A 118,995-nucleotide genomic window follows, 5' to 3' on the forward strand; every position below is an offset into this window, starting at 1 on the left:
TAGTGACAGATCATGTGTTGCGAGCAAAAGTCACTTATTTGACAATGTAGCAGCCTTCACTTTGAATGTCTCTGTTGTATGCCAGTGATTAAAATCTTGATGGTCTGTGTCCTTTGTGTGGTCATCCCATGTTGGTAAATTACATCTGATGGATATACTGTAAACTGTTTGCTGGGTCACATTAATACAATTTTTTCGCAGTCTGTTCTTTAAAGGTGAAGTGTAATTACTGCTTCACTAGTGTAACCAAACGAAATTGGAAAAGTAATCACTGTTTTCAAACAGGTTTCCAAACACTCCTCTGCCGCATCTGCCATTGGTTGATCCATTGCCCCAAACTCATGGCATTGGTTGAGCCAATATTGCTGCGATGGACTGGCCAGACACTGATTTGATAGTGCCACAGAGTTTACACTTTCAGGTGAAATCAGTCTACGAATTGTTTTCTTATATTTGCCGCTTCATAAACTTGAATAAGAGAAAGTATTTTAACATTGATAAAATTAAACATATTAACTTTAAGAATGATTCAGGAATGATGACCTTCAACCTTAAACTCCCCTCTAGCTGTCCAAAACTGTTTATTGTTATATTTAATTTTTCAAATGAGAAACAATGAACATCTCAATATACATGTTTTTTCCCCAATATTTACACTGTTTCAGCGCACTGTTCATTCATTTTTTTGTGTATTCTGTGGTACCGAAATGCTACATTTCCACCCATAAACACTGTTTCTATTCTGCAACACTCAAAAGCTCAGTAGCATGCTGCATGATCATAATAATTCTAGTCATAACTCAATCTGAACACAATTTTGGCAGTCTCTCCTTGGCTTTGCTGAATGAAATGGAGGAAATAAATGGCTAGATATTGGCAGCGGTCAGTAAATAGTCTCTTTGATGACGTTGGTGGAGAAGGTCTGGTTGCTGCAGATGCTGATTGAGTGTCTTGTGAGAACACGTTTCTGTTTTTTATGGCGGCATGGCAGGAAGAAGTAGCGAAGCGTGGCAAAGAAAATTTGCCGGTAGTTGGCAGAGACAAGATTGTAAAGGATGGGGTTTATGGCCGAGCTGACATAGAAGAGCACGTTGGTGACCATGTAGAAGTAGTGGTAGAAATCAAAGAGACCACTGTGGAAGAGAAAGAGATAAAAGATTACCCAATAAATCTATGCTTATTGAGGTCATGTTCATGTTTTGTGGCATTAATAATGATATAGTGCACCAAAAAAAAAAAAAAAAGAATCTGCAATATTTTACTCTTATTTGCAGGGATCATGACTTTCTTTCTTCAGTGGAAAACAAAATGAGATGTCAGGCAGAATGCTAACCTCAGTCACCTTTGATCATAGAAGAAAGATACATTAATAGTAACTTTAGTAACTTTAATTTTAACTTTTAGTAACATAATTTTGTGTTCCAAGGAAAAAGAAAGTCAAACAGGGGACATCCCCCAGATGTTCACCAATGTTTGGTTCCTTTTGTAACATTCGATGCAGGATGTTCCCAGGCCATTTTGGACATTCGCTAATGGTCCCATTTTTATACGGGTGAAACATTCTGAAAACCACGTTCATGGGAATGCCCCTGTTTTGTCCCATTAACATTTATTTGTCTTTGGTCCCTTAACCGACGTTTTCACAACATTCAGTGATCTTGCCTTGCAAGAATGCTTTTAATTGTAGGGATTCAGTTTACAGATAAGAGAGTATTTTGAAAAACATTTGAAAAATGTATACATTCGTATCCATGTACTGCCTTCTCTCACCAGACCTACAAACACCATATACATTTTTCAGCAACTTGTGGTCAGTAAAATGTGTGCCACAGAGTAAACATTAGTTTTATTAGGTAACAGTGCAATGGAAACAGACACCATTGTAAAGTTATATACTGCCTGGCCAAAAAAAAGTGATATAGAATATTTAATTGGACTGCCTTTAGCTTTGATTATGGCGCATATTCATTGTGGCACTGTTTTGACAACCTTAAGCAACGTTACAAATTTTATTTCCATCCAGAGTTGCATACATTTTTGGCCGAGATCTTGTATTGATGATGGGAGAGTCGAACCAAAAATGTATGATGTTCCAGTTTTTAAAATGTGGAATTGGCCACAACAGAGTCCTGACCTTAACCCTGACCTTAATTGAAAGTCTTCTCCAGCACATCCCAAATAGTTTCAGTGGGGTTAAGGTCAGGACTCTGTTGTGGCCAATTCCACATTTTAAAACTGGAACATCATACATTTTTCAATAGTAACTACTACTACTACTACTACTTCTACTACTAATAATAATAATACTGTTGATGCGTCTCTTGCTCATGCTCAGCAACTTATTGGGTGCTTAGCTCGTGCTAGATAATATTACAGCTGCTTTGATAACAAAAGGCAGAAATAGCAAAAATGCTTTGTGTGTGATGCTTCCAGAACAGCCGTAGGGTGAAGAGAAATGTTTGTTCCCCTTCTGTCACTCACTCTATATTTTGTTGATGTAGTGACACTAGGGGTCGCTCCTGGGAGCCCCAGACATCTCTGAACTTTGAGAAAAGGCCAATGAAATTGGCGATTGGAATTTTCATGCCACTCCCCTAGACATACGGGTACATAAGCAGCTGGAATGCAAACACTTATTCAGATGTATTCTTCAGAGCCGAGCGGTTGTATTTAACTGAGCTGAATTACTCAGCCAGCCATTCATCTCTCGCTCTTACGAGCTGTTGTTTTCTACGGTGCATTGCAGCAGTTCTCGCACTGGTGTTGTGCAGAGAAACACACCCTGGGCACTTCAGCAGCGAAAGAGTCTATTTTCTAAAAATATATACATATATAATCTCAAAAAAGATAATTTTCCTAATAAAAGAGTAGCACTTATGAAAGCTTCTATTTCAAGATGCCTTTTCGTTTGTGTGTTATTCTTGGTTGCGGTCACTGTCTCTTCGCTTATGATGGCCACGATCGCTGTCTCACATGATTGGGTGCTACCCACGTGGAGATGGTGTTCGTGGATGGTTCATGCCCTTCAATGGGAGCTTCTCCACCGGGAAACCCCCCACGGACCTCCCATTCCCCAGCATGCTCATATGCCCCGGTTGAGTTCTGGGATGAGACCACAGGCCCGTCGGTTACATGTATTCCATTACTCCCCACCCCTGGTTGTAAAGATGTCTAAATAGCAAAAGCATGCTTTAATACATTAACAAAAAAACAGTAAATGTGTGGATGATAATACATTATTTTTAAACATTAATATATGTTTATGTATATATTTTAAGAGACAATACAGTAGTTTTTACAATACAATTACATATTGTAGATGTAAAAAGTATGATTTTTCTGTATAATTAATGGTCAAAATATACATTGATTAACAAGAGAGTACAGGTACATGTACTTACAGTAAAAAACAGTAATCTGGCGTTCCCTTCAATTCCCTGCATGACCCATCGTATTTCATTATATTTTATGAGAATAGTTATGTACATTGGGAGGGTTCTGTGTTATATTTGATAGTTAAGTTAATGTTTATTACATTATTTTAATTTCATGTGTTACCCTGATGGTTTTTATTGTTAGTGTGCATGTAACTGAGCACTGTCTCTACTATGCTTATTGGTCATTGCTCCTGGAGGACATGTAATCATGTGCTCTTCTGTAATTTTTAAGGTGATTAACAACACCATATAAAGTAAAACAAAAAATATTTTTTACAGTTTCCGTAGGTTAATATCAAGTTTATGATATTTTTTTACTGTAAATTTAGAAAAACATTTATTTTTTTACAGTGCCAGCATGGTCATGAAAATTACAGCAGATTAAACTAAAATGTACAGGTTGTTCTGTTAATGTATTTACATTGTCACTGTATTTTTTTACATAATTATTCTGGCAACAACAGCTGCCATTTTATTAAATTTGTTTTGTAAAAACAACAGGATTTATTTTTATTCTTTTTACAGTATGTACGTATATTAACAAATGATCTGTTAAGCAATACAGTATATTGTGTTTGTTAATGATTTAATAAAACAAGGTTTTATAAAGTGTTAACAAAAACCCTCTATGTGTATGTACAGTACTGTACATGTTCTGGCCAGCAGCCGTTGTTTACAACCAAATATTGACTAATCTATCTGTTTAACATTCAAAGTGCAATGAAATCTATAATACTGAAATTGACATTACAATTTTATGGCAGGATTTGTTTTCTCATTGTAATCTGTTTACTTGTAATGGCTTGGCCCTAATGAGTTTTTTGTTACCGTTTGTATTTATATTTATTTTCAATGTTTTCTTAGGCTGCAAGTGAGGTAGGGATTTTGATGGGATTTTGGATAGTGATTAGAATGCAGGAGAAATATGACTTTAATATGAAATGCTTAAAATGAAGGCTGCGTTTGACCTGCCCCAGAGTAAACCATCGTGTATCCGTTGGGTTCATGTCTTTTCATCACACGCTAAAAAGGAAATTGGGTTTGGACTACACTGACCAAACGTCAAATTCATAATTCATTTTTCATGTGATCTTTGATCACATCAGGATTATAATATCAGGCATATCCACAGAACCATTATGAACCTGTCTATCTCCATCAGCTCAGCAGGGCCATTGCCTGGTGACCCATATTTCACAGACACCTGACTCTTAAGGTGTACCTTGAACCTATAACATAATAGCTCCTGTCAGTAGTGCAAATTATCCAGGCAAACAGTTTCTACTTCTGCTTCCTTCTTTACTGGGGCTCAGCTGTCTCCAACAAGAGGGAGGTACTGGACACCATGCTAATGTATATGTGGTCGCCGGATTTCACTATCAGCATAAAGTCTGGTCCACATTGCAGCTTGATCTGCTCAAGAACCAGCCACTTAGAATGGAAGGGGCCATATAACTGAAATGTAAATCGACCAACCACAGTTGGTCACAGTTTATTTACTTGATGTTTAAGAACATATCAATCTGAAATCAAATCAGAATGTGCAGATGTGCTCAAGAATATCTAGTTTACTTGCTAATTGTCTCATACAAAACTCTTGAATATCTTTCCAATATCTGATGCAAAGACCCTCCTAAACTTTGGAGCTTGACATTTGAGAAAGCTCTAGCCATTTTTGTTTGGTATATGCATCAGATGGTCTGTTGGCATTCTGTAGGCCTGCCATCCGAGTAATACTAGTAGCATATTGCATGGATGCTGTAACATCTGTCCACTTATCTGTAAGGAATAAATGCCATCTATTTCTCCAGAACCCAGCAGCATAAGGAAAGAAGAGAGACCGAAGGAAAACATTAGATGCTACCATCTGCTTAAGAGGCAAATGGACTTAACCATCAGCAGAACGAGTTTGGCCCTGATTACTAATGAGAATAGTCACGTTTAGTAAATGTCTGATGCCCTGCAGCTGTCCAAATACACATTCTATCATACTTTTTTTTTACCCTCAGTTAATTTCAAACTTGATGAGCATGGCTGTCCCTGGTCCCCATCCACTTTCATGGAGGAAAAGAGCAGCTTAGACATTCTACTAAACTTCTCTTTTTGTGTTGCATGCAAGTTATGCAGGTTTGAAATAATAAGAGGGTGAGTAAATGATGACAGAACATTTTACTTACATTTTTGCCAACTATCTCATTTATTTTTATTTAAATAAATGTAGAATTAACTTCAAACTAGGGATGTTGATTTAACATGTTAATTTAGTGCGATTACTTATATGATTTTTTTTTAAATGAAAATATTCATACAATTTTCCTATTTTTAGACCAATTCAAACTTTATGTACCTCCTTGATGTGGCAGTAGGGGGCAGTCAGCTCCAGCTGTACAGGCAACACGACTCGTCAGACAAACGAGAGCAAGAGGCAGCACTGTCCACTAGTGATGGGTATTCCGGCTCTTTTCAGTGAGCCGGCTCATTCGGCTCCCAAACGGCTCTTTAAATAAAGATGTTTTGTATTTTTTCAAGTCATACAGTGCGATATTTTGACTATGATTGGTGTTAAAACAATTCGAATTCAATTATTAGGGTGCACAGTTCGCATATGCCGATGTAGGTTGTGCATAGGACCGGCTTTATATGAAATTTTGTTTTGGCAAATTCTACACTGTGCTCTAATATTGTCTACATTATTTAAATGCATCGAAATGCTACTGTGCTTCCGACTAATTTTCCACTTTCACAGCTGTCCTTCCTCTCTCTCTCCTCGGCTGCTCTCTCTCCTTGGCTGCTAAGTGTGAGTTGGCTCTGCTCTCCCTCACACATATTTGGTTCATTGGTTGACTGTGCGCATCTGATTGACAGGAACAACAAGTGAGGCTGTTATGGCACTTTTCCACTGCACGACTCGACTCTAATCGCTTTACTTTTCTGAGCTTGCTTTTCCACTGCTGTTTAGTGCCGCCTTAACGTGGGTGGGATTATAGGCTGATTGTCATAGTTGCACCGCCATCATCTTAAATGCAACAAAAAACAATAAAACAATAACAGGACCGTTAGCTGTTAGCTACTAGCTCATTGTGCTGCATAAAGCAGTTGTTGCATGGTGATTTTACACAATTGTAACAGTTAAATTGGCCTGGTTGTTTTAGAAGTAAGCTTTCCAGTAGCTGGCCAGCTAAATAAAGTGAGTATAGAGTTAATGTACCATCCTCCATCGTGGACTCCAGCCATGGCTGCGTCCATGGCACTCTCCCTCCCACTGCTTGCCGGTATAGATAGCGTCCATTTGGTCGAACCACTTCCAATTTTCCTTGATGGTTCTGTAGTGTTATTTTTATAACTTTTCCCAACACCGTTGGTAGGTCCGGTGGTAGCCGTGTGCGGCCAACAGCAGAGACACTTCCTGAAAGACCTTTCCATTTCGCGTCGTTTCGTTCGTCGCTAGCGAGAAGAACATCTTCACCTTGTCTATTGACCACGCCGTGGTTTTGCGCACAGGCATTTCTTTTTTAAATTTGAATGTTGCGTGTACAAATAACACTGCTATCGCTGTTGCTAACTTTAAAACTAGCAGGTTTATGTCCCATGTTGCAAATCCAGTGACGCTGGTAGTAAGATTCTCAGCTCACTTGTAACCTCAACCAAGGTGGCTCTTAGAGCCGACTCGTTCGTGAACGACCCATCACTGCTGTCCACAGATGCGCATTTACGCTCAAAGACATCTGTAGGTGAACGACCCATCACTACTGTCCACAGATACGTTTATGCTCAAAGACAGCTGGACTAAGCACCACAAAATGGAGGGATCTAGAGACGTGTTTTTCAACATTTCAAACTACATTTAGCTTGACACAGCATTCTAAAAACACAGGGCTTATGGCTAGAGATGCTGAACACTACTGAGATGCGACGCAACCAAGATGAGATGCTCCAAAAGCGTCCTTCTGAACCAACAGGTAAACATAGGGCAGAAGGAAGTAGGCAAATAATTGGGTTATAGTTTATGATATGGAAATAAAACAAATAATATTTTGACTTTTGAGCCACTATTTTGTATTTTAGAAATGCCCAAGTTGTCTGCTGACACAATGTGTGTTTGTGATGTATTGTATTTGAATTTTCTAAATTATAATATTTATTAAATGTAATATTTACAAATATTTTTTATTATTTAATACACTAAATTATCTTTATTTGGGGGCCTTCCTCAGTAAATAATGATACATGCGATTAATTGCAATTAATTTAATTAGTTGCCGACACAACTCAAAAGCTGCCAGAGAAGCCCTCTTATGGACTGGTGCTCATGTTAAGAGGTTGGTGGACCGGCACCGAGCTAAGACCCCAGCTTATGTGTGCTGGCAGATGGTTTGGCTGTCTTCTAATGGCATCCTGCTCTTACTCCCCTCACGCAAGCTGGGTCTCAAGTTTATTGTGCCATTACCCATCGCCAAGTTCATTAGTCTGGTGATGGTCTGTCACAAACTACCTTCTTACCTTAAGAAGGTCAGTGATGATGGTGGCATGGTCGTGTGTCTGTCTGCGGTAAAAGCTCTACCACCACGTGCAGTATGATTCATAAGCATTGATTTTCATGTGGAGGATTTCTGAACAATATCTGCCCAGAATGAAGCATTGATTTGTGGAGCTTTTTTGTGCAGTGAACTATCTATAGGCTATAATTTAGTAATCTTTTGCCACTCTGAATGCTATTTATATGAATCTCTTTGACTTCGGGAAATGTTACTCTGAAAAACAGAGGAATTTGGCATGAATCTGAGCAATGACGTATTAACCACCGGGCTGATTGGGCTGTTGCCCATGGGCCTCTAAACCCAAAGGGCCCCGAGGTTTTAATAAATGATTTATTTATTTTGATATATCTAATATAAATCCACATAAATGCCTTATGTGAAATACCATTTGTTCGGCTGAATAGGTGCTGGACAACAGCAGTTCTGCACAACAACACATGAGTGCACGCTCTGCATCTCATAGGTACAGGGCATTTATTTAATGTACTACAGAGAACAGCGTCTGATTTACAAAATGCTTCCAAAGATAAGGTGCAGTTTACCCTGGCTCTGCGCAAAGCTGATTTTTTGCAACAGTATAGAGGACTTTAAATTTTTAAGTCGTGCACGCATTTAATGTCTAATGATAACGCGAAAGATGCCTTAATACCCTAAATATGTGCATGGTAAAATTTTGTAATATTTGGTTAACCGTGAGAGTTCACAAGCGGTTATTGTGTTACTTGACGGGAGTCAGACTTGGGAATAAAGAACATTTATTGCCATGGTTGCGTAAAACACAATCTCAGAATAGCAGGGAATAAAGAGCACAGTGAGTAATGAGCCGAAATCTTTGTCACTGCCTGCAAAATAGAAGACCTATTTATAATAAATGGAAAATGCGTAATTCTGCATGGGCAGGTTCACTTTCCATGAGGCAACGAACACTGAGGTTTATTGGACTTCAGGATGCTTTGATTCAGCATTTAACTTGTGAAATTATTGTCTACACACAAGAGCAAAAGGGGGAAAAACAATTGGCTCACTGTTTATCAAGCACTGAAACTTTGCCAGGTGAAAAACAATCTGAAATCATGTGTAACAGTCACATTAAGTCCTCTTTGCCACCTGAACTTCATCAGAATGTTGATTTGTGACACCAGTGCTGAAAAAGCTTGATGCAGTGCAACAAATGGTGAAACAGAACACAGGTGTCTTGGGATACGTTTATAAATATTAAAGTTGTTTTAAACTTAATGCAGTGTCTAAAAAAATGCTACAGTCCTGAGTTGTGGCATGGCACAATGATCAAAGACATCCGTCAATTGCGTGTTTACATTTATTTAAAACATTATATTTAAAAACAGCACAGACACACGTGTGAACAGTCCGTAACCCGCCCTATAGCCTACTTTGAAAAACTGACCCGAACCTGACCCAAAACCTGTAGGTTTGTTGTGTAATGTTGGACTCAGATCAGATTGAAGAACTCTACTCTACCGTGCACAACCATATTAATAACACACGATTTTGAATTGGTTCAAAATTTTAAAATACATAGAATTGACTGTGTCAGACAGTGCTACAAACTTTTCTTCCATCTATATGAAAAATCCAACCAAATCTGCCAAGCATCCTGTAGCGCATAAATGCAAATGTAGTCATGTTATTGGGGGCCTCCATGGTGTACCGGGGCCGGTACACCATGGAGAAAAAAAAAAATTGCATATTATTATGAAATATGATAACATATTATGTGTAAAGAACAATTTTTTCTAAAGTAACAGTTCAACAGCGATACCAGATGGAGGCAGTGTCCCTTTTGCTTTCCTTGAGCTGACTGCATTCTCATTCAGGCCCTAAATAATGCTGTGAATGTAAGGGGGAATCAGCTAAATAAAGGCAAAAAGTCACGTGACACAGAAAGTGCCTCCACGTCAATATGATTGGCTGATTCCCCTGTCAATGCAATATCGCCTACCAAAAATGATAGCAACCAGTCCAAAATCAACCTAAATGGGTCAAGCTTAGATAAATGGATAGACCTAAGCAACCAACTCATACACTCAGACCCCGTCATCACTTTTGATTACTTCCAAATTAAAATGAACTTGAAGTTATTTGAAATTAGTGATAATCTGTGAGTGAGATAATTTTTAAGATCAGTTAACTTGAGATTAGTGACCATTATTTCACCTAATGTGTTTACCGAGGATTTGATGACTAATGGTCTGAGAAAGTGACTATTAATAATAATAGTCAACCAAAAATTAGCAGTAATAAAACATACAGTAAATGTTTTTTACATTACTAGTAATAATTTAAGCAATGTAAAAAATTTAAAAAATGTGTAAATGTGACTAAATAGTATGCTCATGCTGATAAAAAAAAATAAAAATATTATAGTATTGGTTGCATGTAGATAGTGTAGGACAAATGGTGTTCCATAAGCCTTTAAACCAGAAACTTTGTCATCAAATGAAAATGGAACAGGAATTTATATTGAATTTAAAAAACACCCAAACCAGACTTTGCCTCCTCTATTTAGAAGTCAACCACACGATAATGCAGTTATTAATGCTATTTGCACAGCCTTGGCCATTTGTGCATGTTCTCCAGTGAGCAAATTTAAATAAAGTGGCAAGAAATAGTATGGGAACCCTTTGGAATTAGTTGGTTTTCTGCATTATTTGTTTAGAAAATGTGATCTCATCTTTATCAGTCACAAGTATAGACAAACACACTGTGCTAACAAAACACAAAATAAAAAACATTACGTGAACCCTTGAATTTAATAACTGGTCAATCCTCTGTTGGCAGCAATTACCTCAAACAAGCGTTTCCGGTAGCTGCGGATTAGACATGCACAATGTTCTGAAGGAATTTTTGACCATTATTTCTTACAGAATTTCTTCAGCTAAGCCATATTCTTAGGATGTCTGATGTGAACAGCTGTTGAGGTCATTCAACAGCATCTCTATTGGGTTAGTGCAGGGTTTCCCAAACGGGGGTTCGTGAACACCTGGGGCTTCGTGAGGGAGTGTAGAAATTGTGTATGAAAATATATCCATCATTTACTGATTTTTAAAAACGTATCATTCCAAATATTGTCCCCATTTAACAAATAAAAAAACAAGAACACAACTTAAACAAAGTGAATCAACTTATGTCTATAGCTTCAATACAATTTTCTTACCTCAATAAGATCAATAAGACACTGTGCCCTTCCGCCTCTGTATAGTTCCTGGATGCGGTCGACACCTCTCCAAGACTGACGGCCACAGACACTGCCTCATGTGCCTGTGCAGCAATCACACTGAGGCAGCGTTTGTGGATGGTTCATGCACTCACTGCGAGAACATGACCATGGCAGTGTTGTCAAAGATGTCGCAGCTCTTTGTCTCGCTCACTGCCCGCTCTGGTACTCCCTGACAGAAGCCCCTCTCGGGACAGACACTTTGTCACACAGCTGGCCCCGGGGGCTGCGTAAGTACGTATTTCCCCTAGTGAGCCTTCTTGCACGGGTGCTGTGCAAGATCAGGGAAGATGAGGAACAGGTCACCTTGGTGGCTCCTTATTGGCCCACCCGGACCTGGTTTACGGATCTCACGCTCCTTGCGACAGCACCTCCCTGGAAAATCCCCCTGAGGAAGGACCTTCTTTCTCAGGGATGGGGCACTCTCTGGCACCTGCGCCCAGACCTCTGGAACCTCCACGTCTGGCCCCTGGATGGGACGCGGAAGATCTGAGTGATCTACCACCTGCAGTCATAGACACAATCAACCAAGCCAGAGCTCCCTCCACCAGGCAACTTTACACCCTGAAGTGGTGCTTGTTCGTGAATTGGTATTCTTCCCGAGCCAAAGACCCGCAGAGATTCGCAGTTTGGTCAGTTCTTTCATTCCTGCAGGAGAGGCTGGAGTGGAGGCTGTTCCCCTCCACCTTGAAGAAGTATGTAGTCACTATCGCTGCCCACCACGACGCAGTGGACATTGGGTAAGCACCTTAATTATCAGGTTCCTTAGAGGTGCCATGAACCTGCAAGCGCTGCCCTGGGAGGAGGCAGACCCAGCCCTTTCGTTGCTGTGTTCAGTACGTGCTTTGCATATCTATTTGGACTGCACGCAGAGGTTTAGATGTTCTGAGCAGGTCTTTGTCTGCTTTGGTGGACAGCGGAAAGGGAACGCCATCTCCAAACAGAGCTTAGCTCACTGGGTCGTTGACACCATCTCGCTGGCTTACCAGACCCAGGCCGTGCCCGCCCCCTTGCTACGATAAGTGTGGCATCCTCATGGGTACTGGCCAACAGCACCTCCCTAGCAGACATCTGCAGAGCAGCAGGCTGGGCAACATCCAATACATTTACGAGATTTTACAATCGATCTCGTCCCGTGTTTTGTCAGGTCAGAGTGGTAGAACTCGTAATGCGGAACAATCGACCGGGTGTTCCGCTTGCACCCAGTACCCTTCAACAAGTTGATCCAGTGCGACTTCTCTCCCAGGTTAGCCACTAAGCATCACTTCCTGGATGTTCTTCCTCCCTAGCCTTCTGGCCTGCGAATTCAGCGGAGCAATTTGCATCCAGACCCTTTGTGGCATCTTTTTGGGGGCGTTGGAGAGGGTTACATGCAGCCGATACAGTTGCCTCAGCACGCAGCAGCCTGCTTCCACCTGTGTCAGCAGTTCACGTAACACGGTCTAGTGCATGGCACTTTGAATGGGACCCCTTTTGTCACTTCATTCGACACAATGTCTAGTGATTGACAGAAGGGGAACATCACGGTTACTGTTGTAACCTACATCAAAAATTATGATGTAGCATAATTACTTTCATTATCAGCAGCGCAATCATGTTTTAAAATTAAAAAACTCATTAACCTGACATTGTTTGCCCTGTAGTCCTGAAAAGCAGTAGTTGTTGGCTGGACTCCCTTGCCTGTACTATTAACCGCTTGTGCACTGGTTCTGTTCACTGCTGAACTGACCGGTTGACGGAGACTTCTGATGGTCTCAATTAAGCATCCGCCTACCATTTCCTTGCACGTCAGACGAAACTTAAAATATAGGCTAATCATGTATAATTTTCTAATAAATATAACTTCTGGGAATGTAGTGTAATCTCTGAGATAGCAATGGTGAATTAAATTAAATATATAAATATTATAAGAAAATAACAATAGATGTAATAAAGTTTCATTCAAATATAACAATAATACAAAAAATAACAATAAATAAAGTAAAAGGATGTAACATTAATTATATTTCAAAAGGTTAACATTACTTAAAATATCAGGGGGTTCTTCAAATAAATCATTTAGGTCAAAGGGGATCAACTGACAAAAAAGTTTGGGAACCCCTGGGTTAGTGGATTTACTTCGATGTTTAGGGTCATTGTCCTGCTGCATTATTCAACTTCTACTTCGCTTCTGCTGGCACACAGCCACCCATATTGATACATTTGGGAATTCATATTTGTCTTGATGATGGCAAGCGGTCCTGGCCCAGAGGCAGCAAAGCTGCCACAAATCATGATGCTCCCTCCCCCGTACTTCACCACTGGGATGATGTTTTCATGTTGGTATGCCATGCCCTTTTTATGCCATACATAGTGCTGTGTTTTCTTCCCAAACAATTTAACCTTAGTTTCATCAGTCCACAAAACATTTTCCTAGTAGCATTGTTGAGTGTGAAGGTGGCAAACTCCAGACACGCAGCAATGTTTTTGTTGGAATGCAGCTGCTCCCTTCATGGTGTCCTGTGGCCATAGATGGCCACTTTTAGGGAGAGTAGCCACAGAACTAAATCATCTCCATTTATAGTTTGTCTAAATGAGGACAGATGAATCGTCTAGGTTACGTATGTAACCTCCGTTCCCCGATGGAGGGAACGAGACGTTGTGTCAGAGAAGCGACACTAGGGGTCTCTCTTGAGCGCCGATATTCACCTCTGAACTATGAAAAAAGGCCAATGAGAGTTGGCACCCAGTATTTGCATGTCCCGCCCCCGGACATACGGGTATTTAAGCGGCGCAAATACGGGAGTTCATTCAGGATTTTTCTGAGGAGCCGGAAATGGTCCGGCCACAACAGTGGCTCGGCTCAGCAACGTGGCAGGGGAGACACAACGTCTCGTTCCCTCCATCAGGGAACGGAGGTTACATACGTAACCTAGACGTTCCCCTTCTGTCGCTCTCTCCACGTTGTGTCAGAGAAGCGACACTAGGGGTCCACTTATAAAAGTGCCATGTGCTGAGCTGTGTACGTGAACTGCTGATACAGGAGCAAGCAGGTATTCTTACGTGCAGGACGACCAACTGTATCAGGCTGCACGTACCCTTCACCAATGCCCCATTTAAGCCATCAGGATTCCTTATCGTTACCCTGGAGGGGGGAACAAGGTGCTGGCCGCCAACCTGGGAACGGACCAAGCCTGGCCAGGCCTCTTTTCTCTCTATGTTTCTTGCATAGAGCAACTAAGGCCGGAGCCCTTACACGCATTGAGGGAAGGGGGTCTTAGCCCTTATTCAGGGCGGAGAAGACCCTGCGGAGGCCATGCCTACCCGAGAGGGGAGGCAAGTTTAAGTGGCAAAACCATCAGAGGCCTGACTTAGGGCCTATGTGGAAAAGTTGGTGCGGTGGTGGATCCAGCCTCATAGAGGGGGGAACATACAGCACGGCAACCGAGGCAGCCGTGACTGCCTAAGGGAAACACGGGAGTCCACTCGCCAGAGGGGACAGAACCGTGGTGTTACACACAGGGGGAGTCTGAAGGAGGCCTTACCTGTGGAGCACCTATACCAGTACAGGGTAGCTTGCGGTACCCGCAGTGGCTTGGGTCGGCAAGTTCCTCCGCTGAACTGCGACCCACGAGGGCTAGGGAGGAATCAACCAGTGTCCCAAACCTGGGATCTCCTGGGAATGAAGGCGCACTGTTTCCCCTGGTTAGGGGGAAGGGCGCTAGGTGCAAGTGATTCACCCGGTCAGATCATGGGCATGCTACCGATTTCTACGAGCTCGGTACCTGAGAAAACACGGGACGATACTGACTCAACTCGGAGATTGTAGAATCTCGCAAAAGTGTTAGGTGTTGCCCAGCCCGCTGCTCTACAAATGTCTGCTAGGGCAGTGCCCCTAGCCAGTGCCCATGAGGACACAACACTCCTGGTGGAGTGGGCTCGGACCCGCAAGGGCACGTACTGGACACAGCAGTGAAAGGGCTGGGTCTGCCTCCTCCCGGGGCAGCGCTTGCAGGTTCACCACCTGATCCCTGAAGGGTGTGGTAGGAACCTTGGGCACGTAGCCCGGTCGCGGTCTTAGGATCACGAAAGTGTCTGCCGGACCGAACTCCAGGCAAGCGTCGCTAACAGAGAACGCATGCAGGTCCCCGACCCTCTTGATGGAAGCGAGCGCGATCAGCAGGGCGGTCTTGAGAGAGAGGGCCCTGAGTCAAACTGAGTCAAGCGGCTCGAAGGGGGGTCTCTGGAGTCCCGTAAGGACGACCGAGAGATCCCAGGAGGGGAACAGGTTAGGCCGGGAGGGAGTTATCCTCCGGGCACCTTTTAGGAAACTGACGATTAAGTCGTGCTTACCAAGAGACTTGCCATCTACCGTGTCGTGGTGGGCCACAATAGCGGCGACATACACCTTGAGGGTGGAGGGGGACAGCCTCCTCTCCAGCCTCTCCTGAAGAAACACGAGCACTGACCTAACTGCGGGTCTTCGGCTCGGGAAGAACACCAGTCCACGAACAGACGCCACTTTAGAGCGTAAAGATGCCTGGTAGAGGGGGCTCTGGCTTGATTGATTGTATCTATGACGGTCGATGGTAGGCCGGCTAGATCTTCCGCATCCTGTCCAAGGGCCAGACGTGGAGGTTCCAGAGGTCTGGGTGCGGGTGCCAGAGCGTGCCCCGCCCCTGAGAAAGAACGTCCTTCCTCAGGGGAATTCGCCAGGGAGGGGCTGTCGTGAGGAGCGTGAGGTCCGAAAATCAAGTCCGGGTGGGCCAGTAAGGGGCTACCAGAATGACTTGCTCCTCGTCCTCCCTGATCTTGCATAGCACCTGTGCAAGAAGGCTTACTGGGGAAAATGCGTACTTGCGCAGCCCCGCAGGCCAGCTGTGTGACAACGCGTCTGCCCCGAGGGGAGCCTCTGTCCGGGCATACCAGAGCGGGCAGTGGGAGGTTTCTTGGGAGGCAAACAGGTCTACCTGAGCCTTGCCGAACCGGTCCCAAATCAGCTGGACCGACTGGGGGTGGAGCCTCCACTCTCCTCCAGGCAAGCCTTGTCTTGACAGCGCATCCGTTATCACATTGAGGTTGCCGGGGATGTGAGTGGCGCGCATTGACTTGAGTCGCTGCTGACTCCAAAGGAGGAGACGACGGGCGATCTGTGACATGTGGAGGGAGCGTACTCCACCTTGGCGGTTTATGTAGGCTACGACCGTGGTGCTATCTGTCCTGACTAGGACGTGTTTGTTCCGAATTAACGGGAGAAACTTCTGCAGGGCCAGAAAAACAGCCAGCAGCTCTAGGCAGTTGATGTGCCAGCGCAGCGGGCCTCGGTTCCACCGGCCTGCGGCTGCGTGCCCGTTGCACACGGCGCCCCAACCCAATTTGGAGGCGTCGGTTGTGACCAGAACGTGTCGGGACACCTGCTGCAAGGGTACTCCTGCCCTTAGAAAGCAGAGGTCTGTCCAGGGTTTGAAGGTTTGGCGGCAGGCAGAGGTAACTTTTACATTGTGCGTGCCGCGGCGCCATGCTCGTCTCAGGACTCGAGTCCGGAGCCAGTGCTGAAGTGGTCTCATATGTATCAACCCCAGCAGCGCGGCCGCCGCAGAGGATGCCATATGCCCCAGGAGCTGTTGGAAACGTTTTAGCGGGACCACGGCGCCTGGCTTGAAGGAAGCGAGGCATTTCAGCACTGACTGAGCACGCTCGTTGGAGAGACGTGCTGTCATTGAGACTGAGTCTAACTCCAGACCGAGAAAAGAGATGCTCTGGACCGGGGAGAGCTTGCTGTTTTCCCAGTTGACCTGAAGCCCCAAACAGCTGAGGTGGCTGAGCACCTGGTCTCTGTGTGCGCATAGTAACTCTCGGGAGTGGGCCAGTATGAGCCAGTCATCGAGGTAATTGAGTATGCGTATGCCGGCTTCTCGGAGCGAGGCAAGAGCTGCCTCTGCGACTTTCGTGAACACGCGAGGGGACAGAGACAGGCCGAAGGGGAGGACTTTGTACTGATACGCCTGGCCGTCGAACGCGAACCGTAGGAAGGGTTGATGTCGAGGGTGAATTGAGACGTGAAAGTACGCGTCCTTCAGGTCTACCGCTGCAAACCAATCTAGATGCCGGACGCCAGATAGAATTTGTTTCTGGGTGAGCATTTTGAACGGGAGCTTGGACAAGGTCCGATTGAAAACTCGCAGGTCCAAGATCGGTCGTAAGCCGCCGCCTTTCTTGGGTACAATGAAGTAAGGGCTGTAGAAACCCTTCTTCGTTTCGGTTGGAGGGACAGGCTCTATCGCGTCCTTTAATAGAAGGGAGGCGATTTCTTCGCACAGGGAATGGGCATGTTGGCCGTGTACTGTGGAAAAATGTACGCCCATGAAGGGGGGCGGAGACCTGGCAAACTGAATTGCGTAACCGAGTCGAATGGTCCGGTGCAGCCAGCGTGACGGGTTGGGCAGTGAAAGCCATGCCTCTAAACTCCGTGCTAGGGGCACCAAGGGGACGAGTTTTTTGGACGTACCCGGCGGGGCTTCCCAGCGGTGCAGAACAGGTAACGCAGCGTCGGGAGGCAACGTGGCGTCCCGAGGCTCTGGTATTGAGAATAAACTCAAAGCACTTACCTTGCTCCGCGCATCCGGCAGAGGGCGGGTTCGTGACTGAGGAGGAGGTCTGATGCTGGCGTCCTCTGGACTCGTCTGAACCGGCTGGCCGGGGAACAGTCGTGGGGCTGAAGGCGGGGACACCGCGTCCATGGAGCCAGGACTGTTGAGGCCTGAAAGCAGAGTGCCGTGAGAACGGCATTTGCGGGCCAGGTGACCCCAGAGACAACAAGGAAATAGCTCTATAGAGTGTAAAGAATTTAACAAAAAATTCTCCTCCCGGCCCTCCACCGGGGAATGGAGTGGTCTTACCAGCTCCGGAGCTAACGTCTCGGTCTCTGGGTCTGTCATCTCAGGAGTGCCTGGGAGCCTTCTGGGTCCTCAAGGGGGTCCGTGAGACGATGGGCGTCCAACTTCTGCGGGGAGCTCAACGCTGGGGCTGAGAGCTGGGCCCACTCACTTGTTAGTTGAGGCGGAGCACCACTTTCTTACTTTCTTGAAAGCCGCAGGAGGACGCCCTAGGCGAGCAGACAGGGCATGGCCCCTGGCGGCAGGTTTGAGGAAGGGCAGGATGCTTTTTTTTGCTTGAAAATAGCCTTCGTCTGTTTCTTCACCACTGAGGACTGCTGGGTGAAGTCGTCAAGTGGTGTCGCCGAATGGACGGAGCTGGGAGACGGGGCGTTTGAGAATGCGTGCTTTGTCTGCCTCCCATACTGCCTGTCCATCGTTGCGTTTCTGGACCACGGAGTGGCCATCGCCTGTTTGAGTGCAGTTCCTGCAGCACGTCAAGAACAGGACCACCCAAGTGCAGATTTTGAAGTGCCCTGGCCCGGTGGACTTGCAGGAGGGGGCCATGGTCTGGGACCGTTCTACCACCGAGGGTAGCGAGAGCGGAGGAGCGAGGAAGCTGGGCTTGCTCAGCTCGTCATGCACATCCGGGAAGGAATCCAGGGGGGGTGGGGGGGTGGGTGTGCGGCTGTGAGCGGCGCACATGCCAGCGGAACCAATTTAGCCTGGGGAAGCATAGCGGACCTTCTTGCGTCAGGCTCAGACTGGGCGGAGACCCGAAGGTGGCGGCCCAGGCGAGTTATCCGCATCCGACGCAGCTGTTACGCTCTCCGATGCAGCGGTGATGTCATCATCCAATGCCAGGGAGCTCGAGCAGACCACACTAATCCCGAGCTCGGGGGAAGCAGGCAAGCGTGCCGGGGAGGCGGGAGGTTTTCGAGGGGATTTACCCGGCGAAAGCGTCCAGTTATTCTCCCCAGATTGTTCTCCATCGCCCGCGGCGCCTGCCTCAATCCCGTAGGAAGGAGGCGAGGCGCGGGGGACGGCTGAAATGGCTCTCTCTCACTACAAGAGAAAGCAGAGATCGCAACGCTGCCGCGGTTATGTTCTCACACTGAAAACATAACCCATTGGAGAGAATGCTCATCCCGAGCTCGGACGGAAACAAGCAAGCGTGCCGGGGAGGCGGGGGGTTTCGAGGGGGTTCACCCGGCGAAACTGAGCCCGTCACTGTCCCCAGATCGTTTTCATCGCCCGCGGCGCCTGCCTCAATCCCGAAGGAAGGAGGCGAGGCGCGGGGGGGCGGCTGAAGCACCTTTTTCTCACTACAAGAAAAAGCCTACGACCTCAATGCTGTCATGGCTATGTTCTCGTACTGAAAACATTCATAAAAACGCTGCCTGCGTGTTATCACAACCCAGGAATGCAAGGCAGTTTTTATGGCCGTCAGAGGTGGGGAGAATCAACGCATCCAGAAACTACACAGAGGCGGAAAATCGTCTTTAAAAAGACGCGTCCTGAGAAGGACGTTCAACGCCGCTGTGTTTTGCTCTTTTAGAGCGAAATTCACTCTTTTAGAATAACTTTTTCGAGTTGTCTGCGCTGTGGAAGCGCCCAGGGGCAAGAATGCACAGCCGTGCACGAATGAGAAAGCCGCTGTTATGCGCCGTCAGATCCAACAGCATGCAGAGCATCAGAGGATTAAACAGGAACTTGGTGTGTAACTCGCAGCAGACTGCATGCACGACCATCGGCTCCGAAGAAATTTTCTGAATGAACTCCCGTATTTGCACCACTTAAATACCCGTATGTCCGGGGGCGGGACATGCAAATACTGGGTGCCAACTCTCATTGGCCTTTTTTCATAGTTCAGAGGTGAATATCGGCGCTCAAGAGAGACCCCTAGTGTCGCTTCTCTGACACAACGTGGAGAGAGCGACAGAAGGGGAACTCTAAGTTCTTCGAGATCATAGGTCTTCTGAAATCTCTTTTTTGCAAGGCATGGTCCACGTCAGCAGATGCTTCTTTGTGAATACTCCAAATGTTTGAGTGCTTTCTAAAAGTCAAAGAATCTCTAACCCACACCTCTAATCTCGTTTCAATAATTGGTTGCCAGGTTTGCCAACTCCTGACTCTAATTAGCATTATTTGACGTTATTAGCCCAGGGGCTTACATAATTTTTCAAACCTACACTGTGAATGTTTGAACGGTATATTCAATATGTACAATATATAAAAAACAATACAATAATTTGTGTGTTTTTGGTTAAAAAAAGTTTGTGTTTGTTAATTATTGTAACTTAGATGAGGATCAAACCAGATTTTAAGAAAAACGTATACATGATGTAAATGCATGTAATTCCAAAGGGTTCACATACATTTCTTGCCACTGTAGATGATTTGAGATAAAGTTTCAGATGTGGAATTAATTAAAAAAGGCTATGAATGTGCTGTGATTTCGGATTGTTTTTTAAGTGACACTTACGGTGTCCATTCAGTGACGTAACAGAACATCAGTCTTCGGGCATGGTACGGCAACCAGCACACCACAAATGCGATGACCACAGCACCTGCGGTGAATACAATCAAAAGAGAAAAAAAGCAACATGTAAGACAGTTACAGTGAGCGGCATTTCCACTCTTGTAATGTGTGTAAATGAAATGTTTTTCAAGAGCCCTGCTGGTGGCTTCAGCCATTAAAAGTCACTTATGGGAAAAACATATGACTCTCCTTTCTTTTTATCTGTCCCCTTTCTGTTTATCTGCTACTTCAGGAATGATCCGAGTTAAGCAGGGATTGACTCACTAATCTCTTGTGTTCTGTCTGTATGAGACTCTTGACTGGAGTAACAAGGTTATTGATCAGTCATACAGAGCAGCTTAGGCCAGTGACTGCACAGATTTCACCTTCACTTCTTTCTCAATTCCCTGCACCTACTTTATTCCTTTATCAAGCCTTGACATTTTGTTTTCCACTTTTTGTTTGCTTCAACACATAACAACTTAAAAAAATGTATGTAAATAGAGTATGTAAAGCTAGTGTTGACTCATCATCTCTATTGTTCATCTGTAAGCAGCTGTTAATATATGCTTGCTCTGGCAGTGTGTTTGGTCAGATTAAACGAACTTGCTCCTTTTGAACTTTGTTAATGAAACTACATTTCAGTAGTTCGCAAGTTAATGTAATCCTGCATTTGAGGATGTTTCCTTTGTCAAGATTTTTTTAACGCACAGCCCTATTGATAACATTGCCTTAATCTCTCACATCAACCCGATAATCTCTGTGATAGTGTTAGGATTGTGGGAATGCAGGAGAAGGCAGACGGGAGGTTTGGATCTAAACGCAGTACTTTATTAACAAGCAAAGTATACAAACACTGGAACAAAGGAAAAGTCCACGATGGGAAAAACTAAACTCAAATACAAAATGACACACAGAAGAACACAGGTTGATTAAACATCCACGAAGGGCAAGATTTCCTCGAACGAACACGAGTGGAAGACAGGAACAACAAGGAACATCGTCAACGAACATCGGAGAGCATAAACAGGAGACATCAGTAAACATCAAACGACTTCAGGGAACATGAACAGCGAACATGAAACGATAACGATTGACAAAGGAGAGGGGAAACAGCGGGGTTTAAATAAACAGACACGATAATGACAAAATAACAAACAGGTGCGGACAATAACACAGAGGCGGCAGTGATGAGAGCCAGGAATGAAGGGAAGTGTAGTTTATACAAGGGCTAGTGAAACACAGGGCGGACAACAAGGAAAACGTGACATAACCCCCCCTCAAAATGACCGGATTCCAGACGGTCCAAAGAAAAGAACCCACGAAAACAACAAAACAACAAACAAAATGTCCAAAGAGTGAGGGGCTAGCACAGGGGGAGAACAGATAGACCGAAGGGGGGCACAAGGGACACAGAGACAGTCCAAGGAGGCACAAGGGGCAATTAGGCAGGGAGGCCGAGAGGGCAGACAGGCAGTCCATGGGGGTATGAGACGGGGACCGGGTCAGGTGGCCTGGGGGGCATCCACCGGGTAGGGACAGGTTTAGGAGGCCAGGGAGGTGGCCACAGGACAGGGACAGGTTTAGGTGGCCTGGGAGGTGGAGTGGCCACTGGGGAGCTGGCGGAGCTGCGTGAGACTCGAGAGGCGGAGCCCTGGGTGGCTCGGGAGGCGGAGCCCTGGAAGGCTCGAGAGGCAGAGCCCTGGGAGGCTCGAGAGACTTGAGAGGCGGAGCCCTGGGTGGCTCGAGAGGCGGAGCCCTGGGAGGCTCAAGAGACTTGAGAGGTGGAGCCCTGGGTGGCTCGGGAGGCGGAGCCCTGGAAGGCTCGAGAGTCAGAGCCCTGGGAGGCTCGAGAGATTTGAGAGGCGGAGCCCTGGGTGGCTTGAGAGGCGGAGCCCTGGGAGGCTCGAGAGACTTGAGAGGTGGAGCCCTGGGTGGCTCGGGAGGCGGAGCGCTGGAAGGCTCGGGAGGCTCAAAAGGCGGAGCCCTGGATGGCTCAGGGGCCGGAGCCCTGGAAGGCTCAGGAGGCTCGAGAGGCACTGGGTCTTGGACGGTCATGGCTACTGGCGCTGGCTCTTGGACGGTCATGGCTACTGGTGCTGGCTCTTGGACGGTCATGCTACTGGCGCTGGCTCTGGGACGGTCGAGGCCACTGGCGCTGGCTCAGGGACGGTCGAGGCTACAGGTGCTGGCTCAGGGACAGTCCAGGCTACAGGCGCTGGCTCAGGGATGGTCAAGGCTACAGGCCTTCGCTGGTTGACCGTGGTATGTGCGAGCTTGGGTTCGCTGGACACTGAGGGCAGAGCCACAGGGGGTTCTGGGGACAGAGCTGCGGTAGACGGAGGCTGGAGAGCAGAGACCCTTTCTCCTCTTCCTCCGGGCGGATGAGGCTGACAACGCTGGAACGCTGTTCGTGGTTGGCGTGGCCTCAGGCTCGCTGGCCGTGGCTGGAGTGGGCTCAGGCTCGCTGACCGTGGCTGGCGTGGGCTCAGGCTCGCTGACCGTGGCTGGCGTGGGCTCTGGCTCGCAGACCGGGGCAGGCGTTAGCTCTGGTTCGCAGACCGGGGCAGGAGTTGGCTCTGGCTCGCAGACCGGGGCAGGACAGCGGGGTCGACAGCGGGGTTTAAATAAACAGACACGATAATGACAAAATAACAAACAGGTGCGGACAATAACACAGAGGCGGCAGTGATGAGGGAGTGAAGGGAAGTGTAGTTTATACAAGGGCTAGTGAAACACAGGGCGGACAACAAGCATAGAAACATAGAAAGCTAATATACAGGCTATGTTATAGATACAGAAACTAGTAAGCAGAAATGCTAAATTGTTAAATGTTTCTTAAAATTAGCAAGCTAAAGTCAAATGACACAGTCAAGCAATTGGCCTTTTTCACTGCGAAAACTGTTGTGCCACTCCTGAAGGGAGAACAATCATGATATGTTAGAAGATGACTTGAAACGGAATCACTGAATGGAACATTCCCTAAACGAGCTGAACAACGAGGTAATCAGTCTGACAGGAATCACCTGTGTGGGAGAACCAGATTGGAATACTGGAGAACATTGGAATAATGATTGAATTATATAGTTACTCTTTTTGTTTCCCTCGCGTTCAACTAAATCTGTAATAGAGCTCAAGAGGCATGAAGCCGGAGCAGCGCCCATTCGCTGAGGCAGGCTCACGCGATTGACCACTCCACGTGAAGAGTTCAGATAAGAGAACGTATAAACTGTCGTAGGGGGCTGTTTCACATGTATACATCACCGAAGCGATCGCCGAGCAGAGGCAGTCTCATGAGATGGACCACTCCGGGTGGAAAGTTTAGATAAGAGAACAAGTGAACAATCATAGGGAGCTGTTCCCTTTACAAAAAGCTACACTTCTGATGCTGCGCTGGAAGTGCTTTGGGAATATGTGGAATACGTCAATGAAAATTGACCGGAATTTATAGCCTCTGCCGGTGTAATCATTGGATGCACCAGCAACAGGGCTATAAATAGATGCGTCACAGGCACAGATCATTCTGTGTATGTGTGTTTCACGAGCCTGTCAGAACTTTCTTTCCTCTGTTAGGAGTTAGAATTTGTTAGGCAGTGTGCAGAAACCTTTCTCTTTCTCTTTTCTTTAAAAAAAAAGAAGAAAAAGAATTACTGATAAACAAAGCAAGCAGTGTGTTCTCATGTTTACGCTCTATGGCTGAAACTGACACACACCAGTGTTGTTTTGTGTGTTTGGGGGAAGAGCATTCTGCTCTTGCGTTGCAGCAGAGCGGGTGCAGGCATTGCGATCTGTTTACAGTCAAAATGCTTCACACTCGTCTTGCTTACTTCCAAGAGCCAGCGCCGCTCTCTCATGGATCTGTTGTTGTTCCATTGTTCCATTTATAAATAAATAAAAGAGGGAAGGGAACACTAGTCCCTCAGTCCCTTCCTTTCCTCTATGACATCCATAACAAATATTCTCATTCATGGAGGAATCCTTATACTTCCTGTGTCTTCGTGCCCTCGACGTTGATATATTCGAATATCCTGGGTGCTGAAGCTCGGGGGTATTCGGTGATACCATTGGTAGAAGAGACACTTGTGGGTTATCTCTCGCCTGACACTGCATCATCGCTAAAGAGACCCACTCTCCCCACAAAGCTGTGCAGGACCACCTCCACGCTTGTGGGGAAAGCTTATCAGGCAGCAGGTCAGGCTGATGCTGCCCTGCACACTATGGCAGTGTTACAGGCGCACTAGGCTAATCTGTTGAAGGACATGAGTGTGGGCACCATGGTCGACAAAGAGGCTTTCTCCTTCCTCACCACACTCAGGGGCCGTCGGCCACACAGCCCCGCCCCGGTCATTCTAGACGGGAGGCTCAAAAACAAAGTGTGGTGAATCGTGCTCCCCCTCGTAAAGACTAGGTTCCGGTTCGTCGCCCTCAGCAGCCCCCAAAGCAAGACCTCAGGGCAGTTATTTCTAGAAGAAAAAAACCCTGATGGTTTTGCGCCCAGCCTTGTGGGAGTAGCCCCCCTCGGGACGTGGTGTGTGTATCAATCATTCGGCCCTCCCGGTACCTCCATGAAACCTCTCCATTCCTGCCGCCTCTGGTGTTTCGGGAGTTAGAGGCTTTCAACAAAACGTTGGGTGTACCGTTGCTTCCTGCCTTAGTCAAGGAAGCGGAACACTCGACATCCCCTCAACAGGAAGTGTCAAAATTAATACCCATCTCAGAGAACCTGGCAGCTTGGAAACTTCTGCCAGGTATTTCTATGTAGGTCCTAAGAACAGTAGAAAATGGCTACAGAATTAAATTCACTTGCTGCCCTCCGTGTTTCAATGCCGTGGACCCCAAAACCATAAAACCGGAGTAGGCATGTCTACTGTGGAAAGAACTGCAAAATCTCTTGGTCAAAGGGGTCATAGAATGTGTTCCCCTTCCAGAGAAAGAGTCAGGATTTTACAGCAAATACTTCCTGGTTCCCAAGAAGGGTGGAGGGTTGTGTCCGATCTTAGATCTTCTAGGCTTGAACTGCTCAGTCAGGGTGTTCAAGTCTAAGATGCTAACTATCAGGACGATCATGTCACAAGCCCAACATCACATTTGGCTGGTCACGCTCGACCTCATGGACGCATATCTTCATGTAGAAATTCTGCCACAGCCCAGGAAGTTCCTGAGGTTCGCTTTCAGGGGCGAAGCCTTCCAGTATCGGGTTCTTCCATTCGGCCTAGCCCTATTAACCCGCAAATTCACGAAATGCATGGATGCAGCACTGACTCCTTTGCGACTCTGGGGCATCTGCATTCTGAATTTCATAGACGACTGGCTGATCCTAGCGCAGTTCCAAGAACTGGCAGTTATCGTCTTAGCTCATCTGGTTTCTCTGGGGTTGAGGCTCAATGCCAGGAAACGCGTCCTCTCTCCCACTCACTAACTCACCTATCTGGGGATCGTATGGAATTTGATCACAATGCGGGCACAATTGTCTGCCGCTCGAATCGAGTCCATTCAGAACACCCTGAGCAAAATCAGGCTAGGCCAAGGTTGCACTGTTCATCAGTATCAACGATTACTAGGTCTCAGGGCAGCTGCGTCCTGGTGATCCCTTTGGACCTTCTGCACATGAGACCATTTCAGTTGTGGCTCAAAGCCAGATTTCATCCAAGGGCCAATCCACTAGGCTGATAAGGGTTACGCGCTGTGGGCTTCGTTCCCTTTCTATGTGGTTCAGAACCCGGTTTCTTACCTTGGGTCCCACTCTAGGTGCATCTCGTCATCGCAGGCTGCTAACGACAGACGCCTCCCTGACGGGCTGGGTAGCGGTCTTAAGTTGTCGTCCAGCTAAAGGGGAATGGGAGGGTCATCAGCTCGGTTGTCACAGTAACTGTCTCGAGTTGATGGCTGTATTTCTGGCCCTGAAATACTTCCTCCAGAGGCTGCCATGTCTTGATGCGGGTGGGCAATACAGCGGTAGTCTCTTACATAAACCATCAAGGAGGTCCACGTTCACGTCAGCTGAATCTCTGGCACATCAGATTCTCCTTGGGGCCCAGGGCAACTCCTGTCACTTAGGGCAGTTTATATCCCTGGATGCCCGTATGTGGGAGCAGATTTACTGTCCAAAATACCGACGCGGGAGTGGAAACTCCACCCCAAAGTAGTGGAACAAATCTGGGTGAGATTTTACAGGGCAGAAGAGGACCTCTTCGCCTCTATGAACAATGCAATGTCTCCTCTACTTCTCCCTGAGTCACCCAGCCCCCCTGGGTCTGGACGCGATGGTGCATACATGGCCCGGAATGCGTCTGTATGCGTTTTCCCAGTTTCTCTGCTCCCGGGAGTCTTGGCCAGAGTTTGCCAGCAAGGGTCTTGCCTCTTACTGATAGCGCCGTGCTGGCCGAACAGGGTATGGTTCTCAGAGTTAATATCTCTCCTCGAAGGCTCGCCTTGGGCGATTTCAAACAGGAAGGACCTTTTTTCTCAGGCACAGGGGACAATATTTCATCCCCGGCCTGAATTGTGGAACCTTTCATGCTTGGCCCCTGAAGGGTGCCAACTGAGGTACACAGGGCTTTCTCCTGAGGTTATCGAGACCATTTTAAGTGCTAGGGCTCCCTCCACTTGGAACAAATCTGGATGAGATTTTACAGGGCAGAAGAGGACCTCTTCACCTCTATGAACAGTGCAATGTCTCCTCTAATCCGGGGAGCGGCCACCTCTTCCAGAGGGTTCGTCTCCTCTAAAGCCATGGCTAGAGGTCTCCCTCTGCAGCAAGTTTGTAATGCGGCAGGTTGGTCCTCTCCGCACACATTCATTAGATTTTTATAATTTGGATGTTCTTGCCACTCCAGGCTCTTATGTCCTTGAGTCGACATCTCAAGCTCATGACTGAGGCCTCTCACGCTCTTGTGAGCACACTACACAACCGTAGGGGGTCCGGACAGCCACAGTGCGGCAGCGTGGGTATTCTTGTCCCCAAAACGCTTCCAGCGCAGCATCAGAAGTATAGCTTTTTGTAAAGGGAACGTCTTGGGTTACTTAAATGTAACCCTTGTTCCCTGATAAAAGCGGAACGAGATGCTGTGCTTCCCTGCTGCACTGGGATGCCCAGGACTGCTCTTTAGAAAAAATACCTGATGATGTGCCTGTGACGCATCTATTTATAGCCCTGCTGCAGGTGCATCCAATTATTACACAGGCAGAGGCTATAAATTCCGGTCAATTTTCATTGACGTGTTGCACACATATTCACAGCCGGTCACACCTAAAGCTGTTCCCAAAGTGCTTCCAGCGCAGCATCTCATTTCGCTTTTATCAGGGAACAAGGGTTACATTTAAGTAACCGAGACGTTTCACATGTATACCACACTGAAGCAGCCAGTTGCGGAAGCAGCTTTGCGCTATGATCTGCTTCGGTGAATAGAGATTAGAAAGAAAGACAGAGTAAAATAGCATTTAAAGTGGTATTGGTCAATACTGAAAAAAAAAAACTGCTGCTGCAGCTTATGATGAAAAAGATTATTTAGACGGAAGAGCGGTGAATGCTTTTTTTTTGATTGCTTAATTACAATCAAACAGCTTGTTTAGACAACAGTGACTGTGCATAATGCTCCTTCTATTGTGTGTATCTCTCAGAGTAAAGAGCGACAAATTTGAAAACCACAGTCAGGTAATTTTTTTCTGGATCAAACTAGTCACCCATTTGTCACACAGATGGTGATTTATATGTCTCTGTGTATGTTTGTGTGTGTTTGTGTGTGTATGGTTTTGCCTATGAAAGTGAGAGATGTATGTCCTTTAAAATGTAAGCAGAAATGCAGACTCATTTAACTGCAGCTTAAGATTTTGTAAATTTAATAATATTTCTGACAATACTTTTTTTAATCTGCTTTCTTGAATGATTAAATCTAGCCCAAGGCTCTTCTAGTATACCAAAATGAATAATTTCCCTATATGAGGCTAGAGGTAATTAAAAGATAAAACACAAGAGAAGCAAACTGAAGACAGATACATTTTGATCCCAGTTAACCAATTTTTGATTCTTCTGAATATGGCAATCCTGTCTCAGTTATCAGAGGTTTCTGCCATCAGCAATCACATTAGCTGCTTTTTTTATTTGTATCATTATCAAAATAGAACCATGTAAATGAGGAGATGAAATAAAATGCTTATGGAAAGTCACCATGTTCTGCAGTGTGACTTTTGACTTTAGGCCCTTTCACTTGAAAGCGGTTCAAAAAAGTGAGATGAAACACTGACAAAAGGCCCATGCACACAATAGTTTTCCCACTTTCTACTTGAAAATATTTATTGGAACAGCGCACGAAGTCTGAAATCTGACGTGTGAAATCAGAGAAGCATCATTTGACATAATTATCAAGATGGCAAAAAAACATCTCAGGTTACTTGACTGTAACCCTTGTTCCCTGAAAAAGCAGAATGAGATGCTGCACTTTGGGAACATCTTTAGGAGTGACCAGCCATGAACATGTGTGCAACATGTCAATGAAATTAACAAGAACCTTTATAGCCTCTGTTGGTGACATCATCAGAATGCGCCAGTACCAGGAGCTATAAATAGATGTGCCACAGGTGCATCGTCAGGTATATTTGTATAAAGAGCAGTCCTGTGACATCCTCAGAGATGCATCTCGTTCCACTTTTTTAGGGAACAAGGGTTACAGACAAGTAACCTGAGACGTTCCCTATCAAAAGCTACACTTAATGCTTAATTCAGCGCTTTGGGAACAAGAATACCAACGCCGCCACACTGTGGGTGTCTGGACCCCTTACGGTTGTGTAGTTTGTGCGAAAGAACACGAAAGGTCTTAGACATGAGTTTGTGATGTTGACTCAAGGACGTGAGAGCCCAGAGTGGCATTAACATCCAAACTGTCAAAATCTTATGAATGTGTGCGGAGAGGACCAGCCTGCCGCATTATAAACATGCTGTAGAGGGGCACCCCCCGCCAAAGTTTTTAGAAGAAGCGACCCCACAGATAGAATGAGCCCTGATGCCTACTGGCGAAGCTTGACCGCACGCCTTATAGGCAAGGGTAATAGCATCCCTAACCCAATCTGACATTGTCTGTTTTATGGCGGCTGCCCCTCTGTTAAGGCCCCCATGACAAACAAATTATTGCCCTGACTTACGCCACCAGCAAGTACGATGTATGTAGGCCTGAAGAGCACAGACTGGACACAGTCTGTGAAGTTTCTCCTGATCCAGCATTGTGAATGGCGGAGGACAGAAGGCCTCAAGAGTGACCGGATGTACGGTCGAGAAAAGAACCTTAGGCAGGTAGTCAGGATGAGGCTGCAATATCACTTTCGCCATTCCTGGGGCAAAGTGTAAGCAGGATGGCAAGACAGACAGAGCCTGCAAATCCCCAATTCCTTTAATAAGTAGTATTGAGTCTCAACCCCAGAGAATCCAGATGAGCTAAGACAATATTTCTGTGCTGTAATGCCAGTTCTTGTGATTGTGCTAGTATCAGCCAGTCATCTATATAATTCAAAATGCTGATGCCCCGGAGTCGCAATGGAGCCAGTGCTGCATGCACTTTGTGTATGTGCTTGGTGATAAGGCTAGGCCAAATGGGAGAACCCGATATTGGTAAGCTTCACCCCCGAAAGCAAACCTCAGGAACTTCCTGTGTTGTGGCAGTATTTCTCTGTGAAAGTATGCGTCCATGAGATTGATCGTGATGCGATGTTGAATTTGTGACACGATCATCTTGACAGTTAACATCTTGAACTTGAGTGCCTTGACTTAGCGGTTCAAGCCTCGAAGATCTAAAATCGGACGCAATCCCCCATCCTTCTTGGGAACCAGGAAGTATCTGCTGTAATAACCTGACTCTCTCTCTGGAAGGGGAACATGTTCTATGGCCCCTTTGAGCAGAAGATATTGCAGTTCTGGTAACAGTAAATGTGCTTGTTCCGGTTTCACGGTAGTGGGAAACATGGCATTGAAATGCGGAGGACGGCGAACGAATTGAATACCCGGCAGTAACTTCCAAGCTGCCAGGTGTCATGTATTTACCTGTAATTCCCATTTTGCCCACTAGATTTCCCTAGTTCTCTGTTTTTGTTTCCCTTTGTGTCCTGTTTTAATGTCATTGTTTTCACCTGTGTCTTGTTTGGTACTATGTATTTAAGATACCTCAGTTCCCTTGTTTGTCACTTGGTTTTTTCAATGTGCTAGCCACCAGTCCCTAGTGTTGCTGTCTTAGCCTGCCCTGTAACTACAAGGTGTAAGTTCTAGGTTTTTTCCCCCCTTGCTGGACTTAATGAGTTTTTTGGATGTTTCCTTTTCAAGTTTTCTTCATTGGATTCAGAAGATTTTTCCCCTTGTGCCAAGTTGACTTTTTTGGAACATTAGATGTTTTATTATTAAACGTTTGGACTTATCTTACATGCTGTGTTTGTCTTCCTTCTGGGCCCACCCTAGTGCTCTGTGGCTCAGTGGATAGTCTGTACCACTCCCTCAGCAGAGACCCAGGTTCGAGACCGGCTCGTGACTGGAAAACCAAGTCAACATGGATCCAGAGACAACAAGCACTCCCCGAGTACTCCAACCGGCTCGAAGCCAGTGTCCAGGGACATGAGAAACAGATCAAGAGGAACTGCTGGCCAAACATTCAGAGCTGTTGGCTGAGATTCTCCCTGCTCTGAAGCAGATCGTTGAGATCCATTCACTTGGACAATCGTCTTCGAGAAAGGGCACTCAACTGCAGGCCAGCTAGACCCATCTATCAAACCCCTATCCTTGACTCACCCGCTGACCAAGAACCCCCTGAGCCTATGCAGAACGAGATTGACACATGCAGGAGCATTGCTGCTTGTACTGTGGCGGAACCGAACACTTCCGAGTGACTTGTATTGATCTACAGGGAAACGATTGACACCGTGCAGTTCAGGGAGGACTGTAACGGGAGCTGCCCTCACCTCCCTATCATTTAACTCTGGTCTTTTTCTACCACTACCCTCAAGTGGAACTCCCACAGTCACCCTCTACAGGCTTTTGTGGACTCGGGAGCAGCGGGAAATTTTATGGATACTGCTTGGGCCAACAAACATGGAATCCTGTCTGGACTCCTACCTGTGCCCTTTGCAGTTATAGCCTTGGACGAAAGACCCCTGCGTGGAAGGCATCACCCGGGCCACAGAGCCTCTTTCTCTCTCAGTCCATCATCACCAAGAGAAGCTGACTTTTCATCTCATCCAGTCCCCGGAATTTCCACTCATTCTTGGTCACCCCTGGCTGCAATTGCATAATCCACAGTTTGATTGGACAACCGGAACCATTTACATTTACATTTATGCATTTGGCAGACACTTTAATCCAAAGCGACTTACAGTGCACTTATTACAGGGACAATCCCCACGGAGCAACCTGGAGTTAAGTGCCTTGCTCAAGGACACAATGGTGGTGGCTGTGGGGATCGAACCAGGGACTTTCTGATTGACAGTTATGTGCTTTAGCCCACTACGATTGTGGTGCCGGTGCGGTGGAAGATCGTGGATGTGGTCAATCAGGCTCAAGTCCGAGAACCTGATCCGGGCAATAGCCCTCCTTGCTGTCAGTTCGTTCCCCACTCTGTCCACTCAAGTTCTCCAGTGGGCTCATGCATCTCCTCTCACCTGTCACCCGGGTTACAGTCGCAACCTCGAGTTTCTCCACAGGCGGTTCTGGTGGCCTATGATTAAGGAAGACACAGAGACGTTTGTTAAGGCCTGCACCATGTGCAACCAGAGCAAGACTTCTCACCGTGCCCCTCAGGATCTTCTGTTTCCAATTCCTATCCCTCGACGCCCCTGGTCTGATCTCTCCATGGACTTCATCACAGGCCTCCTGTCATTCCACGGTAATACCACCATTTTTGTCATTATAGACAGATTTTCCAAAGCTTCCAGATTCCTTCCACTTCCCACTTTGGTTTTCCCCAGGACATTGTCTCTGATCGAGGACCCCAGTTCTCTTCCCGGTTATGGAAATCCTTCTGTTGGCTGGTGGGATCGATGGCGAGCCTGTCCTCAGGATTCCATCCGGAGTCCAATGGACAGACGGAGAGATTTAACCAGGAGCTGGAAGAAACCCTGAGGTGCATGGCTGCTAGCAATCCATCCTCCTGGTCGTCATTCAATGTGTGGGCCGAGTATGACCACAACACCCTGAAATCCTCTGCTACAGGCATGTCACCCTTCGAGTGCCAATTTGGATTCGCACCCCCTGTCTTTCCTGAGCTTCTCTGGACCTCGCGAACCTATCAGCGACAGGCCAATCGCCATCGCAGACCTGCCCCTTCCCTACACCCGGGTCAAAGAGTATGGCTCTCCACGAAAAACCTGCCATTACGGTGGAATCACGTAAGCTCTCCCAACGGTTCATCGGACCATTCCGCATTGCCAGGAAATTCAATCCAGTTACTTACAGGTTGTACCTACCTAGATCATTAAGGATTAATCCCACGTTTCATGTGTCCCCCCAAAACCTGTTTTGTCTTCTCCCTTTGCCCCCCCCCCAGACAGACCTCCTCCGCCACCCCATATTATCAATGGACAGCTGGCCTACACAGTCCATCGGATACTGGACTCCCATCAGGTACAACGGTCCTCGCAGTATCTGGTGGATTGGGAGGGCTACGGTTCTGAGGAGCGCTCCTGGGTTCCTGCCAGAGACATCCTCGACCCTGAGTTGATTCGAGAGTTCCGCGCTCGCAGACCGGTTTGTCAGGAGCCATTCCTAGTGGGGGGGTGGGTACTTGGTGCTGTCAGTGGTTTGAGGAGGGACAAACCGGTGACAGGCTGTTGGGTGCCCAAGACATATTGATGTGCAAGAGAAACAAAGGCAATCCCATCTGGTCTGAACCAACAAAAGGTCTACTGTGGCACAAGTCACAGAAAATTGGCTCATCAGTGTCAGAGAATGCAAGCATTTTGTGTTCATGACTTTAATGTTTTTGCCATAAATGTCATAAGAACCTGAAAACTTCTTGTTGAGTCATGGCACTATCTTGTGGTGTTTACATGTGACCATGCATCGAGGTTGGAAATGGAAGATTTTAATTTGGGTATTCTCACCTCCAACTTTGTTTGAAATGTGCCATTATTACTAAATCTATTTTAAGCAGCATATCCCCCCCAATAATAAAGGGATTCTCTCATTTAGCAGATTGGTTGCTTAGGAAGCCTGACTGGAGTCACTCAGCATGCCCTAGATTCAAACTTGTGACTCCAGGTGTGGTAGTCAGCGTCTTTACTTGCTGAGCTACCCAGGCCCCTATATTGGGAATTATTAATAATTCTGTAATAATTGTTATTTATGCAGCTTTCACAAAGTTGTCACATTACTAACATTATTTGAAAGATCACATACAATATTTGTACTTTCAAAAATTCAGCTGTCACAAAGTAGGACTATATAAAATAAATTAGTATAGGAAAAAAAGGTTATTAAAAATAGTAAATAATAATAATAATAATAATATTTATAATTTAATAACTGACCACAACCCATACATTTTTACAAAAAGCCTTTGTTCATTTAAAAAATAAAAATACATGAGTGTGTATGTGAATGTGTCAAATACCCAAGTACTGCACAAAACAGCACAAATTGCTAATCAGAAATCTTTGCTGCCTTACTTACAATATATGTATAATGAAATGTTGTAAATGTTGTTCTGTAAAGTATGTTTAATTTTGAAGTAGTAAAATGGCAGCCTGCATTTTGGCTGTATACAGAGCCTACCAAGTGAAGCCTATAATCTGAGGAAAAAAACCCCCCCAAAAAACGTGGCAGTCCCATAGACATTCTATGGGCAGTACATTGGCAAGGAGACACTTCAGTGTGCTGAATAAACTTCTTTTGTGAGGAAGCAGCTCATCACTTAATGAATGGACCGCATGTCAGCTAATGTACAACATGTTTTACACTAAACAATCCTTTTGGAATAAACTATGTGTGGAATTTACGGCAATAAAATTGCTGTTCATAAGAGAAAACACAGACAATTTTGCGACAGGTTGGTGTCAGTTTAATGCTCTCCCCGTTCATTTGTATGGTATCAGCAAATAGTCATAACACGCTAGTAGACCATTACGCAGAGGTTAAAAACGCAGAGGTTGTTATCTCAGTATAGAAGATCTCTGCAGTAAAGGCACAATTAGTAATTTCTTGTTTATGTTACACTTGCCTACATGGCAGCTGTCTTGGACATATATTGACACCTAGCAGCATGGATGCAGCATCACACTAATGGTTAATGCTAAAGGCTAATGTTATTGCCATTGTAAAAACCATGATTACTGAGATAAAACCAGTAGTATTCAACTGGTTATATGATCTCAACATGTCCTGACACACTCCATGTGAATTAATAAAAATAAAAAAGTTTTTAAATATTATTATTATATATTTTTTTTACAATACTGAGAGCACCTTTAACTCTTTCAATGTAGTTAACACCATTGTTTCAGAACCACTTTAAAAGATCTTGTTTGCTTTGATGAATTTCGTTTTCTTCTCATTCTACCTGTCTCATCTCCTTATCTTAACCCTAATAGAGCAGTAAACCAGAATGCAACAGTATGTGAATGTTAATGTGTTAGGGCTAGATTGCTCCATAGCCACTGTTGAAATGGTCTGAAATTCAATCAAGAATTCACATTTGTCTTGTTAGCTTTTAAATGAAATGAGGGTCTGAATGAGGGTATGAGGGCATGTGTGTGTGTTCTGGATAGTCACTCAGCCTTTATTTCCTCAAAGCTTGGCTGATTACACTGTTCCCTCAGTAGCTTTGGTTTTATAAAGAAATATAAATACAGATCAGTGATAGAGCCTACAGGAGAGGATTATGCCTCTGTGGAGCAACAGATCAACAAAACACTGACTGGTTCAGACAGTGCTATCAGCATTACAAATGGGTGCCGTGTACAGCATACCAACCTAAACACACATACAAACTTATATTTATTGGATTTTCTGGTGTATCAGGGACTGGGAGAAACAAATAAGCTTGTCCATTTCATCTCTTTGTATCCCTCTCCGCTGATTACATTTTAAATTCAACAGAAGCATAAACACATTCCAATATGAATAAAATCCTGCTTGGTACTGTGCTTTGATAAGGCCTAATTAGATCTTTTGTTTTAGGTGGCAAATTTGATAATTATGCAATGCTATTCAATTTTATTTCTGTAAAATTTTGCCCTCACTCCAGTTTAATTAATGGGGGGTACTCTCATTTAGCAGATTAAGACTCATTATACAACTGCAGTAAATGTAACTTGAATAATTCAAGGTGCTTGTATAAAGCATATTTGAGAAACAAAAAAAGAGGATTCAAAATGGTATGTGTAATCTTGCTGTGAAACAATTATGAGCATCTGAAAGGAAACAAAGATGATGTTGCCTTCTTCAGCTGATGTAGAAGCAATTGGAGGCAACATTAGATACATTTGGATGGAATGGATAAAAGCACTGCCAACACTCTGACCCTGAGTGATTCCGTCAAGCAAAAGAAAGTCTCCTCGGCAGATTTAACTTAATTACAGACTGACAGTCAGTGTTTTGCCAGCTCTTAAATTCACCTCAACTATGGATCACCTCGCCCTGAGTGGAGGTGCTGTCACTCTGACAGAGTGATTTGGGGGCAATTTACTATGTTCTTAGCTAACTCTGCTGGATATCAAGCACTGCAGTACTGGGAAAGTGAAGGGTGAAGGTTGTGGAAGAAAAATTGGCTGTGGAAATAATTGTTAGAATTTGAGCATATAGTGGCCCCAAAAAGTATTTTGACTAGGTCTGTTATTTATTATTAAATAATCATTTGATCACAGTTATCTGATCTAACCGCAGTTATTTGAGATAACCGCGATTATTGTGCACTTTAAATTCCAATAAAATTTTACTGTCCAAAAAGGAGAATGAATGAAACATTTGAGTGTCACTCAAACTGTCTCACTGAGCCATACTGGAAGGGAGGCTGTCCCTTTCCACCTTGATGGTGTATGTGCCTGCTATCGCGGCCCACCACGACTCAGTAGATCGCAAGTCTTTGGGCAAGCACGACTTAATCATCAGGTTCCTAAGAGCCTCCCGGAGGTTAAATCCTTCCCGGCCAAGCCTTCAGAGACCCCCTTTCGAGCCGCTAGAATCAGTTGGACTCAGGGCCCTCTCTCTAAAGACTGTTCTGCTGATCGCGCTCGCCTCCATCTAGAGGGTCGGGGACCTTTAAGTGTTCTCTGTCAGCGACACTTGCTTGGAGTTCGGTCCGGCAGACACACATGTGATCCTAAGACCGCGACCGGCTACGTGCCCAAGGTTCCTACCACGCCCTTCAGAGACCAGGTAATGAACCTGCAAGCGCTGCCCTGGGAGGAGGTAGACCCAGCCCCTTCGTTGCTGTGTCCGGTACGTGCTTTGCGTACCTACTTGGACCGCACGCAGAGCTTTAGACGTTCTGAGCAGCTCTTTGTCTGATTTGGTGGACAGCGGAAAGGGAACGCTGTCTCCAAACAGAGGCTGTCCCACTGGGTGGTGGACGCCATTTCATTGACCTATCACACCCAGGCCGTGCCCCCCCCCCCCTTGCGGATGCGAGCACACTCAACAAGGATTGTTGCGTCCTCGTGGGCACTGGCCAGAGGCACCTCCCTGGCAGACATATGTAGAGCAGCAGGTTGGGCAACACCTAATACTTTTACGAGATTTTAAAATCTCAGGGTTGAGTCAGTATCGTCCCGTGTTTTCTCAGGTCAGAGCCGGTAGAACTCAGTAACACGCTGACGGTCTGGCCGGGTGGATCGCTTGCACCTAGCGCCCTTTCCCTCGGCAGAGGTAAAACTGTGTGCTTTCTCTACCAGGAAATCCCGTACATTCGGATCCCTGGATTACTTTCTCAACCAAACTTTGTTTAACATTTATGTCTCTAACGTTGTAAAGTTGTAAAAAGTTTTACATTTTAGATGCTGTCAAAACATTGATATATTGAATGCTGTTTCTATGAATGAACAAAATGTATGCCTATGTATAAGAATGAATACCTACAATCACCCTGGACAATAAGGGAGTATAGAGAGCCTCTGCAGTATAATCTGAGTTTTTGTAATAGGTGTATTTTGTAATAGACAGGTTTGTGACATCCTGAATTAAATTATACTTTAATTCATAATTTAATTAATAATTAAACTTTTCAAGTTTATGGCTGTATTTATCCATACTGAGACTTTATTAGATTTCAACTGGAAATCAGGCCCTTTTTAACATTCTGTTCATTGATCAATACACTCAGTGGGACTCTTCACAACACTAATCGTGATTATGAGGACACACACACACACACACACAATGTTGGTGTGGCTATCCTTATGACGACTCTCCATAGACATAATGATTTTTATACTGTATGAACTATAGATTCTATCCCCTAAACCTAACCTTCACAAAACACTTTCTGCATTTTTACATAAAAAAAAACATAGTTTAGTATGTATTTTAAGTGATTTGAATTATGGGGACATTAGAAATGTTAGAACTTTTTTATAAAATTATGGGGACTATCTACTGTAAATATGAGAATTGATATAATTTGTGTGTGTGTTTTACTCTCTATTTGTAAGTTACAGAATGAAAAGGCACATAAAAATGGCCATACAAGTCAAAAACACATTTTAACTGATATGTATGTTTTAGCTGATGGAAGAATACGATGGTGTGAATCATTTTTGTTTAGAAGAGGGTTTTTTTTCTTCCAGGTTTGATTATTTTTTTCCATACTTCCAGAATTATTAATTAGTGAAGGTCACTGGATTTTATGTAGACATTACAGCAGCTATACATTAGCTATGCATTTCATTCTGAGAAGGGATGGTGTAATCCTTTGAGTGGTGCTTATGTCCACAAATTCACAAACATGGATCGGAAATGTATTTGCATGTGAATATGAAGAGAGTTGCATGTTTTCCCCCATGACGCTGATAGTGCTCTAGGCCATCATTTAATGACAGACTGAAATACATTTGTGTTTAACAGGCATTTCTCATTTATAATTATGGATAGGTACCCCTGTGGCACATTAAACAGACGTGTTCTTTCGTTGGCAATATTCAAGTTATATTTGTGAATCAACATCACATTAGTTTATATTTCTGAAGCAGAGTACCAAAGCAATTGGCAAAATTAAAACTAACTTTACTACACTAATGCAATAGTTTCAGCATTTATGTGTGACATGCATTTGTTCATTTTCATGCATTTGCTGGACTAAAACCTTCTAAAGAAATAGCAACAGACATGGTTATATGACACAAAGTGGGCAGGATAGTAAGTTTCAGAGTTTCCCTTGTCACTCACTCGATGTTGTGTCAATGTAGTGACACTAGGGTTCGCTCTTGGGAGCCCCAAACACCTCTGATCTTTGATAAAAGGCCAATGGGAATTGTCAAGGGGAATTTGCATGCCACTCCCCCAGACATACGTGTATAAAAGGAGCAGGCTTGCAACCACTCATTCAGATTTTTTTTCGAAGCCGAGTTGTGTTGAGCAGCGAAAAGAGCACACACTGACGGATAGCATCTTTTTAAAGATGTTGTGGCAGGGTAAATGGCAGGTCCAGGTCATGATGCTACACACCTGGCCTCTGATTAGGCTAATTTTTGCCCTTGAGAGTGATAAGAGGCCAGCGCTCTCCCTTTATGAAGCAGCCATATGCCTTGAAGTGGCGTTTGTTCACGAATTGAAGTTTTTCCCGAGGCGAAGACCCCCAGAGATGCACAGTTGGGTCAGTGCTTCCTTCCTGCAGGAGAGGCTGGAGGGGCGGCTGTCCTCCTCCAACTTAAAGGTGCATGTAGCTGCTGTAGCGGCGCACAACGACGCAGTGGACGGTAAGTATTTGAGGAAGCATGACCTGAGAGGACGGGATCCTCCTAGGCTACACCACTTTCCCTCGTTTGATCTCTCCATTGCAGATCTCTCCATTGCCCTCCTGGGCCTGCGGAGAGCCCTGTTTGAGCCCTTAGAATCAGTTGAGCTAGGCGGTCTCATCAAAGGCTGACCTCCTGACTGCTCTCATGTCCATCTTAAGGGTTGGGGATCTGCAGGCGTTCTCTGTCAGCAACACCTGCCTTGAGACCATGACCGGGCTATGTGCCCAGGCCCCATGACTCCGTTTAGGGATCAGGTGGTGAGCCTAGTAGCAAAGCTGCCCCAGGAGGAGGCAGACCCCGACTTATCGTTACTGTGTCCAACACGTGCTTTGCGCATCTATTTGGATTGGACGTAGAGCTCTAGAGGCTCTGGGCAGCTCTTTGTCTGCTTTGGTGGACAGCGGAAAGGGAACGCTGTCTCCAAACACAGGCTTGGCCACTGGACCATGGATGCCATCGCATCAGCATACCAGACACAGGGCAAAGTGCCCGCCCCTTTGGGATTAAGAGCACATTATACGGAGTGTGGCATCCTCTTGGGGACTTGCCAATGGCACCTGTCAATCAGACATCTGCAGGGCAGCGGGCTGGGCAACACCCAATACCTTTGAAAGATTTTATGATCTCCAGGTTGAGCCGGTTTCGTCCCATGCATTATCAGGTACGAACAGATAAGTTTACAAGACAGCTGGCCGGGTATACCGCTTGCATACTGTGCTTTTCCCCTCCATGAGGTGAAGACATGTGCTTTCTTCTCCCATGCAAGTTCACGAGACCGTGGACCCTGGAAGTCCTTCCTCCCTAGCCCTGTGGCTGGCGAATTCGGTGGAGCAAATTAATAGTCAGACCCAGTATGTGTGCTAGCACGCCCTGTACTGGGGTAGGTTACCAGCTGTAACCCCCTGTGATGTATTTTCCACGTTACGGTTTCCCTATTGGTAGACCCACATCTCCCTTGGGCAGGACCTACCACTTCCATGTGCAGCTGGTGAGACCACGTGATGTTTTGCTACATGTTAACCTCCCCTTCGGGCAAGATTTAGCCTCTGTGGTGTCTTTTACTCCTCAAAGAAAAGGAAATGAAAAGAAGACCTTCCCCAACATTAATAAAAAGCATTAAAAGGCCCCAGACGAAAATCTAAATACTTTGTGGAGGGAAAACACAGAGACAAACAATATATCCGTATGTCCGGGGGAGTAGCATGCAAATTCCACTCGCAAATTCAACATTTTTTGCTAATTCAGACCACTACATCTTCAGTGTAATTATAGCCACCTGGCTAGTGTCTGTGGTATCAGGTCTGTGTGGCAATTCCACAACCCTACACTTCTCTTCTGAAAACACTCAAAGAATTAACAAACTTACAGTATATCGGCAGTAGGCTGAATTAAAATAAAATAAATACAAATGTAAAAGATTAAAGAAGAATTAGGGGTATAAATAAATTGCGAATGACTTACATTTACATTGTCATTTAGCAGATGCTTTTTTCCAAAGCAACTTACAAATGAGGAATATTACAAGCAATTATTTATACAAAAGTTAATTTTCAGTATTACACTGCCAAGTGCTCACAGTGGCTGGAGCACTAAAGATGATAGTATAGAAGGAAGAGACAGACAAAGATTATTTTTTTAAATAGTAAGTGCATTTAGTGTAGCTTAAGTGCTCTCAAATTGTTTTTAGCTGTATATGTAATCCATTACTACCCAGCACTGCAAATAACAATACTAACATGAAAATAGCATGCTATGACTCTGCTGGTTGATATCTCCAAATGATCACAGGCAAAGTCCAAGTGACCTCAAACCGTGAGCTTCATCTGCACAGAAGAGCAGTACTGAAATACCACTCACGTAAAATGTTCCTCCATAAATTGCTTGCAATTTTAGATTTCACCAACAGATGTCGATAGAGAGCCCAAAGTTATGTAATGCAGCTTTAATAATATGGGATGTATGACAGCCTTTATTTACATATACACTGGAATGACACTGTTCTTGCAGTCTCCTCAAGTATACTGTTGGTCATTTTCAATCATATTTAAATTATCCAAACTTTGCTCTTATATGCAGCTGATTGTATGCATACAGGACATTATCTATTAACATGGTATTATATTGTATGTTTTGAGAACACAAAAAGGTACTCACGCAGCACCATGACTCCATGGCGCAGTGATTGGGCACGGTTGGGCTCAACAGCAACCGTCTCCTGAAACATGCGCAGGCTGCGCAGCAGCTGGCTGGCTATGACTCCATTTAATGCTGAGATCAAAGTCATGGGAACCACAAAGGACAGGAAGGCATTCACCTTGAGGAAGAGGTGGGAATAAATAGACTGTAAGAGACCTTCTTACATTATGATACCCATAAAAAGAGCTACAGGTAAATTTCTTAATAAAATGTTAAGAAATGTTTAAAGTTTGCAGCACTTTAGGATGAGACAATTAACTGTTAAGCCTTTAAGATTTTTAATGCGGAGTGCTGAATAAGTGCTGAAGACTGGAAATGGGGGTCATTTTGTTTTGAACTTCACATAAAATGATGTAATCAACAGTTTAAAAATGAAGTGACACTATTGTCACCAAATGGAATGAAGAAATGAATTACTGTTTTCAAACCAGACCTGCCATTGATTAAACAAACAGGTAGTCCCGCTCCAAACTTAGGCTATTGGAAACAAATCCATATACACTTTTCAGGGAAATAAACCTTTAATTGACTTAAGGTTGTCTGAAAGGGATAGTAGAAAGTATTTTAACATTGAAAAAAGAAAAACATCACCCACAATCTCCAAAATGTTCTTTATGTAGCAAGTACTATGTTAATAACATTATGTAGTTCAATATCAAAATATCTGCAACAAGGAGGAGGGCAGGGCCAGGCTGTGACTACGCACACCCGGCCCCCAATCGGGCTAATCAGCTGTGGAGAGGGATAGGTGCAAAGAGATGCGGCAGTTCAGGAGAGAGAGAGAGCTACAGGCAGCTGCCCTGTATGTGTTTATGTTTGTGTGTCTTTGTGTTTAAGTTTATTAAAAACATTGCTTCGCCTGGTTCCCGCCTCATCCTTTCCATTGAACCCTGTTACATTGGTGCTGAAGCCCGGGAAGGAGGAGGGATGGGCCATCATAGAGTCCTCACCACTACCAATCACCTCAAAGGAGCAGCCTCAGTCATCCACCGGGGGACGGAGGAGTTCCCTACCAGCCGCAGAAACGCGGAAGGACGTTCCGTCCACCAGGGGTCAGAGGACTGGCTCCGGTCCACTGGGGAGGAGTGGCTGTTGTCCGCCAGAGGGTGGAGGAGTGATCGAGGACCAGGCGCTGGCATGTCTGGGAACCACAAGTAAGTTTTCTCTCTCTCTCTCTCTCTCTCTCTCTCTCTCTCTCTCTCTCTCTCTCTCTCTCTCTCTCTCTCTCTCTCTCTCTCCCCTTGTCTCCCTCCCAGGTTGTGGAAGGTGGGGAAGACCTGCCGGCATGCAGGGCATGAAGGTTCCTGCCTCCTCCTTTCCATTGAACCCTGTTACAATAACAATGCACATTTAAACTTGTTATTCAAGAATCGGTGGGTTAGTTGCACCATCCAAATAAAATGGGAGGCAGTTCAACTGGCACAACAGGATCTAAACAGGAACTGTGTTTGATTATTAATTACATGTTTCTTACCCACATCTTTCTTATCACTTCAGAAGACATATATTAAACCATGGATTTTATGGATTACTTTTATGCTGCCTATATGTGTTTTTTTTGGGCCTCCAAAGTTCTGGTCTGCATTTACTTGTATTGTATGGAGCTACATAGCCTTCTAAAATCTTTGTTTGTGTTCAGCAGAAGAAAGAAAGTCATATACATCTGGAATGGCATAAGGTTGAGTAAACGATGAGACCATTTTAATTTTTGGGTGAACTATTCCTTAATCTCTGTTCTGTACTGTGTTGTTATTTCAAGGACATGCAGTAATTATTTCCATAAACAGATTTAATTAACCCACTGAATATAATCAGTTTCTCTTTTCCTCTTCTTGAGGTCACTCAGACAAGGTGCAATGTCAATTAGACAACTTGTTAAGAATCCTAAATACTCACATATCTGAAGTAATTAAATGTCATTTGTTTCATCCACTGACCTTTCAGATAGTTAAAGCTTATTTGTTTACTGTAACATTACTTTCTCCTATCCCAGCTTTATATGCAGAGACAACAATACATAATTTGTAGGTTGATTTCACCCAAAAGTGTAATCGTTATATCTGTTTGGCAGTATAAAAACCTTGCTCTGTTTGTTTAATCAGTGGCACATTGCTTTCTGCAATTCCATTAGGTGATGCCAATGGTGCACAAATTGCATGACCTTTAATTTATTTAATATATTATAATAGGCAGAATATGCATGGATGTCTGATGTGATACTCGGCAACATATCAGTTAATTAAACAATAGACCTCTTAAATATGGAACTCTAGAGATGAAAGACTCAGACAGATAAAGAAAGAGAAGGAGACTTGTCTCTTTCTGCCCCCCCTCTTCTATTCTTATATTCACTTGGTCAGTCATTATCATTTTAAAGAACTTGAGAATCCGTCTACAGTATAATCACCATACAACACACAAGGGGATCAGACATCCACTCCACAAGCTTCAGATACTATATTTATCTTCACATCTCTGGTCATATAGCAGACATGCTGAAAGATTTATTAAACAGCTTTGACTGGGGAACAACAAAACAGCAGATAAATAGAAAATACAATCACTTATCACCTTCCAAAACACACCAACCGTCAGAGTAATTCAGAATACTTTTAAGCATTAACATCTGAGTCATGAGATCTAATTCCCTCTCCGTTTTTCCTGCAAGAAAAGAGTACCAGTAGGTTGCTTGGTGAGGCTGATGGGATATAAAAGACCAATGAGAAACCACAGGACATTAGCATCATTATCATGTTGATTACAATCAGCGACTGTCCAAGTTAACAAAACTGTTAAACATTTTCACAGAGGGGGTTGAAAAGGAAACACTAATGCTATTGTGCAAAGGTCATATTCATAACTTTGTATTTCAAGGAAGAAAGTCATACAGGGTGTTTTTGAGCGAGCTAACCCTTTAAAACTAACCCTTTAAAACGCTGACTATGTTTCATTTAACAATCTGTATTAACATACAGTAAATAGCTAAATTGTGTGTAATTGCGAAAAATCACCCTTCGCACTTGGATAAAAGTTCACAGATGGTTCTTCTGAGAGCTTGCAAACACTGTCCACTACCCCAAAATGCATGCACATGTACATGTCCAAGGAAAGTCTACAAGGAGTTCTTTCTTTCTTTTTTTTTATTGGTCACATTCCTTGAACTCTGTCAAAAGACATTGCACAGGCTGTTTTTGAATTCCCTTCCATTCTTTTTTCTGCTGCCAAAGCAGTATAATCTCATCTGTTCTGACATCTGCACTCTATGAAAAAACCGAGACAATACTATTGGCATGTTCATCAGCACTAATTTGGAAGAACAGGGTGTTGGTTTAAGCAGTCCTTGTTAACTGGTGTTCATAAGGTGACTGGAATTCACAATAAGAGTCCAGATAGATTAAAAAAAAAGAGGTCTGCAGGAAAAGCTTTGGTATTTTCTAACACATCAAAAACCCACTGAAAGGGAAACAAGATGGCAATATTTTAGGATATTTAATGAGGAAGGTCAGATATGTGTCACGAACCCCGCTCCTCTGCTTCTCCCCGCATCACCTAGCACGCACACTCCCTCACTCCGCCCCCTCAAGCTTTTCACGCTCTTTTTGCTCGCTCGAGCCCTCACGCCCACTTTGCTCCTTCTCGCTCACATGCTCGTAGGCAATCTCCCTTCCTCGAGTTTCTCACGCGCTTCCAATCCTCCTGCACATTAGTTTCACCAGCACTCGTCTCAATCACCCCTTTATTCGTTACACCTGCACCGCTCGTTAGTTCCCCTATTTATATCACAGCACATTCGTTTCACACCCGTTGGTTATTGTATTTAGATTCCCGTGTCTTTGCCCCCCGCTAGTCTCGTCTAGTTTTGACCCCCTTTGATTCGTTACCCCTTAGCTTGCCAGCTCTCTTGTTCCCCTAGCTCCCCTGTTTAGTCCTTCCCGCTACTCATTCTGATTACCCCGGCTTTGACCCTACGCTTTCCTCGACCTCTCTCTTTGGATTTGCCCCCTTGTTTATACTTTGATTCCCCGGCTCTCGACCCTACGCTTACCTTGACCATTCTCCCTCTGGATTTTCCCCACTGTACCTTCGTCTGCTCTTTAAAAATAAAAGCAGTTTTGATTTACATTGTGACTGTCTCGTCTTGTGTGTGTGTGAGCGGGTTACAATATGTCAGATTCAAATATGTTCTGTTAGAAAACATCTTTTTTGCTTGTACCGTGTGTTTCTATGAAAGGTTAAGCCATGAGTACTAATTCAAAACTAAACACAGGTCTCATGAGTAATAGCTGCCAATCATTGTACCTTCTAATAGTTTTAATTATGCTGTTTGCTGCAAATTAACATTGCAGTTCTAAATTAAAAGCAAAATATTCATGCATAATTTTTTTACCACTTTTGAAAATATTTTGTGTAAGCAGTTTTCAACTATGTACTAACACTTTACAATGCTTTTAGAACCCTAAGATCCTTTAAGAACCATAAATCTAACCCTTCATATAATGTTTATGAAGACAAACTAAAAATATAAAACATATAATAAACCAATATCTATATCTGCAAACAAATTACATTTCTGTAGATATTTAGACATTAAGGGGCATTATCAATCCAATCAAAATTTCACTGGTTTCAAAGACTTTGATAAAAATTAACCCAATTTGGTCCCATTCTTTTGACAAGAAAACAGGTACAAAAACACTATTAGTAGAATGTTGCATGCATATGAATAGAACAAATGCACACTTCTGTATATACTGTAATTTACCAAAATATGTATCCTGATTAAAGACTTTGTTAGTTGCAATTGCATCATTCTAACTGTCTTTACTTCTCTTTTTGATTTCACAGGCATTATAGATGGAATGTTATGCCAGTGAATGCACACACTCTTTCTATTAAACCTACCTGGAAGACCCCATCTCCATGGAAACCACTAAGGCTATTTAAAAGAGGCTCCCAATGATTGGTTCAGCCACCTTATTAAATAGCCATTTTTGTTTTGAGACTATTGAAATTTATCTGAATGAAGGAGTTGGTATTATGGAGTAGCACTAGCACTGGTGTAGTTTAATCCAGTTTAAATTTATTTGTGCACTGTGCAAACTCACCCATGTTTGCAGAATTTACATAAATTCTCTCCAAATGATATTACATGTTTTTTGCTGTATTTATTTATGTTTTATGTATATTAAAACCCAATGAAATCACTTGACTAGTGCAGTTCTTTTCTGTGTTGACACCTTTTACTATTAAAACAGGAAGGTTGGGCAGGACACATTGAAAGGCTTGTCTCTTTTTCTGTAAATAGCCAAGGATTTAGGATGTCACAGCAGTAAACTATGATTTGTAATTTGCTAGTAAATATCAGGTGGTTTTGGGTGAAGACATGCTCATTCTAAACATCATATGATTAAAAAAATCTTTGTGTATGAATCCAGTTAGTGTTGGAGAATGTGCAGGAAAATTTATTTCCTATTCCATTTCTGCATAAAGCTTTTCCAGCCAGTATGCTCACTTAGGCAACAGCCTCACACACTCAAATAAACAAACAAATCAAGTGGCAAATCAAATTCTGCAAGAGTGTCTGCCTATTGAGGACCTTGTTCTCATGTTCCTACAGTCCAGTGCAGTCCTTAATTAAGATGCTGGCACTGTGTGTTTATTTAGTCTGGACAATGAAGCAACAATATAGGATGGTAATGACTGAATCTTAACGTTCCAGACATAATAGCATTACATAACAATACAATGTTACAGTCATATTATATTTAAGAAATAAATTAAGAAGAACATATTTTAAAAGCCAAAGCCAAGGTCCTGCATCTTTCTGCTTTTCTGATGTTGTCACATGACAAACACTGTCTGTAAACCCTGATTTGTTACCTGCAGTCTGATTGGTCCTGCTCGTTTGAACTGCACAGAGACTTACGGCCAGTTTATACTTCTGCATCGAGTCTACGCTATAGGCGTGGTCTGCATTTATAGTTCCGAGTTAGTCTGTCGGTATTGTTCTGCGAGTACACAAACAAAATGATATTGTATTCAGAGAAAATGCCTTCATTTTGTGCAACAAATTGTGTTTTACTTAAACACAAACTGACAGGCTGGAAGAACACAATATAATAATAAAGAAGGTCCAAGGTGCCAGCTCAAGAGAACACTAATCACCATAATGGTGACTTCAAACAAAACACAACTATTAATAAAAAACAACTAATTAAACTAAGACTTCTATTAAGTCTGAATAAAAACTTTTGTACATGTTTACTTTATTTAAAAAAAATTGTTACATTCTTATTCAAGAGCAAATGCTAATGGATATTTCACCATTATAACCAAAAATGCAGTGCTATACTGTTATTTTACTGTGTACAGGTTTGTTTGTTTTTTCGCAAACAACAGCTATTTACCGTAAAACTAGACACTTCACAGTAAGCCTGCTCTTGATCTCCCAGAATGCATAATTTTTAACAGCAAACTATTGTATTTAAGAATTGCTGTAGGAATTGGGGCGTAAATTTACAGCATTTTTTTCAGTGTATAGGCAAACAGGTGCTTTTTAATTGGCGTTTTTAATTTTCATAATTAATTAAATATGATTTAACTGTACACCATACTGTCAAATATATGGTCAAAACATACAGATCGGAAAGGTCTCCAGTAGAATACAACATATATTCTTTTACTCACATACCAAATACACAATATCGAGTAAAGCTCAGAGAAAAAAAGTTTAAGTTGTAAGCATTTGTCGCTTTTTTGTGTGAAACTTCTTGAAACATAAATAAAGCAGGTGATCCTGACTAAAACAATGCTGTGACCACAGCATTCCTACACAGCATTCCTTCCTACGGTTTGCATTCGACGGTTGAGCATATCAGTACAAGGTCCTCCCCTTCGGCTTGTCCCTGTCCCCCCGCGTCTTCATGAAGGTCGCGGAGGCTGCCCTCGCTAAGGGAACTAGGCATACGCATACCTCAACGACTGGCTGATTCTAGCACACTCTCGAGAGTTACTGTGTGAGACCAACTGAGCAGAGCTCATTTTTGTTTGAACATAAATAGAGCTCTCAGTACAGCTTTTGCTCCCCAACTACACCAAACAACCAAAAGAAAAAGAGATGAAATGGATCATTAACAGGCTAATAGAGCAACAGGCAAATTACATGTTAATAAAACACAGCTGAAATACTGTAATAGGTTGGAGTTATTCAACCAAGCTCTTTGCGGCTTGTACTAATTTATTTAAGTCTAGCACTGCACTGTTTGATTTAACAAATGAATTACATTTTGAGACTCTATAATGAGGTAATTGTCTTAATCCTTGGCTGTAGTGTGGTCTGTAAGGATACCCGCAATATCTGACCACTTTAAATAACAGCACATGTCTACAATGTGTCTTGTTAAAAATTCAAAGCTGCTTGGACAAGGTGGACTAGTGAGGTTTCCATGGTTACTAAAATGTTACACGTACTTGCTTTCTTTCTTACTTTCTTTTCTATCTTTCTTTCTCTTATGCATACACAGACACATTACATGATCAAACAGTTGTATAACATCAAAGAAATGTCACACAGACCCTGTTTACATGGTTTTAACATCCATCTCAGCTGATCCAAGTGGACAGTACTCAATACAGGTTTAAAGAGCATCCAAAACATTTTGTTTTGTAATCTGATCACTCAAACCACATTTTTCCCTACCTTGCCCCATTCCCTCCTCTCCTCTATAATTTTAAGATCTCTCTGTAAGACTGTCCATATCCGCTGCCCTAAAGTCTATAAGGTGTCTGTAAGTCACACTTTGGAAAAGATGTTGGACAAAAGTAAAAGCACATTTTGCAATTCAGGTCAACTAAAATGTTGTTTTGTAAACTCAAAATGGATCTGAATGTCCTCTTACAAAGCCAAAAAAGTATGTAGTGTGTTGCTTTCTCTCTGTTACTCTCATCTTAACTTCACTTATTCATTCAACAACTACTGTGTTTTCCTGACTGACCATTGCTTGTGATGGACATTAAATATCCATGGCAGATCTATATGAGAATGAGGCTGGACACAAATTGTTCACAAAAAGTAATTATGGATTCATCTCTCAATAAAGCTTTGGGCAGGAGAAATCAGACATTCGACATTGTTGTTTGATGAAGAAACACCATGGAAGCAAACTATAGCAAGAACAACACATGAACTGTATGATATGATTAATGTAATTTGGGTGTACTAATGAAATTATTTAGGAGTTGTGTGTCTATTTAGACTCAATAAGTGCCTGAGAAAAGATAGTACTTATGTGTAGCTTATGTGTTGTGTAGCTTAGTTTGACAGCCAGTTACGTCTCATGATAATTCAGTGTGAAAGTAATGAATCATGTTTCCTGATTTGTTGCATTATCTCTTTGCTATATGAAAAATAAAATATCAATATGTACAGGTGAAACTCGAAAAATTAGAATATCGTGCAAAAGTTCATTAATTTCAGTAATTCAACTTAAAAGGTGAAACTAATATATTATATAGACTCATTACAAGCAAAGTAAGATATTTCAAGCCTTTATTTGATATAATTTTGATGATTATGGCTTACAGCTTATGAAAACCCCAAATTCAGAATCTCAGAAAATTAGAATATTGTGAAAAGGTTCAGTATTGTAGGCTCAAAGTGTCACACTCTAATCAGCTAAACACCTGCAAAGGGTTCCTGAGCCTTTAAATGGTCTCTCAGTCTGGTTCAGTTGAATTCACAATCATGGGGAAGACTGCTGACCTGACAGTTGTGCAGAAAACCATCATTGACACCCTCCACAAGGAGGGAAAGCCTCAAAAGGTAATTGCAAAAGAAGTTGGATGTTCTCAAAGTGCTGTATCAAAGCACACTAATAGAAAGTTAAGTGGAAGGGAAAAGTGTGGAAGAAAAAGGTGCACAAGCAGCAGGGATGACCGTAGCCTGGAGAGGATTGTCAGGAAAAGGCCATTCATATGTGTGGGGAGCTTCACAAGGAGTGGACTGAGGCTGGAGTTACTGCATCAAGAGCCACCACACACAGACGGGTCCTGGACATGGGCTTCAAATGTCAAACGTCTTACCTGGGCTAAAGAAAAAAAGAACTGGTCTGTTGCTCAGTTGTCCAAAGTCCTCTTTTCTGATGAGAGCAAATTTTGCATCTCATTTGGAAACCAAGGTCCCAGAGTCTGGAGGAAGAATGGAGAGGCACACAATCCAAGATGCTTGAAGTTGAGTGTGAAGTTTCCACAGTCTGTGTTGGTTTGGGGAGCCATGTCATCGGCTGGTGTTGGTCCACTGTGCTTTATTAAGTCCAGAGTCAGCGCGGCCGTCTACCGGGACATTTTAGAGCACTTCATGCTTCCTTCAGCAGACAAGCTTTATGGAGATGCTGACTTCATTTTCCAGCAGGACTTGGCACCTGCCCACACTGCCAAAAGTACCAAAACCTGGTTCAATGACCATGGTATTACTGTGCTTGATTGGCCAGCAAACTCGCCTGACCTGAACCCCATAGAGAATCTATGGGGCATTATAAGAGAAAGATGAGAGACATGAGACCAAACAATGCAGAAGAGCTGAAGGCCGCTATTGAAGCATCTTGGTCTTCCATAACACCTCAGCAGTGCCACAGGCTGATAGCATCCATGCCACGCCGCATTGAGGCAGTAATTAATGCAAAAGGGGCCCAAACCAAGTACTGAGTACATATGCATGATTATACTTTTCAGAGGGCCGACATTTCTGTATTTAAAATCCTTTTTTTTATTGATTTCATGTAATATTCTAATTTTCTGAGATTCTGAATTTGGGGTTTTCATAAGCTGTAAGCCATAATCATCAAAATTATATCAAATAAAGGCTTGAAATATCTTACTTTGCTTGTAATGAGTCTATATAATATATTAGTTTCACCTTTTAAGTTGAATTACTGAAATTAATGAACTTTTGCACGATATTCTAATTTTTCGAGTTTCACTTGTATATACACACATTTGAAGTCACTTAGGTTGAAGTCATTAAAACTATTTTTTTCCCACTCCACAGATTTAATATTAGCAAACTATAGTTTTGGCAAGAGCATGACATGAGTAATTTTTCCAACAATTGTTTACAGATAGATTATTTCACTTTTATCTGATTATATCACAATTCCAGTGGGTCAGAAGTTTACATACACTAAGTTAACTGTGCCTTGACATCATGGCAAAATTAAAAGAAATCAAGACCCAGAAACAAATTGTGGACCTCTAAACGAATGGCTCATCCTTGAGAGCAATTTCCAAATGCCTGAAAGTACCACATTCATCTGTACAAACAATAGTACACAAGTATAAACCCCATGGGAACACGCAGCCATCATGCTGCTCAGAAAGGAGATGCATTCTGTCTCCTAGAGATGAATGTAGTTTGGTGTGAAAAGTGCAAATCAATCCCAGAACAACAGCAAAGGACTTTGTGAAGATGCTGGAGGAAACAGGCAGAAAAATATCTATAGCTACAGTAAAATGAGTCCTATATCGACATAATCTGAAAGGCTGCTCAGCAAGGAAGAAGCCACTGCTCCAAAACCACAAAAAAGCCAGACTACAATTTGCAAGTGCACATGGGGACAGATTTTACTTTTTGAAGAAATGTCCTCTTGTCTAATGAAACAAAAGTTTAACCATAATGACCATTGATATGTTTGGAGGAAAAAGGGTAAGGCTTGCAAGCCAAAGAACACCATCCCAACCGTGAAGCATGGGGGTGGCATCATCATGTTGTGGGGGTGCTTTGCTGCAGGAGGGACTGGTGCACTTCACAAAATAGATGGCATCATGAGGAAGGAAAATATGCAGATATATTGAAGCAATCTCAAGACATCAGCCAGAAAGTTAAAGCTCAGACGCAAATGGTCAATGACCCCAAGCATAATTCAAAAGTTGTGACAAAATGGCTTAAGAACAACAAAGTTAAGGTAGTGTAGTTGTAGTGGCCATCACAAAGACCTGACCTCAATCCGATCGACAATTTGTGTGCAGAAATGAAAAAGTATGTGCGAACAAGGAGGCATACAAACCTTACACGGCTACCCCGATTCTGTCTGGAGGAATGGGCAAAAATTCCAGCAACATATTGTTAGAAGCTTGTGGAAGGCTACCCAAAAATGTTGACCCAAGTTAAACAATCAAATATTGACAATGTGCATATAAACTTCTGACCTACTGGGAATGTGATGAAATAAATAAAAGCTGATATAAATTATTCTCTTTACTATCATTCTGACATTTCACATTCTAACTGACCTAAGACAGGGAATGTTTTCTAAGATTATGTGTCAGGAACTGTGAAAAATGGACTATGTGAAAAAAGGTGTACGTAAACTTCTCACTTCAAATGTGTGTATATATATATATATATATATATATATATATATATATATATATATACACACAAACAGTGCATCCGGAATGTATTCACAGTGCTTCACTTTTTCCACATTTTGTTATGTTACAGCCTTATTCTAAAATGGATTAAAGTCATTATTTTCCTCAAAATTCTACAAACAATACCTCATAATGACAACATGAAAGAAGTTTGTTTGAAATCTTTACAAATTCATAAAAAATAAAAACGAAAAAAAGAAAATCACATGTACATAAGTATTCACAGCCTTTGCTCAATACTTTGTTGAAGCAACTTTGGCAGCAATTACAGCATCAAGTCTTTTTGAGTATGATGCTACAAGCTTGGCACAACTATTTTTGGGCAGTTTCTCCCATTCTTCTTTGCAGGACCTCTATAGCTCCATCAGGTTGGATGGGGAGCATCGGAGCACAGCCATTTTCTGATCTCTCCAGAGATGTTCCATCGGGTTCAAGTCTGGGCTCTGGCTGGGCCACTCAAGGACATTAACAGAGTCCTGTAGCCACATCTTTGTTATCTTGGCTGTGTGCTTAGGGTCGTTGTCCTGTTGGAAGTTTGAGGTCCAGTGCGCTCTGGAGCAGGTTTTCATCAAGGATGTCATCTTTCCCTCGATACTGACTAGTCTCCCAGTTCCTGCCGCTGAAAAACATCCCCACAGCATGATGCTGCCACCACCATGCTTCACTGTAGGGATGGTATTGGCCAGGTCATGAGCGGTGGCTGGTTTCCTCCAGACATGACGCTTGCCATTCAGGCCAAAGAGTTCAATCTTTCTTTCATCAGACCAGAGAATTTTGTTTCTCATGGTCTGAGAGTCCTTGTGGTGCCTTTTGGCAAACTCCAGGCGGGCTGTCATGTGCCTTTTACAGAGGAGTGGATTCTGTCTGGCCACTCTACTATACAGGCCTGATTGGTGGAGTGCTGCAGAGATGGTTGTTCTTCTGGAAGGTTCTCCTCTCTCCACAGAGAAACGCTGGAGCTCTGTCAGAGAGACCATCGGTTTCTTGGTCAGCTCCCTGACTAAGGCCCTTCTCCCCTGATCTCTCATTTTGGCCGGCCATTTAGCTCTAGGAAGAGTCCTGGTGGTTCCAAACTTCTTCCATTTACAGATGATGGAGGCCACAGTGCTCATTGGAACCTTCAATGCTGGAGACATTTTTCTGTACCCTTCCCCAGATTTGTGCCTCGATACAATCCTGTCAATTTTTTCTGACAATTCCTTGGACTTCATGGCTTGGTTTGTGCTCTGACATGCACTGTTAACTGTGGGACCTTATATTGACAGGTGTGTGCCTTTCCAAATCATGTCCAATCAACTGAATTCTACAGTCAAGTTGTAGAAACATCTCAAGGATGATCAGTGGAAACAGGATGCACCTGAGCTCAATTTTGAGCATCATGGCAAAGGCTGTGAATACTTATGTACATGTGATTTTTTTTTTGTTTCATTTTTTATTTGTAATAAATTTGCAAAGATTTCAAACAAACTTCTTTCACGGTGTCATTATGGGGTATTGTTTGTAGAATTTTGAGGAAAACAATGAATTTAATCAATTTTGGAATAAGGCTGTAACATAATTTCTGGATGCATTATATATATATATATATATATATATATATATATATATATATATATATATTATGTTTTATTATTTTCTAATTGCATTGAAAATATTTTGAAAATGTTAAACAAATGTTTGATAAATATACATGCCAGGTCTCTAAAGACCCAAATATGTAAGGCTGTTTGGTGAAATTATCATGCATTTAAGGATTAAAAAGGGAATTTTAATTAAATGCAAAAAGCTATTTTTTTTAAATGTTTGGTACATAGTTTTGCATAGTTTACATGTTTCTCACACTAAATTATGTTTTGTCAGGTAACCTAATAAATTTAGTTTTATGTGGTAATTTCTAAATTAACAGTTTTTTTTTTTAATTCAAATATATTATTGAATACGGCTGAATGAACCTGACTACATTAGGTTACACCAACAAAAGTCATTATTAAATGTCAGATGAGGTAGAAAAATGTCCTTAAGGTTACAATGGCACATTTTCACTTTTAACAGTGAAATATACACTCACCTAAAGGTTTATTAGGAACACCATACTAATACTGTGTTTGACCCCCTTTCGCCTTCAGAACTGCCTTAATTCTACGTGGCATTGATTCAACAAGGTGCTGAAAGCATTCTTTAGAAATGTTGGCCCATATTGATAGGATAGCATCTTGCAGTTGATGGAGATTTGTGGGATGCACATCCAGGGCACGAAGCTCCCGTTCCACCACATCCCAAAGATGCTCTATTGGGTTGAGATCTGGTGACTGTAGGGGCCATTTTAGTACAGTGAACTCATTGTCATGTTCAAGAAACCAATTTGAAATGATTCGAGCTTTGTGACATGGTGCATTATCCTGCTGGAAGTAGCCATCAGAGGATGGGTACATGGTGGCCACAGGGCTTAAAGTGAAAAAAATTGCTGAGCCTGAACTTTTTTTTTGGGGGGGGTTGTTTTGCAGAGACGGACTTATCTTCAAATGGAACCATTTATTTTTAAGTATTACGGCTGTATCTTAATGGCATCTTTTTATTAATGAAGGCCAGTACCACTGATATTTTATTTAGTATACTAAATTTTAGGGTTATAAAATAGTCTGCAATGCATAAATTATAAATTAAATTCGATTAATCCTTATTAAAGCTACAAGCGTTCTTTAGTCAAAGAGTAGTTAGTAGTTTTCTCTGTTCCCTTTGTTCTTTGGTTAACTTTACTGACAGACAGAATTAGTGGCTACTGTCACTTTAAGATCTACAGCTGGTGACAGGATCTCACGCGTCTCATTCTCTCACTACTCTTTACTTCCATTTAAGATTTTATTTAACTCATTTAAAGTTAATAATGATTGATTCTTGTGAGGATACTCGACAAAACGGACATTTTGGCATAAATGTGTGTGTTATTGTTCGTTCAAGCGCGAAAGAGAATTCGATACTGGTTCGCGACTTTTTGTGCCTCGTGTGTGTGTGTGTGTGTGTGTGTGAGGAGGACATTTACTGAAGTGCGTTCTCTTTTGTCTTGTCGCACATTAATGGTTTAAAGCATTTGGTGGACAAACTAATAACTAATAAGAGCTAAAGAATGACAAAGAACGGATGCAGCGTTAACTGTGTTAAATATTTTAAAACATTAAAGCTGGACAAAAAAAAAGAAATCGCATACGTTAACGTTGACAGCACTAAAGGTGCGCATACACACTGCAACGTTACTTGTCATACATTGCTGACAGAAAATAAAGCGGTTTAAAGTGGACTCGTTTTCATGGTAGGCCTACACATAATGTTTTTTAGTAAGCTACACAGAATGTTCTACATTAAATATTTAACTAACAGTCTGAAGTTACCTAGCAGCAGTGTATGTTAATGTTAGCTCAGTCAACGTAAGGCTAACATCAAAAGGTGTAGACAGAAAATATGATTATGCTGACCTGAGCTAATTTACTGAAATCAACCAACTCACATCTCCTTTCTTTTCATCCATGATGACATTAAGTCACCTAATGTTGTTTCTGGAGTTCTGCGCTCCATGCTTTCACCGACGACGCTAACGTGAGGTATGGATCTCAATCACACTGTTGCCAGGACCCGCCCTGCTCTGCTTCTGATAGGCTTGTGACGTTAGTTAGAGCTGCGCTCCTCTCATATGATTGGTAGGTGAAATCAATTGACTCGAAAATATTAAACCGCATTCAAGTTCCCAGTTTCAAATGCAGCCGCGCGGTATGCGCGCTCATAATGGAAGCGGCGCACTCGTTTTTTCCAAGCGCGTCCGCGCCGAAAGTGCGTCCGACTGTAATTTGCAGCCTGATTAATAAATTTTGCCTGCGCCAGAGGCCGGACCTGCCCTCAAGCCGGAAATCCGGCCCCCGGCCGGAATACTTTAAGCCCTGTGGCCATAAAGGGATGGACATGGTCAGAAACAATGCTCATGTAGGCCGTGGCATTTAAACGATGCCCAATTGGCACTAAGGGGCCTAAAGTGTGCCAAGAAAACATCCCCCACACCATTACACCACCACCACCAGCCTGCACAGTGGTAACAAGGCATGATGGATCCATGTTCTCATTCTGTTTACGCCAAATTCTGACTCTACCATCTGAATGTCTCAACAGAAATCGAGACTCATCAGACCAGGCATCATTTTTCCAGTCTTCAACTGTCCAATTTTGGTGAGCTCTTGCAAATTGTAGCCTCTTTTTCCTATTTGTAGTGGAGATGAGTGGTACCCGGTGGGGTCTTCTGCTGTTGTAGCCCATCCGCCTCAAGGTTGTGCGTGTTGTGGCTTCACAAATGCTTTGCTGCATACCTCGGTTGTAACGAGTGGTTATTTCAGGCAAAGTTGCTCTTCTATCAGCTTGAATCAATCGGTCCATTCTCCTCTGACCTCTAGCATCAACAAGGCATTTTCGCCCAGGTGTCCTATTCTGTGAAATACAGAATGCTGTGGTTTATGAATGATGTTTGTACTATTAAATGAAATGGTAAAGTTTTACTTTGCTGGATAATTGGCCTCAAATTCGCTCACTCTCTCCGTGGCTAAAGTTCGTCTAAACACCTGCCAAAACACTTATTTGTGCCAGCCTGCTCTCAGCTATCAGCCATCTTTCAGTGCCAGCATCATTGCCTGCTACAGTACTATAAATATATACTGTATATAGATGGCTCTATTTATTTATATATTTGTATCTAAGTACTAGCAGTACAAGATTAATTTTAGACAAACAAACATATTAAACATGATGAACCATTAGAGAGCATTAATACAAAGGAATCAACTGAGCTAAACTACTGTATGTAGGGGAGAGGGTTTATGCACAGGGGACTATATAACAATATGGATTGAGAAGAACATTGCATTTTCCCAAGACAAATTGCTCATATTCAAAAACCCATTACATCACATATTGAACAGAGAGGACTTCATACATATTTGTGGCAGTTTACATTTTATCATATGTGGTGACTGGCGAGGTTATACCTCATCTCAAAATGTAAGAAAAGACCATTATGTCCTTTCTGCGGAGATTCAACAAATAATTTTGTGTCCTAAAGGGCACTTGAATTTCAGGTATATATTGGTATAGCAATAAATAATATGCCATCATATTTCATACTGTGAAACCTTTGCATTTTAAAGATGACATCTTGGGGGTATCTGTAATAACCAGCTTCCAGTTTGCTGAGATTGAAGCACGATAAACTGTTTGCCTTGTGTGAAATAGCTGCTATTCAAACAAAATGTCTAAACACAATGTCTCAGCATGACATGCACGCACACATGCATTCACACAACACAATAATAACTAATGAAATTTGTCATTACAAATTCATCCATCATTCATTTACTCACCATTTTTTCTATTTCTCTTTGCACTTCTCACCATAAGCTACATCTTTTTTTTTTTCATTCTAGTATTTATTACTGTATATATATATTCATAAATTGTCTATTTCCTTTTGCTCATTCTCTTTTCAGTTATGCAGGCTCTGTCTGATTCATATTGTGACTCATTGGCTGTGTCCACTGTCCTCATCCAGCCACATGCACTTCAAGGACTGAATGATGTAAATGATATAAAATGATATATACATATTTTTCTTTGCCTCTCATGCTAGAACTCCACAGGTGACCTTTTTTGTACCCTGTATTGTGTATGTGTTTTGTGTTTAAGCATAAGATGGTCCTTGTAAAAAGATTGCATTCCAGACTACATTTGTTTCAATGGTGTAATAAAAAAGAATAAGGTGGGCATGCTGTTTAATCCAGTGAGGACAATTTCCAAGAGTCAAAGAATAATGTTTCTATTTCCAGGCAATCAGTATTAACTTCAGGACACAGAGAACAATCACATTGCATTTAAGAAAGAAAATTCCTATTTTTTTGTTCATTTAGTTTATTTATTGTTAGTTAGATAAGGTGCCTTAAGAGTAAAACAGATATTTAGAAGGAAATTGTGTTATGTATTTATATTTACAACAACTGAAGTCGTTAAATTCATAAGAACCACTTATGTATATTTTGACCATCATTGCTCAAACAGGAAAAAGTGTGTGCAATCAGAACGCTGCTGCAAAACAATGCTCATCATTTTATATATGTTTGAATAATCAGCTCATCAACATTTAATTTGCAATTTCAAAAGAACCAAAGGGGAATAATAAATAACTGACAAGTTAACAGCTACCCTTGTGGTTCAGAATAAAATACGCAACTGTTGAGATATTATTAGCTAAAGGATCATATAAATTAAAAAACAATATTCCCATCTCTGTAATTACAATGGCCATTATGATGGTTTGCCATAAGCGATTTCAGGTATTTTGGTCCCATACAGAAATCTGATATATGGCAATACATTTAAAACACATACTGTATGTAGCCAAGGTTCTCTTGATATTTATTACTTTATGTATGTTCAAATGGAATTTGAATATGTACATGCCTAAATTTATGAACAATAATTGTATATGTGTTCATACAGGCTACATGGCCATATATCAGATTTCTGTATGAGTTTTCCTTGCATGGATGTTGAATATGGTCTATTACATATTTTATTAATAATTAACAAGAAATAGTATGCAACAGGTTGTTCATTTCGATAAGACACATTTTCTTCGATCCAATGCCAAATGGATATCACCAAATCATTTCGGGAATGCTCCATTCATTCCAAGAATGTAAAGAGTGCTTGTGCGCACTCACCTGTAGGACGGTTTTGGCACTTATCGAGGACACGATGGTGGTGCAAATGAACTCACTGTCCACGACACGCTGTCCCATAGTGAAGAGCATCGGGGTGGCCAGCAAAAAAGACGCTAGCCACATGGCGCTGATGAGTTTCTTGGTGCGGCTTCGCGACATGATGCTCTTCGCCTTGAACGGGTGACAGATGGCCATGAAGCGCTCCACGCTCAGACTGGCGATGTTGAACGCCGTCGCATAGGAGCAGCCGTCCCTCAGAAAGTAGTAACCTTTGCAAACCGCCTCCCCAAAAGCCCAGGGATGATGCACCCAGATGAAGTTGTACAACTCAATGGGCATGCAAAGGATCAGGATGAGAAGGTCGGATATGGCGAGACTCGCCAGGTGATAATGCACCGTACACTGGAGGTTCTGAAGAGATTTCTTCGTGACAAGTGTATACAAGGTAATCGAGTTCCCCAAACAGCCGACAACAAACAACAGCACATAAATCACACTGACCAAAACTTTGGAGTAGATGTCTGTGTTCACGTCCAAATCCTCTTGGGAGACGCGGTCCGTTTCATTGTCCGGAAATTGTTGAGACCGGTTTGCAGACGACAGAAGTTTCTCTGCAAAGATGCGCAAGTCTATGAAGTTGCGTCCTAATAGTGTAGTATTCACCTCCATGATATCGTTTAGCTCATTAAATATTAACACTCAAGGTATGCCTAATTAAACGCATTTTGGTCACATGTGCGTAAAAGCTATGGGCACTGCTCTAAACTTGGTCAGTTTTGTGAAGGGAGATGTTCAGACGCTTTTATACGACGAGGAGAGGAGGCGGGTTGAACGCATGCCTTGAGCAAATGACGCAGCGCCATTCAACGATTAGTGTATATTTTTGCTGCAAGGCTTCATAACCATGACCATATGAAAGAGTTTGCCATCTCAGCGTTGCTTTGTTGAAATATCCAGATCAAAATCTGACTAGCTGACTAACATAATTTATCAAAAGAGTGTGAGTGGAGTTTGTTGGCATTTTTTTTTTTTTTTTTTGGCACATTGGTTTTTGGGTTATCACACTTGGAATTAAAAAAGAACAGATCATAATTTATAAACTTCAATGGCTTCATACACAATATTTACCAAATTAATTCCTCTAAATACACACATATACATAACATTAAACTGCATAATAATAATAATAATACTTATTAGGGTTCAAGCCCGAAGGGCGAGAAACCTATTGTAATTGTAAGGATTTGTATTATTATTTTTATTATTCTGCCCTAAAACTGATTGTGCAGACCAAACCGTAAGTTGTAGAGAGCTGAAACTTTGAGGGAAGGTAGTCCCCCAGAACACTACAGCATATCAAAGTTTCAGCTCGATCGGCCTCAAGGTGGTGCTATAGTGATCCCATAAATTTATAGTGGTCCTATAAATACTAGACCATTCTTTGGCTCAAGACGAACAAAATCTATATCTTCTGTCATGAAATTTTCGCGCTAATTTGCAATTTGCAAAACTCCTCCTACGCCATATGTCCGATTCACACTAAAATTGTCATGTGTCTACTATGAAACCTCTTGACAAAAAGTTATCAAAGGAAATTTGATTCGTCAAAGCATATGAAGATATAAGCCATTATATCTTCGAATTTTCAAAGCTGTCGTCCGTGTTTACGTATTGACCAATATCTACCAAACGAAAAGGCCAAATGTTACGAAACTTGATAAACTTAGATAACAGGACATTCTGAGGATGCACACAAAGTTGCAAAACGTTTCGCCTATAGGGGGCGCTACAACTAAAAAAACCGCTAATAACTCCGCAACCGTATGATCAATGCAGTTGAAAATTGGTATGCGTCTTGTAGATGCCAAAGGCTAACATATACTACAATATCAGTTGGACAAATAAAAAATATGTCCGCCAGTAGCCAATCAATTTTCAGCAACTAATAACATCAAATATTAATGGCCGACCGTTAAGAAACTTGAGATGTTTGTAGACAGTGTTAGTATGAGGCTGTGTACCAAGTTTTATGAAAATCTGCCACAAGGTGGCGCTATGACAAGGACATTTACCTTTTCACCAATAACTCTGCAACCGAGTTGAATAATCTCAAAATATGCACCAAGACCTACAAAATGTATATCTTCGTTTTATGGCATTTTATAAAATGTTTCCGCTATTCTAATTTTCTAAAAATGCTACTTTTTCAAACTCCTCCTAGGCCGTGTATCTGATTCTCACAACAATTGGTGTGTGTCTACTATGAACCCTCCTGACAAAAACTTTTGACTTGACAAAGCGTTGCAAAGATATAAGCCAACTAATTGGTCAGGCGTCATCTATTTTGTGCATATTGACCAATATCTGCCAAACAAAAAGGCCAAAAGTTACGAAACTTGATACATATATACAACACATTTTGAGTCTGCATACAAAATTGCGAAAACATAAGCCTATAGGGGGCGCTACCACAAAAAAAGCTCATAACTCTGCAACTGTATTATCAATGAAGTTGAAAATCGGTATGCATCTTGTAGGGGCCAAATGCTTACATATACTACAATATGACTAAGACAAATAAAAAAACATGGCCGCCAGCAGCCAATCATTTTTCAGAAAATTGCTGTATAAATGGTGTGTAAATTATTGTATATTATTCAATGTTATCTGCTATTGTGAACTACATCTAGGACTCCCTAGGTCAATAAATATCAAAGAAAAGTTGAACTTTAGTTATTTATTTAGGTATTTAGGGGTTGCATTTATCATGTGGGTTTGACCAAGTGTATCCAAAAGCCTATAATTCCTAAAATAAAAATTCAGACATCTAAAACCTTTTTGGAGATTGGGTGCATTGTGGCTTTATAACAGTTAAAAAGTAAAAAAAATGACCACCATAATAATTATCCTGTGTAAGGATCGTTGAACACAAGACATCAGTCATATTTAACACCAGTTTACAAATTCAGCAACTTACAAAGTACATATACATATACAAATACATTCCTTTTTTGTATACTTTGAAAGTTCTTAAAAGGATTGAACCCGTTAATATCTGCTAGCAGCTATATTTATTATTATTATTATTATTATTATTATTAGACCTATTACACTTACAAACAGTTCAATCTAAACTAGCGATACCCTTGGTTCCTTTCATTTGTGTGATTAAAAATGTTTTGAATTGATATAAAACAAGTTTAAGCTAAGATTTATATACAGGCATATGCAAAAGTTTAGGCACCCCTGACAATTTCCATGATTTTCATTTATAAATAATTGGGTGTTTGGATCAGCAATTTTATTTTGATCTATCAAATAACTGAAGGACACAGTAATATTTCAGTAGTGAAATGAGGTTTATTGGTGCAATATGCATCAAAACGAAATTAGACAGGTGCATAAAATTGGGCACCCCAACAGAGTTTAGTTAAGCCTCCTTTAGCAGAAATAACTGCCTCTAGACGCTTCCTATAGCCTGGAATGAGTGTCTGGAATCTGGATGAAGGTATTTTGGACCATTCCTCCTTGCAAAACATCTCCAGTTCAGTTAGGTTTGATGGTTGCCAAGCATGGACAGCCCGCTTCAAATCACCCCACAGATTTTCAATGATATTCAGGTCTGGGGAATGGGATGGCCATTCCAGAACATTGTACTTGTTCCTCTGCATAAATGCCAGAGTAGATTTTGTTTTGGGTCGTTGTCTTGTTGAAATATCCAGCCCCGGCGAAACTTCAACTTTGTGACTGATTCCTCTACATTATTCTCAAGTATCTGCTGATACTGAGTGGAATCCATGCGACCCTCAACTTTAACAAGATTCCCAGTACCGGCACTGGCCACACAGCCCCACAGCATGATGGAACCTCCACCAAATTACTGTGGGTAGCAAGTGTTTGTCTTGGAACGCTGTGTTCTTTTGCCACCATGCATAATGCCTCTTGTTATGACCAAATAACTCCATCTTTGTGTCATCAGTTCACAGCACCTTCTTGCAAAATGAAGCTGGCTTGTCCAAATGTGCATTTGCATACCTCAAGGGACTCTGTTTGTGGCGTGTGTGCAGAAAAGGCTTCTTCCGCATCACTCTCCCGGACAGCTTCTCCTAGTGCAAAGTGCGCTGAATTGTTGAACGATGCACAGTGACACCATCTGCAGCAAGATGATGTTATATGTTTTTGGAGGTGGTCTGTGGGCTGTTTTTGACCATTCTCACCATCCTTGCCTTTGCCTCTCCGATATTTTACTTGGCCTGCCACTTCTGGCCTTAACAAAAACTGTGCCTGTGGTCTTCCATTTCCTCACTATGTTCCTCACAGTGGACACAGACAGCTTAAATCTCTGAGACAGCTTTTTGTAGCCTTCCCCTAAACCATAATGTCGAACAATCTTTGTTTTCAGGTTATTTGAGAGTTGTTTTGAGGCCCCTATGTTGCCACTCTTCAGAGGAGAGTGAAAGAGAACAACAACTTGCAATTGGCCACCTTAAATACCCTTTCTCATGATTGGATACACCTGTCTATGAAGTTCAAGGCTTAATGAGCTCACCAAATCAATTGTGTGTTCCAATTAATCAGTGCTAGGTAGTTACAGGTATTCAAATCAACAAAATGACAAGGGTGCCCAAATTCATGCACCTGTCTAATTTCGTTTTGATGCATATTGCACATTTTCTGTTAATTGCTGAGCCAAACACCCAATTATTTATAAATGAAAATCATGGAAATTGTCAGGGGTGCCTAAACTTTTGCATACGCCTGTATTTATACAAGTTTATACAAATAAAATAAAAAAAAACTTTAATTACAAACTGTAAACTTGTATATATAAATGATAATTATGTTAATAAAATTCATTATATTAATTACATAATCATTACTCATAATATTGAAGACTAACATGAGTTGTTCTATTGTTCTGGTTTAAAATAAACTGTTGATTGTTTGTTTTAGTTTTTTTTGTGTGTTTCTTGTCTCTTAAAACTTAAAAACTTGTGTTTTAACAGTGTGCCAACTAACCCCACAACCTGTGCCCAAATGCACAACATAACTTTGAACATTAATTATCAAAAGTCAATAAATATTTGGTGATTTTTTCTATGTTGTTTTTTATCTAAGAACTTAAGGTTTCATTTGCATCTACTTGGGGTATCTTAATGTTTGTGCAGAATAATAAAGACAATGATCCCATGGGTAATTCCTGTCAGAAACCAGGGAAATAAATGTTGATTTATGAAAAGGCGTTTGCATAATGTGATCTCTACCTCTTGTCTCTAGAATAATGGTTTGTGAATGTCCACTGATTTATAAATCTGTTCTTCACCTGCCCTCACTATAGCTGTCTTGAGGATGATGAAAATTGCCCTCTACTAATTTGGTCCAGCCCATCTTCATTTGTTCTAACATAATGTAAATCAAACTCTTGCATATGCACATTTTTAAACATGCTTTAATATGATGTAGCAGTTTGCTTTATTTTAAAACTTCTCTGAATGGACATTCTTTCATATAAAATATACATAATGCATACATGCTCTCATTTATGGCTATATATATTTTATATCCCACTCCTCCTCTCCAGTTTGATAATAATTTTTATTATTTCCAAAGATCACAAATCATGCAGAAGCAAACAGAAGACAAGAAGACACGTCTGGCCCCTGATGGGATGCGGAAGATCTATTTGGTCTACCACCTGCTGTCGTAGACACGATCAACCAAGCCAGAGCTCCCTCTACCAGGCAACTTTACGCCCCAAAGTGGCGCTTGTTCGCAAATTGGTGTTCTTCCCGGTCTGAAGACCCGCAGAGATGCGGAGTTCAGTCAGTGCTTTCATCCCTGCAAGAGTGGTGTGAGGGGAGGCTGTCCCCCTCCACCTTGAAGGTGTATGTAGCCGCTATCGTGGCCCACCACAACGCAGTGGACGGCAAGTCCTTGGGTAAGCATGACTTGATTATCAGGTTCCTTAGAGGCGCCGGAAGTTGAATCCTCCCCGACCAAGCCTGTTCCCCTCCTGGGTTCTCTCAGTGGTCCTCTCAGGCCTTCAGAGACCCCCCTTTCGAGTTGCTTGACTCAGTTGAGCTTGAGGCCTTCTCCTTGAAGACGGCCCTCCTGATCAAGCTCACCTCCATCAAGAGGGTTGGGGACCTGCAAGCGTTCTCTGTCAGCGACACCTGCCTGGAGTTCGGTCCGGCAGAAACTCACGTCACCCCAAGACCGCGACCGGGCTACATGCCCAAGGTTCCTAGGACTCCCTTCAGAGACCAGGTAGTGAACCTGCAAGCGCTGCCCCGGGAGGAGGCAGACCCAGCCCCTTCGTTGCTGTGTCCGGTATATACTTTGCGTATCTATTTGGACCACACGTAGACCTTTAGACGTTCTGAGCAGCTCTTTGTCTGCTTTGGTGGACAGCGGAAAGGGAATGCCAAACAGAGGCTTTCTCACTGGGTGATTGACACCATAGCATTGGCCTATCACACCCAGGCCATGCCCGCCCCCTTGCGGGTTTGAGCACACTCGACGAGAAGTGTGGCATCCTCGTGGGCACTGGCCAAAGGCACCTCCTTAGCAGACATATACAAAGCAGCAGGTTGGGCAACACCCAATACCTTTACGAGATTTTTCAATCTTAGGGTTGAGTCGGTTTCATCCCGTGTCCTCTCAGGTCCGAGCCGGTAGAACTCGATAACGCGGTAACAACTGACCGGGTGTAATGCTTGCACCTAACGCCCTTTCCCTCCACTGAGGTAATATCATGCGCTCTTATCCCAGGAGATCCCCCCAAAAATTCATCAGCTTTAAGGGTTTAAGGAAGTGCATCCTAGTCTGTATCAGCTGAAATTGCATTGCCACAGTCAATATTACAATATTTACCTTTTTGTGAATTCACTGCAAGTCCCCCATTTTATCCCTGTGCCATTTCTACACTGGCAGACAAGCATAGAGATAAATTAGTGGCATTCATCATGTAACCAAATCAAAAACTTTGAATTATCTTTATAAAGAAAGAAAAACAACAAAGAATGATTTTTGAGTTTTCCCAGAAATGTTGTTATAATCAATTTTCTTCACAATCACTGATCAGTAACTTTGCACTGATGCATTTATGAAAAATCTGAATGTTGTGGTCAGCTGAGCAGATGTTTTATGTTATTTGTTTCTTTCCGAATGAACATATACAGTAATGTTTTCTCTTTAATTCTTGGCTAATAGTAAAATTTATCATAAATGTATGTACATTGGGTAATTATTACTAATTAACCATTGTTTTAACAGGGAAAGTATTTAACATTATATATTAAGTATTTAATTCAATACTGGGTAAACATCTTTTGTTGGTTGTGAAACACAACAGAGTATTAGAATAGTACATTCTTGATCACTAAGCAGGTGATTTCATTTGAAAGGTCAGAACCCAAGAGGATTTGCCATAACAACAGCAATAATTCACAACACCACCATTTCAAACATGAAATAGTGAAAGCAAGTGGAAGGGCAAGAAGTCTAATGAGAGTGCGGTTGTTAGTTTCAATTCAGTAATGATAAAGTTGTGTTTTGATTTAGTTTTATGCGTTGATTCGAGTATTTTCAAGTTTTAGGAAACACTTTACAAAGAAAAGTTTCTATTTTTTACCATTTGTTAACTGCATAACATGAATCAGTAATGAACAACACTTTTACTGCATTTATTAATCTTGGTTAACTAAAGTTAACCTGTAATGCAAAGTGTTGCCAGTTTGTTCAGTACATTATATGTGTGACATAAATGATGATACAAGTAGACACAGTGCTTTTCCAAAATATTACTGTTAATATTAGCCTACAACTGCAGCATTTCTCTTGATTTGAATGGGAAATCATTATGGGTGTCACAACATATTTCCATAATTAGCCCCATCTCAAGAAAATTGCAATAGACTTCCTTAGTTTAAAAGTGCTGAAGTAAAGTGCTTTGACAATGCGTCCCAAGATTCAAATCTCATGAGCATCAGACTCAGGCCTTGAAAAATTATTCTCCATTTCTTGAATGATGGTCACTGTGTTCTGAAAATGTAATTTTATAGGTTATTACTAACTGTAAAATGCTTTCCCAATGGTAGCTCTGTAATTTTCTTCTGAAGTGGCACACACCACGGAAACCTTTTTATAATTTGAGACTAATGTAGCAGGCATATACTGACAAAGCCATATTGGATCCTATTATTGATCTGTGATTAAGAGCTCAGAGCTCATTAAGAGCATTATATAATGTATGCTCATGCAACTCATGTTCTTTAATGGAATACTCAAGGTTCAATACAAGTTAAGTTCAATCGACAGCATTTGCAGCATAATGTTGATTACTACAAAAAATTATTTTCACTCTTCCCTCCTTATCTTTGAAAATATTGAAAATTTGGGTTACAGTGAAACCCTGGTTTCCCCGGCCTTTCTGTGTGGAGTTTGCATGTTCTCCCCGTGTCTGCGTGGGTTCTCTCCGGGTACTCCGGCTTCCTCCCACCATCCAAAAAGACATGCAGGCTAGGTTAATTGGTGTCTCCAAAAAATTGCCCTAGGTGTGGATGTGGAGGTGAGTGTGAGTGTACGTCTGTCTATGTGTGGCCCTGCGATGGACTGGTGACCTGTCCAGGGTGTCCCCCGCCTTTCGCCCAATGTTAGCTGGGATAGGCTCCAGCCCCCCGCGACCCTGTACACAGGATAAGCGGTTGACGATGGATGGATGGATGGATGGGTTACAGTGAGGCACTTACAATGGAAGTGAATGGGGCCAATCCGTTAATGTTAAAATACTCACTGTTTCAGAAGTATAGCCACAAGACCTGTGGTCAACCGATATATCGCTGAGACCGATACATTTGAAGATATTCTGAATTGATTTTAATTATCGGCATCGGCTGATATATTTTCCCCTTTGGTCGATTTGTTTCTTGAGGGTGCTGATTGCTTGCATGTGAAGCAACTGAGACCAGTCATGGTTCTTTTAGTTGTTACGTGCAATCATGTCACTACAGTAAAAGACCTCATTTAAATGGTCCGCATATTAGAGCCGCGACAGCCAGGTTTGAACTCATAATATTATAGGCTCGCCTGTTTCATTCTCCATCTCTCTCCTCAACTGTTCCCTGTAACTTTTAAATATATTTTCTAATGATAAAAAGGCAAATATCACTAAAACTAATATCATATACCATCTGCAAATTTGCACATATCTCGTCTAAACATATGTAATAAACCATCCTGACACAACTTCAGTAGATCCTGTTGAGCGCTCATTTATTTACCTCTAAAACACGTATTCTATCAGCCTCTTTATCATTTTAATTATAAAAGGCAAATATCAATGAAACTTCTATTATATATATCTTGTTTAAGAGATGTTTTTCACGAACCTTGTGAAATTCAGCATTTTCTTCCAGTCGAGTGCTCATCTAATATCTTCCTCTATCAACCAGAATCAAAACATCAGGTTCAAGATCAAAAGTTCCCAAATCATGACGGTCAGACCATGACAATCCAAGCAGGCGATCCAGGCTGTTTTAATTGTCATGAGATTGTTGCTCGAGCTGGATCCGCATGAGTGTGTGAGTGCAAATTGAACGCATAAGCACTTCACGTGTGCTATGAGTAAATGTCTTATTTACTATGCACTGTATGGGCAATTGGTTTGATTCAGTATTTTTTTATAAAACACGATTGTTTTTGTTATTAAAATGTTTTACTGATTCCGTGCAGCAAATCAAATAGACACAACAGAAAATGCTAAATCAAACCACATGAAATCACTTACCCCCCACCCCCACCTGACACAAACAAGCACTCCAGTGGTAAAAGCCAACGGACAAAGACACACAAATAGACAATAAAACAGCAGAAAATATTTAGAAACATAAAAAAATTAAATACAAAAAAAACTAGTCTCTTTCTGCTGCCCCTGCTCGAGAGCCTTCCAAAAAGGCTAGATAGCTGCCCCATTTCATGATGTATATATCCAGGTTGCCTAGTCTTCTATATACCATCTCCTCAAACGTTGCCACCCTGCCCACGCACCACTCACAAAATAAGGGGGTATCAATCGACCTCCATCCCCTGAGGATTACCTGCCTGCCAATCATCATGCTGGTAAGGACCCAGCTCTCCATATATCTATCACCCATATTCAGGACTGCTCCATCACCCAAAATACACAGTCTGGGGCAAAATGAAAATCAAATGTCCACTACGTCACACATGAAGATCTGAACCCTCAACAAAAATTCTTGGATCTTAAATTGGTGGGTTTGTCTTTAAGACCAAGACTATACAATCTAGAGGGGGTCCTATAGAATCAATGCAAAATCTAAAATTGCATCAGATGACATTTTTTAGATTCCTAGCCCACACTCCCTCCTCCAATACCAGTTTTTTCTCCCATAATCTCTTGAGAGAAGTTGAAGCTCCATCCCCCAGACTGAATTAACAGCGATTAATACACTGATGCCTCATGACCTTTTCCAGAAGCAGTATTCACAACTTCCAGAGTATCTGTCACTTTAGGGGGGTGTATGCTACTCCCAAATATAGTACAGAGCATGTGGCACAGCTGTAAATACCTAAAGAACTGAGATCTGGGAATCCTTAAATGTTGAACCAGATTTTCAAAATATCTCAACATTCCACTCTCATGTAGGTCACTGAGCGTAATAACCTCCCTCACAATCCACTCTGACCAGCAGAAATGGGACTTATTAATATGTAGTTTTGCGTTCAGCCATATGCTCGTGGCAAACATTTAAATAAATGTACAATTCATTTTAATAACATTAACTTTCCCAATCATAGATAAATGTATTGAAGCCCACCTGCCCACATCGCTTTTTAAAAACCTTTTTATTAATGGGTCAAAATGAACTCTAACGAAATCACACATATTTGCTGGGAATAAGATGCCCAATTACGTAATGCACTGTTTGGGCCTCTGGAAGGTGCCCTGCTGAAAAGCTGTTACTGGGCAGTACGCTGTCAGAGACAAAGCTTCGGATTTAGACCAATCGACTCTGTATCCTGAGGACTTAGAAAAGGAATTAATAATTCTGTGGAGGCAAGGCATAGATCTAGTGCGGTCAGAGACGAATAATAAAATATAATCTGCATAAAGCATTATGCGCTATACCTCCCGCCACCACACCTGGAAAATCATCTTCCTTTCTTATCATGGCTGCTAATGGTTCTAGGGCAAGACAGAACAACAACCCTGCCGAGTGCCCCTATCCAGAGTAAAATAATCTGAAATGAATCCATTCATTTGTACCGCCGCTACCAGGTGTCTATAAAGTAAATTAATCCATCCAATAAAAATATTCCCAAACCTGTATATTTCCAAAACCTTAAAAAGATAATCCCACTCTACCATATCGAACACCATTTCAGCATCAAGTGAGATAGCAGCGACCGTAGTCTGATCATTCTCCACTGACCACATGATTTGATGAAACGCTTAATGTTATCAGAAGAGTTATGGCCCCGAATAAACCCCACCTGATCTATATTTATAAGAGATGTCATAACTTAATCGGTTAGCCAATATTTTTGACAATATTTTTACGTCTAGCTGGATCAGGTAAATTGGATGGTATTTATTACACTCACTTGGATCTTTGTCCTTTTTAAGAATCAGACTGATCCGGGCTTGTGTCATGGTTGGCGGAAGGTTTCCACTCTTTAATGATTCCGTATAAACTTCTAAAAGTGGAGCCAGTTCTGTAGAATAAGATTTAAAAATTCAGCGGCAAAGCCATCTGGCCCCAGAGACTTGCCTGTAGGCAGGGCCTTAATTACATCGCCAAGCTCCTCCAAGGTTATCTCAAAATCAAGAGACTTTTTTTGCTCAGTCATCAGATCGGCGGACTTGATGATGTGGTTCGTGCTGTGCACTGCTGCACAGTCGTGAGTTAGCAGAGGGAACAGCAGTGGACTGAGCACACAGCCCTGGGGGGCCCCAGTGCTCAGTGTGGTGGTGGTGGAAATGCTGTTCCCGATATGGACTGACTGAAGTCTCCCAGTCAGGAAGTCCAGGATCCAGTTGCAGAGGGAGGTGTCCAGGCCCAGTAGGTTCAGCTTTCCAAATAGGTGCTGAGGAATGATTGTGTTGAATGCTGTGCTGAAGTCTATGAACAGCATTCGAATGTATGAGTCCATTTTATCTAGGTGGGTGAGAGCCTGATGGAGGGTGGTGGCGCTGGCATCGTCTGTTGAATGGTTGGGACGATATGCGAACTGTAGTCGGTCTAGTGAGGGGGGCAGCTGGGTCTTAATGTGCCTCATGATGAGCCTCACGAAGCACTTTGTGATGATGGGTGTGAGTGCGACGGGACGTTAGTCATTGAGGTAGGACACTGAAGACTTCTTGGGCATGGGGACGATGGTGGTGGCCTTGAAGCATGTTTGAACAATGGCACTTTTCAGAGAGATGTTGAAGATGTCGGTAAGAACATCTGCCAGCTGGTCTGCACATCCTCTGAGCACTCAGCCAGGAATGTTATCTGGTCCAGCAGCCTTCCGTGGGTTGACTCTATGTAGAGTTTTCCTGACATCAGCCGTGGTAAGACAGAGCACCTGGTCGTTGGGAAGAGGGGTGGTCTTCCTCACCATCACGTTGTTCTGCTCCTCAAACCAAGCGTAGGAGTCATTAAGCGCATCTGGAATGGAGGCATCTTTGTCACAGGCAACTGATGTTGCTCTGTAGTTGGTGATGGCCTGGATGCCCTGCCACATGCGCTGCATGTCATCGCTGTCCTGGAAGTGACTGTGGATTCCCTGGGCGTGTGCACGCTTTGTCTCTCTGATGGCCTGGGACAGTTTGGCCCTTGCTGTTCTTATGGCCACATGTTGCCTGCTCTGAAGGCAGAGTCTTGGGTACTCAGCAGCGCACGCACCTCCGCAGTCATCCACGGCTTCTGGTTGGAGCGTGTGGTGATGGTCTTGGAGAAAGTGACATCATCAATACACTTGATGATGTAGCTGATCACTGATGCTGCGTATTCTTCCAAGTTGGTAGAGTCGCCATATGTTGCAGCCTCCCTGAACATGTGCCAATCAGTACACTCAAAACAGTCCGGAAGAGCAGAGATGACTCCTGCTGGCCAAGTTTTCATCTGCTTTTGAAGCGGTTTTGTGCGCCTGTTGAGCGGCCTGTATGCTGGGATTAGCATAACATCATTAGCTCCGCCTGGTATGTGCCTGGGATGTTTGTGTGAACAAGATTGAGCATGTTCGCCCGTCTCCTTGCAAAGTCCACATACTAATGGAATTTAGGGTGCACTGTCTTGAGATTTGCATGGTTGCAAAGGTTGAGCGTTCTGCAGTTCGCTAATAGCCCCATACAGTTCACAGAGCGCTTCCTTAGCATTAGCGCTGGCAGTAAAAACGACAGTGATGAATTCCCATGGTAAATAAAAAGGTCTGCATCTAACAGTCACAAGCTCCACCAAGGATGAGCAGCAGCTAGAGACTAGCATAGAGTTTTTGTACCATTCCTTGTTGATGTAAACAAACAAGCCACCACCACCATGAGTCTTACAGCACAGAGCTACATTTCTGTCGGCACGAAACGAGGCGAGCCCGTCTAGCTGAATGGCGGCATCCGGAACTCTGTCACTGAGCCACGTCTCCGTGAAAACAAAGACGCAGCAGTCTCTAAACTCATGCTGCGTAGTCTGCTGGAGTCGGATGTAATCCAGTTTATTGTCCAGGGAGCAAATATTTGAGAGTAGGATAGATGGGAGAGCTGGCCGGCTAGGGTTGGTTTTTAACCTAGCATGGACCCTTGCCCTCTTGCCGCGCTTCCGCTTCCTCGCACACCGCTTACGACGTCCTCTCCCTCAGCCACCGGCATCAGGCAATGCCGAGAACTGGAGGCCTGGGCTCCGCTGCTCCACAGCAAACTCACCAGGGCGTGATCTGAGACTAAGATGTTTCCAATTGAGCAATCAAGAAAATACGATTGTTAATGTGGACATGCCATCCATGGTTTCTGGACTCCTGTGTGTACTATTATTTCCTTCTTGCTAATATATTAACAAGTCTCCATATGCAAATAATTTACAAAAATTTGATGACTAAACAGAAATCAGAAGAAATGCTGTCTACCATTTAAAATACAATATATATATTTTTTATATTCTTTTTTACAAAGTTAGTTTGAAATTGAGTTAATTTAGTGATAAATAAGAGTTTTTTTTTTATTTTTATGTTATGTTAATGTTATTAACATTATGTTAACAATTTTATGTTAATGTTATTTACTATATTAAATTGTGTAATATATCAGCATCGTATCTGCCTATTGGCCACCCTGCTCTCTGGATGTCGGTATCGGCATTTAAAAACCCATATCAGTTGATCACTACACAATACATAAACAATATGTGTGTTAACATGACCTTAGTGTGATAAAATTGCTTCCTAGCCTATTCTGTATTAAGTTCTATCCAATTTGAAACTTCGTTGCCATGATAACATGAAGGCGAAAACCCTTTAATCCAGGTTAACGAAACTTTAAACAACTTTACAGCTCAAATAATACATGAGTTTTAACAGAAGAATTAATGTAAGTGATTTTAGAAAATTATAAGCTTCGCATTTTTGCCTTTAATCCATAAATTGGCCCCATTTATTTACAATGTAAGTGTCACATTCTATTATTCATTTTTATATATTTGTTTTTGCATGAATGTACACATGTGATTTAACAGTATAACAAATTAGTAAACAATGTTTGTGAAAAAAAGAAAGAAACAAACAAAGATAAAAGGGGGAAGAAACTAAATCTTTAGAATATATGTTTATACTAATAGTTATTGCCAATAAAAGGAAAAAAATAAATATTTAAGAAATACAGAATAGCAAGGTCATTTAGATAAATGCAAACTCATTTCTGTGGGTCAAATGAATTGCAATTTGATAAGAAACATTTTTTATTATGAAGGCAGTTATTTCTTCCTATAAATACCTTGTGCAGTCTTTAAGCAGGAAATTAACAGGAAATGTATAATCAGTGAAAGTTATCTGGCATTTGTGAATGATGAATTTGTACGTGGCTATAAAATTATCATTGCAACAAATTCCCCATTGATTTATCACTAGGTCCATTTTTATAATCACACTCATTTACACAATCTATCAGATACTTTCTTACCAAAACGACTCAAGTGCCTTGCATCGAAGCACACAAAACACAGAAATAGCACTTAGCAGTGAAAATGCATTTATTGCTAAATTACACCTCATACACCAAGAAAAACACCTTCATTGAATTGTTTACCTTCTAATCATGTTGCAAGTAATACTTAGCCAGAATGCTGTTATAGAATTGCATATTTATATAGTCCCTTAAAATTAGTTTAGACAACAAGCCCAGGGCATTTGAAGTACTCTAATATACTGTACTGGTAACAATTGAATGATTAGAAATTGTAATAATAGCTACATTCATTTTGAGTAATGAAATAGGCCTCATCTTATGCTGTGAATAGTCATGATTTTTTGAATAATATGAGAAACAGGTGGAGCTGAGTGAGTCACCCCTTTGAATCAGACACACTAACTGTAGCCTTAGCTGCTGTTTTCATGGTCACACTTGTTAAATGCCACAACACAAAGGACTATAAATATATGAACACTATTGTCTGTCTTTCCTGGCTGTTTCTATGAATAAATAAATAAATAAATAAATAAATAAATAAATCTCCTGTTGCCTTTGCTCTTTCACTGCTTTTGTCTCAATGTTTCCACAATGGCATTTGATATTTCCTTGCCCTCTAAATGTTTCCAGGCTGGATGAATAATTAATTATGGTTACTTTTTGGTGGATTGTACACACAATTCAACTGTTTATCTGTTAGATGCATCATAGTAGCTGCCTTATGATCTTTTTAATAACTAGTAGTTCTGTTCCAAAACCTAGTGAACTGCCTTGCTACTTCTGTTACAGCATCCTAACTTAAATGGAACCTCATAAGTGGCTAATCTGGAACTCTCTACATACACTAAACAAAATATTAACCTAAAAATAGGCTCCATGTGGTTACATTTAAAGGCGCACTCAGTAATTTTTTTCACTCTAAAATTTTCTACAACAATAAATTAATTGTCATTTTAAAATACATGTAAAAAATCATAACCACTCACATCAGACGAAGACTTCAGTCATCTCTGTAATGTTCTAAAAGCTGTTATTTTACATGCAGAGGGTCACCTCATGAGGGATGCTATGTTAGAATCGCATGGCCAGTCGAATACTTCTCGCTTAATCTTAGTAACCGCCCTGTTATTGGACACTTTTACTCAATAATTAAATTAATCATGACTTACTCTAAATACTACATTTCTTTAGTGGCATCTGAAACTTAGATCTTGATTTTGAATGATGCTGCATCCATGCCACTAGGTGTCAGTGTAATTCCAAGATGACACACACAAAGAAAGTTACCAGTAAGTGCACCTTTAAATTTACTGTTTTTTATTGATGTCAAAATGTAATTTAATCTGTATAAATCAATCTGATAAATTATGTTACACAAACAAAAGCCATTTTTATAGGTTTGTTCAAGTATGAATAGATCCTTGAAGTAACTATTGCAGGTTACTAGTTTCTCCAATGTAAAGTTGCTTACATGTTAGAACCAACTGCATACGGTTCGCACCTATGATGCCTTTAAATGCCACCTTCAGAGGCAGCTCACTAGGAATAGAACAGTTTGGTGTCTATTAAGCTAGCAGTACAAAAGTTACAGTGACTTGATGTGCCAAAAGGTGGTGGTATAAAAATACTTTTAAAGTAAACTGGCCCCTACTTAGGGAACTTTATATTGCCCTTTAAGCTGAATACATGCTCTATGAGTACTGTGGTGTTTGTAAGTTAGAGATTAACTTTTGAGGGCATTGTAATGTTTCACCTTTACAAAGTAAATAGCTACAAATCACTTGCATGCCGCATTTTATCCATCATTTCTGACATTTAAAGGGCACCTCACTCCTGGAAATAATAGATACTCTTCAGTTGCTCTGCAGGCGACAAGAAAAGCTCTGGTTTTGCTGGTGTTGGTGTTGACATCTGTGTCCAGCCTTCCTTTGTTTTTGTCTTCACCTGATGAAACAAATTGAGGCAGCTGTGATATTCTGAAAGGGAAATGCAACATTTACTGAAATGAGAATAGTCATGAGATAAGATCAATACCTCATGTCTTTATTTCCAAGATGTCACAAAAAGCAAAGGAACGTTATTTTGGCATCGAATAGGAAGCAAGTCATGGGTCTGCATTGCCAGACTCGATAGAATAAGTGGTTCCAAAATACCCAGACTGCAGTTTCTACAGTTCGATAGTCAGAGATATAGTGTCGTGGCCGGGAGGACACAACGTCTCGTTTCCTGCATCAGGGAACGGAGGTTACAATAGTAACCTAGACGATCCCCGTCTGTCACTCACTTCGACATTGTGTCAAAGAAGCGACACTAGGGGTCCATATTTAATCATGCCATGCGCTGAACCGTGCACGTGCACTGCTGACGCAGGTGTGGGCAGGCAGTTGCGTGCCAAAGCGACAGGCTGCGTCAGACTACACGTACCCTTTTCCAACAAACCAATCAAATTGTCATAAACATTTTAGGTTCCCAGAACCCCAAAGGGGGAACAAGGTGACGTGCCAAGCATGGGAGCAGGCCGTGCCTTATCTCTCTCTATGTTTCTCGCATAGAGTGGCTGGGGCCATCTTAACACTATCACACACATCAGGTAAGGCATTCTTTTCCAACTCCTATTCTTTCAGGGTGAAAAGACCCCGTGGAGACCACAGGCTGGGGGGAGGTAAAGAGTGGAGGGTTTTCAGGCCACATGTGGGAATGGCACAGTGGTAGATCGTGCTGCGAGGGAGGAGTTGCTACAACACGGTGACTGGGGGCAGCAGGGACTGCCCAAGGGAGACGTGGGTCCACCCGTAGGGATATACACACAGAGGGATTAATCCACACAGGGGCCCTTCCTGTGGAGCACCTATTCCAGTACAGAGTAGTTTCAGTACCCATAGTTGGTCTGGTCAGGGAATTCCTCCACTGAATTCGCGGACCAGAGGGCTAGGGAGGAGTCATCCAGAGAGCCGAGTTAGCTGGGTCTCCTGGGATAAAAGAGCATGTGATCACCTCACCCTGGGCCCGCTGTGTGCCTCCGTTAGGGGGTACCAGAGCGGGCAGTGGGAGGTCTCCTGGGAAGTGAACAGGTCTACCTGTGCTTTGCTGAACCATTCCCAAATCAGCTGGACCATCTGGTGGTGGAGCCTCCACTCTCCGCTGAGCATACCTTGTTTTTACAGCGCGTCTGATGCCGTGTTGAGGTTGACCGGGATGTGAGTGACGTGCAGCAATCTGAGTTGCTGCTGGCTCCAAAGGAGGAGATGGTGGGTGTAGAGTATGAGGGATAATCATTAACTCATCGATTCTGAATTCAAAGAACCCCTTGTAAGATCACTGAAATGGCGCCCGCTAGTCTGTGGAGTATAATGCGCTATTGACAAACCCCCTTTTCCATGTGACTCAAATCTACACTCCAAATCCTCGGGCTGTACCATGTGAGCCAGGCACGTGAACAAGTTGACAAAAAGTTGTGTCTTTCATGTAAAACCCAGAAATGTTTATTTTTAAGTAAATATTTTCACTCCCGTATGCTTGTGTATGTCTGCTGTTAGATCAAACTAGTAAGACTGCTTAGTTGTGTAGTTTAAACTCTGAGACTTATATTTAATAGCCTAAGAGTGTATATCCACTTTTAAGTGTACTAAATACACGTTTCTTGGTATCAAATTAAACCTTACAACTTGTCCTAGCTGAATATAAATAGAAGATCACCTCAAATTGTATTCTGCTATGTTTTTACTGCCTTTTGATTGAGTCAAAGCAAAGTCCTGACCGAATCATAAAGTATGCAAATGAGCCTTGACCGGACAAAGGGAGCAAACTCGCGCCCAAAACAGAGGGGTCTCATTGGGTCACTTCTCCCAAAGGAGGTGTGACCTCCCTACTTTAAAAGCCAGATCCAGCATTGACTCTTTCTCTTTTGCTGCCCCCACTTCCTCTCTTACCTCTTCCCCTTGGACTTCTTCTGGATCTCTTCAAGCCATCTTACACTTCTGCCCTCTTCCCCCGATCTTCTGCAACCCTCCGCAACACCCGTCGACTCTTCAACAGTTACCCTTTAAGACGCCTCGAACTTTCCGCGAGCAATCCACGTTTTGAAAGCACCGACAGAAAAGCCCATCTCAAGGACGCCACAGGGACGTGACATCCACGCAGCCTTGCTCAGCCACACAAAGGTCCATTGAGCAAGTATTATTCCATTGAAATTCAAATGCATCACAGTGTGTAATTTCCGTGCTGGCTCCAAAGGGTTAATTGTTGAAATAAGTTTGCCATACCTCTAATAATTCTTTACTTTCCCTTACTGTGTTTACTCTGTTTATTTTATGTTTATTATATGTTAAATGTTTGTTTAAGTGTAGTGATATATCCTAGTTCTTTGTATTAAACCCAATTATACGCTTAGTTGTCTGTGTGTGTTGGTCATAAAACAACGCCTCTTTAATGTACGATCTAAAGCTACGAGCTGATATTATCAAAGTAAGTTAACGTGCTTTGATGGGTAAGCTTATAACTAAGAATAAACCTTCAAGAGAATTGATCAGGAGTATTTAGCAAAGCAGTTCGCTGGACGAACTAACTGATTGCGGTAGCCTACGGGTCAATTCCATTAAGGTGTTATTGAAATTAATATAGCCTGTCTGCATATAATGTATATTCCTAATTAATTATAATTCATTGTGTTTAATTATCTATATATGTTTGAAGCAGTCTCTTGGACTATATAAGCCCTTTTTGGGGCGTTTTTGTATGTATTGTTATCTGGGTCAAACCGTATGATTAATCATTGATTACGATCATTGAAATTAATTGTACATTCCCCAAACCTGACCTGGATACTCTACATTGGCGAGTTGTGACATATGATGAGAGCACACGCCACCGTGGCAATTTATGTACACTACCGTTGCGGTGCTGTCTGAGTGGATCAAGACGTGCTTGCACTGAATTAGCAGGAATAACCTCCTCAGGTTAAGAAATACCAGCAACTCTAAGCAGTTGATGTGCCAACACAGCAGGGGCCCTACCCTGGAGCAAGCGGCTACTTGCCCGTTGCACACAGCGCCCCAATCCTGTTTGGAGGCATCTGTGGTAACCAGAATGCATTGGGACACCTGTTGTAAGGGGACTCCTGTCCGCAGAAAACAGAGGTCTGTCCAGGGGTTGAAAGTCTGGCAGCAGGCGAGGGTGATGAACACACGGTGCGTACCGTGGCGCCATGCCCATCTCGGGACTTGAGTCTGGAGCCAGTGCTGAAGTGGTCTCATATGCCAGAGGTGCGACCACCGCGGAGGATGCCATATGCCCCAGGTATTGTTTTAGAAGAACCGCCATGCTGGGCTCGAAGAGAGCGAGGCACCTGAGCACTGACTGTGCACGCTCGTTGGTGAGGTGCTCTGTCATTGAGACTGAGTCTAACTCCATGCCGAGAAAAGAGATGCTCTGAACCAGGGCTAGCTTGTACTTTTCCCAGTTGACTTGAAGCCCTAGGCGGCTGAGGTGCCTGAGCATCTGGTCCCTGTGGGCGCATAGTAACTCTCGAGAGTGGGCCAGGATGAGCCAGTCATCGAGGTAGTTGAGTATGCAAATACCCATTTCCCTTAGCAGGGCAAGGGCTGCCTCTGCTACCTTCATGAAGACGCGAGGGGACAGGGACATGCCGAAGGGGAGGACCTTGTACTAATATGCCTGGCCTAATAACGCGAACCGTAGAAAGGGTCGGTGTCAAGGCAAGATAGAGACATGGAAGTATTCGTCCTTCAGGTATACCACTGCGAACAAATCTTGATGCTGGACACAAGTTAGAATGTGTCTTTGCATGAGCATTTTAAATGGGAGATTGTGAACTTATTTGCTAGGTTAAGCCCATGTGGTTGCTAGACAGTTACTAGGGTGATACTTATCAAGTCTCCTTTCTATCCTGAGTGAAACAAGTCAACCCGGAAGTCTTTATGACGTTCTGGTGCGGAGATATGTTATTTGTTACTTGGTTGATATGGTAAACCCATCTGCTTGCTAGGAAGTTACCAGGGTGATACTTATTAAGGCTGCTTGCTGTCCTGAGTCAAATAAGTGGAAATGGAAGTCTCTACGATGTTCTGGTGCGGAGATATGTGTTTTGTTAATTGTTTTCTAGGGTAACCCCACCTGGTTAATAGGCAGTTCCCACAGTGATACTCAAAAGGCTCCTTGCTAACCTGATTGAAAAATGTAAACCTGGAAGTCTCTACAATGATCTGATGCAAAGATATGTGATTTGTTACTTTGTTGCTAGGGTAACCCCATCTGGTTGCTACGCAGTTACCAGTGTGATACTTATTAAGCCTCCTTGCTATCCTGAGTGAAATAAGTCAAACCAGAAATCTCTACTATATTCTGATGTGGAGATATGTGATTTGAAACTTGGTTGCTTGGGTAAATCCAACTGGTTGCTAGGTAGTTACCAAGGTGATACTCAAAAGTTTCTTTGCTATCCTGAGTGAAATAAGTCAAACCGGATATCTCTAGTATATTCTGGTGCTGAGAAATGTGACTTGTTTCTTGGTTGCTAGGGTAACTCCATCTAGTTGCTAAGCAGTTACCAGAGTGATACTTATCAAGGGTCCTTGCTATCCTGAGTGAAATTACTCAACCCGGAAGTCTCTACAATACTCACACATGTTCCTCTGTCCACCATGCTGCTGTTAGAGAGTGAAACTGTACAGAAACTGAGCAAATTCAACCTAGTTCGGCTGCTTATACACTGACTTGAGATCTGAATCAGTGATCAGTAAATCAAAATGACCCTGTTTCAAGAAAAACAGCGCATTGCGGACTTCACTAATGACGAGGCAGGAGCTGTTGTGCAAGTCATGAAGATGAATCAGAAACAAGTGAATAAATCATTACAACATAACAATGTTTTGAATCACACTACATTAAATAAAAAGAGCAAGGAACACTTGGCCGTGATGTACATCCCAAGAAACCTCTGAAAAACAGCTGCATTATAAATAAACTCCAGACAATTTCATAACGTCTAACTCCCATGAGCGCGTCCAATCTGAAGTGATAGTCCCTATGCCCTATTCCCTATAAATAATGACTTGACTAATTTAATTTAGACATCCTTTTGATGATTAAATTGAATGAAACTATAACAGAAAATTCAGAATTCATGAAAAATAAAAAGGGCACGTCATGTTAACATGCAGAGATGCTTCTGTGCATGTAAAAGAACCTGCTCTTTACATATTGGTTATTATTATTATTATGTTGTTGTTGTTGTTTGTTTGTTTGTGGAAATTTTAGATTTTGTTGTTGTTGTTATATATATATATATATATATATATATATATATATATATATATATATATATATATATATAAAACATTTCTTTTGAGTCATGTTTAATGACAAGCTCAGCAGTGTTTCCTCAGTGTAGACTTTATTTGTAAACAATTTAAAGTAATACATTTCAACAAAGTTAGTGTACAATATACAACATTTTCTCTTATATTAAATGCATTAAAAACACAATAAATGCAATCGATTACAATCCACCAGTTAGGGGCATGTCAAGATGGTAGATTGATAAGTCAAACTTTTACAGGCTCTGATTTCTTTCAGCAAAAGACCATTTATTGATGGGTTAGGTTTGATGCCACAGTAAAGGAATCATATCTAAATGTTTTTTTTGTTTTTTTATTAAGCTTGAACTTCTGTCTTCAAAAAGTTTTTTGATTGCCTTTTTTCAGAGGGCTACTCTCTGAAGTGTCATGTTGGAGAAGATAGGTGAAAATACTTATGTGGCGACCACTACACTTGCAGCAGGAGAGGAAAGTACAGATTTGATGAAGCTAGAAGTGTCCTCTGCTAAAGACGTGACAGCAGATGATGCCTCACACACCTCTTAAAATTCCTGGGCCCAAAATAGTGAAAGCGGGACAAGAAGATGAACTTTGCACTAGCGTTCTTTACGCTGCCATCCAAAGCCTTAACCGTAAGTTTGATGAAAATTCTGAATATATCTGCGCTTTTGAATTTCAACTTAAAGAAAACACTAATGCGATTGTGAAAATCTCTGGATGCATACACATTGGTGATGAAAGGTGTTAAGGAGGATGTGGAAAAGTTGAAGTACCAAGTGACACATCTTCAGAAGGAAAATTACTTTTTGAAAATGTGTGTAACATGACTGAAACAAGAAGCAGTCCTTGTGGCTTAACGAGGTTCTTGAAAGAGAAGACGAGGATGCCAGAAGAGTTGTGATTGAGATTCTGTCACAGATTGTCCCTCACTCTCCCGACCAGCTACAGAACACTGTGGATACAGTTCATCGTCTTTGCAGGGACACAAGACCACAGCAAATCATCATTAAATTTGGCATGAGAACTGTTTGCGATATGGTTTGGAAAATGTCAAAAAATGCACCACTATATATGCAGAGAAAAATCAGTTTCAGAGAGGACTTCTAAAGGACGACAGGGAGGCACAAGCTGGACTATGGCCCGAAGTTGAAGAGGCAAGGCAGAAGAACTTGAAAGCATACCTATGTGATGGATTTGCAGTGATAAATGGTCAGAGGGTGACGGAGTAAACTGGCAAACATGGAGACGTGTGACTGTTTTTTGTGATTTTTTTTTAAGGTACATAAGCATCTTTATCAACATTCCATGACCAGGTACTTTATCCAGATTCCCAAGCTTTAAGAAGGTTATAGCGACATTATTATCTGAAGTTTATTTATTTATTTATTCTTTTCATTGTAGGCTATAATTGCGAGTGAGTATACTTAAGATTATTTAGGTTATACTGCTCAATATGTTATAATATATTCCTGTGTAAAAGGAACAATATTTGAAAGCTATGTTTTTTTTTCTTTTTCTTTTTTCTAAATATATGTATTTTTCTCTATCTTTAAATGTTTGAGGTTTAAGGTGTAATGTTAAACGTAAGGCAATTTAGCTTTTAGCAAGGAGCAATTCAAAGTTAATTGTTTCTTTCTTCAAGAGAAGAAAGGCTGGCGGCCTTGGCAGTTTATATAGGCCACCGTTGCCATGTTGTCCTTCAGGACCAACATGTACTTGCCCTGGATCAATGGCAAAAGCCTCCACATGGTGAGCAGTACCGCCAACAACATGAGGCAGTTGATATGCCAACACAGTCGTGGCTACGTGCCCATCGCACACAGCATCCCAGCCTAGCTTAGAGGTGTCTTTCGTAATCACGATGTTCCTGGACACTTGCTGTAAGGGAACCCCTGCCCATAAAAATGCAAGGTCTGTCCAAGGGCTGAAGAAATTGTAGCAGATCGGCATGATAGCCACGCAATGCATGCCACAGCCATGCTCATCTCGGACTCAAGTCTGAAACCAGTGCTGGAGCGGTCTAATTTGCATTAACCCGAGCAGCATGGCCGCCGCTGAGGACGTCATATGCCCCAGGAGCCTCTAAACTGTTTCAGTGGGACCGACGTACTCCACCGGAATGACTTCAGGCAGTACAGCACCGACTGTGCGCTCACTCGTGAGATGCGCTATCATGGAGACTGAGTCTATCTCCATCACAAGAAAAGAGATGCTCTGAACTGGGGAGAGCTTGCTCTTTTCTCAACTGACCCGAAGCCCCAACCGGCTGAGGTGCTCGAGCACTAGGTCCCTGTGCGCACCAAAAAAATTTGAGAGTGAGCTAGAATCAGCCAGTCATCGAGGTAGTTCCCTTAACGGGGCAAGGGCTTCCTCCTCGACTTTCGTGAAGGCGCGAGGCGACAGGGAAAGACCAAAGGGGAGGACCTTGTACGGATACGCCCGGACCTCAAAGGCAAACTGTAGGAAGGGTCTGTGTCGAGGTATAACCGAGACGTGGAAGTACGTATCAGCATCTTGAACGGGAGACTGTGTAAGGACCGGTTCAGGACTTGCAGGTCCAAGATTGGCCGCAACCCACCACCTTACTTTGGCACGATGAAGTAAGGGCTGTAGAACACGTCCTTCTGCCTTCTCGCCCTTCACCGAGGTGAAGCGGATGCCACTGAACTGGGCGGCGCCTGACAAACTGAATCACTTGGCCGAGTCGGATGGTCCTCCAGCCATAGCGATGGGTTGGAGAGAGCTACCCACGCCTCCAAGCTCCGGGCGAGTGGCACTAAGGGGACATTCGTGTCTGACATACCTGGAGGTGTGGTGCAGCGGCAGGGGGGAGCAGGAGACACCACGTCGAGGAGCCTTGCTTCATCCCGAGCTCATGGCTGCACTGAAGGAAACCTCGAAGCACTTACCTCGCTCTGTGTACCCGGCATAGTGCGGGTCAGTGACGTGGGAGGAGGGGCCCTCTTACCGTCCTCGTAGCTTGTCACAACCGCTGGCCATGGTGTGAGAGTGGTGCGGTCGGGCACATGAAGGCCCGAGTTCGAAGCGCTCTGGCCGCGAGTGCTCAGTGTCCAGTTGCCATGATAACGGCGGACATAAGCACTGGCTGTGTGACCCTAGGAGTGAGGAAACCACTCTTTCTTTTGAAAATGTGTGTGTACCGTAGCCTGTCCGGGTTGCAGCAAACACAAAACCAAAGGGAACACAAGATTCTCCTCCCGGCCCTCCGCCAGGGGGACTTGGCTTGGGCTGCGGTGGAGCCGCCTAGTCTTTTGCCACCACAGGGAGATGCCCTCGGCGAGCAGATGGGGTTGGGATCTTGAGCCGCGCCGGGGCAAGATGTGCTGTATCGCCTCTGTCTGCTTCTTCACCGTCGAGAACTGCTGGGCGAAGTCCTCGACAGTGTCACCGAATAGGGCGCTCTGGGAAATGGGCACGTTCAGGAAATAAACCTTTCAGTGTCCCTCATCTTGACCAGATTCAGCCATAGGTGATGCTCCTGGACCACCAAGGTGGACATCGCCTGTCCAAGTGACCACGCTGTGACATTTGTCGCCTGGAAGGCAAGGTTAGTCGTCGAGCGCATGTATCACATTGGGATCAGGACTACCCTCGTGCAGCTCTTTCAGTGCCTTGGCCAGGTGTGCTTGCAGGAGGGCCATGGCATGCAGGGCAGAGGCGACGTGTCTAGCAGCACTCTAGGCTTTGGTTGTGAGAGACGACGTAGTCCTACAGGACATGGAGGGGAATGCTGGGCGATTCTGCCAGGTGGCAGCATTTTGTGGGCACAGGTGCACCGCAACCGCATTATCCACCCGTATATCCCTCAGCCACCCCGCCATCGAGGGGAGTGAGAGTGGACAAACTGGGGAGTCAGGATCAGACAGAGAAAGGTGTCCCCCACGACCTCGTCAGTTCATTGCGCACTTCCGGGAAGAAAAGGACAGTGCACGGTGCACCAAACCCAGAAACCTATCGTCAAGCCGCGAGCTTCTGGGGCAGGTGGAGGGTTCCACTCCATCCCGACCCTTGCCTCAGACTGGGTGGGCACACCCGAAGGTGGCAGCCCAGTCAGTCCTTGGCGTCCGACATCACCAGTGTGCTCTATGATGCTGCTATCGAAACCTCATCCTGCTTTCGAGCTCCAAAAGAGACATTAAGCTGGCACTGAGGCAAGCTGCCTGTCTCATCCCAGAACTCGACCGGTGCAAACAAGGGTGCTGGGCAATGGCGGTCTGCGGGGGATTACCCGGCGGAGCCACTCCCATTGGAGTCCCAAAATCGTTGCCATGGTCATGTTCTCGCGATAGCGATAGCGACCGCAACCAGAAATTACACACAGATGGAAAAGCGTCTTAAAAAAGACACTATCCGTCAGTGCGCGCTTTTTAGAGGAAATATGCTCTTTTATTTGCAAGAACATAAGCTCTTTTAGCTGTCGAAGCACCCAGGGGTATACTCTGCATCAATCGCACAGAGGGAGAGAAAGCTGCTGAAATGTGCTGTATATCTAACAGCATATGCTTCTTAGTGGGGTGAATGGACCGGCAGTGGAATTCAGCTCTTTGCAAATCAACCACTCGGCTGTGAATGAAATATCTGAATGAGCGGTTGCGAGCCAGCTCCTTTATATACCCGTATGTCCTGGGGAGTGGCATGCAAATTCCACTTTCCAATTCCCATTGGCCTTTTCTCAAAGATCAGAGGTGTTTGGAGCTCACAAGAGTGACCCCTAGTGTCAGTACATCGACACAACGTCGAGTGAGTGACAGATGGGAAATCAAGACATATAGAGAGAGATTATGATTTTTTAAAGCAAAGTACCTACTATAGATAGTGATTTTAAGAGCAAAATGGCTGATAATAATGATATTTCAGAATTAGATATTGCTATTTCACAAATGCCTAATGGAATCCCCAGGTATTGATGGTATTACAGTAGAACTATATAAACATTTCTGGGCTGATATAAGAGTCTTAGTTTTTGAAGCATTAAAAGAGTGTATAGATAACTCTGAATTATCTCCATCAATGAAACGTGGCTTAATTATCCTGATTCCAAAGCTGAATAAGGACATATTTAGAAAACTGGAGAACAATAACTCTTCTATCAAATTACTTGAAATTGCTTTCTCATGTTTTTGCAAATAGGCTTAAAAAGGTGTTGGTAAAATCATCAATGAAACTCAATCTGCTTTTATCAAAGGGAGAAGTATTCACAGTTTTATTAGGTTAGTCGTTGATATGCTTGACTATAATTATTTAATTCCTCAGACATTTTTTTAAGGCATTTGATACCCTAGTATGGGTATCAAATGCGGAAGGAAGTGCGGTCTCAATAGTTATTGACAGAATGTCTATATTTTCAAAGGCTTCAGGACTGACCCTAAACTTGAAAAAGTGTAAATTAATGACAAACCACAATTGTGCTCTAAAGGAAATAGTGGACATTCCAGTGAAAGATGAGGTTAAATACATAGGTGTCATGATTACCAAGAATTTGAATAGTCATAGAGAACTGTTTTTTTTTTTTTTTACTTTTATCTTAAAATAGAGGGTATGCAAAAATCCTTAAATCATTGGTTGTCTAGAGACCTATTTATATTGGGCCGAATTCTTCTAACTAAAACTGAGGGAATATCCAAACTTATTTATTTATCATATGCCCTGTATACTGCCCCAAAAGTAATCAAATCATTGAATTCCATTTTATTTATATGGAAAAATAAAAAACACTATTTATGTGAATTCCATATGGTTAAAGAGTATGAACATGTTGGTTTGAAAGCCATTGATTTTGAATCTCTCCTAGGTACATTCAGAATAAAAAGGCTGAAAGAACCACATTTTATCAAAGCCACATTCAATATGGTACCACATTCTTAACCATATTTTTTAAACTATTGGTGGCCTAGAGTTTGTGTTAGTTTGTGATCCTGATTTATTAAAAATTATTTTGAAATTATAAAATTTTCATAAACAAGAACTGCTTTTTTAAAAATGATATTTACCCACAACTTTTCCCCTCACAATTCCACTATTTGTAATAATAGGGCTGTAGATATCAATAGGAAGTCTCTTTTTAAAAGTGATTGGTATGTCAATATTTGTATTCAAGATTTATTAGATGCAGAATGCAATACTTTATTTTATAACGATTTTATTTATAAATGTAGAGTCAAAACTACAACTAAAGGTTATTATAAAATATTCAAAGCTATACCCAATGGTCTGATCCTGTATCTAGGACTGTTGTTTCTCTGCCTTCCTTGAAAATGTGTAATTTGGAAGTAGTTGATAATAAGTGTAATAACAAAATTACCTATAAGGAGTATAAGCGTATTATCACTGGTTATTTTCAGTGTTATTTTCTAGGAGATATTGAAGTTTCAGTAAGGGGTAAATCTGTCACCTTTTACCTTGTGTAACCGGTCCTGATCGCCCCGCTCTGAAAGGGACTCGAACCGGCATGGGAGGCGTGGGAGGTGGGTGCGCTAACAAAGAGGCTAAAGTCTACAGCCTCTATCGTCAGAGCTGCATTTTCTGCTTTGTTTACTTAGTTATGTCTAGGAAATTCTCTATAATTAGGTTTTCTGTGCTGTAGTTTTCTGTACTGTTTCTCTACAAAATTCTGCTATTCTCATCTATGTTTTCTGTGCAATCGTCACAGAGACTTGCACAACATTATATAAATATTTTTTTATGGTATATTATGGTATGAAATATCTCTGATATACCCACCCCCACACACCCCGTAATGAAAAAAAAGACTGTGATTGGTCCTTTTCATGTCAGTTAGATGACATTTCCTGTCTAAATGGGTGGTTCTTAGCTAACTGAAGCAGCTATAGTCCCCTGACCTATGCCGTAGTCATACAGTCTGGATACGCAAGACTACGGTATCAGTATCGGCGAGTACTGAAAAGGAAGGGACATACCTACATTTAACATTAATTTTACCTTTTGAACAACAAAGTCTTTCAAAATGGAGCCATTATTGTACTGTATGTCTGGAAACCATGAGGTTTCTGCAAACATTTTACTTTAAATCAGTGGCATGGCCAAAATAAAAAAAAATAAAAGAATGCAGAAATTCTAATTTATGAAAGTGTGAAAGAACTGTTTTAATGTTCTGCTTCTCTGTTGTTAAGGACAATTTGTTAAAAGAAATTGTTGGGCAAAAACTTGGCCCATCCATTTTTGTTGAGGCCCACAGAAATGTAATTTCCAAGCTACACCCTTGCTTTGAGTAGGATTTTATTTTCAGACATGGGTTTTAAAAGGGACTGGGTATAACATTTACTGCAGAAGTCTGGTGAAGCAACAGCTTCATGCTTGTAACCATTAAAATCTTTTTGTTTATGTGTGTGTTTCTGTCTATTGGGAATCAGCCCTGACACAGAGCTGACTGATCACACCACTTGATCCAATTGCACGACTGCTCTTTTGTCTCAGGGAAATACTGTGACACAGAGGGTCCAGAACCAGCAATCTGTGATGCCCAGAGGTCAAAGAATATATGGCATCCTGTACATACAGCAGCATGACTCATAATGCTTTTCTTTCCTTTTCGACATGTTTTATTCACATGGCATACAAAGGTTGACAGGTTTGAACAATGGCCCGATCTGCTTTTTTTGTTGGTTTGCATATTGGTATGGGAGCATAAATTCTGCTTTGGATGGGAAAGATATTAATTTAATATCCTAAATTTGTAAGGACTTTAGGGTTGTGGATGCTCAATTAAATTTGCAGCTAATTCTGGAAAAGAACCACCTACTTGGATGGGAAGGCATGAATGTAAAGCCACCAACCAAAGTTTGTTTGGTTTGTTTGTGCCTTAGGGGCAGGGAGTTGGGTAAATTCAGCCATTCAGACTGGAACTGTCAATTGTTTGAATTTTTGTCATGGTTTACTTCAACTGATGTTGTCCTACATGGGGTTTAAATGCTAATTCACTTAAAAATAAAATGCTGTCTTCGATTACTCACCCTCATGTTGTTCCAAACCCATATGTCTGTGGAACACATGAAGATACATTTTAAATAAAATTAAAGCTGCTCTTCCCCATACAATAAAACTGAATGGTAAAAGAGATTGTCGATCACTAATATTCTGCTTAATATCTTCTTTTGTGTTAAAACAAAACAAAAACATATATGGGTTTGGAAAAACCCAGCAAACAAATTTCTATATTAAAACATTTCCCAAACATTACATTGTGGTTGTGGGAACTTGAAAATTTCTATTTTCATAACTTAAGTTATAACCCTATTTGGGTTACCATATCATTCCTGAAAACATGAAAACGTAAAAATAAAATAAAGCAGTTACAGTAAAGTAGCTACACAAAAAAATTAGGGTGGCAACATTAAATTGAACATAAATAAAAATGTATACTAAATACAACTTAGCATATATTACTGACTTTTTGTATTTTTGTAACAAGGCCTTGTGTGAATCAAATATACTGACCATACTCTACTGACCAAAAATGAAATCAATGAAATAATCTGCTCCAAGCCAGATAATGTACTTAAAGCCCTGTGGTCTGCGCCATTCAAAAGGCCTTCTATATGTATATCATATTAAGGACAACTCAATCTGAGAATGCTTGTCTATTTGTAATTTTTATTTATTCTTTATTTTATTTTAGCAATTGTGCTTCCTTCTGTGCCACAGCTCAGATGATATGAGTGTTTTTTCAGGGTACTTTCTATGCTTGGGCAGTATTCTGTTCACTATATTCACTCTCTGGGGTCTTGTCAAAGTAAGAATAACCAAAGATCTAATTCCACCCTGAATGCAATCTCATTGGTGTTAGGAAGTGTAATTGGCAGGCTATCTCTCTCTTGTTTATATTCAACAAATTACGTCACAAATGTTACATAAAAACAACATTAAATGTGAGTGTGTCTACATCACAAGCTCTTGTTGTGTGGCTTCTAACAGTACAAATTACAAACCCTTTTGTTTCCTTTTGTCTGAAAGCTAAAGTTACAAAATAATTTCCCAGACATCCTTCAGCAGCTTGCTGTAATAAGATTTTTTTTTTTATGTCTGGTCTCTTACTCTCTTTGTGATTATCTGCATCCTGATGGTCATACTTACACATAATTCAGTCTATTAAGCACTCCTTAAAGCTCTGAAGATGTTTTGTGAAAAGACAGTGGAATTTAAAGATAAATACAGTGCATCCGGAATGTATTCACAGCGCTTCACTTTTTCCACATTTTGTTATGTTACAGCCTTATTCCAAAATTGATTAAATTCATTATTTTCCTCATAATTCTATAAACAATACCCCATAATGACAACGTGAAAGAAGTTTGTTTGAAATCTTTGCAAATTTATTACAAATTAAAAAAAAACAAATCACATGTACATAAGTATTCACAGCCTTTGCTCAATACTTTGTTGAAGCACCTTTGGCACCAATTACAGCCTCAAGTCTTTATATATATGATGCTACAAGTTTGGCACACATATTTTTGGGCAGTTTCTCCCATTATTCTTTGCAGGACCTCTCAAGCTGCATCAGGTTGGATGGGGAGCGTCGGTGCACAGCCATTTTCAGATCTCTCCAGAGATGTTCCATCAGGTTCAAGTCTGGGCTCTGGCTAGGCCACTCAAGGACATTCACAGAGTTGTCCCGTAGCCACTCCTTTTTATCTTGGATGTGTGCTTAGGGTCGTTGTCCTGTTGGAAGATGAACCGTTGCCCCAGTCTGAGGTCCTGAGTGCTCTGGAGCAGGTTTTCATCAAGAATGTCTCTGTACATTGCTGCATTCATCTTTAATAATGAATTTAATCAATTTTGGAATAAGGCTGTAACATAACAAAATGTAGAAAAAGTGAAGGGCTATGAATACTTTCCGGATGCACTGTATGCTTCAGGACCAACATGATTACCTAGGAAGTCGGTTCCAGTACCCTGACATCTGCGCTATTGTGCCGATTAACTGACAAGTGCCATCTTCCATCAGAAATGTTTGCATCAGTACAAGTGTGTTTATCGATGGTTGCATCAGCAGCAATGGAGACACAGGTTTTTGAACCATGTTGAAATCGCGTTTGCATAATCTGTGACAGGCGTGAAACAAAAGATCCAATTTCCATCTAAGGTACAGCTGGATGCCCAGAAGTGGGAATGGTTACTCAAAAGGGGGTTGCGACAACTCCAAAAGGGCACGTCACTTCCACTCACGGTTAAGATTAGGGAAAGGGTTAGGTTTCCCATTATGAGATGATGCAGGAGTTTATCCTAAACATGCTTTGTATTAACTATGGCTGTTACTGGTATTATATATTTATGTTATTAGATGTTAAAAGTTAACTCAATCATTTTTTTTATATTTTGCACTAGTCGAAATGGCAGCTGTATAGACTTGTACTACTGACACCAAATGGTGTGAATGCAGCATCATGCCAAAGCAATATTTTTCAGTTACCGACGCCATTGTAGAAATAAACAGGAGCAAACGTTTTAAATAACAGTGGGATTACAAAAGTGAAATTAATAATATTTGGCTGGTCACCATAAGAAAAAAAGTTGCAAACATATAGCATTAAAACTATTTTAGTTTTATTTTCCATGGAGCAGGTCACCCACATTTATTTGTGTAAAATGTTTTTAAGGAGAAAAACAAATTACTGAGTTCTACTTTAAACAATATTCTTTTAACAGTGTGTAAGTTTATGTTAATGAAAGACGTTCATCTAGCATTTGTTTACACAGAAAAACAATTAAAACACAGTGCAGAATGCAGATGGATGCAAAAACATGTTTGGTGTGAATGGCCCCTAACAACTCTAAGGACATCATGGGTTTTATTGATGGTTGGATCTGTGCCTAAAATGTCTCCATTCCTTCCTGTGTTTCTGACCATTTGTAAAACACATAATATGCATGGCCAGGATCACACATAATCAGAATACGATTTTCAGTCCTGTATTTGAGTGCTTAATGCGGTTACATTCACACACAGTTCGGTTACTTACGTGAGTGACAACTGTATTCTATAACTGAACTGACACCTGCAAATTTTTAGCTGTGTGTCAAAGGTTGAAGATTGAAAAAAGTGGCTGGTGATCTGTGACAAGAATAAATTCCTTGCCAAATAGATAGAGATTAAATCTTTTGACACTCCACACTAGACTCAATGATTCTCTGTCAATTTGGGCAAGTTCTTTTCAGCTGCAGACAAAGACATGCATAGGCAATGGGACTCTCACTGCCATCTTCCATGGCATGTGTCATTAATGCTCCATTCCCATAGGGAGAGGCATCACATGCCAGTTTCACTGGAAGGAGCGGATTATTCTGTGTCAGCACCATGTCAGATGTTACTTACTGTCTTTTATCCCCCTGAAAGGCACGCTCACATTTCTTACTCCATTTCCACTGCCTTCCTGTTTACAATAGCTCATTGATGGATGAAACATGGTTGCCAGATTGGGTAAGAACCAGTTGTAATATTTCACAAACCCTAAGAAGGGTGAGACACCTTTTGGCTGTATAACTTTCATCACAGCCTGAATTTTGTCCTGGCACTTATACAGACCTTGGGCATCAATTATGTGACACTATGCTTCAGAAATTCAAATTTGTCCTGTCTGGCTCTGAGCCCTTATTTGTCCAATCTCTTTAGGATCCATCTTAGGCTTCTGAGATTCTGCTCGTCTGTAGCACTGGTGACAATAATGTCATCAAGGTAGCATTGGGTCCCAGGAATGCCTTGCAGGACTTGATCTATTGCTCGTTGCCAGAGGGCTGGGGCTAAAGCTACCCCAAACACCAGTCTATTGTAATAATAAAGCCCTTAATTGTGTTGATAGTCAGGTAGGTTTTGGAATCATCTTCCATTTACATCTGAAAGGTAGGCATCAGCTAAGTCCACCTTTGAAAACTGCTGTCCTCCGACAGACTGGTGAAATTGTCCTCAATTCGTGGCAGAGGGTACAGTTCAGCATACAGCACAGGATTGATAGTAACCTTGAAGCCCTCACATAGTCTAACTGTGCCATATTTTTATTACAGGGACGACAGGTGTCACCCATGGACTCTACTTTGAAAAGCACCTAATTTTCCTTCAGCCAATCAAACTCATTTGCAACCACTGGACTGATGGCAAATGGGACCGTACGAGCTTAGTAGAACTGCAGGATCACATCATCCTTAAGCACACATTTTCCTTTAATGGATTTTAGGGAGCCAATACCACTCTGAAACACAGGGGCACCATCTATCAAGATCAGTTCAAGTTTTTCCTTCATAGTTTGTGGAACAAGAGACAATGTATTGAGATTTTTTTTATCTCTTCCCAGCCAATCTGAAGCTTTCTTAGCCACTCATGACCCCATAAGTGTGTACCACCATTCTGTATAATGTACAAGTTGCGAACTTCCTACTACTACTCTACTGTCACTGGTAGCACACCTAGAGGTCTTACTTTTTCACCAGTGTAAGTTTTGAGATGAATGGAAGATGGGTTGAGCTTCTCTTTGTTAAAGAGACATCACTGAGACAGATGAACGAGTGTCCAACTCCATTTTTATCTATTGGCCATTTAATTTTGGCATGATACAGATTGTCTGTTTGTCTTTTCCATCAATTCCAGACTGCCCAATGCATCTTCACTGTCATTGTCAGACACTTCATTAAGGTTATGCACATTTCTTCTGTCACTGCAATGTCAGAAGAAAAAAGATAATTGATGATGACCTATATTAACAAATGGTTGATTTGTCTAAAGAAGCATGTGGACATAGTCAGAGGTCCATCAAACAACTGGACTGAAATGATACAAATCTATGCTGACCGGAATGAATTGTCACTGTATGTTAATTATGTGATTAACAAAAATACATACACATGATGAAGTAAAGTGGGGATTTGCTAAGTGATTTCAGACTGGTTACCCAGTCAAGATGCTTATACACTCCACAGACCACTATTTTAAAAGGAATAGGGTTATTGTTTATGGTATTGATATAACGTTTCAGATGGACCTGGTAAATATGTCAACATATTCTATGGAAAATGACAACATCAAATTTCTGCTTACATGTATTGATGTGTTTAGTAAATACAGTATGCAATGGCACGTTGTGTAAAGAACAAGACTGGAGAGGCTGTGGCCAAGGCCTTTGACTCAATACTACAAGAGGGGAGAGTTCCTCAGAAAATAAAGACTGACAAGGGGAAGGAGTTTTTTTAACAAACATTTCCAACATCTAACTAAAAAGCTGTTCAGCATAGGGAGTAATCTGAAGGCAAGCGTTATTGAATGCTTTAATAGAACATTAAAAGGACGGATGTGGAGGTATTTAACAGCCATAAATTCTAAACGATACATCAATGTTTTACAAGATATTATTCAAGGATACAACAGTATTTATCAAAGAAGCATGAAAATGAGACCTGTGGATGTCAACAAAGAAAATGACATCTATGACAATTTGTATGGTAATATGTGTAAGAAGATACCTGTATTTAAATACAAATTTGGCGCCGTGGTTAGAATCTCAAAGACGAGAGACCCTTTTACCAATGGGTATGAACAAGTTCTTCACTATAATCAAATGTATACCGCGTCAACCACCAGTCTACAAACTGTCTGATTATGATGGTGACATTATTGATATCAGAGGAATTACAAAAAAATATTGTGGACATGGTCAAAGCTTTTAAAGTGGAAAAGATATAAGACAAGAAGAAGCACGGTAAAAGAACCATGGTGCTCATACAGTGGGTGGGGTGGCCTCCAAAGTTTGACAGTTGAGTTAATGAAAAAGACATTGTAGATCTACAGTGGTCTAAAAACCGATCTACATTTGCCACCTAAGATAATTTCTGCAGTAAACGACCATGGATGAAGCAGAGTTCCCCTTATGTCACTTACTCAACATTGTGTCGATATAGTGACACTAGTGGTCTCTCTTGAGAGCCTCGGTTACCTCTTATCTTTGAGAAAAGGCCAATGAGAATTGGTGAACAGATTAAACAGATTTTTTTCAGCGAGCTGAGTAAACCCACTGCTGTTCCACTTACCTCTGAGCATACGCTGTTGGGGATATGGCACATTTTCAGCTCTTATTCTGCACGCCAGTGCAGATTACGTCCCTGGGTGCTTCGACAGCCCTTCTAAAAGAGTATATATGTCTGAAAGAGTACATTTCTCTAAAAAGAGTACACATGCTGATGTTGAAAGCCTTTTTAAAGACGCATATTTCTCAAGATGCCCTTCTGTCTTTGTGTCATTCCTGGATGCGGTCATTACCTCTCTGCTTCTGACGGCCATGGGTGCTGCCTCACGTGTCTGGGCAGTGATCACACTGAGGCAGCGTTTGTGGATGGTTCATGTTCTCACTGCGAGAACATGACCATGGCAACGTTGCAGTCGTGGCTTTCCTTCTTCCGGGGGAAATCCACTCTTGCCTCCCCCCCACGTCGTGCCTTCTACCCATGGGTATAGGGCCGATGCGAGGCCAGAGGTGATTTCGGGAGTTCAACGGGTGCAGTTTAGCCAGGTAAATCCCCGCGGACCACCCATTCCCCAGCATGCTCGTCTGCCCCCATCCGGTTCCGAGATGAGACCGGCTCACCTGAAGGCACTTCGACCCTTCGGTCTGTCCCTGTCCCCTCACATCTTCACGAAAGTTGCAGAGGCAGCTCTTGCCCCTTTAATGGAAGTGGGTATTCGCATACTCAACTATCTTAATGGCTGGCAAATCCTAGCACACTCTCGACCTGGTGCTCAAGCACCTCAGCCTAGGGCTTCAGGTCATCTGGGAACAGAGCGAGCTCTCCCCAGTTCAGAGCATCTCTTTTCTCTGCATGGAGTTAGACTAGGTCGCAATGACAGCACGCCTCACAAGCGAACGCATACAGTCGGTGTTGAACTGCCTGAGTACGTTCAGACCAGGCACAGCAGTTCCACTGAAACAATTTCAGAGGCTCCTGGGGCATTTGGCATCCTCAGCGGCGGTCACACCACTCGGGTTGATGCATATGAGACCGCTTCTGCACTGGCTTCAGACTCGAGTCCCAAGATGGGCATGGTGCCACAGCACACACTGTGTGACCCTCACCCCTACCTGTCATCACTTATTCAGCCCTTGGACAGACCTTTGTTTTCTAAGGGCAGGAGTCCCCCTACAGCAGGTGTTCAGATGCATCGTAGTTACTACAGACACCTACCAGTTAGGCTGGTGCGCCGTGTGCAATGGGCACACAGCTACTGGCTCCTGGATAGGGCTGCGGCTGGGTTGGCACATCATCTGCCTAGAGTTGCTGGCTATATTACTTGGCCTGCGCAGATTCCTGCCACTGATGCAAGCACGTATTGATCCGCTCAGACAACACAGCGTCAGTAGCGTAATATAAATCGCCATGGCGGCGTTTGTTCTCGTCGCATGTCGCAACTTGCCCGCTATCTCCAACTTTGGAGTCAGCAGCGGCTGAGGTCGCTGCACGCCACTCATGTCCCGGGCAGCCTCAATGCCACAGCGGATGCGCTGTCAAAGCAGATAATGCTCAGCAGAGAGTGGAGACTCCACCCTCAGTTGGTCTGATTTGGGGTTGATTCGGCAGAGGACAGGTAGATCTGTTTGCCTCCCAAGAATCCACCCACTTCCTGCTCTGGTTCTCTCTGACGGAAGCCCCCCTCGGCACAGACACGTTTGTGTCAGCTGGCCCCAGGGGCTGCGCAAGTATGCACTTCCCCAGTGAGCCTACTTTCACAAGTTCTGTGCGAGGTCAGAAAGGATGAGGAACAAGCCACTCTTGGCCCCTTACTGGCCCACTTTGACTTGGTTCTCGGATCTCATGCTCATTGCGACAGCAATCCCTGGAGGATTCCCCTGAGGAAGGACCTTCTTTCTCAGGGACAGTGCACCCTATGGCATTGGTACCCAGACCTTTGGAACCTCCACGTCTGGCCCTTGGACAGGATGCAGAAGATCTAAGCCAGGGGTGTCCAAACTTTTTTTAGTGAGGGCCAAATACAGAAAAATAAACAAAGGGCCGGGCCACACACTATATTGACACATGAATACTGCGTTTTTACGACCTGGCTTGTTACTCAAGGTCTCAACATAAAAAGGAACAGGAACAAACAGTTTAGGTTTTAACATTTAAAATGAATAAAGAACTGTTTATTATTAAAGTAAAAAGTGTGGTATGAATTAAATAGTTGTGTGTGTTTGCAGAGAGTCAGGTTAATAACTGGAACTGCACTGCCCGTGCACTGGAACGACAGGCCTGCAGGTGGCACAGGTGGTCGTAACATTGTAACTCACCTATAATGTGAAGAACATTGCACTCAGTGTACATATCAATGTATAGTAAAAAACATGTGACAATTTGCCCCAGGTTGACATTTATGAAAAAAATACTCTTGTCCTGAACTCGCGCAACAACCAACTCACAGCGCTCGCCCCCGGGGGGAAACGCGTTCATGTGGCAGATCTCTGCGCGGCGCCGCTGTCCATGGTTCTGTATTCGTTCGGCACCGGTGTACGATGTGTAGCTCTGATGTTTGGTTTCATAGTGCCGACGGACATTATAGTCTTTCATCACAGCAACATCTTCAATGCAAATCAAACAGACACACTTTCCGTTGATTTCTTTGAAAAAATATTCATTTTCCCACCGTGTTTGAAATCTACACTCACTTGCTATTTTTCGTTTCTTGGGTGCTGCCATTTCTGGTGACTCGTGGTAAATGTTTTTCTAGTGGTAACGGTTGAGAAGCACCGTTTCTGTGGCTGGCTGCCTGGCTCCATCTAGTGTTGAAACTGAGAAGTGCAACAGAGTTGAGCTCAAGCTTCTTGTGTGGGCCATATTCAATTATATTTTCAGAATTTGCCGCGGGCCAATAAAAACTGGACCGCGGGCCGCAGTTGGCCCGCGGGCCGTAGTTTGGACACCCCTGATCTAAGCAGTCTACACCAGCCGTTGTAGACATGATCACGCAAGCCAGAGCTCCCTCTACCAGGCAACTTTATTATCACTTTATTAAGTGGCACTTAATCGCAAATTGGTGTTCTTCCCAATCTGAAGACCTAGAGAGGTGCATGGTCAGTGCTCTGATTCCTGTAGGAGAGGCTGGAGGGGCGGCTGTCCCCCTCCACCTTGAAGGTTTATGTAGCCACCATAGTGGCTCACCATGATGCAGTGGACGGTAAGTCGTTAGGGAAGCATGACCTGATCATCAGGTTCATAAGAGGCGCCCGGAGGCTGAACCCTCCTAGGCTATGCCTGTTCCCCCCATGGGATCTCTTTGTGGTCCTCTCGGGCCTACGGAGTGCCCTGTTTGAGCCGCTAGATTCAGTCGAACTAAATGCCTTCTTGAAGATGGCCCTCCTGATTGCACTCACTTCCATCAAGAGGGTTGGGGACCTGCAGGTGTTCTCTGTCAGCAACACTTGCCTCTACGAGGAGTGTCGCATCCTTGTGGACACTGGCCAATGGCACCTCTCTAGCAGATATTTGCAGAGAGGTGGGCTGGGCAACACCCAATACCTTCACAAGATTTTCCAATCTCCGGGTTGAGCCGGTCTCATCCTGTGTTTTGTCAGGTCCTAACACGTAGAATTCTGTAATACGAACAGCTGGCCGGGTGTATGGCTTGCACATAGCGCCTTTCCTCTCTCCTGAGGCGAAGACATGTGCTCTACTCCCCAGTCATATCCACAAGTCACGGACCCAGGATGTCCTTCCTCCCTAGCCCTCTGGCTCCAAATTCAGTTGAATAGTTCGCAGCCAGACCCATTGCAGGCACCGTGTTGCTTGTACTGGAACAGATGCTCCACAGGTACTGATTACTTCGGTAACGTTCTGTGATGTATTTTCCACAGTCGGCAGACCCGCGTCTCCCTTGGGCAGAGTTTCCTCTGCCCCCCCGTCGCTGTGTTTGTAGAGCTCCTCCCCATCAAGGCAGGACCTATCATCGCATCACCTTCATATGTGGCTGGTAAGCCCATGTGACGTATTTGCCACATGTTAACCTCCCCTGTTGGGCAGGATGTGGTCTCAGCAGGGTATTTTCTCCCTTAAAGAATAGGATAGGAAAAGAACACCTTCCCCGATGCGTGTTATAGCTTTAGATGGCTCCAGCCGCATCTAACAATCTATGGAAATAAAACATAGAGAGAGAAAAGGCTCATCTGGATTGGCTAAGAGATCTGTTAACAATTATTCTAAACCATGGCTCTGCTACATACCATGTCCAAAGAGTGTATTAAATCTGCTAGCACTGAGATGACTATGCAACTCTGCGAGGACCAAGTCATAAAAACTCTCACACAGAAGAACATCTCCACATGACAAAGCACACCCTAATGAGCAAATCAAACCATAGCAAACCATAAAATGCAATTTTCACCCACATCTGCCCCCCTTTCTTACATACCTCAGTCACTTAAAACCAAGTATCCTGTATCTGTAATGTAAAAGGGTTTTTGATCATACATGTTTGGTATCATTCAAGAGGTCTCAGTGCGACTGGTTACACCGTCTCATTCCCTTTCAGCAAAGTCAAATCACAAGTACGATTTAAAAACGTAGTATAATACTCCATTCTATCAGAGGCATAACCCCTCCCGGGTCTGTATGCAGATTAGGTGCATTCTTTGTAAACATCAAAAGTTCTACTCAATCATATGTTTCAAAGGTCCACCTTCAAACCCCTAAACTGTAAACCAAAACCTGGATAACTTCAAACATACACATCTGAAATAACAATATAATTGCTTGGTATTTAAGGAGAGATGACCAAGGAATCGGGGTTCTCTGTAGTCAGACGATCCCACACACTGATGTGTGTAATTTTAGGAATCTGCATTCAGATCTCCCATGCTTTGCAATTGCAGGCATGTTTTTCTTTGATTCCCCTTCTGTCGCTCTCTCCACGTTGTGTCGGAGAAGCGACACTAGGGGTCTCTCTTGAGCGCCAATATTCACCTCTGACCTATTGAAAAGGGCCAATGACAGTTGGCAGTCAGTATTTGCATACCCCGCCCCCGCATACGGGTATTTAAGCGGGGCAAATACGGAAGTTTAGTCAGAAAATTTCTTCGGAGCCGATGGTCTGTCTGCAGTTTGCTGCGAGTTACACACCACATTAAAACGTTCCTGTTTCCTCTGATGATCTGCATGCTGTTGGATCTTGACGGCGCACGACAGCGGCTTTCTCCTTTACATTGCACGGCGTGCATTGTTGCCCCTGAGCGCTTCGACAGCGCAGACACACACTGTGTATTAAAAGAGTAAATTCCTATTAAAAGAGTAATTTCTCTAAAAGAGCAAAACACAGCGGCGTTGAACGTTCTTTTCAGAACGCGTCTTTTCAAGATGCCCTTCCGCCCCTGTGTTGTTCCTGGATGCGGTAGAGTGCTCTCCGCTTCAGACGGCCACAGGCGCTGTCTCGTGTGTTTGGGCGCGATCACACCGAGACGGCGTTTGTGGATGGTTCATGTTCTCACTGCGAGAACATGACCATGACCACGTTAGCGGTTGCGGCTTGCTTTCAACAGAAAGCAAGCCACCCCAGCTGCACCCCGCATTGCTCCTTCTTCCCACGGGATTGAGGACGATGCGGTTGGCGCTGGGGGCGATTTGGGGGCGGCAGCAGGTGCGGTTTCGCCGGGTAGCCCCCTGCGAACCTCCCATTCCCCGACACACTCGCTGGTCCCCGTCCACGCTCGCGGCGATAGCGGCTCGCCTCATGGCCCGGCTGTCTATCCTCCCGAGCCCGAAGCAGATGAGCTCGCTGCTGCATCGGAGAGTGTGATGTCTGATGCCGAGGACTCCCCTGGACTGCCGCCTTCGGGCCAGCAGGCCCAGGCTGAGGCCGACGCTCAGATGTCTGACATGCTTTCCCGGGCCGCCGTAAGCGTGGGGTTGGATTGGAACCCTCTATCCTCCCCACAGCCTTTACGGTTGGATGACTGGTTCCTGGGGGCAGCGCGCCGTTCGTGGCCTCGCGATCCCCCGGTCCCGTTTTTCCCGGAGGTGCATGACGAGCTGACGTCTACGTGGAGAGCCCCACTCTCCGCCCGTCTAGGTGCCACCCGCTCCACTCTAACCACCCTCGACGGCGGAGAGCGCCACGGATACGGGGCGATTCCCCAGGTTGATAGGGCAGTTGCATACCATCTATGCCCCGGTAGCCCTACCTCCTGCCGTGGCCGCCCTGTACTCCCATCCAAGCCCCGTAGGACAACATCCTTGCTCAACGCGAAGGCCTACTGTGTGGCTGGACGCGCTGCCTCCGCCCTGCATGCGATGACCCTCCTGCAAGTCCACCAGGCCAAAGCACTCAGAAACATGCACGGGGGTGGACCTGATCCTGATGTGCTGCAGGAACTGCGCTCAGCGACCGACCTCGCCCTGAGAGCGACGAAGGCCACAGCGCAGGCACTCGGACAGGCGATGGCCACCCTAGTGGTCCAGGAACGCCATCTTTGGCTCAGTCTGGTCGAGATGCGTGAGGCCGACAAGAACCGCCTCCTGGACGCACCTGTCTCTCAGACTGGCCTTTTCGGCGACACCGTCGAGGACTTCGTCCAACAGTTCTCCGCGGTGAAGCAGACGGAGGCCATCTCTCAAGCATCATGCCCCACCACAGACCTGCCGCTACGGGCCCTTGCTTTCAGATTACGACAGCCCCGGTACACCGGACGCGGCGATCCCACCTTCCGCCTGCCCACGACTGTCCCCTGGCCGGCCGGTTCAGACGAGTCCAGAGGACGCCAGCATCAGACCTCCTCCTCAGTCACGAACCCGCCCCCTGTCGGGTGCGCGGAGCAAGGTAAGTGCTTTGAGTCTATTCTCAGCACCTTAGCCTCAGGCCGCGATGAAGCCGCACGATGCTGCTACCTGTTCCGCCCCGCTGCGAGGCCCCGCCGGGTACGTCCAAAATACTCGTCCCTTTGGTGCTCCTAGCGCAGAGCTGGGAAGCGTGGCTTGTGCTTCCCAACGCATCATGCTGGCTGCACCGGACCATTCGACTCGGTTATGCAATTCAGTTTGCCCGGCTCCCGCCCCCCTTCAGGGGCGTCTGCTTTTCCGCAGTACACGGCAAGCATGCCAGTTCCCTGCGCACAGAAATCGCGACCCTATTAGCCAAGGGCGCGGTAGAGCCCGTCCCTCCAACCGAAATGAGGAAGGGTTTCTACAGCCCTTACTTCATTGTACCCAAGAAAGGCGGCGGCTTACGACCAATCCTGGACCTGCGAGTTTTCAATCGGGCCTTGTTAAAACTCCCGTTCAAAATGCAGAGAAATATTCTGGCTGGCATTCAGCATCTAGATTGGTTCGCAGTGGTAGACCTGAAGGATGCGTACTTCCACGTCTCAATTCTGCCACGACACCGACCCTTCTTACGGTTCGCGTTCGACGGCCAGGCGTTTCAGTACAAAGTCCTCCCCTTCGGCCTGTCTCTGTCCCCTCGCGCCTTCACGAAGTTCGCAGAGGCGGCCCTTGCCCCGCTACGAGTAGCCGGCATCCGCATTCTCAACTACCTCAACGACTGGCTCATCCTAGCACACTCTCGAGAGTTACTATGCACACACAGAGACCAGGTGCTCTGGCACCTCAGCCGCTTGGGGCTTAAGGTCAACTGGGAAAACAGCAAGCTCACTCCGGTTCAGAGCATCTCTTTTCTCGGGCTGGAGTTAGACTCAGTCTCAATGACAGCACGTCTCATGAGCGAGCGTGCTCAGTCGGTGCTGGATTGCCTCGCTTCCTTCAAGCCAGGCACAGTGGTCCCTCTAAAACTTTTCCAGAGGCTCCTGGGGCATATGGCGTCCTCCGCGGCGGTCGCGCCGCTGGGGTTGATGCATATGAGACCACTCCAGCACTGGCTCCAGACTCGAGTCCCGAGACAAGCATGGCACCACGGCACGCATCGGGTAAGGATCACCCCCGCCTGCCTCAAAACACTCCGACCCTGGACAGACCTCTGCTTTTTACGGGCAGGAGTGCCCCTGCAGCAGGTGTCCCGATGCGTTCTGGTCACAACCAACGCCTCCCGGTCCGGGTGGGGTGCCGTGTGCAGCGGGCATGCAGCAGCGGGCCGTTGGAAAGGGGCCCCGCTGCGTTGGCACATCAACTGCCTGGAGTTGCTGACCGTCCTTCTTTCTCTCAGGAAGTTCCTCCCGTTAGTTTGGGACAAACACGTCCTCGTGAGATCAGACAGCACCACGGTGGTGGCTTACATAAATCACCAAGGCGGCATACGCTCCCGCCACATGTCACAACTCGTCCGCTGTCTCCTCCTATGGAGCCAGCAGCGACTCAAGTCTCAAGGTTGAATCCCTCCCGACCAGGCCTAGTTCCCTCCTGGGATCTCTCGGTAGTCTTGGCAGGACTCCAGAGACCCCCCTTCGAGCCGCTTGAATCAATTGGACTCAGGGCCCTCTCTCTTAAGACGGCCCTGCTGATCGCGCTCGCCTCTATCAAGAGGGTCGGGGACCTGCAAGCGTTCTCTGTCAGCGACACTTGCCTAGAGTTCGGTTCGCCAGATACGTCTGTGATCCTAAGACCGCGACCGGGCTATGTGCCCAAGGTTCCTACCACACCATTCCGAGATCAGGTAGTGAACCTGCAAGTGCTGCCCCGGGAGGAGGCAGACCCTGCCCTTTCGTTGCTATGTCCAGTGCGAGCCCTGCGCATTTACCTGGACCGCACACAGAGCACCAGACGCTCTGAGCAGCTCTTTGTCTGCTTTGGGGGACGGCAGAAAGGGAATGCGCCTCCAAACAGAGGCTCACCCACTGGGTTGTTGACGCCATCTCACTGGCTTATCACACCCAGGCCATGCCCCTACCCTTGCGGCTCCGAGCTCACTCAACAAGGGGTGTTGCGTCCTCGTGGGCACTGGCCAAGGGCACCTCCCTAGCAGACATCTGTAGAGCCGCGGGTTGGGCAACACCCAACACCTTCGCGAGGTTTTACAACCTCCGCGTTGAGTCGGTTGTGTCTCGTGTTTTGTCAGGTCCGAGCCCGTAGAACTCGGTAACGCGTAGACTGACCGGCCGGGTGGATCGCTTGCGCCCAGCGCCCTTTTCCTGACGTCAAGGTTAAGTAGTGCGCCTTTTTCCCAGGGCGCTCCACTCCGAAGTCGGGACCCTGGTCGATTCCTCCCCAGTCCTCCGGGTCCGCGGTTCAGCGGAGGAACTCGCCGACCCAAGCCACTGCAGGTACCCTGATGGCTACCCTGTACTGGTATAGGTGCTCCACAGGTAATGCCTCCTGCTCGGACTCCCCCTGTGTGTATTTTCACGGTTCTGTTCCCTTACGAGCGGACCCCCGTGTCTCCCTTAGGCAGTTACAGCTGCCCCGGTCGCCATGCTGTAGCAACTCCCCCCTTTCGAGGCTGGATCTACCACCGCACCATACTTTCCACACGAGCCCTAAGACGGCTGTGTGACGTGTCTACCACTTTTCCTCCCCAAGAAAAAGGGCAGGTGTGGTCTCCGCAGGGTCTGGGTAAGACCCCCTTCCCTATATGCGTGTAAGGGCCCCGGCCGTGATTGCTCTATGCGAGAAACATAGAGAGAAAAGAGGCCCAGCCAGGCTGGCCCGTTCCCATGTTGGCAAACATCGCCTTGTTCCCCTCTCAGGGTAACTAGAAGGATCCCGATGTTCGTATGGGGCATTGGGGAAGGGTACGTGCAGCCAGGTACAGACGATGCGCGGCACTGGATGAATCCCTGCCTGCCTCTGTATCGGCAGTTCACGTACATGGTTCAGCACATGGCAAGATTGGAATGGGTCCCCTAGTGTCGCTTCTCCGACACAATGTGGAGAGAGCGACAGAAGGGGAACGTTTGGTTACGTATGTAACCTCCGTTCCCCAAGGGAAGGAAAGACACAACGTGTCGTTCCCTCCCTCTGCCATGTCGCTGAACCGAGCCACTGTTGTGGCCGGACCATTAGACTGGATATAAAGGGGCACTGCTATTCTCAAGAGTGGTAGAAGAAACCCTCCGGTCTGGTTGATCATGTGTTTTTTTCTAGATACACCAGTCTTTTTATTGGCAATGTATTTGATTTCAGTCTTTCTCCTATTCTACCTGCGGTGTTGCTGGGTTGTTAGCGGAATTGTGCTATAGAGAACATTAAGCACGACCTCACACAATGTTAAAATGAGTTTGTCAGATGCTGATTGCAAAATAAGACGCCTTTGTTCGGGGTCACTTTAAACAACATGTTATCCCAACACATTTATCTGATTGTTATCACGCGGGTTCTTAAACAGTATTAAATTATTTGTATTCAAACAGATGGTTCTGCTGGATTTACCTTGGAAAAATAAATTCTGCACAATATAAATAGCGCTGAGGTTTCTGTGGTGAAAGTATTGCGCGAATAACTTCTCCACTTCAGAGTTTCCACTCGCCGCCTCCATCATGTCAAATATTTCACATGGACTGAAATATTTAACATCATACTGACAGCCAAATATGATGTGAGCAAAGTCTTCTGGGTCTTTCAAAATTTTAGAAGTTGTTAGGTTCTTCCTCATTGAAAAACGCCCCCACAGACTATTCAGCAACAATTTGTTGATATACCTCTGAGCTGGGTTGTGACACATATTTTCAGAATCGAGTTTAATACCCTCTTTTTGTAAATAATCATCAGGCTGTTTTGTCCTCCTCAGTGACTATGTGAGAGCGGTAATCTGATAAGAGGGTAATGCCTGTAATTATCTGAGAATGCCTCCTGTTTAAACTTCAGAAAGGTTTTTACATAATCAGAATTTTTTTTTTCAGATTTCTCTGCAAAGTGCCACACCTCTTAGACCTCCACTACAACATAACCCTTCTCAACCGCCTTTAACAATTCAATGCTCACCCAGCACCCTGAGATAGACCTCTCCTCATCTGTATGAGTACAAGGTGTAACATTGTTTTGTTTCTCAGCATAGACTCTGCATAGCAGAAACATGAGTTTCCCTGCACATCTGTAAGGTAGAACTTTTGTAGACTTTATGGGTCGGTTTCCCGTGCAGGGATTAAGCCTAGTCGTAGACTAAATGTCATTTTAAACCTGGATTTATTGAAGTAGCTTTCTCACACATGGATTACAATAGTCTCAGACTTGCACTAGTCTAGACTTAAACAATCGGATTTCTAGAAGTAGGATTAGACCTAATTCAGATCTAAATGAAGTCTTAAATTAAACCTGGTCAGAAGCAGGTTTAACCTCTTCTTGCCTCAAGGCTCACGTTCACAGCAGAAAATGGATTACCTCGACTATTTCAACGACAATCAGAGACCACCACCAAGACCAGAAAGAAGGTTGCTGAAAGACAGGAGCAACCCACTAAATGATTTTGATGATTTACATTTTCTTGACCATTTCTGTATGTCAAAGGAAAATGCAACAGAAATTTCTTGCAACAGCCCAAGCTTTCAGGTGACTTAGTCAGGGGCACCCCTATTTCTCCTTCCTTACAAATATTAATTACCTTTAGGTTTTTGGCATGTGGAACCTTCCATCGTGAAACTGGGGATTTGTGTGGTGTAGGTGAATCAACAGTGTGCAAAATAGTACACAAAGTCTGCAGTGCTATATGTGAACTGAAAAAGGATTATCAAATTCCCAAATGCTGCTGAACAGGCCACCTACAAGGTAGATTTCTATGAATATGGGAACTTCCCTGGAGTCATTGGTTGTATCGATGGCTGCCACATTCCCATCAAGTGTCCCTCTACAGCAGATGCTGAGGAATTCAGAAATCGTAAAAACTGGTTTTCAATAAATGTACAAGGAGTGTGCACTCCCACTATGCAGTTCTCCAATATTGTTGCGCGTTGGAAAGGTTCAACTCATGACTCAAGGATTTTCCACAACTCCTCTTTGTACGGTCAGTTTGAAACAAGACAACACTCTGGAATTGTACTTGGTGACAGTGGGTATGCACAGACAAACTTCTTGTTCACCCCTTATCTCCATCCAGTCAGACCACAGCAACAGCGCTATATCCAAGCTCACATGCTCACCAGAGGGCTAATAGAGCGCATGTTTGGTGTATGGAAGAATCGTTTCCAGTGTCTCCGAAATACACTGCGGTTTGAACCAAGAAGGTGCCGCATTGTTATTATTGCAACAGCAGTGCATAATTTTCTTAAACAGTGTGGCTGCCCAGACCCTGATATTGAAGATGATGACCAACATGTCCCTATCGCTGAGCTAGCCAATGACAGAAATGGACTTGCTTACAGAGATGCTTTTGCTTTGCAGCACTTCTCATAAATGAGCCTTGAGTGATACATAAATGATTGGCATAGACAGGTAAAAATAAATTCAGGAAATCATTTATTTAACTGAGATTTTATTCCAAAGACAATTGACACTGCTGCTGCTTCATGTCTCTCGCTTTCATAGACAACTCAAGATGAAGAATTTTCATTTTGACTTCATGTTCTTCTTTTAAATATTGTAATTTACGTTCATGGAAATCTATGGCAAGTTTCTCATGAATGGCCATCCTTTTCCCTCTTGACCTGCTGCCTGGATTAGAGACTGCTGGATGATGACTAATGCTACTGCAGGAGACTGGATGCTGCTGCATGTTGGTGCTGGCTGCTGCTGGATTCATTTGAGCATCTTGACTGTTCCCTGCGCCCCCCCCAAGTCCTGTGTCAAGATCAGGTCATCTTTGTATGGAAAAAAAATATAGCATTACATTTGACTTCAACAATAAAGGTCATTACCTAATTTTTGTTACAAGACATGACTTGCATTTAATTATGTTGGATGGGATAGCACATGTTACTGTAAATGAGACGTGTCCTATAAAATGAGTCTTTGAAAGATTCCTCACATGAACTGTCCAAATGGTCATCATCTGGAATACCTTCCAAGGGTTGCTGACTTTCAATAATCCCAGCCAACAAGTCCCCCAACTCCTCTGTGTCTGGTGGAACTGGGAGTCCCCCACCTGTCTTGAAACGCTCTTGACACGTAGCAGCAGTTGTTTTTTTCAGGTTTATTTTTATGTTTTTCCACAGGACCTTTACAAGATAATATATACTCTGAAGTAGGAGTTCTATATAATATTGTTTTCTTTTTACATTTCATTAATGAAAACATTTATAATTGACTGATTTGTAAGAATGGGGCAACAATAAATCTTACCTGAACTTGTTGGAGTGTCCGTTTGGTTACTTTTTCATTTGAGTTGAATTCATTCAATATGGAAATCCATGCCTTCTTCTTGTTTTCTGTACCTGAATCATGCTGTTTGTTTTCAATTACAGGATAGTTTGATGCAATTTGTTTAAAAAGGGTCTTCTCAAATTCACTGAAGTTTTTTGAGCGTTTTCTTCGGCCTTTATCCATTTTTTTTGGTTAAGTGTAGTGACTCCTGTTCCACACACTCCTTAAGACTAATGAATTACAAGTATTCCATACCAGGTTTTTATAGCAACCTCTCCATAGCCACATGTGCATGCCATTAATCTAATCGGGTTTCCAAATGATGATCTCACTTGTCCTTGATTACCTTAATTTGAGACTCTGTAGTCTAGAACTAGTTAATCCAAACTGAAGCAACATCTCAGAAAGTCAGTTGTTTAGTGTGGATTAATTTAAGTAGAATTAGCCTAGTCCTGGTTTATTTTAAGCCCTTAACGGGAAACCGGCCCAATAAGTCCATAATAATTTTAAAGGGGTTTTATATTTTTTCAGGATGTCCAACTGGGTAGCTTTTTTGAGCCTGGCAGTAAGGATAAAGACTCGTGAAATCAACATATCTAATTTATAGTCCAATAGTCTAATATCTAATAGTTTTGTGGTACAGCTTGTAAGTGTTCGTGCACCCACCAAAGAGTGCATCACGTGGTTTCAGTCTCTCAGGTGCTGAATAAGTTGTCAGAAACGCAATTTCATGAGGGTCAGTTTGCTTAAGATTCTTCCATGCAGATTTGTTCAACACCTCAACATCTAAACAGTATGCATTCTGCAAAACCTCAAGCTTATCATTAAACAGCCTCCTGAGCTCTCCAAAAGGAATATTTGACTGTCGTAATTGGGTCTGTAATGACACTCATGGCCATGGTGAAAACAGCCAACAAATTCTAGAGCTTTTTCTTTCACCATCTTTTTCATAATAGCCATCAACAAAGTATCCTCAAAATTTCACTTCACCATGATTTACAGCGTGGTGGATGTCTACATCGCGGGGTTTTTTTTTCACGTATTCAAGCCACTCAATAGAGATCTTCGAGTTTGTCTTATATTGATTGACATTTGAATTAATGTGTGTCAGAGCCAGTGCATTTCTAGCTGTGGGTCGAGAAAATATGCTAGGCAAATTGACGAGCACAGTTTGTTTTAAATATTAACAGGACAGACTAAATACATTCATTTTCTTCTAATCATGTCATCATGTGCTATATCAACAACCTTCCTACGAGCCCCACCATTCTCACTTCTGGCTATGGATACGTGTAATTGCAAACTGTCATCGACCATCATTTGTTTGGCAATTAAGTTGGCAGGTGTCTCAGTTGGTAGAGCGGGTTGGCCACTAATCGCAGGGTTGGTGGTTCAAATCCTGGCCCACATGAATCCACATGCCGAAGTGTCCTTGGGCAAGACACTGAACCCCAAGTTGCTCCCAATGACAGGCTAGCGCCTTGCATGGCACCTCTGCTGCCATTGGTGTATGAATGTGTGTGTGAATGGGTGAATGAGTCACAGTGTAAAGCGCTTTGAATACTGATAAGGTTAAAAAGGTGCTATATAAGTGCAGACCATTTACATTATTGAAGAAGCTGTTTTTGACCTCAGAATACATTTGACGTATATTCTATTCATAGACTATGGGTGTTTCTAAGAACACAAAGAACATACTGTTGTGAACTTTTTCTTCGTCGTTGAAGCAGAGACCAGGAGACGTTGGGATATCTTTTAAGCAGAAATTACTCTTTATTGAGAACTCGCTGTTGCATCGCTGTAGTCATCCAAGTCTGTCTCAATAACTACGTACGATAGGGTTTTTATACCTTTCAAGGGTGAGGGGACTTGATTATACATAGAGGTGGAGACACTCTGAAACAAAGCATGTAAATGAGGTGCAGGAGTCACCTCGTTACAGGAAATTCCCCAGCCCTGATCTCATCAGCATAACAGTGTGATTCGAATGCACAGCAACTAATCTAATCAGCTGGACTATTTAACGACTGGGTTAGGGGCTCCAAGAGTCATTTAAAGAGAAAAGGTGATCGTCTCAGCAATCCGACTAATTTAACTTACAATAGAGAGATCAGGACAGGCAGAAATCTCCTGCTGAAAACCTTGACTATACCTCAAATACTAAATTCAATCTATTAAACTTTCTCAGTTTATAAACTAATGTATTGGAACCTAAATTAAACATTTAATAAATTTGTAATACAACAATTCCCTCTTTGAGAGTTCTAATAACTCTCACAAAATACAAATTTAAACACTTAAAAGTTCATTCATGTAACCTGTGATCGTTACAGGCACATAGCGCATGCTCAGTGTTGATTTTCTGTAATTGCATGCTGACACCGAAACAAACATGCAATTAGGGTCCGTGAAGTTCTTACGGGTAATAGTCTTTTCTATTTGGAACTGTCATTTCTTCGTGATGGGTGTGATTCATTTGTTGAATGAAACACTTGATACTGTAGATGCATAGATAGTACGCCAGTAGAAGAAACAACAGCAGAATTGCTATTTCCTTGATCCACAGCCAGGGTTAACCTAACAAGTTTCCGAACCATGAAGAATTCTCTTCAGTCATCTGGTGTAATTTTGCTGAAAGATCAATAATGTCTTGTTGGATGGTTATTAGTACGACAATCTTGATCATGTTGATGGATGACTGAAGGTTCCCGTATGCGAGTCTCTGTGTTGTGTATTTTTTCCTTTTCTTTTGTGATAGTTGGCTCGGCAGTGGGTCTAGTTGTGTTCTGGAAGGTTGTGGCTGGAAGGTGAGGAGGTTGGTGCGTATGGGTCTCGGGACAGCCATCAAGTGGTACCTGCACAGAGGAAGAAAGAAAACAAAAAAACAGTAGCGCAGTATTTGTTCAAACACTATGGTTGTATCCTTTTCAGAGTCTGCTATTGTTGTCCCTTCTTTCCCTATTTCTCAATTCCTGTGACACCTAAAGAACAGTGAGGTAAGGATGGACTAGTGGATGGGGGAGGTCTATGAGGGAGTCTTCACCGCAGGGTGGGCCCCCGACGCATGGTGCATTCGGTTCTTCCCTGGGCTCCTCACTGGTCTGTGTCCTATCCTATCCCTGTAGGTGTGGGAACAACTTTACAGTGTGACACATGAGTCCAGGTTTTCCTTCCCTGACACACTACTGCAGCTGCTGTAATCAACATAACTTGATGTGGTCCGTGCCACTTAACACAATCGTGTGTCATTTCTCCTTCATCCTCTAACAAAACTTCAGTCATTGCAGACATCATACATGAGGATGGGGTCGTGACTGGTGCACGCTGTAAAACAATGTTCGGGGCTGTGAGAGTTGTTAACCAATTTCCCCAATGAGAGGAAGTGACAGAAGTGACTTTTGCTTGATTCATTAGTGCGGACACTGCGTGAGGGCATCTTACGTTTACAGTCTGTCCTAACACCATTCCTTTAGCCAATTTTGTAGCAATTACTGTAATTTCTGCACCTGTATCAAGCAAAAAATCAATCTCTTTCTCTTGTATGCCACCCTTCACAACAATTATTTTGTCATTATGGTGGATCACAGGGGAAAGGTAGCTACTCACAGCTTCTTCTTTCTTTTGTACACCGCTAGTAATTCTAGACCAATCTATTTTGGGTCCTAGGATATTCTTTAGGATTTTCAAAACACCTTCTCTCATGTCGCATCTACTGGCATGTTGTAGTTCAGAAGTCACTGCAGATTCAAAACTGTTGAATTCAGATTCAGTTAAAATTTGTGACATTAACTGTGTGACTTCTGTTAACGACATGTCATATAGACGCATTTTGCTGATCAATGCTCTTCTAAATTCAGAGAACTGTGTGCTGCTGATGGTAAGCTCTGGGATAGTCTCTCTATATCTTTAGGTCCAAGCGCTTTTGCGACAGTTTGTATTTGGACAACAGAAGAGTTGGTAGAAACACTTTCAGTTCCCTCAATTCCCTGTGATCTTTTCCTAGCACCACACACATTGACTGAATTTACAGGCACATCAGTTACTGATTGGAGAGCTACATCTGTTACAAAGAATGCTTGTAAATCAGGGTAAATGTTATCCGGCTGACTAACTTCTACATCAGTTTTTTCTATGGCTTTGTTGCGGTTTAATTTCTTGGTCAAAGAGGAAACTCTAGCATGTAGCTCTTTGTTCTCTTTCTCTAGCTCTGAGTTACGCTGAGACTGTTGTGTAGCTAGTGCTGAACCGAATTCTCTGTGGCAGCATATAATGCCTTTCACATTGTTCTTGCGTAATACTTGCTCCTAGTACCTTTTACACTCATCTACCAACCAAGTCTTGTCTGGATGAATCTCATATTTCTGAGTTAGTTCTTGTCTAATTTTCTCAGTGACTATTAGGTTCATTTGTACTCCTAACAGTGATTTGAATTCGCTATCTGACCACAAAGGAGTCGCAAGACCACCTTTTTCAGTTGTGGGGATCAGTCTAGCATTTTTTCTAAACATTTTGTGAGTTTCTTTGTTACCACACAATCAAAAAACACTAAAACTTCTCTGATCAACAGAGGGTACACTTGTTAACACAGATCAACTATTGTTAACCTTCCTTGGCAGAGCAAAGGATAACACAAATTACTAGCACTTTACGCTAATCTTCCCTGCCTGAACAGAGGATGAACAATATTAGCACGTAATGCTAATCTTCCCTGCCTGAACAGAGGATAAACCAAAATATTAGCACGTAATGCTACTCCTTCTCTGTGAACAGAGGATTAACCAAATATTAACACGTAATGCTAATCTTCCCTGCCTGAATAGAGGATAAACCAAAATATTAGCACATAATGCTAACCTTCTCTGTGAACAGAGGATAAACAAAATAACTAGCACATAATGCTACTCCTTCTCTGTGAACAGATGATTAACCAAATATTAACACGTAATGCTAATCTTCCCTGCCTGGGCAGAGGATAACTTTCATCTCTAACAGAAAACTTTAGAGGATTAACTTAGTTAACCAAACCCTACAGCTGTCTGTTAACTCTTCTCTGACGGTGCAGAGGATAACACATTTGTACTGGTCTTAAAGGTTCTTTTGGATAGAGTGGCACTCACCAAATCGTTGGATGTACGGAAAGATTCCGTCTGAAACTCAGTCAGAAAAGTTAATTCTTTGTTGGGATCTTTGTTGAGCTTGAAGTTTCAAGATTCAGGTGAGTAGCTCTGTCCGGGTCACGACACCAAAACTGTTGTGAACTTTTTCTTCGTCGTCGAAGCAGAGACCAGGAGACGTTGGGATATCTTTTAAGCAGAAATTACTCTTTATTGAGAACTCGCTGTTGCATCGCTGTAGTCATCCAAGTCTGTCTCAATAACTCAGTACGATAGGGTTTTAATACCTTTCAAGGGTGAGGGGACTTGATTATACATAGAGGTGGAGACACTCTGAAACAAAGCATGTAAATGAGGTACAGGAGTCACCTCGTTACAGGAAATTCCCCAGCCCTGATCTCATCAGCATAACAGTGTGATTCGAATGCACAGCAACTAATCTAATCAGCTGGACTATTTAACGACTGGGTTAGGGGCTCCAAGAGTCATTTAAAGAGAAAAGGTGATCGTCTCAGCAATCCGACTAATTTAACTTACAATAGAGAGATCAGGACAGGCAGAAATCTCCTGCTGAAAACCTTGACTATACCTCAAATACTAAATTCAATCTATTAAACTTTCTCAGTTTATAAACTAATGTATTGGAACCTAAATTAAACATTTAATAAATTTGTAATACAACAATACTTGCATTTTTATAAAGACCATTCTTGGCAAACTACCTTGAAAGGATGAGCTGGGAAGGATAGTAGAACGCATTGAATGAGGGCTTTGAGATGTGCTGGGTTTTTGTGCAATAGACATTTGTAGCCACTGAGAGACCTACTGGCAGTATCACCAGACACCAGTCACAGCATTATTATCATCACATCAGTGAGGTTTTGCTGGACTAGTGACACGTTGAAAGTCTGTTAACACTTGTTTCTTCAATGTTTTTGTTTCTTTATTAAAATAATGGCCAACAAAAAAAACAATGTTGATTAAGTATGGTGACTCTCACAAGAAGTCACATTTCAAGAGCTTACAGCGGGAAACTCTTGAGGGAAAACACGATAAATGTCCTTTGTCTGTCACCGCAGTCCCTCTATTATTTCTGTGATTTCCAATGGGTTTTTGCCAACAAGTCACCATCCAATGCATCCTTGATATTTTGCCAGATCAATAATAAACCTGGGAAATGAAATGCATTCTCTGTTCTTGTGTATTGGAATTGAACTTTGGGAGTGTTTGATGATGTCGAACGAGGCCACAAGAGACCACACATAAGAATTCACATTGATTACTTTTTATATTCTGATTTAGTTGGAGAACATCAAGTCATGCAAGAAATCAATTACACAATGTCACCCGAGTTAACAGGCGAGCTGCAGGTCTCCAGCATTTGACCATTTCAAAATGATCCAGCATTTACTGTTTTCTCTACAAACATTTTCCATCTGAGCTTTAAATGAGTCTTTTGACACACACACACACACACACACACACACACACACACACACACGCACATCCATACGTAATGCCTCATGAGTAATCATCTTCCTTTTTTGATCCCATTTCTCCTCAGTTAAGTTGTTTTGCCTCCTGTGGTAGTGATTGGTGGGCTCAGTGAGATGGATAAGAGTACACACAGTTTCTCAGAGTGGAGTGTCCAGTTGGTTGTGTAGAAATGAACGAGTGATTTTAGTCACACAGAGAAGACAAGGCCTCTATGCTTTTTACTCTTCCGGTCTCTCCCTCATGCTGAGATCACATCTCGTCTGTATAGCTTACACCACTTGACATGTGCTCCCCTCCCATCACTGTGTTTTGCTGATATTAGAAACTGCATATGCTGTTTTTGATGCTCAGTCTTCCAGAAAAGCAATAAATACTAATTAAAAAATACTTGAATAACATGAATAAAATAGGTTAAGGTAAGGTAACAAAATAAACTTGTTTTCTCTTTAAATTAAGTTCCAGATTCTTTTTAAAGTTCACTAAATTTAGTCAGATTTATCTTAAAACAAGACTTAATATCTTATCCCATTTTGCTTGACAAGTAAATAAATCACGTTTTAAGAAAGTTTAGATAATTTGACAGGAAAACAAGACAAAAATACTTCATTTTTTGAAGTGTCGTTGACCAATTTCAGGCTAAAATGTCCACAAGGTGGTTCCAAGAGATTCTTTTTAGTAATATCCAAAAGGCCTATTTTATTAACTATACCCCTTAACCAGAGGTGGGACCAAGTCATTGTTTTGTAAGTCACAATTAAGTCTCAAGTCTTTGCATTCAATTCTCGTGTCAAGTCCTAAGTCGAGAAAGGCAAGTCCCAAGTCAAGTCCCAAGTCAAGACAGGCATGTCGAAGTCAAGTCCCAAGTCCTCAACTTTATGCACCTTGTCTTAAACAAGTCATTAGCACTTTTTGTCCAAATTAGTGTCTATTAGAGAGTATTCATTATTATAGTAATTGCATCCTTCATAGTATTAGCACATTTTAGCACAATGTGTGGACTTTTCAGATGGTCCCTTACCTCACATAGCCTAAATATCCTTCTTAATGTTAAATAAACAATCTGTAAAGATTTCCCTGTGACACTATTTAACCATCTTAAATAGAGGACAAATCGTGTCCCATGTTGATTTGATACAGGATGCAGGGTATCTTTAAATACAGGGTATTTTACATATAAATGTTTTGTTCCACATGTTGCAACATTTCTGTTGCCTTTGATATTGTATTTGTTATATCCAAATTAAATTACCATTGGTATCATTTTGGCTCTGTCATCCTTCAAACTTGGTCCTGATCTTGTGACAGTTGATTGGTTGGTTCTCTGATTGGTTGAATGTGCAGCGTGGGAATGCAGATTTGAAAATCGGATTGTTTATTGGAGAAATGTATAGTTGCACATTTTTAAATGTACAACTCTGATCTTAGTTTTATAAGGTATAAAGTCTTTCCAAGTCAGAGTGCTCGAGTCCATGTCAAGTCGCAAGTCATTGTTTTCAAAGTCTAAGTTGAGTCGAATGTCTTCTTTGATTGTATCAACTCGAGTCGTAAGTCATCAGATTTGTGACTCAAGTCCAAGTCATGTGACTCGAGTCCACAAACCAGCCCATAACCCAAACCTCAACCCTAAATCTTACAGTTAGTGGATTAAAAATTACATTTTATGTTTGGAACCAGCCTGTGGATTTCCCATGTGAGTACTAACTTTATTTTTGATCTGTTCCTCACTATCGTGTGTCATTTTGGGAGCTTGACAGCACCAGTGCCTATTCATTAGAACTGCATGGAAAAGTTCAACCAGAGGAAAGTCATACAAGTTTGGTACAATATGTGTAAAGTTTTAAAAAGTTTAACACATACATTTTTCTTAAGCGAAATTAACACATTTACCATTAAATCAGCATAAACCAGCATAAACACTTGTTGGGAAAGCTGAACCTTTGTAATGTGTCCGCCTGGAGTCATTACACTGAGACACTCAGTGTAATGACTCCAGCGCTTCCCTGTCAGTCATAAAATAATGGAGAAAGGATTCTTAGAGCTACTATTTGATAAACAAAACAAGCCCAGATGGGAATTGTGATAGAAATTAAGTATTTTCAGTGCATTTTAATTACCACAGAAGCGTCAAGTCCAAACTTGCACTCTGCTTTTCACGTGGAGTTCATAGCGACGCTTGATGCTGGTGTTGACGTTCTGACACGAATCATAAGAGCAGCTTCATGATTGCTGTAGGAAAGCGGATAGCCACAGTCTACCAGAAGCGTATTATTGTGGAGGAAGTTTAAGAGATTGAATGCATATTGCAATGAAAACTAAACCTATGGGGACTAAAGCCGCACAGAAGCTGCATCTGAAGTTGCAATTAGATGGATTTTCACAGAGCAGGAATAAATACATTAACACAGTAGTTGCAAATGCACAAATTATGTTATGGATTAAATATTTTAAATGTAAAATTACAAGATATATGAAGAATATAGAAATATTAAATGATTGAAAATATTAATGAAAATCAACCTATTGGGACTAATTCTTTCAATAAGTCAACCTCCCAGTTAGACTTTGGGAAAAGATATAATTTAGATGAATTTGTGCTGTTTTAGTGCATTCATGTCTTTATGCTGTGGAAGGCTTTGTTTGGAAAATATTAATAAAGCATTATATTGTTTTGTTTTCTTTCCTAAGATGGAAATATATACATTTTGAATGGAAAATAAGTATATTTGGAGTCAAATTTCTGCATTTACAAAATCTGAGATCAATTGCGATTAATCGCAATTAAAATATTTAATTGACTGACAGCCCAAGTAATTAGTTCTTATG

The 118,995-nt window shown here is 42.8% G+C and overlaps 1 protein-coding gene across 1 annotated transcript; it reads right to left on the reverse strand.

Moving 5' to 3' along the window:
* Nucleotides 1-549: 549 nt before the first annotated feature.
* Nucleotides 550-60,635, reverse strand: LOC127619177 (neurotensin receptor type 1-like). The gene is made up of 4 exons (XM_052091968.1): nt 59,876-60,635; nt 41,658-41,817; nt 20,550-20,634; nt 550-1,133 (listed from the first exon to the last, which is right to left on the reverse strand). The coding sequence occupies exons 1-4, from the start codon at nt 60,542-60,544 to the stop codon at nt 884-886; spliced, it is 1,164 nt and encodes a 387-aa protein (XP_051947928.1). The 5' UTR covers nt 60,545-60,635; the 3' UTR covers nt 550-883.
* Nucleotides 60,636-118,995: the final 58,360 nt, after the last annotated feature.

Source organism: Xyrauchen texanus, chromosome 25 (genome assembly GCF_025860055.1).
Source record: "Xyrauchen texanus isolate HMW12.3.18 chromosome 25, RBS_HiC_50CHRs, whole genome shotgun sequence".
Lineage (NCBI taxonomy): Eukaryota > Metazoa > Chordata > Actinopteri > Cypriniformes > Catostomidae > Xyrauchen > Xyrauchen texanus.

Excerpts from the sequence above, each read along its gene's own strand:
- LOC127619177 (XM_052091968.1), bottom strand. The coding sequence starts at position 60,544 with ATGGAGGTGAATACTACACTATTAGGACGCAACTTCATAGACTTGCGC. Across the intron at positions 41,818-59,875 it reads GTGCCAAAACCGTCCTACAG|GTGAATGCCTTCCTGTCCTT; the intron begins GTGAGTGCGCAC and ends CTCTTCCTCAAG. Across the intron at positions 1,134-20,549 it reads TACGTCACTGAATGGACACC|TGGTCTCTTTGATTTCTACC; the intron begins GTAAGTGTCACT and ends TCTCTTCCACAG.